General features: G+C 50.3%; 3 protein-coding genes across 3 annotated transcripts in view; all 3 read right to left on the bottom strand.

Moving 5' to 3' along the window:
• CCDC60 (coiled-coil domain containing 60) overlaps nucleotides 1-42598 on the bottom strand; it is a 64771-nt gene extending 22173 nt beyond the window's left edge. Inside the window, exons 1-3 of the mRNA XM_072880415.1 lie at nucleotides 42149-42598; nucleotides 16400-16483; nucleotides 13645-13736 (exon numbers count right to left, since the gene is read on the bottom strand). Of these exons, the coding sequence (XP_072736516.1) occupies nucleotides 13645-13736; nucleotides 16400-16483; nucleotides 42149-42598 (626 nt within the window). The remainder of the gene's footprint in view (nucleotides 1-13644; nucleotides 13737-16399; nucleotides 16484-42148) is intronic.
• A 23383-nt stretch (nucleotides 42599-65981) lies between these two features.
• HSPB8 (heat shock protein family B (small) member 8) lies at nucleotides 65982-70100 on the bottom strand. Its single transcript, XM_072879856.1, has 3 exons — nucleotides 69206-70100; nucleotides 68003-68066; nucleotides 65982-66755 (listed from the first exon to the last, which is right to left on the bottom strand). The coding sequence occupies exons 1-3, from the start codon at nucleotides 69582-69584 to the stop codon at nucleotides 66596-66598; spliced, it is 603 nt and encodes a 200-aa protein (XP_072735957.1). The 5' UTR covers nucleotides 69585-70100; the 3' UTR covers nucleotides 65982-66595.
• Nucleotides 70101-77423: 7323 nt separating this feature from the next.
• On the bottom strand, nucleotides 77424-123691 carry SRRM4 (serine/arginine repetitive matrix 4). Its single transcript, XM_072879845.1, has 13 exons — nucleotides 123561-123691; nucleotides 101819-101962; nucleotides 99304-99387; nucleotides 98891-98962; nucleotides 97105-97131; nucleotides 96338-96388; nucleotides 93247-93345; nucleotides 92099-92261; nucleotides 83416-83753; nucleotides 81579-81797; nucleotides 81203-81313; nucleotides 79428-79574; nucleotides 77424-78809 (listed from the first exon to the last, which is right to left on the bottom strand). The coding sequence occupies exons 1-13, from the start codon at nucleotides 123689-123691 to the stop codon at nucleotides 78545-78547; spliced, it is 1851 nt and encodes a 616-aa protein (XP_072735946.1). The 3' UTR covers nucleotides 77424-78544.
• Nucleotides 123692-142579: the final 18888 nt, after the last annotated feature.

The raw sequence follows: 142579 nt of genomic DNA, 5'->3' as shown, positions 1-142579 counted from the left end.
TTACTGCAAGAGAAGAAAATAAAGAAGAAACCATAATGCACTCCCTGTAGGATGACAACAAAGGTTAAAAAAAAAAAGTGAGCTAGGGCAGTCAAAGGGATATGGCACACAATCACTCTACAGCCTTTGATTAAAATGTTAGCAAGAATGTAGCAGCTGATCCAAGTCAGACAAGCATACTATCCAGGCATAGGACACATCCCTTTAAGTTCATGTGTTGCTGACTTTTGAATCAAGCATCATCAGGCTGTATTGATTCCTTCAAACACAATCTAGGCTTGAAACCTGGGCCTCATTTGTCTAACTGACAAGTAATAACTCCCTTTTCTTACCAGACATGTATTAAAGCACCTGAAGGTCATACAGGGTGCAAATTTCAGGCACCGAATTCACTAGTTCAAGGGGAGCAGTTTACTCCCTCCTTGCTTCCCTTGATGAAAAACCACTTGCACAATTTAATGGTTTTGGGTTTTTTGTTTTGTTGACATTATTTTTTAAGTCCAGCAACTATAAATACAAGCCTGAAAACATTTCCAGTTCAGGCAGATAACCTGTCTGCTAGATATTTCTATACTAACTTTGGAAAAAGAAAAAAAAAAGATAAGAAAATAAGATGTCCCTGATAAGAAATGCTGCATGCTTTAGAAAACATGAGGATTTCAGAGTAGTGTCAGGCTGGCTTCATGGTTTTCATAGGAACCTAGTATTTGGCATAACAGACTTCTCTTGGAATACCAGAAAACTTTTAATGGCCTCAAATTCTTGCTTTATGTCCTTTTCCCGTAGTTTTCTCTCTCTTCTCCTTTCTGCCAACTGTCAAGATATTTCTATGTAAAAATATTTTTCCCCTTCATAGTGCTGCTTCTGCATTTCTGCACGCACTCATGTAAGTATTCCTTCTTAAAGATCAAAACCCTTGCTGTAGCTGTGTATTATAATGCCACAAATAGCAAACAATGAGGTTATTACATGAATCAAAGATGAGTGGTAGAGAAAGATAATTATAAACTAGAAAGTTTTTACAATAACAACCATAACCAGTATTATTGGAGAAAGATGCATAAATGGTAAGTACAATCAATACATTTTTCTAAGGTTTAGCTAATATAGAAGGCTTTAATACGTGTATACCAAAATCAATGATCACTCTCATACACCAATAGGAGCAGGAAAAATTATACACACTTGTGAATGAACATTTTTAGTCCATGACTTCCTTGAAGTCCCAAGTATTACAAAAAGTAGCTCTACAGTCTCCAAGTACAGAAAAAGAAATAAAATAGAATTAACAGAAATGCAGCATATAGAAAAGTTGTAGTAACTACCTGATTTAAACAAAAAAATCCTCTCATAATTCCATAGAATTATTTCTGGGATATTTATGAATGACCCCAAAGGTTCATGGACTCCTGTCAGGAAAACAGTAAAATAAATCCAAACTTAAAATACAGAGGTGACCAACGTACTTTACTACACTATAGATTTACAGTATATTGCTGGAATAGGACATCAAGTATTTCTCCATTTAAATTCTGGCATCACAATACCCTGTTTATACAATAACTTAATAAATTTATTTGGGCTGCCTATTTGACAAGTAGGTGAGAATCGTTCATTAAAATGCAAATGTAATTGAGAGGAAATTTGGAATACATTTTTAAAGTAATTGAGCTTCAGTCAACTGTAGTCACAACACAGATTTTCAACTGCTGTTCAGACAAAAGGATTTATCTTATTTTTCTAAGTTAATATCTTTATCAGCATGAAAATTAAAAGAGTTTTCTGAGCAGTAATAATATATCATGGAATACTTCAAGTTCTCTCTACAGGAATATATTATTATAGATAAGGGTCAATGGCATGCACAAAGGAGTGACCCAGTAGTGTACTACACATACAAAAAATTGGTTGCAAGCATATTTTCAGTGCTTGCTGTAACTACTTACTTATTAAATTACTCTTTAAATCCTTTAAGAACTCAAGGTCATCAGTTAATTGTAATACAAAGCCATTAAAGTGTTGGGGAATTGAACTTTTACTGCTAAGATTTGAGATTCTTGGTGCCTTTGAGTAAGAAATGACTCACAAAAATAAAAGGAAATCATAAATTTGTCTCAATTATAATATAGGTGCTAGAAAAACATTAAGAAGCTATAATAATAATGCCAGAAACCTTTGCATCAGGGTAAAGACAAGGTAGATATTTACGAGGTTTTTTTTACCTTCTGTTTAAATATACCTTATTTAAGTACATTGGATCACATTTCACTAAATTCAAAGGAATCATATGAAGGATGTATTTGTCCCAGAAGATCAAATTTTACAGTTAACCACCTCACATCTACCGTGTACGCAAACAAATTAAGTGGGAGATGGTTTACTAAAGGAATGACATGCACTCCTGAACATGTGATGCCAAATCCTTGCTCAGGTAAGCTGGTATAACTCCAGCCTGAGCAGAATTGCTAGAAAGATGGGCAGAAGGCTGCACACCCATCTGGCTGTCCCTCTACTAAGCAAATGTGTTCAGTGCAGTGCGTGGTGTTACCAGGGTGCTTCAGTCTCATTAACTCTTCCTCCCTCTGTCCCATTCCCTGAGGTGCAAAGAAGCTGCAGTCTATTTACACCAGCTTGATTCTCTCTGAGGCTAAACTTTAGATTATGATCATGGTGAACAAATATTGTGAGCTGTAAGTAAAATAACTATGTATCTATCAAACAATTTAACTACATACATATTTCTCTGATCATGAAAATTGTTACCCACTGTTTCATAAAATGGCTTATTCAATTTTTTTTATCTTAATGGATACAGCCCTTATATATCAATAAAGCTAATGACAGAACATCTCCTGCTCCAGATGCTATACAGAAATAATTGAGCCTTTTCCAGAGGCTTATAGCCAATTGTAAACATAAACGAAACCAACGTGGCATTGCTCTGAAAGCCATTGAGAGCACAGGCTTTCTAAATGCCATTTCCTATGTTTTCATAAAAGCGTTTCAATCTGCATCTGCAACAACTCCCTACTAGACCAGTAAAAGCTCCTCTTTAGGCACAAGGCCAGACCCTGCTGAGGGTGCTGCAAGGTGATTATCAGCTGGGCACTGCCTAACTTGTTGCACTAGTGACAAACTGAATATGAGCTAAGGCTTCCCAGGTGAAAAGCAAATGCAATTTTATGCACACTGCCACTTAAAAGCATTCTGAGTAAGTATTTTCTATAGCAGAAAAAGTAATACAAACAACAATCAATTTCTGTATAAAACAGAAAGCACAGGAGGCAATAACTTTGAAACTCCAGTAAATACAGCTGAACTGCATTCTGAACATTACAGACTAAAGCCATGGATTAAAACCCAGTATAATTCTCCTAAATGAACACTTAGCATTATTTGCAGCCATGCCATCATGAGCTGTGATCCCATCACAAATCTCAAGTGAGGCTGGTAAGTAATTGGATCCTGAAGAATTCAAAGAAATATCCACTGAAGGAAGCAGTGAGAGCAGCAAGTTTACTTCATTTGGATTAAACTTGAAACCTATGCCCTTACCTAGTTTTAGGGGGCACTGTGGTACTGGAGGATCTGTCTTTTTGAACACATAATAAAATGGAAGTTCTGACAACCTGAAGTTATTAAGGATCCTATGGTAACCTCTGCAGGAGCACAAGCATTAACACCTGCATTCTCATCAGATTTCAGTTGATTAAATGTTACTGTCCTCACTGCTGTTTCAGTTGGAATAGGGCAATTTTTTTTAATCATTCCAGTCCCCCAAAATACTATGTTGTGTGTATGTGCATTAACACACATCAGACTCCATTTGAGCTGTTGCTGCATTCTAATAGCTGAAGTAATTCTTATATGCCCCCTTAACTTTCTGACAAGGTGCTGTAACACCCAAATAACTAATAATTGTGAAACAGTAGGAAATGCCAAGATAAAAGAAAATCCATATGCACACAATGCTTTTCTTATTTACAAAGCACACACAGAACAATAGGAGAGCAAACGCTGCATTTCTTGTAAATTGTCAACAGTGATACTGATTTATACCAGTGGAGAATCTGTTCCATTCTCTTATCAGTAAATACTGGAGCTGCTGACCATTTCACTCAGTTCTTCAGTGCTTTACATTCAGCATTGTAATGTATATCTATGTCAGTGTGTCCCAAATTTATTTACATTAAGATTGCTTCACACCTTTCCTGAGTGATGTAAGGCAGTCTCATTGTAAATGAGAATTAGTGCATTGTTCATTTAAAAAAAATACTCAGTGAGTTATTACAGGGCACATACACTACCCACCTTCTGAAATTATCAAAAGCCATGGAGCTAAGTTTACGTGGGGGTGAGCCTGAGCTAGCAAGTTCTACTATTGAGCTTCGCATTCGGGTCATCCTGAAAGCTTAGCATGTGGACAGAAAAAGCTTGCAACTATTCACAATTAACATGTAGATACTAATGTAAATTAATTATGAATTCTGGTTTGGTAGTGTTTACAGCCAAGTTAGAGATGCAAATGTATACACACAAGGCAATGGAGAATCAGGAACACACTGGTTACTACTCCTATTTAATGACTGAGTAATTACATATAGTAAGAACCAAATGGGTAAATATTGATACATCTAGTCTTCTTAAATTCAGTGAAGACCAGATGATAATGACATTAAAAATCTATTAAATGTAGTTACTAACCCACAGAAACTCAGACATATATGATCATTTACCATACTGAACCATTAACCATTCTGGCAAGGAACTAAAGTAGTACCATACCAACATCTGTCTTGAGTAGTTGAAGACATATGAACAATCTGGAGTACCCACATTATTTCAGATGTAGATTCCCATTTTGTTCTCCTGGAGATGAGTACAATATTCTGTACTCAAATGTTTCTGTTTAAAATACAAAACCAGGATCTGCATAATGGGAAAGATGCACGTTACCACATGAAAATCTGACCATGAAGTAAGTCATGAAACAAGTAAAGTTAAAATAAGACATGAGTAAATTTGTGGTATGTTCACAGAAGGTTGCACAGCAAGAAACAGGGACCTTCAATAGTCAAAACAACACCCCACACTATTATAAAAGATGTCACTAGGTGAATGTATTAATGTATTACTGCATATTTAAAGATGTCTCAGAGTGGTTTTCAATTAACTACAGAGACATTAAAATATAGAAGATGCTGCTTCCATTGTGAAACGCAGCAGAACCTCTCCTTTGAAAATGAGGAGAGGTTCTCTAACATTGAGAATCACAAACATATTTAGCTACCTGGAGGTACAAGAAACAACATACCAAAACACTGGCTTATTTTTAGTTGGAAATGTGTTCTTCTCAACCCAGAAAGAATGGCGGGTGGCAATTTCTCTTTTAAGAAGTCCAAGAACACAAGAACATGCACGCGTACACCCCACCCCCCCGACTTGTGCCATGCTGTAATCCCATTCCTGTTGATCTTCATATAAAAGTTTTCTTTGCAGGTAGGCACATTTAGGTTTCCAGCTCTTGGTCTCTCTGGAGAAGTACATAAACAAAGGTGAGTGCGGGAAGTACTTCCAGAGCAGCAGAGAAGACAGCTTGGTACTGATAAAGGTCAGAAAAATAAATCTGTGAGATTTCAAGGCTTTGCTTTAAATTCTTCTCCAAAAAGCTGTGGGGAAACTATTACTAAAACTTCAAAAGAAAAAATCATCTGGGGATTTCTGGGCTTTCCATTTTCTTGCTGTAAGAACGTACAATAACAGCTTTATGTTCATATTACCGATAAAAACTCACTGCTCGTTAAGTGGAACTTCACCGAGGTCCCTGATCCTTTACCAGGAAATACTGCTGGTTCAAGTTTTTCATGTGAAAGGAGAAACCACTTCCCATGATCTAGTGTTTTGCCTTACCACATAAAGGTATTTACAGAGCAATGACATTTTACTACTAAATAATGGGAAGCCCATTTTAAGTGTTAGCTTTGTTCAAATATTCAGTGACAATGTGTCATTTTGTATCAGAATATGTGGGATTAGACTGTTGTGTTTAGACAGATAGTAAAATCTAATAAGCAGTGAACTATTTCCACTTATGAAATTTCAAACAAACAAACATATTTCTGCACAAAAGGAAAGGAGATTGAGACTCAAACGAACAGCCTGTAAGGCAGAAATGTTGATGGGAACAGCAGTCTTTCCAGTGATTGATGATAGATATAATGATTCATACATCCATACACTTAAATGGTTGTCTTTGCCCATGACTGCTGTCTAATTAATGTGAGCCATCATTCATGTAAAAGAAAATTTTTGTTTCTGGAAAAAAAAAAAGCTGCAAACCGCCAGCAGTGACAGTGCTAGAAACATGCCAATTAGAGTGACTTCTGCCAAGCAGCAAAAGGGCACAAAACACTGGTTTCCAAGCAACTGACATTATGAAGTATTAAATACACTGGAAACTAATATTGGCAGATAAACATTTCACCTTCTCAGTTAGTACTGCCTCAGTCTCTTCGTTGCTTCTTAACTCTACATTGCCTCTCCGCCCTGCTTTTACAGACTCCATTGTATCTTCCAGTAAACCATATGCATTAAGGAATGTCAATTTATCATAATCTCTAAACACTAACATCTTTTTTGTCTGGATATATTAGAATAGGATTGGTACAGATTCACAGATAAGGACAGACAAGGTCATAACCAAAATGCCAAAAATAACACATTCCTTGCCATTTAAAATCTGGTAGTAGCTGCCATTTCAATCACGATTTTAAATGGTTTTGTATTAAAGTCAGCTACACAGCCACTAGCAGGAAAAGAAATAGGAGAAACTGCTCTTCAGGTAACAGTCAGTCTAACTGTTGTTGCAGGCACAAAAAAATGCATTAGTAGAGGCTGGGCTTTCTGCATGCAGAGTGACTTTTAGAAATATGCCTTCAGGAAACTTGAACCATTTTAAAAAGCCATCCAGTTTCTAATTTAAAACATAAAAAGCCGTTAATACTGTTAAACTGCCACCAGTTTGACATTTAGTTTTCTTTAACTAGCACAGCACAGTGAAACAGATGCACAGGAGCCATTTTCTTCAAGCTATGGGAAATGCAATAGAGAGGTTTAGCATACCCTTTTTGCAAGTAAAGGCTTGACTGGCTTATGGAACAGCATGGACACTTCCCTTTTGAGATTGCAGCTCAGAGCTGTGGATTCATAGACGTCATCAGCTGAGGATGACCACAACTTGTCATTTTTACATGGGCACCTATGGTTAGACGACTGTCACTGCACAGTTTCCAGGTTCTATCACCTTTCCTACCTCCTTTTTACACAAAGACTCATTTGAAGCAATATGCTTATTTTTAAGCACTATTTTTTGTGGCGATGTTTAACCACAAGAGTATTTTCAGTACACTTGCATGGTCTTGGTGGGCTGAGTTAGTCTACAGAAGTGATTTATGGCAACCTGCTTTTATTATGGGTTAACAACTACAAGCTTCCAATGCTTTGGTAATCTCTTTTGCTGTGTAAGTGTTCCTACACCTTTCTACAATTTATTAGTTATAGAGCCTTCTACTTTCTTGGTTATCATACAATATATCCTCATGTAAGCGTGGATTACTTAACATTATTTCTGGATCCCATTTACAGATGTCATTGGAACAAAGCAATAAGAAGGGATCTCCCTCAGAGCTGAATGTCATTTCAAAGGGACTGTGCTTCTTGAGTTTGCTTAGTTTTAGTAAGAATAACAATAGAAATGAAAACATAATTCTTAGCTCAAAGCTAAAGATACTGGAATGCTCAAGGACAAAGGTGGTGTCTTTTCTGCCGTACTGTATTCCACCCACTGAATCTGACATTGGGAAGTACTTAATCAAGTAAGTCAGAACTACTTTGTGTCTACATAGGCAATCTCCACTGGAAGCAAGATGTATTGATCTACAAAGGAAGAGGAATGATCATTATCTACAGATTTCCCAAATGGTTTTTCATTTTATGCTGCACAAAGATAAGTAAATTCCTTCCTACCTTTTAATGGTACCTGAGAGCTGACAGGTGTCTCCCTGAAGTGACTGGGTACAACTCTTCAGTAGGGAAGAGCTCGTACGACTTTCTACTTGGGACTAGTGACTGACAGTTTTGAAAGATGAGTAGTTTGAGCAACCTCTGCATTCTGTCATCATCCTCTTTTATATCATCATGAGGACTCAAGAAAGTATAAGAGAGTATTACTGAGAGGAGGTATGAGGTCATAATTACAAGGTTTATCTTGAGTTTAATTATGCTTTTAATGTGTAAGGTAGAATATTAAAGCATTATGAATGCAGCTAAGTCTGTTCCAGTAATGACTCTTCAAACATTTTTGAGATAATTTTAAAATTCATACTGCTGTGCTATGTCGCTGTGATCATTAAAAAGCTTCCTCACAGTTTATTCCATTATACTCTTTCATACAAACAAGCTGCAAGATCACAGGCACTACTTCCTGTGAATATGTATCAATTAACGTCCAATTAAGACAACTGCTGGGTGTTCCTTTTCAATCAGGAGGAGGAAAAGCAGCAAAACCCAAATCCACAAAGGTCATTTGTATTCACTGAATCCCTGTAGTATGTATTAGCATGCTGCTCTGCTAGCTTGACTGCTTTAATTGAAATTAAAAGTTGCTGCCCCAGAGAAGAAAACTCCTGTTTTCTTCTTTCTTTCTTGCATTTTCCACTCTGCTTCTTTTTTCTAAAATAGCTCCTTTTCTATAGTCTAAAATTGTTACTAAGAAGTATTGCTGACACATCCTTTGGTCCAAACCAGCAGTGCAGTCATTCTCACTTGAAATTATCCTTTCCTGCAACTTCACATCTCAATATTTGGTTAAAAAGTCTGTGGGTTTGATTTCTTTGCTCTTCTTACTGTTCTTTTTTCTACATGCAGATTTAGTCAAAGTAACATTATGCGGGCACTCAAGATGAATGGCTAGCACATTTTCATTGTTAAGAGGTCATACAATGACACTCTAAGAATTTCCAGGCTTACACAACACAATAAAAATTTAAAAAACAGTTAATGTATACCTTTGATTTCCAGACATTAAGTCTGTTGGATATTTTTCTGCATACTGGGTCATCTGGCTACCGTACATTTCAGAAAGCGTTAGAGAAAGTGAGTTCATATTTCAAGAAATCTGTTTCCCTGACTTTTCTCAAGCAAATTTCTCCATCGCCATTATAGCTCATATCATACTTCACTTCTTAAATAATATAAAATATGTGGGATTCATTATTTAATTGCCACAGTAATAGAATAAATTATATTAGGTGTGTTACAGGATCACTACTGGGATTACAATGTAAAGAACGTATGGTATTATATGATATGACAGGCGAGCTTCATTTGAGCATTTATTCAGACAACAGTGCTTTCCAGAAACTAGTATTAAAGTGACCATTGCCTACACAAGACCAAAAAGGCACATTTCTCCTGAGTGTACTAAGCAGCTTTGACTAGGCCCTGACCATGCTAAACTTCTGATCTTCAAAAAACAAATGTGTGTAAATATATAATTTACTGTTCAGTAAATGTAAAAAGTCAATATACATTTATTTGTGCAGTAGCACAAGATTAAGCCTTCCCTTTCTTCATGTTCCATCTGTTTCAATTGTCATGGAAAACTTGTGGTCAGGAATATTTCCACCCAGGCATTTGAAATCACATGAAGCTAGTTTTGAATGCAACTGTGAATTAGACTTATAGGACTAGAAGAAGATGGCAGAGTTGGAGATGCTTTAACAGGTAGGTATTTTCTTACTTAGCACTTCAAACTCTGCTTGGGATATTAAAGTGGAATTCGGTTCTTTCCATCTTCCGCATCAGCAGTAAAAAGGATTCTGCCAGCCAAATTAGATATTTAAGAACAATTGCACAACGCCACTATCCTCTACAGGTGTGGTGCAGGTACAACTGATCAGGATGTAACAGACAATTCTGCTGATAACGTACATAAAGGAATATGATTTTGTTTGTCCCTTTAGCTGTATTGGCTTCTGGAGGTGAGAGGGGATGAAAGACTAAAATCTGGGGTTTTAATCACTCGGAGAAAAGATACAACATCAAAACACATTAGGATCAAGTCTACTCACATCATTAAAAATCTACATTTAACATAATTTTGCAGATTGCATTACCATTAAAAATTCAGTGGAAGGCAAATCTGCATTTATCATAATGTGGTGCAGGAAACAGAAATGTCTTCAGTTAAAAGTAGGCTAGACTAAACACTTCATCTGTTATAGGAAACAACTGCACTCACCCAGAGTAATGGGCTGGATCTCTTAAGAAGGCTTTCCCTGGAGCTTCTAATTTAGTAGGCCAATTTTGAAAATAAAAACAAAACTCAGAGAAACAGAGGCATCAGTGAAGTCTAGAAGAATAAGTAAGGTATTTACTTACCTGAGACACCCGAGTTCCAATTGTAGCTGTTCCAGTGATAATTAATCTTACATCCCCAATTTGACTTTCCTCATTTACCTATGAGAGTAATAATATTTATCCACCTAATACCTAGCAGTGCTGCAGAGATGAATAAGACAATGCTTGCATGTACTTGAGTGCTAGGCATTGTAAGATTTATCAAACTAACATCCCTACAAGCATACGATAGTGGTAATAAGATTAAAAATTAAACAAATAATTTAAATGAAAATAGTAAGAAAAAATATGCCCTATATTTTTTTTTTAAAATTTGCTTTCAGTAACAAAAGTAATCCTCATTCACACTGTTATCCATACCAATTTAAAAGCTATATATTTATGCAGTGAGTTTAGTTCAGATACATTGCCTAGTTTCCAATCCCAATTTACTTGACAGAGCTGCAGAGGGGTCAAGTGATTTGCAGGAAGGTACATAAAAAGTTAGCTGCTCAGCTAAGAGTTAGGATCAATATCTTGATCCCCCCAACACACACTGCCCCCACACACACCTCCCCACCATTTCTGACCTCCCCATTTAGCACTCAACACAATGCTGTAATAGTTAGAAACAGGGAGCAGAGGAAACAGACTGTGTAGAGAGGCAATCTACTTTTTTCCCCTTCTTCTGGCACAGACAAATCATGTCTGGCCTCAGTTTGTACCGCTATTACCCTACATGGAGCTTCTTCGGCACTTGAAAAGGCTAGCTTTAAAAAGCATGGCTTTTCATGCCACTGAATCTTTCAGATTTAGTCCCTCACATAAAGGGCCCAAAACACCACCTTCTGCAAAAGCAGTCCTGTATCATGTTACTCACTATAATCTCGAAAATGATCTAGATTTTTATAAAGTCAAATTTAACTTCATAGGTTTCTACAATTCTAGCATTAGAATTCTAGCATTAGAAACTCACTCTTAATCAACTGAATTGGACAGAATTTCAAAGCTGTGGAAAAGCTCAGCTGATCCTAAACATCTCAAGGTTGGCCAAGGTACACAAAAATGCCATGGAGCGCCTGATGGCATTTCAAAAGTATATTTCCCAACAAGTATCAAATCAAGATCCCTTCATGTTAACCTGCTAACAAAATGACACTTCATTTGTTCAAAATGTAACCTGTAATGAAATGAGTGGTCCAGCTTCCTTCACCCAAATGTCTACAAACCAGTTTGCTAAGATTTTTAAAATCAAGCCTTTTAGTACCAGTGGTGATGGTAATTTTAATCCTACAGAACACTTGCAAGTATTTTTTGTCCTACTCATTTGAAAATAAAGAATGTAAAGCAACCAAAAGCAAGCTCTAAGCACCTGAAACTCATATCAAGAAGTAAACTGATCTTTGGCAGGTTATCATCAAAAGAACTTTAACTTGACCTCAAGAAGACAATCCCACTGAAATTTAGCAATGAACAATGAACGCAGGCAGTCAAGCATAACTAACAGTGTATTTATGGCAAAAACAAGTCATGCTTTACTAAAATGGCTTATCCAACCTTCAAAGTACACAGCATTTATTATTTTGTTTATGGTTTATCAAGTGAAAATTCACTAAAAGTGAATTAACAAGGTGAATAATAAAAATAATTGGGGGCAGAGAAGGATAAAAGGGAAGAATGTGAAACAATGTTATCATGAGTAACTAGTATAAAATTTAGAAATTGCTCTGATGTAAAAATTTGGGAATATTTAAAAACACTACATTATTGTGAAATGTAGAGTTCCGATTCCCTCTACAGTACTACATGCAAAAAAGCTACTTTTCTCTAACTTCCTTAAGTTTTATGCAGTTACAAACTCAGCCAGACAATGCAAGAGCCTAGTTTGTCTTCAATATATTACACTAATACAATATCATGTGTTCTCTTTACTGACATATTTGCCTAGATTTAACCTAATTATTAAGTTTTTATATAGATGTCTGTCTTATTGCTGCTTGCTTTAATTCAACTATTTTTATCAAGTGAACTCTCTTCAAAGACTTAAAGTCTAGGGACCTTGTAAACACTTGTGTAATACGTACCCTGCTGGGGCTGGCAGTGGTAATTTGTCAGTTTTATTTGCAGCAGGCTGTAACTAAACCTTGCCAGATGTAAATCATCTTTTTGTACTACTGCTTGCTGTTTCAGTTGCAAATGAATCTCATTTCTTAGCTTAACACTCACATCAAGAATGCTAGAGGGTTCCAGGAAAATTTAGAAAACCTTAGTCACCTACTGCAAGGCTTATTATGCAGTTCAGCAACTGTTTAAGGTAATACTGAGCAAATAGAGTGAATAGTCTCTGTAGGCAAGTTTGGAGTGCAATCAGAATGTGTGATTGCAACAGGAAAACATATTGAAGCCTCAGTCTTGTCAACTTAAGCACCACCTGCAGTGACAATGGTGAAACATGGGTGACAACACAGCCTAAGTACATTTAAGAGTATGAGTGCCTAAATGGGAGAGTATTCTTTGCTGAAGACTGTTCCCAACAGGCCTCCCTGGTTGGTTTGTTTGTTTTAAATGAGACCATAAGAAATGCCCTGCTGGGATAGAATTTTATTGTGTCTAGTCGCAATAGAAGATACTCTCTAGGAAAAGCATGCACACCCAGCTACTTTCTGTGGTCCATCCCATAAAATAATGGCTGCTCTCCAAACTCAAGCGGCTAAAAGGCATATAGGATCCCAAATCCATGTCCTATTATAACAGCTCACTACCCATCAGATAACGGGCACGAAAATCCATTCCTTCCATGCCAGCATCTTCCTGAGACTGAAGTTGGTATATTCCAAATGAATACATACAGATATTTCTATAATAGTGGTAGGTATTTTCATTATGATTTTCCATCACATAGTGGACATTATTATTTCCTAATATTGCTCATTTTTGACTACTTTATTACCAAATCTTGGCACAGCACTGTGTCATGCAAAAGACTGCAAAGAAGTAACAAGCACCTTTATAAAGTACACTAAAACAATATAGTATTGAAATAGGCAGAGCTATCAATCATTCCTCATACAGCATTGACCACACTTTGAGTATACAAAAAGCCTATAAAATTAGAATTGTAAACCATCTTTTCTAAGCGTTTAGTACAGTTGAGTATTTTGCCTTTATTCAAACTGCTGTCACTGCAGAACCAAAGATTCCTTTAGCCTTGACTGGTCCATTTCTGTGTGCTCTGGATTCCCTTACCTTGAGTGAGCTAGAGCTTTACTAAGAGTCCTCATCTCCTTTCCTGTTTCTCTAAACAGGGAGAGCCTCTTCACTGGTTCCGGTGGATCAGACTGAAAGTGATCAAATTAAAGATAAATATTACAGTATTAAGAAGAGCTTAGCATAGAGAAGGTATATGCAGTCTCAGGGTTCAGTTTTAAATCATCAAATATTTTCTGAGATGGTCATCATCTGGGACAGCATTATGTCATTTCACAAGCATGTAAACAAGTCTTACGTGATATTGCTGTGCATGCCCATGTGTACACGTGTTCCAATAGCTTTTAACTCATTGGCTGACTTCAAGTTTGACAGAGATCTTTACAGGCAGTTAAGCACCCATGAGCTTCATTAAACTATGAGACAGGAAGCACAGATTGTTCAATGGCCTAGACTCAAGGAATGACTGCTGTGAGTGCTTATGCATTAACAAACTACAAAAAGCATGCATGGGAGAGAAATCTTTTAGAAGTCCCAACCCAGGAAAATTTTCAATCAGACTCAAAACAAAGAGACTGACATTTGTAAAAAACAGAACAACAAGAAAAGCTCCACAGACACAGCTGGTTTTGGAGCACAGAACATAATGGTTTTATTATTTTCTTTCTCTCATTTTTTAAGAGTGTACAAACCAGGTCAGCAATTTTACGTAAGGGAATTAAAATCACCTACTTAGTACATTGTTCAAAATACCTGCAACATTTTTTCTTCTGAGCAGCTATGGAGCTGAAATACATGGGAGATGAAAGCTTACATTTGTTGTTGAACTAGCCCTGGCTTAGAAGTACCCTTGGGGTTCCCAGGGAACAGCTGCATCAATTTCATAGAATTATGATTGCATGCTGTGCATATGCAGTGTTTTTGCCTGTGTTAGGTAATAAAATATGCAGCTGAGGCAGTGCTCAATGTGCAAAAAGGGCATGGCTAGATTGCTATCCATTGGGAGGCATAGTGCTGGTGAGCAGAGACTGAGGTGCAGCCCAAGGTATTCCTTGAGGTGGTTCCCTGCATTTCATAAGTGTCCTAAGGTGTCTGGAAAAATAAATTCCTGATAAAGGAAATACGATCCTTTATGAGGCACCTGGGAAAGTATGCAAGAGGATATTGCAGATCTCAGTTGGGTCTGTACAGAAAATGCCCACCTACTCAAGAGAGGCTGCAACTCTTATTTCAAATCTTTATGCACATATGAGTGTACTGTTTTTGATCGCCGAAACAATTGGTGCTCTGTATGGACACCAGCTTCTATGATAAGATTGAGCTGCATACTACACCCTTTCCTAGTATGTTTTTAACTTTAAGAGAACATTCTGGAAAGTGCAAGCAAAAGAAAAGACTTCTTATTAATGAGATGTATAGATAAAAATAAAAACTGTAAGTGAGAACTGAAAAAAGAAAAATGATAAATGAATGTGTTGGTGGAATGTTTCTGGTATTCAAGCCAGAGTGCTTCTGCCAGTAAAACAGCTGGCACAGCTGCATCTTTTAGCAGGACTTCCACAGCACATCTTACTTTTCATCTTTGTTAGCTTCCAACAAATCTGACTGATTTGAGTTTGATAAAAAAGGAAATTAAATATTGTGTCATGACAGGCAAGATATTACTGGATGCTGAAGTCAGGCTAACACTTGTGCTTTCTTCCTTAAAGAAAAACTTTAAAAAAAGAATTTAAAAAAGTGTTAGTGTTAGTTGTCAGTTTTTGTATAATTGCAAATGTACCATCCTTTCCCTTTTGTTTACATTTTATTCTTCTCTTTTATAAAAATATTATGATCAAATCAGCTGCCTGGCATTCAGTTTTGTTCTAAAGAGAAAGAAGATGGATCAGATTTTAAATAAGCTAACAAAGACAACATATGATGAAAAATTAAATCTTTTTGCTGGTTTGTCAAATAAAATTCAGGCAAATTGTTAAATGCATACAGAGAAATTAAAGTGTGTTTTTAATTCCAAGATTTTATTTATATTTACAAGGCTTGAATTTCTTTGGGATAGATAGCCACAAACTACATTGTAACTCTGCACTGTTATATGACAGGCCTAAGTCCACATCAAATAGAACATACACTTGGGTGGTCTTGGATGAATTAGAACAGACTCACCACAGTAACTGTTCTGTGCTGACCAAAAAGTGACATTTAAGTAAAATTATCTCCAGGCCTTTCAATATTTAAAATTGTAGGTTAAGGTCACATCAGGCAAAGGCTGAAAAACTGCATATAGGCTAGATCTTCAACAACCGTTAATTTGTGCAGCTCTACATAACACCCAAAGGAACAGCCCTTGCAGCTTCAGGTTTTTGAGATCTAAGGATGTGCAATATTGACCTATGTACTTTAATAAAAATATGAATTTTTGAAGTAAAAAGTCATTTTGAATGTATCAGTCATTTCTGTGCTAAACTGTAATATAGTTTAAAGGTCAGTCTTCTAGAATTGACACGTGGAATAACTAACACAGCTAAACTGAATTTTTAGAACACTATTTTTACCAAATTACAATAGAACCCTACATCTCACTCAAGTGATTTTTTTTTTTCCTGATACCTTCAGGAGTTTTACTAGATAAAACCTATGAAGTGTTCATCAGTCAGAAAAAGCCTGGTTCCTTATATACAGTAAATGTTTAAACCTTGAATTCAGCAAAGTTATCTATATGAATAATTAAAAGATGATGTTTGTCTGTTGCCTTCTTTAACTCCATCTTGAATCAAAGCTTCACCAGTCGTCTCACCTCTGGATTGAAAGAGTACTTGTTAGTAGTAACCTCAGCCACTTCTTTGGGTGTTTTTTCCCCCACATCTTTTTTCACTGGTTCCTAAAAAATGAACAAAAAACATGTAACCACATTTGAAGCGCTGCATGTTACCCATACTGTAGCAGGTCATAATTTTCAAAATTAAGTGGTGCAAATAAATTTTGCTACAGAGATGCAAACTAAAGCAAAAGTAATGGCTAGTGTATTGTAGAAAAACTTAAAATGTCACTAAGTAACTGTGGCACGCAAACAGATTCTCATATGAAGTACCCGCAGACAAGCTACTGTGCAAAATGCATACGTGCTTTCTAAATTACTATGCTTAAATGCTTAGAAAAACGTAACTTTTCTCTTGGAAGACTGTTATATAGACTACTGTGTCTAACATAGAAAGAAAATCTAATTTCCAAAACCAGGAATAGGAAATTACTTACCTGTAATTGCTCTTCCCTGAAGATACAGTGTGATACAGTACTATTTTTGGGTCTGTGCTTTCACCCACAAGGAAGGCACAGGCTCATAAAAGGCCCTGAAGTCAAATACAAGCACGCTTTTAGTCCTCCTCCAACCATCAGTTTATTCAAGTGGAAGGAAGACATATTCCCTCCTATTAAAAAAATTATATAGGTCGATTAATAAAAGACTTTAGATCACTCAGCAGTGTATGGTGCTCAGGCTAAAAGGATATGAAAACACTAATTCCTTCCTGCACTAGTTTTAGATGAAAGAGCTCATTTATTGATTCCAAGCAAAGCCAAGCTGGAGGCCCTAGCAAGTCACATCCATATAGTCAGGGCAGAGCCAATGTACAAAAAAGGCTGAAAGACTGCACAGCAGACTCACAGCTGCAGGTGAAATACTTACTATGCTGTGTAGCTTTTGCACAACAGAGCAAAGCCTGGAAATATTCAAATATTTAAAAAAAATTAAGAGCAGAGCATTTTGCTTGTTGGAACCTTGACTTGAGAAGGCACAAAATTATTTCAAATCGATGTTCCTATGTAACATTTCTGCAGAACAAAGGTTTAAAGTGTAAGGAACAGTATCTTCACTCACTGGAGAACCGCAAACACCAACGTTCTAATATAATGACTGAGGCAGCCCACAAACAAGTAGAAAGCTAGCAGGGGGGAAGCAAACCCAAACCCAGAAATGGTACTAAGAGCAAAGTAGCTGGAATGAAGATTTTCTGCAGCCAGAGTATAAGGATGAACTAATGAAATGTCAAAGAGCAGTCTGAAGGCTCCACTATTTCATGCAGTTGGGGTGCACTTGACCAAGACTGGTCAGCAGCAGAGACAGATGGCTAACTGACAATGCTCAGGAGCATCAGTCTTACAGAGGGCTACCAATGTACCTGAGAGCCCACCTCAGTGATTGTGAAAACCACATTCACGCACTGAATGAGAGAGGAATCATTTTACAGCCTGAGTGGGCACCCATACTTCACCTATAGGAAATGCTAATCAGAGGAGATTACTGGGGATGAGCATGCTTTCAGTATGGAGAGTCTGTTACACCGAACTTTAGGGCAAATAAAATTTAAGGATTTATCATCACATAAATTTAATCATCAATATTTGGTATATTTTTTCCAAAGATCAAAGTTATTTATGTTAACCATTTGTAGTAAGAAGCACATTCTGAATACTAAATGTCTTTATTTGTGAAAACAGGCTTTCAAAAGTAGACTGGATTTTAGAAATGAGTTGCCAAACAAAACCCCTTAAAAAAAAAGATCATTTCCAGCATAAGAAGTCTGAAATATTCCTAACTACATGGCTGTATATTCATGAACACAAATGGTCTATCCAGAACATTAATTATTTAAAAATAATTATTTATTTCTTCTAATTTACCCTTCTAAATTTCAGAGTATTCTTAAAGGTAGAAAGGTGCCAGATGGATGGAACAGACGACTTCATAGGTGAAACACCTTCAGAGAAGCTGTTTCAGAAGCAGCTTGGTTTTAAAATGGGAAAAGTTTTCATATTTTAGGCAATATTTTATTTGTATCAGGACACATGTTTTTTTGAGAGTACAATGAAAAATCCAAGAAATTCTAAGTATTGGGACATCCTTCAATCTTCTTTCTCCTTTTCTGTTACTATTTTCATATAGCTATCTTCTCTGCCTTGCATGTCTATTTGTAATCTGTAGTGCTAACCACCACAGTATCATCCCATAGCGCAATAAGCAACAAAACCAAAAACCGTAGACTTGTGTCAGTTTTCTCATCTTCTCTGCTACAGGAATAGCATGCAGCAGATTGATGCTGGTGGGACTTTTTTTTAAAATTGCACACATTATCTGTATTTAAAGAGAAAGCTAGAAGAAATCTGATTTGGACTCGGAGTACAAGCATCTTACACTCCAGGAACAGCAGAATTTCCAGTCTGCTTTGCTCCCGACACTAATTTCTTTTTTTTTTTTTCCCAGAAGCAGCAAAATGTTGACAATGGCCAGGTACCATTGCTTTTACAGCTGGCGATACCTTGAATGACATGATTAAAACCAGTTGAGAGTCTCTGAGAATAACTTAAAGGGAGGGAAGAGTGGTAGAATGTAGCCCTAAGGTTTCAATGGCTTGAAAGCACCAGTACACTGACCACTAGTACAGGGTCTGGAGCCATTTAGCTATATTCACTGCAAGCGTCTAATGCCACAGAGCATTGAAGAAAAGTCTTCTTGGGTGCAACACTTCCCTGAGCTGGCCAGCCAGCTCTGCCAGTTCACGAGGAGAGGAAGAGAGCTGTGAACCTACCTAACCTTTGCACAGTTGCTCAGGGAGGGAGGTATCATATACACCACTCCCTCCACTCAGGCACTGATAATGTGATTCAATCACCCTTATCACAGAAAACAGAAGAGAATAGCTTCCTTTTCTACAACATTATCTTTCATTACAATGTCATGTATTGAAAAGGTGCAATCTGAGCTTAAAACAGTAACAGTACATAATTACAGAACAGTAGAACTCTTATCTTTTTAATTTGCAGTGCAGATATAAAAAACAGATAAAACAGTACTGGTATGTCTAATTTGTTAAACTCAACGATATATTATCCTGAGAATCTGAACAATCTTTGGAGTTTGGGTGTTGGGTTTTTTTTTTTTAGTGTTTCCAACTTATGAAGACTTTCCTCATAGTTCATCTAATTTGCTTTTAAGCCATCAAAAGGCCTGTTTCAGTGATCATTTCCTGCTTTCATTATAGGGAAGTAACAAGATCTCATACAACTCCATATGTAAGAAACAATTTAAAAAACCAGAAAAATTATAAAGTAATATATGAAACATCTTAAAGAGAGATTACATGAGGAAATGACCCAAAAGTTTTCCATGAAAATGATTACGGTCATTTTTCTTCAGATCACATCCAGCAGGTGTAGGTAAAATGAACTACAGCAATACTGCGGTAGGTGGAGCTCGATGCCATCTGATTGTCTATGGCTCTGCTCCTCTGGACCTGGAGGTGACCCCTTTTCAGTGCTATCACAGGTGGCTAATGGCACACAGGAAGCCCTGGCATTCCTGCTTACTGCCTTAGACAGCTCTTTATGTGTCCTCTTCATCTTTACAAATAAAATTGAAGGCTCTTAAAGTATTTTTGGGTGAACAAATTCTTTTGAATAGCTTGTTTAATTTGCAAACCACTGCCTGCAGATTCTCTAGATTTTATCTTAGCAATTCTCAAATACTTCCACTTTCTCTTCTAAATAATTCTGGAGATTAAAAATTGTTCAACTCTGACAAATCCTTCCTTTTATTAAATATTCTCTCCATTTCATACACCTGTGATCTTTGCAGATGTCATTCTGTGAGTTTTGAGAATTTCCAACTTTCTTCTCCAAATCTTATTGTGGAAATAGCCCGAGTTGGTGCTGTGTATGTCATCTATAGAAGGAGAGCAGAGATACAATAAACACACTTTTAGGTTGTACATTTTCAAATTTTTTTGTTTAAGCTGGTGAAAGAACCCATTTTCTTGGCAATTTCTGAAGTTTCTTCATTCTGGGCAACTCATTAAGTTTGCATGTTATTGTCAAAAATAGCAGATTGACACACCTATTGCACTCTCCTTCCTTCTAATATATCACTTGAATAGAAGCATTATGATTACATTTGGAAACTGTGAATGTGTTTTGATGAAAGTAAATCAGCACAGCCTCATCACAATCCAACATTTAGTCATCCAAACGCAAGATTGACCTGGTAAAATATATTTTTTAATTTTACAGAAACGTTTAGAAAGCTTTTGTGAAGCACTACATATAGAGATGACTACTGCTGTTCTGCAGGTGAGATTCTAAATGTTGAATTTTAAAGGCAGTATTCTAGCCAAGTACGCAGGATATTTTTTTTTTCCTATTTCTACTTTTACTGCTGCTGCTCAATACTGACCCTTTCTGCCCTTTCACTAGAATGTGGGAACGTGGAACAGACACCAGGACCGAAAGAGAATTTTCAATTAAACACAAGAGACTCTGAGACAAAGGACTTCACTAAGAATATATTGCAGAAAATTAAGATTTCTTTAAGATTAATGGTGTTTTAGTGCTTTAACTTAAAAAAAGCCAAAACTAAGTCTGCAGATATAAATATATATCAGCATCAAAGACAAGATACTGATTTGTTAAGGTTGTGCTGTACCATATCAATAATGCAAAGCACTTTGCAGTCAAGAATCTCTGTTGCCAAGGGGAGCACTTGAGAAGAGCTATTGCAGCAGCTTCCATTCCTTGGTTTCTGGTCAGAAACGGTCCTGATATTGAAGGGAAGGGGCACTCATCCCACTGTATTGCCATAGGTAGTTTTAATGAGAGAGGGAGTTCCAGTCCTGTTAGGTCTCCTTCTGCACTCCAATGAACACGTTACTGCCAATACAGACATATCAGGAAAATGGAAGGAGGCAGCTGAAAAGTGAGAGAAAGTTTGTCCGCTAGTGAAGGCATGAGAATGAGATTTGGAATAAATAGATGCAATGGCACCTCTGTCAGAAGTTTCCTCTGACATCCTAAATAAAACATTTAACACCTTATCCCAGCCAGCAGAAGCTTTTTTTTTTTTTTACTACAATGAATTTTAGTACAAGCTCCACAGCTCATTGTGCCTCTATTCCCTGTGTCTGAAATGGGAAAAAAACCAAACAACACTTCTCTTTCATTAAAATTTATGAAGTATTCAGATAACATAGCAATGGAAAACATATGTACAGAAGGACTGTTGTTTTCATGACAAAACCAGCTCGAATAGCTTGGTATTGTTTACTCCATCAATTTCCCTCCGTTTATCATATTCCTTGGGGAAATCCTTTTTTATTTTCTTGTCTCCAAATAATATTTACCTAATTCTGATAAGTTTGGTAAGTTTTGTAAAATAATTGGATCAAATTAATCTCAGTCATAATACTGCTGTTGTCAGTGCATTTACCCTACAGTTACTTTTAACCCCTTAAGCAACTACCTTATCTGAGCTGCCATTTTTATAGTCTCCATAAACTCTTTCCATTAAGATCATTTGAAAAATGTGAGATTTGAAAGTTTTGAAATGTGTCCTTGGAAGTCAATGCAAACAAACAAGCAAAAAAAAAATTATCACTTCTGTATGACATCTCTTTATGCTGCTTATATTTCAGTCTTCTGTTTCTCTCATTTACATGGTCTCTGGGCAACATGCCAGTAATTTAGGTATATGTAGTACCCAAAGCCTTTTATTCACGTTTTTGGTTGCATACTGGCAATGAAAATATTACTCAGCCTTAGCTAATGTTTTCTAGATACTTTCCCCTCCTGAAGTCAGAATTACAAACGTTCTCCCCAAACCTTCTTCCAGAAGACCAAATGTCCCAAAGACATTTTGGATCACCAAAAATCCATTCTACTAGAAATGAATGTAATCTGTGTTAAACTGAAAAAAGAAAACTCTTTTGCACCACAATAGCGCTCACTTCCTTCTTGCTTTTAGTAGAGTTTAAATTAGATTACAAAAGCGCTGAAAAGAACCCTTTAGGCACAAAGGACACTCTGAAAGCAGAAACCTCTATAAAGGACACTCAGAAAGCAGAAACATCTATAAACATCTCTAAAAAATTAGTTTCTTACTTCTGCTAGTCTAACACAGGATTTCTTATTGGAATGCTATGCTAAAAACATGAAAGTTCATAAACCAAGGCAGGAGTACCTAATAAAATTATCAGATCAATATCTGCTACAGCACAGAGTCTCTATTCAATCCAAAAGCAACAAACAAAAAAAGAACATGCTATTCTGTTTTATTTCATAGTGAGAACAAAATTAATTTGAGAAGGAGTTGGGGGAAGACACAGCTGGAGAGCAGAGTTACCAGCCTCAGGAAATTCAAGGAAATGTAATTGAGAACGAATTATCTCTTTAATTACTTTTGACCAAATCAATAAACACCATGGAATAAAAAGCATGATGACTGCCACCTGGTAGAGGACAAAGAACACCGAAGTTGAAAATTACCACAAAACTAAAACACAGCCGTGTTAAGAACAATCAAAGCACTTTTCTCTTACAGAAGAAAAAAAAAAAGGAGGGTGAGCAACATCAGTTCAGTAAACAAGCAGTGCATGCAGAAGTTAATGGTTGTTTTTGGCTACTGCTCACTGTTCTCAGCTGTGGAGATTTTTAACTCTTTACTATGTTGTTTGAATTTCAACTTGTCCCATCATTACTCAGGGATCAGAAAAAAAAACACCCAAACCAAAAACCCAAGACCTCCTGTTTCTTTCTGAACTTGCATGGTTTCTCCCATGCAGGCTTTTATTTACTAAACATCAGTGTAGGAATTATTTACTATTTAAGTTTGTTAAGGCACAGCACTTATTCTTGTCAGGGTGTTAATAAAACAGAGCAAGATCTTACCTCTCCCTTTGGCTTCATTCCCAGATACCAGTAGTAATACTCACACCTGGAGGTCACAAATGTGTAGCTAAGCACAGCTGGCTCTGAGTGTGATGGATGGCACATAGTCTTCTGGCTAGGCAGAGATGGAGGGACTACAATGGCATCCAGTAACAGTGAAGACTCCGAAGCCTATCTATAATACTTACATGGTCGCCATTACTATAGTAGTTGAGCAGTTTACCACCTTTAAGACATTAATCCTCACAACATTCTTGTCAAGTAGAAGTGTGGTATTATCCTCTCTGTATATATGAAGAATGAAGGTAGAACAAGATAAGTGACTTGTCCCTGGTCACATACAACGTATACAGGAAGAGCAGGGTATTGAAAGCAGGTCTGTGAAGCCAAAAGCTTGCATTTTAGTCTGGAAATCCCAGATCCCCTCCCAAAGTCTGACTGAATCTTGCAGCATTTGTCACTGAAGAACGTTAAAGGAGGCAAATTCCTGAACACCCCCTCCTTTCTTCTCAACTATGTTTTAGTTTAACATTCCACAACTGTTCTTCATGTGGATGCTGAGCACTGAAGTTAAAGTGGATTTCAGATGTGCTGTTGACACCTTGCCCTCTACCTCTTTCTGTCTTATTGCAACTCCTCATGGACCTTAAGATCTTGAGAGTTTTGAACAGTTCCTTTAAAAGTCTTGGCATTTATATGTGAGCAGGACAATCTGTTTATTTTATGGGCTGAGTAAAAGAAATTTCACTCTGATGTGAGCTTTGCTTGGATTTGTTCTTGGAGGGAAGCAGAGTGGCCATTTTCCATCTCTAAAATTCTGTATCTAGATTCATAGCAAATATGCTGAGGTGACTGGCTCAACTGACCAGTTAGTAAACTGTTCACAAGGTCCCTGACAGTGATCATCTGCTTTATCCTGCTCCACAGCAGAGCCAAGTTTAGGTTAGCATGAGATGAAATACTATTGTCTAGTAGAAACTAAGTTTCGCAGCACCAAGGAAGTAGCATCAAGGTGGCCTGTAGCTAAGCACTAATTTTTCTAGGACATTCTTCTGCTTCTTTCTCACAGGTTCTTATAGTCCGAGTTACTTCAGCTGGCAATGGCAAAGGACTGCAAAATGCTAAATTGGCTTAGGAGCCTGAGACAAAGTACACTACTGTGTAATAATCTTCACACTGCCCTGTGCTGTCTGAATACCTTAAATAAATGCTTCACAGAAGTACAATTAGAATTAGCAAAAATAGAGGCCTTAAAAACAAATAGTCAAAAAAGGTAAAGAAATTAGGCTGTTTAGGAAGATGGCAATATCTCACTGATTTTTAAATAGTAAACTGCCTTTGAGATACACTCCTTCCCTAGCAGTAAATAATTACTCTTTCCTCTTCTGCCCAGCTTGTACCTTAAACTCATGCATCAACTAAGTCCTTCACACAGGGGCAGTACTTCAAGCCACCAACACTGATTATGTGTAACCACTACACAGTAGACAGAAAAGACGAGATGGCGATGAAGGATCAATCTAGCAAATGAAGTGCCTTTGTTCTCTAAAACCACAGTCACATTAGCTAGAATTTCAGAATTATTGAAAATTCAATATTACAACACAATTTTTTCCCCCCCAGGAATATATGTCTCAGTTTTTTAATAGGTCTGATTGAAGTGCAGACATGCCTAAGAAGTTATTTACTTTTTCAGTGGAACAGATCTGACTTCTACTAAAAGTACCATCATTGGCCCAGAAAAAAAAAAATCTCAGAAGGATGAGCTACTTCCTTTTTCCCTGTCAGACCTACAATGGCAAAAACATTCAAGTGACAGCATAATGCAGACAATGCAGTGAGATATGCTATATAGCCTGAGGTAAAAAAAACTGGCTTTGGAGTCTTTTTTCTTCCAAGTTGCTGTAGCCCACTTAGCAAATAAATGGATTTGGGGCCAAACCCATTATCATCTCTGCATCTATTTCCACCTAAACACATTCTCTGAGAGGTCCTGGGAGCAAATATGCACCACTCCTATCAGTTTTGTCGATAAATAGAAAATCTTATTCTGCAAAGACTGTTAAGCGAGCATTTTTCATAAGATCTAAATTCATTTTAAACCCCAACAAAGAAAAACACATTAAAAAAATACAGTATGACAGGCTTCCTGGCACAATTTTCTCAAACAACAGCTAGCCAAGTATGCCAGACAAGAAAGAAAGAGCTGGCTGTGCTTTCTAAAGGACACTTATTTCAAACAAACTAGATCTCAGAACTCAGAAAGAAAAGTCTTTTGAGTTGGCATAGGGACAGGAAAACTATTGGTAGAAGGAACAACTAATCATGGTTAAATTCACCTCTGGAAGGAATTGGAGATGCATAAGCAAGCCCAACTTTGCCTTGTAAACAGAACACACACTGGATCAGTCCCAAGAACTTCTCTCTCAAGCTCCAAGACAGTTTTTTCATAACTTCTTTTAGAAAACCTCTTTCATACAAGAAAGGTGAGTTCAAAATTATCAGCTTTATGTAGGTAATTTTGCTTTACTGATGTCTCAGAACACTTGATAGCTTATGTTAGTAAGCTTTATCAGAATTCATTGTATCCACCTGTATTTGAGTTTAAAAAAAAAAAAGGAAAGGAGAAAATGCTTAGAGAATTTTCCTGGTACTTAGAGTCAAATTGCTGGATGTTAAGTTCCTATGTGAGCTAGCTTTGTGGCTACCCAGCACTTATTTCCAGAATGTCTCAACCTGATGAGGTATACTTATTTTTTCCCCACATAGACAAAACTAGACAAAGTCTGAAAGCCTTCTGATGTGAACAATGATTTGTTAGAAGCCTCATAGTGGACTAAGCTCTGATCTCTCGGCAGCCAGATCCAGAAGTGGTCTGCATGTAAGCACAAGGTGATTTTCAGAAACAGTTCTTAATGAGGATGGGCAGCACCAATTGAGGCTGGGAACAGCAGTGCCATGGAAAACCATGTTTATTTGATTAAATGTCTTAGCTTCCAGACCTCTATGACACTGGTTGCTCACAGACAGCATCTGCAAAACTTCAAACTTCCCAGTCAAACAAACATTTATTTTGATACAAAGTACTAAAGTAAAAGTGGTACAAAATGTAGTCATCATTTCCATGATTACAATTGGTTACTCTCAGATGACAGTAGAATAAGTTTAGGTGCTTGTGTGTGGGCAACTGAAGAGCTAGAACTGCTATGACGAGAGGCCTAAAACACTATAATTTATTCTAATTTCAGATTGCATGACTCTGCTTGCAAGGAGTATAGTATAATGTGTTTTACCATGATTCTTCTCTAGAGAAAAAGCTGTGAATAACTGGAATAGCCATGGTGATTTTTACTTGTATTTTTATACTTACAGGACACAAAAATAAGCCAATAATCTTCATCTCTATCCTAGGCTTTACTTTGGCATAGTAAAAAGAATGGACGTTACTGAACCACTTTCACAGTAAAACTTGAAAAGGTCTCTTAGTAATGAACGTTCTTTCTATGCTGAAGACTGAGGGTGTCCTATTCAGGATGCACAATTCAGGATTGTGCAGAAGAGATCCATCTTGGATTTCTCCAATTATAGATAGTTTGATTGACTCGGAACTAAGCTAAGAAGCATTCAGTCACATGAGCACACATACTTACCAGAGCCCTGTTGCAGTTGACAATTTATTTGATTCACATACCTAGTTTGGTAAGAAGCTATAAAGTCTAGCATAGTCTTAATCAGTGTGAAAGACTATACTTTGTTTAAAAGTCCAAGAAGTCTTCGGGATATGTCAAGAATCTAGTTTCTCGACAATCCATATGGATAGTCTAGAATTAGCTGTGAGACTATGACACATTCTAGTGAAATAGCAGTGTCTTAGTCTTAGGATAAATGCTTAAGCTAATGTGTTCTGTTTCATAGCTCTGTTTTTTTGTTGAGTAGTATCTAAGCCTCATATAACAGCAGCCTGAAGGTGTGGGAAAGGCTGGACAGCAATACTGTGGTTGGAGAAGAAAACGTCAAATGTATAGGGAAAGATTAAGCCTGAGCTTGTTAGAGCAATTGTTTCACTTGTATCTTCCCAGCTCACTAGTGGCACTCTAAATGTTGTTATTCTGGGATCACAGTGACTCATGTTTCTGTAGAAGAAAATAATGGAAAGCCAACGTTAACAGAAAGCTCAGCTGATTAAACATCACTTCCTCCCATCTATGGCTTTCATAAGAAAAGTTGTGTGGCGGAGAGCTGTGCTAACAGATTGCTTTCCAAGTAAGAAATATAAGTGAGTTATTACACAGGCCAAATAGTTATCAAAAGTAACCACTTTTGTTCCAAAGCGGTAGCTGATATCTGTAGATCTTGAGCTTTTGGCAAACAAATAATACATCCCTTTCAGGGAGGGGGAGGAAGATTTTTTCCCCAAAGACAGCTAAGACTCAGTTACTAGGAAAAACAAAATACTGCAAAGAAGTGTTAGAGAAGTTTAGTAACTGTAATTCTCTTCCATCATCACAGCATTTTAAAGCTTTTTTTGATGTGGCTAGAAAGCTGCATCCCTTTAAGATAGATAATATCCTAATGCACAAGTTAGTACTACAGATTCTCTCCTCTACAATGCAGACAGATTAATCAGAATCTCTAAGCAGATTGGCAAATACAAATTTTTTTGTTGGGTGTTACTCTGTATGCAGTGATATACCTAAGGTCAGAATGTAACCTCCCATATGGAGTAGCTAGACAATGAGAATAATAGGATCATTATGGAATTTATCTATCATTTTTTCAAATTAAGTTTTGACTTTCAAAATTTAAACTTCTACATTTATCTTGCACACTGTCTAATCTTTTGGATATTCTAAATCGTATTTTAAAAACTCAGATGATTGAGTTTGTATAATGAGAAATTTAATGACCTGTAAAATGAACAGAGTGCATCTGCCAGCCTTAAAGTTGTCTTTTCACCACATGCACGTCATTATATGGGACTGACTATTTTTCCAGGCAGCCACTCCTGTTGCTGCCCTAAAAACATACATGCATTTTTAGATGCAAGTTGAAGACTAAGATTATTAAAATGCTTAAGTATTTCTTAAAATATTTTTCCAATAACACTTTAAATAGAATAAACAAAGAATATACAACAGTTGCTATATAAATGCACATTCTCCCCAGGTAAACTGAAAATATAAAGTTTACAAACAAAAAGACAACCAAATTCTCAACCACCATTTAATTTCACTCAAGCATATTTTTGTTAAAGGGTCAAATTCTCTGCTGGAATAAAGATCCTAACTGAATCCACATTTTGACAGGGATGAATATGGTCCCTACTGCAACAGCAGAATGAATGTGCATCCACAGACTGGCTGGCACCAACTTCATCCATGATAAACATGAGACAGATGAACATGTCAAGAAAAGGATCTTAGTGGCTGTGTTTTATGCAAAATTACAGAGTATTCTTTAATCCAGATACAAAGTCCAAAACACCCTTTATATCTTTATATCACCCTTTATATCTATACCAAGGTCCTAGCAAACAGCTCTGCACAGGTTTTAGGTATACCATGCTGAACTAAAAATGCCCTTTTCTATTATCTATTTGCAATTCATACTAAAACTTAAGCATGCATGCACACATCCCCTTCATTTGTACCTAGTGTAGGCTGGAGCATCAGATTAAGTTATCTAGCATTCTGGCATAGATTTGATTATGTTATCTGCAAATAAAGCCCTATACTATTTTATCTGCAACTTAAAAAAAGAAAGTATTAATATTTAGGAACTACTGTACACTTCTTGTAAAAGAAATTCGGTCTAAACATCTGCTAACATCCTGCACATAAATAAGGGAATAAACCACAGCTAAACCATCAAAACTTGACTTTCCAAAGGACAGCTATTTTCAGAAGCATTTTGTGATAGCCATGCCAGCTGCACACACAGACTGCATTACATCTGTGGCCCATTCTCCTTAAGCATTGTCTTTGTTTTGATTTCCTATTTTGTATTCCATTAGTTTTAAGGCTGTATGTCATACCGCTATTAAATCCCTGGTTTCAAACAATAGTGTCTTCCAGCTGACCTCAGAGCAAAACAGCACAAAGACTTACATTTCATACAATTTGCTGTTACAACCAATAGAAGCTTTGGAGTAAGGCTTTCCAGCACCTATCTCACACAGCTAACTTGCTCTGACTTAATTATTATTGCCACACACCAATTCAGATATCACATAGATAATATAAGCTAACATTAATTTAGGAAAACAGCTGAAAGTGGAATACCTGAAGGGAAAAAAATTACATACACAATATTTTACTGAAAGCAGCTTTCTTAAAAGGGAAGGATTCAAACATTTCTGATGAGCTAATGGAAACAGCAAAGTGACTATTTAGAAAAGGTTTGTCATTTGGTTTTTTTTTTAATCTGCTTTTATCTGCTTTCACTAAAAGATGAAGTGAGCTCACTGTCAGCAAGCGTCATTTCTGACTGTCAGACAGCAAAGTTGAATGGATTCCGTGCTGCTAAGCTTTTAGAAAAAGCCAGAAAAAAAAAGCTTTCATCTGATGAACCTAGATAGGGATCACCAGGATCCTGCCAAGGTTTAATTTCTCAGTTTTCATGGATTAACATCATTGTTTATAGTTCAGACTGTTGCATAGAGACACAAACTCTAAACAGGGTGACAAGAAACAAACCCAACCAAACAAATAACAATTCCAAGACATAGTAATGCCTCTGACAGGAGTTTAAAATGAGCTTATTTTACAGAAATCCACCTAGGAGCTTCACCAACAATGGCAGCATTTGTCAAGGCAGAGCTTGCGGGTGAAGTGCCTGAGAACCCTCCAGCAACAGTACAGCTGTCTGCACAGAGGATTCAGCTCCCTGAACTGTAATGAGCAATTTGTCTCACAGCTTTGATCCACTGTCAGTTTCCTGACACTGACTCCAGGAATTAATTTCTAATATTTCAGGGTAACCTAATAAATAAAAAAAAACCTGAAGCAGTGCGTGGTAGATATCTGTCGATAAACTATCACCTGCTGCAGGTGTTAACAGAAGAGTTAAATGTGTTTCTGTTATAGTACAAAGGCTCTCAGTTTCTTGATTGCGTAAATACATAACCCTAAGACAAAGTATCAACAAGGTAAAGCAGCATAGAGGACAGAATATTAACCATATGCTCTAAGCTTACACTGTGTTGGTCCTATGTATTTGAGAAGCTTCCTTAGAGAAAAGCCTTCCTTTGTACAACTGAACAGATTCTTTATTTGAACAATCTGCTCGCTTTGGAAAACAGGTTCAAAACTAGAGGGAGATCAGTTTCCAAGTTTTTAAAACCATCACAATGGAACTGGACTTGGTTTTATGCTTGGTTTTTAATTACAAGACAATTGTTATAGATTTTCAATTATCTTGTCAACATAATAAATGCAATGTATAAAAGTCATAAATACTTTAGCTCTGGCATCACTGATCAACACTAAATAGAGCAGTAAATACCAGCTTTAGGAAACATTTAGGAAGGGAATATAACCTCTCTTTGAATTCATTCCTACTGTTATGATGTCATTACACTGCAGATGGATCACAATCCATCTATTTCAGTCTGTTCTGGGCAAAAATCTTTGTCAGTAGCAAACTGCCACTATGTTGTGGCTTAAGGTTGTCACACTTGACCTTTGTAAACCGATGGCAGTCACACCATTCTTCACCCACCAGCCAATGAACCTGCCAATATCATTACACCTGCAAGAAAGTACTAGTCCTAAGAGTTATCAACGACCAGAATTCCAGACCTTTACTATTTCCTCTTCCCCTGTATTCAGGCATATGTCTGGCAGTAGGTTATGTGACAGGAGGGGAACATTGCTGCTGGGCTCTCATGTGTGGTTTTTTTGTGGGGAATGTTTCACATGTAGGCTCCACAAGATGATACTCACTACCTGCAGCACTGTGTCACAGCCTCTCTGACATATCCAACACAGCTAGTTGGCAGACCACAGATCAAGATGACCAGTAGCACCTGGCAGCTGGGGTCAGATGGTACGACAAATACACAAGGTATCAGTCTAGTCATGAGGGAATTCAAGGCATGAACCATATGCATGAATCTTTCTCTAAAACTGTCAGACGTAAGAGGTATGACTTTCTGCCTTTAACTCTCCAGTGAAAAAAAGATAATGTTTATCCTTTATTTTTAGGCCATAGTTATGGGACAACTTCATTCCTTCTTAAAACAAATAGCTCCCCAAACAGCAGGGCAAACAGCTATGAGGATCATTTGTTACCTAATAAAGCTATAAGCCTTCCTCTATCTGAACTGGGAGCTAACAGATTCAAGGGGTACAAGCAGTTAAAGAATGACTTTGAGGGGAGGAGAAGGAATCAACTGAGACAGAGCAGAGTTCAATAGCACAGGGTTCCTGAAGCACTGAGAGGAAAACGTTGACAAATATTGGGACCAAATGATGCCACCTAGTAATTCTGGACAGATCAGGGTGCTCACTATGGAAGACAAATGAGGCTATCTGATCACCAGAAACCATTGGTTGCACCTGCAGGACATAAATGAAGCACCGAGGCCAAAACTGTTGAAGCAAATACATCTCGGACTGAAATACTGCAGTCCAAGGACTGCTCTAACAGATGAGGAATGACATGATTTCACCCTCCCAGAAGGGCCACAGGCATTAGCTCAAGGCCAAAGACACAGTAGAGTGCACTCACAGTGACTAGGATTGGCCAGAGGCTTCAGTGGGCTCTAGTTTACTGCAACCTAACTTTAATTGCAGCAGAGAAAATATTAAAATAACCCTAACAGCTTTGCAGTCTCTTTATTTCAAACATGTGTATTGTTATCTGGAGCTTGATGCAATACCACTAGAATTTGCTTTTTACAAGTAAGGAAACTTACTAAAAAGTCAAAATCATTCTTAGAAAGCCAAGATTTGTAATGGATGCAGTGTATGAATGAGCAATTACAAATTTAAATATGTCACAACGGCTTTATGAAGCATCTTTTGACCCTTAAACAAAATTGTGCAGGTGTGTAAGAAGTTAAATGCCCACAGACCAAAATCTAGCAGTGTTTGACTTGAAGAACTGTGCCTCACTCCATGATTACTCCACTGAGGTTGATAGGCATAAGAAATATCTGAGTGTTCCACACCAATAAGGATTGTGGAATCTGTCTTTTGTACCTGTTAGATTAACAGAGGACACATAAACCTTTCAGCAGTAAGTCATTGAGGAATTAAGTTAAAACAGGTTCCAGGCTACAATACCCCAAACAACGTCACAGCCTAGTTTTCACAAACAACACAAAGTAACTCCCTTTTCAAAATGAACAGAATCCAAAGTAACATTATAGCTCCCCATACCCTGCTTTTGAGCTCTTAATGTAAAGAGTGACAGTTATATAGCTGCCTAATTAACTTGACTATTGTCCCCTAAAAATACTCTCTATCTTAGCTCTCCTTCTGTGCAAATAGCATAACATTAATTTAATGGAAAGGTCACATTATACTACAAGGAATACAGTGAGATTCCATTATGTCTGTCTCTCCCTGCTTACAGTCCTCCCCCCATTGCTGTTGTGCATTCAACACTTTCTATAGGCATTTCATGAATAATGAGAAGCTACTCTAGCCATGGAAAGGGCTGCCTTCCACTGCTTGCAATTTAAGACACATCATTCTACAGTCTCAAGGAAAGAGAAACACCACCAATATGATTTTATGCAAATGGTTTTTCCTCTGCAAGCCAAACTCAAGCTTTAATTATTATGCTTTTTCCCCTCACTGCTGAATGCCTTCATTCGCTTTGCCTGCACAGGGAAATACTCCCATTTAAGAACAGGTTTCAAAGTTTGAGCATTTAGATCAACTTACCTGGAAACTGTTTTCTGTTGTGAGGAGGAGGATTCCTCCTCTGCCATGCAGTGTTTGGGGGGAATTAGCGAGGTGCCCTGGCTGAACTTCAACTTGCTTAAACTGCTGACTGCTTACTTCAGTTCACCTCTCCTTTTTCAACTGGATACATTGTTGTTCTTCACTTTCTATCCTGAACTCTCAGGTAGTATTGCTCTGCCCTGCTGAGCACAGTTAACCAGGGATGGCTGATATGACCTCTACATTCAGCCTGCAAAGTGCTTTTGGCATCATTTGGGGTAAAACTGTTCTATAAATATATTATCCTTCCTAGAAACGAGCACAACCCAACCTATCTACAAATCTAGTCTTGCATTTCTACATCAGTTATAATTTTTTTTTTCTTCATGTGAATATAAAAATCTCCACTTTGTTCATGCTCCCCTGCCCCTAATTACATACCTACCACCTCCTACTAGTAATCACATATGCAGAGAGGTTCCTAAGTTCCATGCACACAAAACAGCTCAGCTTTCCCACCTGAAACATGTCCTTACACTTCTGGCACACATACATTCATTCCTGACATAACTGCACCGAACATTACATTAGAGAAATCCTCCAGTGTCTGGTAAGATCAGCATTAACATTCCTTTGTGCTATCAGAGTGACACAAAGGAATAAGAAACTGAAACTCATCCATGAATTACAAAGGGTGTTAACCTTACTGTCCAGTGCAAGTTCTAAACATTATTTCTTACATATAAGAAATAAATAACAAACATTTATTTCTTACATAGCACTTCTAGTCAAATCTCAAGATATTTTTCCCATTCTTTCCCAAAGGTAACCATTTGACAAAGTGTTATCAGTTAGCAAAAGTCATTTTTAACTGCCACACTGCAGCCAGGGGAGCACCAGGTTCTTCAAATACAAGGAATAGTCTATTTCTTTCATTATGTAACCTACAGAGTATTTGTATGCACTATTTAAGAGAAGCAGACATTAAACCTGTTAAAATCCAATGTTTTGAATATTCACTGTAAAGTGTAACCTTTGTAATGCACTTCTCTCCTGCCCCAGGCATGATATTGCAGATCAATTCCCAAACCTAGGTGAGCAATGCAATTCGCCATAATAACTCAAGCTGTAATCACAGAAGTGTAATGCACCATGACTGTACCAGCAGCCTGACATTTGGCAAGTTTACTAAAACCTTAATAACAATGCATTATTACATTTGATATGCTTCCCTTAATTCATTACAGAAGCAGCCTTTAGGAACAGAAATTGAACTTTTGAAATTGATTAGACTGTTTTGAACTTAATAGCATGGAGATTGTGTGGACCTTACCAGTTAGCTGCTGTTCCAGAGGTATGTCAAACTAATTTAGAGATCATAAAGCTTTTATTTTTATAGAGCATAACATTTTCACGTAGTTAGGCTCAGGTCAGGATTAGCACCTAACATTTAATATTCATGTTGGAAAGTAAAACTATCACTCTTAACCAAATAAAAAAAGCCCGATCTTAAAAAGATAGTTCCGTAACCATATGCCCTATCTGTAGTCTCATTTATATCACCATTTTTGTTTCACACCCTAAAAGACAAAGCAAGAACACCTGCAGGAAAAAACAAGAGCTCAGGAACAGAAAGTTCTTCACTATAATACCAGCTTTATATTTTCCATATACAATTAGCTAAGTTAATTCATTTTCTAAGTCACTTTCTCCAAAGGTACAAGAAAGGTAATGATTGTCAGTCTCACAAGGCCATGAAGAAAAACATTTCAACAAAACTTCAGTACACAAGTGCTTAAATGTTATGGTTAACAGTAATAAAACAAACTACTTGAGCACTGAAGGACTGCTGCTCTTCTAAAATAGCCGAGAATTTCTAACAGACATGTGACTAGAGTGGCAGAGTAAGTCACAGATAAGAATAAAAAAATGAAATTCAGAAATTCTACATCAACAACAGCTTCACTATGCCTGCTAAATAATCTCAAATACTTGGTTGACAATGTTGTTATCCTCGTTAGAATTACTGCAATATGATGTAATATTTCCCCACTTTGTCCATGGACATGTACAAATAAGAATTTTAGTTCCTAAAAAAATGGTGTGACTGACATTTTTCAACTTTTTAGTAAGGGCTCTTAAAAAATTAAACCCAAGCTAAAAGAAATATATTTATGGTTCAGGCTAACAAAGGGGAATGAGCTTAATTAATAAAACCAACAGTAGCCAGTGTACAGTCTAACAGCCTAATCTGATGTAACATTTGTTGAAGGAGGCAGAAAACTCTCTGCTATTGCAATTTAAGCATATATCCAAATTTGATAAAATGTCTAAAATTGAACTTTTTCTTATATAATTTGCTCTGTTCTGGTTCTGTCTATGACGACACCATTATCTATCACCTCACTTCACAGCTTCTGTTTATCTTTCATTCCACTCCTCCTTTTAGTACCACTCTCACATAACCACACTGCTCCAGACCACTAGTTCAGTCACCTACAGCTATACCCTTTTCTGTTATTCCACAGCTAAATTATCCACAGTCTGCTTATTCACCACTTTCTAATAGGCCCTCAAACCTTATGCATTCAGGCTTACTAACATTTAATAACAACATGTACATAAAAGCAGCAATATAACGGTACATTATCATTACATTGCAAATGTCTGGTGGGTCAATGCCTCCTTGGATGGGTGAGAAGAAAGTCATATGAAAGAGACAGAGAGATGCCATTAGGCTGTCCATTTCCGAACATCCTCTGAGTTTGTCTTTTGCAACAAGAAATGCATCTGTCACTATTTTTAAAAAGGAAAAGTAATGTAGTGTTATGCTTGCCAAAATAGTTAGAGGCTACAGAAGACAGTTAAAAAAATACTTGAGCAACTCATTCTATTTACTGGAAATCAACATTATCCATAAAACATATACAACCAGAATTTCACTTGCTTGTTGCTAGAAGTGACCCTGCTGGAAGTGTACAGCAGCTTTCATCATGAGAAGTGAAGCAAAGATGTCACCTCGGATGGATAACATGCATGAATTCTGTTCTGCCTGATGATTACCATGCTGAGAGCTTACATACATAATTTATCGATAGAGGTTATGAAGCTTGTAGGAAAAGTCATTGGTATAACACCCACAGTTAGTTACACACACACAGAGCAGAACAGCTACTTCCCTGTATGTTCACTCCAGAAAGAAGAAAAAACCAAACACCTCACAGCTTGTATCTGGTTAACACCAAATTAAAAAAAAAAAACCACAACAAAAAACCCCCAGCCACAACACCTTTTACCTATTAACAACAAGAAAAGGAAACTAAAGAAGATTAGCCAAAGAAAAACTATCTGCAAAATCCACCTATGTTAATTAAGTACAAGAAATCTCCATGGAAACCTAAGTCAGGCATACCTGTATACCCACTGTATGGTAGGCTTTCAAATGGAAGCCTCACGCACTGGTGACAAAGTCTTTCAAACATTCCTTAAGGTACATTCAGGCAGGCCTCTCAGAGGCATAAAACGATGCACCCTTTCATTTCCACAACAAGCACTAGAATCTTTCTTACAATGTGACACTATGAACTCTGAAATTGTAATCACAGTGTCACTGTGCTTGCACCTGCTTTTTTTGTTTTACATGCTCTGTGCTTAACATCACTAATATGTTTTGGCAATAGCAAGGTGATAAACTGTAGTCAACTGATAAAGGGCAGTTTTCCAACTACTGACTTTTCTTGCACAATCTATTTCTTTCTCTTCTGCCCTGGAGCATTTCTAGCATGTAGGTTTATGGCCAGCTGTAAACTGTTGTGACTTTAGAAAGCAAGAAAAAGCAAAAAAAAAAGGAAGGAATTTCTTGTAAATTAGAAGTTTCCTATATTAACTGTGCTGCACTCAGGAAATTTATTTTGTTCATGATCTGCAACAGATAACCAAGATTATGCATGCCATGACACAATCTATATAGCTATTGCAATGGAAGGGTAAAGACAAACCTCATTTTGCAAACACGTTTAGTTTTCACACTGATTTTTGTATGGGGGGCATATGCTGCTATCATAGCTTCAAAAACAAGAAAAAAGAACTTGGTCATAGTTTTGTGTTTTTCATCTTCATTCACAGTTTTTCTTCAGAAATGCACAAGGACAAACAAGATATATTTGGATCACCAGAGAAGCTGAAAGCATGACTCTCACTGCTACAATCTCTTCTGTACCCTCCCTGTTTCTTGCTTGTTGTTCCCTTTGTCCTGCCCAAAACACCAGCCCTTATAAACACTGTAATTCCTGAGCTGACAGACCGTCATCACAAGATGAGCCTGGCAAAATAGTACAAGCCGGAAAAAAAATCCAACCTTAAATCAAAATATGAATTAACCCCTGCAAACAAGGCACATCTCAAAATTCTCACTTTCATGCTGCCAATATGCATTTTTTAATTGTTAAAGATATACTCAAATGTTTACCAACAAAGACTTTGAGACCACCTCTAACAAGCAGTGGAAAGATGTAGAAGGGTCCAATTTCACCAGCCAACAATCTACCAAAATACCGCAAGAGACACTTGAATCTGAACATCTCTATCGATGCTTTGGCACTTCTGAATAACAGCCGTCCCAGTGATAACTCACCCTCATTTTCTACCTCATATAGTTAATACACAAAAAAATACTCTAGAAAGTATTAGTATTTTGTAGCTTTTCCTTTCATAACCAGTTGAGCAATTAACGGAAAGAAATATTGTGCTATCCTCTTTCTCACTAGCATTTTGTTGAAATTTCACGTTCTCCAAACAGGAAGTTTCAAGGTATTTCTGAAGCTTCTTCTAAATCTATAATAAAGTTGTTTGCTGTTTTAAAAATTACTCAGGCATAGCACTTTATATGCAGGTGTGAGACCAGGGTTGATCAATTACCATATATTAGTTACTTAATTCGGAAAGCATTAGGAATGTCACCACACCAGCGCAGTCTGGCCTGACCAGTTTCTCCATTTTGGAGATACTAGGAAGACAACCCACCACTAATGTTTTCCTGCTCTTCCCCGGGTGATACGGGATTATGACTGACCTTTGCATCAGAGAGCTGGCAGGAAAAAGGTTCTTTGCAATATAAGTTCTCCCTTGAAATACATGTTTTTAGTCTTCTGGAAAGCAAGGTTTTAAATTGGAAACCCTGACAGATCTAACTGCAGCAATAACAAATAACATCAGTGTAATTTCTCTTGAAAGAAATTGTTCCGTTTTCTTCTCCATTTACAGCTTAAAACCTTTCATTGCTGATGCTATCGTCAATCTTGTGTAGTGACCTATTTACCCAAAGCACAGAATTACAGAACAGAATTTTATGACAAGTACAGAGCAGGCTTTGACACTAATAATACTCAAGATTTTGTGGACTTGGATTGTTTTTAGGGCTCAGTCAGAAAGGCCACCTTTCTTTCACGTAAAGAGTCAACAAGCCACCTCAGAGGTTTTGCAAATGAATTTGTCATAGCAATTAAGGGGAAGAAGCTATATAAACATGATAAAAGGTGACTAACATCACCATGCACTGTTACATTAAGGAATAAGAAAAAGACCTTTAACACATTGCTCTGAACACTTAGAAAATCAAAAATACTGTCTGGATGCTACATTCTTTGACTTTCAATGAATCAGTGCTGTCTGCAACGTGCACTCGACCTTTGAGAGAGAGGAAAAACCTCAAACCGAACGAAGTTAACTTCCAATTATTTGTAATGGAAGCTTGAAGGGCTCTATCTCACAGTATGAGTATGGATATTACTGATATTAACACAACGCAGAACCAGGCAGCCCCACAGGGAGTCTCGTCTCCCCCCCAAGTTTTGAAAAGACAAGAATCTGAAATCAATTGAGAAGATGCCGGGTGTAGCTGCTCTGGTTAAAATACATGGCCCATTCAACTTAGCAGGATTCTTCTAGTAAAGATAGTGGCAGGGAGCAGATAGCACATGTAGAAAGCCACCACATATAAAGCACATTTGAAAACACTGAGACACTACTGGGGATAAAAGTTGGGATAACTAGCAATCTAAAGCCATAAGGGTCACAAAATCCACATCATTGTGAAAGCTGGCCACTCAATTATGCTTGGATAATACTGTACAGGATGGGTAAGAGAAGCCTCCTTGTTGTGGGTTTGGGGTTTTTTTGTGTGTGAGGTTTGGGTGGGGAGGGGTTGTTGTTTGGTTAGGTTTTTTTAAACTCAAATGCTACACTTCCCAAGCTTCCCTCATCCCTTGCCAGTATTGCTAGTAGTTTGGAAGGGGTTATTTTGTTCCAGTGGGTTGCAGTGGAATGCAATTCTTCCACTGCATTGGCCCTGCTTTACTTAGTGTTTTCACTGTAAGACAGATACCACATTCTCTGTGTGACTACAGAACAGCAGAGCTCCCAATGCAACAGTGCAAACAGTCAAATATCAGCTCTACGTTTTCAGATACCAGATCTACTTAATAAAGATACAAAAAGCATCCACGAACATACAGCTTTTCTGAACACATTTGTTACCATCAAGTATATAAAAAAGCATCCTAAATGTGCAATTATTATATATAAAACCCTACGCCCATATCATTTTGCACAACCATCCCAGCATATTTACTCAAATGTTTTTAGCTCTTAAAATCTATTTTTTTAATAATATCAGTTTAGAAAGTAGCATTTACGAGCAGATATTAGCATAAGTCCTGTTGAATTCACAGGGCTTTTATCATCTCGTTGTTGCTTACAAATTTTACTGTCATTCATCATTGCAAATCATCGGCTGTACTTGTGGCTGAAGAAAATGCTAACTCAGAAGGCAGAGATGAGTGTAAAAGCTTTAATCAGAAATCATGATTTTTACTACCTGGAATGTTATGCTCTCAAACACCTATAATTAGACATATCCGGTATCTACAATCTTCTCAGTTATTCAAAATATTATGGGGACTGCTAGGTGTGGGTGGGAATGGGGTAAATAATCCATATAAAGCAAAAATACAGGTAATACAAAGTATTTTTAGAATTAGGCTATAGAAATACATTCCTGTTCTAGTATCTCTGAAAAACGCATGAATAGATTTCTGCAGAGCATGCTGGCAGCTTAAATAGCAAGGGGTGGTGTGTGAGCAGAATGAAATCCCTGGGCCTTCCCCAGTTTGTGGGGATGGAGGGAAGCAGAGGACAGGTCAGATTCATTGCCAGGAATTTATTTTTTAGTTTTTCAACTTAGTAACCATTGCCTTCTAGGAAAAGGAAAAAAAAAAAAAGTTAGTCTGAGATTTTCAAGACTATGTAGTACTTTTAGCCATGCTCTCCACAAAAAGGAAGAGCAGGTGTGACTATATCCCCTCCGATAGCTTCATGAATCTAAAGCATAAGCCACAACCACACATTTAGTGACTGACATACAATTTATTTTCTGTATAAATTGTATACTTTTAATATGGTCAAGTTAAGTAGCTGAGTTCCAAGTGAGTTTCAGAGCACCCTTAAGGATCAAATCCTGACATCATTTTTCAATACCAAAACAACAACCACCACCACAAATTAACCAACATTTTCAGGTTTCTCAGAATTTTAAAGAGTATATCTGCAGTTCAAAAATGTTTAAAGCAACTTCTAATATTCACAAGGAAAGATGTTTTAGAAGTTAAGGGTTAAAACAAGAACACTGGCAACAGTTGTTGGATGTTGACTAATTTACAGAAACAAGCCTCTGAATGAAGACAGCCAGCAAAATGCTGCTTTAGGTAATACAAAGAAAAGTTAATGCCACCCATTGTCTATTTAGAGCTCAAAACACCTGATCTAAAACTTTAAGCTCTGAATGCAACACACACAATCAGAGCAGAAAATTAAGTAGTGGGTGGACAGAATCTTTTCTGCCTACCCTGAATAATAACCATGCTGCTTCTGCTGCAGCTGTCAGAGACTATCCCTTGGGCGCTCCATTAGAAAGCACATAGCAAAGTGTCGGCTCAAAGCCACAGAGACTAATGTTACAGATAGGCTGGACAGACTTCACTCTATTTCCACAAGGAAAATTGCTCTCTGCACAAAACAGCACAGAAAACTCAGAGAGCTTCAGATCTCCTTGCATGAGCCAACAGCATTGAGAACAAGAAAACAAATGGCAAAACACTCAAGCTTATCTCAAGCATCGGTGACAGTTCTTGTCTCCGTGGTTTAATGGTTCAAGCTTGACTTAAAAGCAACTTGAGACAGTTCGAGACCCAGGAAGTTAGTGGGTATGGAGCACTAAGGAGACTAGAAGATAATAACCACACAAACAATCAACCCATCACAGGCACTCCTGGCTAATCCCCTTATACCTTTCCTGAAACCCAAATACCGATGCAAAGTAAAATACAAAATAATTAATCTACTACCTCCAAAGCCATCCCTACTCATGTAAGTTGTATTACAAACACTTTACTTTTTATACCATTCTTATGCTCAACTTTTGAGCTTTTTACCCACCCCTCAACTGCCACCATTTAGCATTCCTGCTTTTTAACCCATCCTTTACCCTCATGCCCTCAGTATGATTCCTCTCCTTCCATTTTCAAGACTTGTTACCTTTCCCTGAGTATTTTCCTTAAGTACATTCTCATATCTCATGTTTTCCTTTCCATTCCTTAGCCTGCTATTGTCTCTGCTCCATTTTAAGTGCTCTCATTAAGAACTTTAAAGACTAGTTTCAAAAGCCAGTTCCCAAATCACAACATACACATCAAAGGAGTCCTGCTTTATTTACAAATGCTCTGTACCATCAGATTGTGATTTTTCACAGGAAGGCATGGAATATTTTTTCAAACATTTCTTTAAGCAGAAATAGTGATTCCTTTCCCTGGAAACAGGGGCTTGCAATTTACTTAGAAGAAAGCCTCTGTGCTTTTCTATTTAAAGAGGAACAGGAAAGTTAGGCCTACCTGTGCAAGCTGTCCCAAAGAGTGGAGGGTGAGTTTCTTCGGGTCTGTGTAGAGAATCTCTCCAAGCTCCCGATAAGGCTTCCCAGGGGGGGTGAAGTGTCCCTGAGTGAATTGCTGTTGCCTCCTATGGTAGTTTTCCCAGAACACTTGTTCTCTTGGAGGTTCACTGCTTCTGTAAATTGTTCTGCTTCTGGCCAAGACCTTTCCTTCCTTCTGACCAAAGCCAGGCAAAGCCTGAATGCGCACAAAGTCTCGAGGATTCAACACTTTAGTGGGTGCCAGCACCTTGATTTTGCTGCTCTTAGGTGGATCTGATACCACAAGTGGCTTGAGTTTGTGGCTCTTAAGTGTGTTTGGTAGCACAAGTGCCTTGAGTCTGCTGCTTCTACCTGCATTTGCTACCACAGGTGCCTCAATTCTGTGGTTTTCAGGTGCATCTGGTACTGGCATTGTTCCAGAATGGGAACCTTGGTGTTTTTACACCCTAAGTCATTAAAAACTCTGGTTTCCTAGTCATAAGAACATACACCTGCTGCCCAAGGCAAGTCTTCTTTTTAATATGCTAAAAGGTAGCCCAGCAGAAGAATCTGCTGCTAACTAACACTACATGAGATCTCATTCCCCTCAGCAGCCCCTCAAACAATAGAAATAAATCCTGAGGGGTCGGGACACCTAAAACCTAACCAATCTCCTAGGGAACACCCAAAGCACCTCCCTCTGAAGGGTTTCGTTATGAATAAAACTTCCTTTACACCTATTTTTAACAACGGCACAACGTCCCCTGCCCGCAGTCCTCACGCCAAAGGCCTCCCACTTCCCAGACGCTGAGGACTCAGCCTAAACTCCCCCCACCTCCTTCCTCGAGGCGCCGCGGGGGCGAGGCCAGACCCCTCTCCTCAGCCGCCTCAGAGGACGACGCTCTGTGGCGCGGCGCCGCGCGGCAGTTAACGGCCAGCACTCCGCGTCACTCGGTTGCCCGGGAAACCCCGCGCGGGGAGGCCGCGCAGGTGCAGGGGGGGCGGGCACGAGCACAAGGGGCCGCACACAAGGGCCCACGCGCAAGGAGCCGTGCAATGAGCTGTGCACGTGGGGCCGTGCGCAGGGTGCTGAGCACCGAGCCTTGCACGGGGCCGTGCGCAAGGGCCTTAGCACCGAGCCTTGCACGGGGCCGTGCGCAAGGGCCTTAGCACCGAGCCTTGCACGGGGCCGTGCACAGGGTGCTAAGGACCGAGCCTTGCACGGGGCCGTGCACAAGGGCCTTAGCACCGAGCCTTGCACGGGGCCGTGCGCAGGGTGCTAAGGACCGAGCCTTGCACGGGGTTGTGCACAAGGGCCTTAGCACCGAGCCTTGCACGGGGCCGTGCGCAGGGTGCTGAGCACCGAGCCTTGCACGGGGCCGTGCACAAGGGCCTTAGCACCGAGCCTTGCACGGAGCCGTGCACAGGGTGCTGAGCACCGAGCCTTGCACGGGGCCGTGCACAGGGGCCTTAGCACCGAGCCTTGCACGGGGCCGTGCACAGGGGCCTGAGCACCGAGCCTTGCACGGGGCCGTGCACAAGGGCCTTAGCACCGAGCATTGCACGGGGCCGTGCACAGGGTGCTAAGGACCGAGCCTTGCACGGGGCCGTGCACAAGGGCCTTAGCACCGAGCCTTGCACGGGGCCGTGCGCAGGGTGCTAAGGACCGAGCCTTGCACGGGGTTGTGCACAAGGGCCTTAGCACCGAGCCTTGCACGGGGCCGTGCGCAGGGTGCTGAGCACCGAGCCTTGCACGGGGCCGTGCACAAGGGCCTTAGCACCGAGCCTTGCACGGGGCCGTGCGCAGGGTGCTAAGGACCGAGCCTTGCACGGGGCCGTGCACAAGGGCCTTAGCACCGAGCCTTGCACGGGGCCGTGCGCAAGGGCCTTAGCACCGAGCCTTGCACGGGGCCGTGCACAAGGGCCTTAGCACCGAGCCTTGCACGGGGCCGTGCACAGGGTGCTAAGGACCGAGCCTTGCACGGGGCCGTGCACAAGGGCCTTAGCACCGAGCCTTGCACGGGGCCGTGCGCAGGGTGCTAAGGACCGAGCCTTGCACGGGGTTGTGCACAAGGGCCTTAGCACCGAGCCTTGCACGGGGCCGTGCGCAGGGTGCTGAGCACCGAGCCTTGCACGGGGCCGTGCACAAGGGCCTTAGCACCGAGCCTTGCACGGAGCCGTGCACAGGGTGCTGAGCACCGAGCCTTGCACGGGGCCGTGCACAGGGGCCTTAGCACCGAGCCTTGCACGGGGCCGTGCACAGGGGCCTGAGCACCGAGCCTTGCACGGGGCCGTGCACAAGGGCCTTAGCACCGAGCCTTGCACGGGGCCGTGCACAGGGTGCTAAGGACCGAGCCTTGCACGGGGCCGTGCACAAGGGCCTTAGCACCGAGCCTTGCACGGGGCCGTGCGCAGGGTGCTAAGGACCGAGCCTTGCACGGGGTTGTGCACAAGGGCCTTAGCACCGAGCCTTGCACGGGGCCGTGCGCAGGGTGCTGAGCACCGAGCCTTGCACGGGGCCGTGCACAAGGGCCTTAGCACCGAGCCTTGCACGGAGCCGTGCACAGGGTGCTGAGCACCGAGCCTTGCACGGGGCCGTGCACAGGGGCCTTAGCACCGAGCCTTGCACGGGGCCGTGCACAGGGGCCTGAGCACCGAGCCTTGCACGGGGCCGTGCACAAGGGCCTTAGCACCGAGCCTTGCACGGGGCCGTGCACAGGGTGCTGAGCACCGAGCCTTGCACGGGGCCGTGCACAGGGTGCTGAGCACCGAGCCTTGCACGGGGCCGTGCACAGGGGCCTGAGCACCGAGCCTTGCACGGGGCCATGCACAGGGGCCTGAGCACCAAGCCTTGCACGGGGCCATGCACAAGGGCCTTAGCACCGAGCCTTGCACGGGGCCGTGCACAAGGGTGCTGAGCACCGAGCCTTGCACGGGGCCGTGCACAGGGGCCTTAGCACCGAGCCTTGCATGGGGCCGTGCACAAGGGTGCTGAGCACCGAGCCTTGCACGGGGCCGTGCACAAGGGCCTTAGCACCGAGCCTTGCACGGGGCCGTGCACAGGGTGCTGAGCACCGAGCCTTGCACGGCGCTGTGCGCAAGAGGACGAGCAGTGAGCCCTTTGGGTGGCTGAGGAGCAAGCCTTGCACCAGGGGCCGTGCGTGGGGTGCCCAGCGCCCCACACGGCTGCTCGCGCACCCTTAGGGATGAGGCTGCGCTGCGTGGCTGTGCCATGCGTGGCTGTGCCACACGAGCATTGCTTCAGCCCTGGGGGGGCCGGCAGGGCAGAGCTGCAAAGGGATGCCTCTTGCAAAACCCACACTGCGGGTCACCGGGAGGTGGCAAGTAGTTTAGGGTCTCTCCACGCATGAGGTTGCCTGTGGAGATGGATTTTTTCACCTTTTTTTCAGCTGAGGGGCAAGCTAAGGTGTCCTCCCGAGCTCAGGGACACCAGAGCTTGTGGCTGAGGGAGGACAGGGCTGTAAATAACGTGTTTTGCCTTTAGGTAAACAGAACTTTATCACTTCACAACATTGTTGGAAGGCTCAGCGGTTAAAACACTGGGAAGTGGGAGACCTGGGTGTCATTATAACAGTAAAGGTGATATTCATCAGTATTTCAATTAATTAAATATAATCCTTGGCTTCTCTCCCGGGCGGCAGCTCGGGGTGCGTGGCAGGGCAACCCCAGCGCCCCCGGCGCCTGGGGCCCTCAGCAGATGCTGCTCAGCCCTTGCGAAAAACCCATCAAACCTCACTCCTCCTACGACCGATTTCAGTAAAAGCCTTTCAAACTTCACTCAAACCTTGTCAAACAAGCAGTAACTGGTGGAAATGAGAACTCGAGATGAATTTAATACTGTATCTATTCAGCCCTAAAATACACGGACGATCAGCAGCAATAGCACATTATTTGAGGTATATGATTTCCAGCAGATTGGGTTTTTAGCCTGCCAAGATCACTCCAACCATTTGAATCGTGTGAGCTCTCCGAAGGGATGGGGTATCTGGAAACACCTCCTCCCTCCCTCCTCCCCATCTTTCCTCTCAACCCTGAAAAAAAACACCCTTGCTATTATTTCCCTGCATTTTAATCCATCCAACACTTCTTTGCTATTACCACTTTTGATTCAGAGTGATGTGACTAGACATGGGAGGGCAGAAGCAGCGAGCCGCAGCCCGAGGAGCAGAGCTGTGGGCTCCACGGCCCTGGGGCTCCACGGCCCTGGGGCTGCAGGAGGACGCGGGGGACGTTTGCAGCTGGGAAGGTTCCCCCACCTCATTTTCCTCCCCGGCTTTATATTTTCTGCCAGCTGAATTGTTCCCCAAAACCTGGTGTCTTGCACAGCTTTGTTTTTGAGGGCAAACTTCCCACCCACAGAGGTGCTCAGCCACTGATCTGCTAAATTGTGAAACTGGAAATGCAATTTCTGCTACTTTTCTCATTGGCTGCAGCTTAATCATAGATGTTTCCAGCTGAAAAGAAATACTCCAACACCCAGCATTTGAGACAGCCACGAGAAATAGCATAATTTGGTAATGATGACCCTCTGAGCACCTGCTTTTGTTGTGCCTGGGTGTACAAGTGTGTTTTCAACCAAAACATTTGAGAAAGAACTAGTTTCAATGACTTCACTAATACAAATGGCAACATCTCGTTTAGCACTGGGATTTCAGCTCTGGGGACTTAAGGGAAATATCTGCTAGACAATCACCATGTGAAAAATATATAAGTGGCATTCTGAAGCAGCCTTCATGCCAAAAAATGTGCTTCTACATCCATACAGTGATGCCTTTGCATCAGAAAATGGTGCTTGACTGGTTTTGCTGATTGGCTTGCATTTGAAGAAGCCTCAGCTCAACCTTCGGCTGCAGCAGGTTGAGACCTGCCAGGGCCCTTGGGTCCTAGAGCGGGAGGACCCTGGCTGAGACACGTCAGCCCCAGCACCCTCTGCGTATTTAACTTGAGTCAATCCAGGTGCTGCAAGTGCTGCTGAGGGCTGGGGTGGGCATGCAAGAGCCGTCCCGCACCCACACCCTGCAGGCTTTAATGCTGTAATGCTTTGGAGTTGTGCCCAAAACACACTCTGCTTCCCCAGCAGATCCATTTTTTAACGGCCTTAAAATAACCAAAGCGCCGTTTGGCTTCATCAGGATGCTCAGGGGCCAGTGGGGCAGGGAAGGGCTCAGAGGGGACGTGCACAGGGTGGTGTCCTGCTGGTGCTGGAGACACCCCGTCTCTCCTGGTCTCCCCACCCTGCAGTTTGTGCCCAGGTCCCCCGTCCCACTGCCACGCACACCTGCACCCCACGGGCAGCATGCAAGCGCAAGCCTTGGGGCAAGGCTCTTGCAGAGATCATCACGCCTTTCTCCAGGCTGTCCGCAATTCGGTTCCCCCAAAGTTTGTCGGTGGGAGCCTACCCTGCAAACTCCTTCCTGGCAAGAAGTTCCCTCTGGAGCCCCGAGCTCGGAGAGGAGCAAGCTGCCTGTGCCTGGCTCCTTAGTGCCATTTCCATATAAATAAGCTCCTTCCAAGACAGAAGAGGTTGTATTATTCAGAAACAAACAAAAAAGATGGATCTATGGGTTTGTGTTTTTGGAGACACACAAAACCGTTTTCCTCCCGCAGCCCACAGAGGCTCCCGGCAAAGCTTTTGTGGAGACCAGCTCCTGTCGCCCAGCCAAGCCGGGTGGCTTCTCCCAGCTCTTCCCTTCCTCAGCTCCATTTCTCCTCCACCCTGTTCATTGTCTAGTCCCGTTTTCAAGACATACTCCAAGGAATGACAGGTATGCATTTGTTTCTTTTTTCCTTCCATGTCATTTCTCCATCCAGCTTACAATTTTTGGTGGCAATTTAACAGCTTTTACAAATTACATTCCTATCTTTTTCTCGGTTATTGTTAGAGAGGAGAAAGTCCCATTTTTCACTGCAATCCTTCAGGTTTCTGCTGTCACTTTATTTGAGACTTCTTTTTTTTTTTTTTTTTTGTCCTTAGCTTTTATTTTCTTATCCCTCAAGGGCAGCCTTGGAAATTCAAAGCTGTTCCCTGACTATCAGCGGATCTGGTATTCTCTCTTGGCAGTTTTGCAGCGACTGGCTCTCTTCCTTCCACCCTTCCACCTAAATGACACCCTTTTCTCAATAAATTACCCTTTGTCTTTCAAAGCAACATTTCCATTTTTGACAGTTTGGATGTATAATAGTTGCATCGCAGCGGATACCTTCAGGAGCATCAACTAACAGGCCAATACAAACTCACTGGTGCAGAAAATAAAGAGATTTACCTATTTTGGGCTTCCTTCCCCCCCCCAATAATTGGGCTGCGCTCTGCATTTTCAACATTTGAGCTTAAAGGTATGGTTTCTTGTCACCACAAAAACCTTTCCTGGAACAGAGGGATGGCTGAACCGATGGCAGGATTCCTTTTTTTCAACATAACATCCCTTGGGGTCCCTGGAAAATGCCCCGGGGCAGCCAAGCCCACCCAGCCATGCCCCTCAGCGCAGGGCTTCATGTCCCCAGTGTGCTGACCACAATGCATAAAGCACCAAAAACCGGTGAAAGCATGGATCCGGCACTGCCGGCAGTGCGTGCCCAATTCCTCTGCCCTGTTTTGGGTATTCAGCAACATTCAGACATGACTGGCGTGGAGCAGTGGGGAGGCGAGCGGCACCCCGAGCAGTAGGTGCAAGGGGAAGGCAAATGGAAATATTGCCTGCAGTGATGCCCTGCAGTAACTGTGGGCATCTCGCACAATCCCTAAACACGTGCAAGTGGCCTGGGAAGGTTTTCCCTCCCATACGGCAGCGCACGCCAAAGCGTGCCGGGTTGCTTCGAGTGTTTGCAGAGCCTTGCACAGAGAGAAGGCAGCTGTGCCGCCAGAAATGAGGAAATCTCTTGCATCGTACTTTGCAGTTACCCAGCGTTTTCCACTCTTTATGGTAGAAATGTGCCTGAAAAACAGCCGACCAACAAAAGCCCTGATTGCTTATGCTACGGAGGAAACATTGATTTTGCAAATATTTCCTAGCAATAACGACAGTGATCAATTATTGCTGCTGTTGTTCATGATCTTGCTAATGGAGGGTAAATGTGCAGCGTGGCTGGAGCAGGCCTAGTGGCTTTGGGGTGTCCCCAGGCTCCCTGCAGGCAGGGAGGGCTCCTGGGGACCCCCTGTGCACAGCCAGTGCAGTGGGGGGGGGTCCCCAGGAGCCCTCCCTGCCCGCAGGGACACGCAGGCAGCCAGCACTGCTGGAGGGGGGATGCAGCAGATAAAGCTCGAGAAAGTTGGATGCTCACACCCTGCTCCCATCGGATGCCGTGTGTGTGAGCACATCCCGGGGGATGAGGATGGAGATGTCCAAGCCCAGGGCTGGCGATAAGAGCATCCCCCCTGGCTCCTTCAAGCTGCCCAAAAGCAACAGATTGGACATTTTTGTAGAAGTTGTCAAAATCCAGACCTTGGCTTTAGCAGCCTGGGACTTTCTTCTCACAGCCCTGCACCTTCTGTCTCCTTTCCAAACACCAGACAAGCCAAACATTATTTTACAATCCCGGCATCTGGCATGCAGCTCTGGGCAAGCCTCTCAGCCTGTCACTGGTGAGATAAATGAGCGTGTTTCAGTGGTCGACTTCATAAAAGTATATGAAAAGTAGTTAACAAAAGGGTATTTCACAAAGCTGGGAATGCAAATGCAACCTCTGAGATAACTAATTAACTGAAGCAGCCATAAAAAGGGGAAGCAGCTTCCCATCTGTGGAAATAGATGTCATTTTATAGAGGCTCTAATTAGTTATGCCCAGTCCTGCAGCCGTTTCGTTGGCGGTGCACACAGCCTGCCTCCTGCTCTGCAGCTCCTGGGGCTTTCGAGGTAAAGAGGGCAAGAGCAAAGCTGGGGAAAAGAGACACTTCATCTTGCAAAAGTCCCCTATGAGGGTCATGTTTTCAGCTGGTACTCAAGCAGCAAACAAAGCCAGGGTTGTTTTGCAGAGGTGGCCGGTGCGGCCGTGCAGAGCCATCCGGTGCAGAGCAACGGCAGCGCTCGGCCCCGGCTGCACAGCAAGGTCAGTCCCCGCAACAGTCCCGTCCTGGCCCTGGAGAGATCTGCGCTCATCCATCTCCTCCAGGCCCAGAGGGACCCACAAGGAAGGTTTGCTGGGGGCCATGGTTCGGCAGCAGTGGTCCCAGGGGGTTACGGGTTCTCCCCAGCATTGCTGCCGCATCCCGGGGGTTTTTGCGTGGTTTGGGTGTACGGTATTCACGGTGCGCCTGTGGGGTGTTCTTGGGGGGGTTAATCGTTCAGCAGAGCTCTGGGTTTGCCAGCTTTTATTTGGTGGCAGGCAGCATGTTTACAAATATAGATTTACAGTTGCCTTCTTTGAGTCCTCCAAGCTGCTACCTCCTTGATAGAGACCATCCTGGCTGGGGCAGAAAAAATCCCCTCCCAGCTCTTCCATGGAGAGTGATTTCCCCCCTCCTCAAACCTTTCCAGCAACTTTTGGGCAGAAGCTTTAGGTTTTGATCCACCCCATGCTTTGGGCTGTATCCCTGCTTTGGACCGAGAGCACAGCTCACACCGAAGCGCTCCCCAGGGAACGCTGACACCCGGATGGAGGGCACTGGGGTTTGTCCCCACCGTGCCACCGCTGCAGCCCGTGCCTGCCCCTTTTGAGCTCTTCTTGTGCAACCTTCAGCTTTTTCTTTGCTTCTCTACCTGCAAGGATCCATGCGGGGCCCCCCCAGCACGCAGTGAGCCCAGCAGGATTAGCGCTGGAGCGGGGCATACCATGGGAATTAGTCACCACCGAGACCTCAGTCAAGTGTTTTATTTAATGCCTTTTTTCAAAGAAAGACATTCGTACTTGAAAAAAATGAAGAATTACGAGCTCTCTGCTAACAGCGTGACTCAGAGGAGCTGTGGGCACACACCATTTAAGTGAGAAGTGTCTTCACGGCGCTGATGCAATGTGGGCGAGGAGGGGAGAGGGGCTGCTGCTGCTCACCGAAACAGCCGAAACCCGCCTGCCGCCCGCTTTCCTCCCCCCACAGCAGGGCTTTGCCCTCTGCCATGGGGAAAGGGGCTGCTGAGAAAGTGGTTTTAGCAAAAAAAATAGCCCAAATGACTTAAATTTGCACTGCCAACAGCTTTGCTACAGAGGGAACGGCTCAGACCGCTGGTGGGGAGAGCCCACCACCGAACTGCACCCAGCAGCTTGGCCAAGGTCTGACGTGTCCTGCTAACAGCAACTGGAGTGGCTCTGGATTTAGTGCACCGAGCAAATCTGTGCCCGAAACACGGAGCAGGGCAATGCTCTGCTACCAAAGGCCACGCTGCCCCTCACCGTGCCGTCCTGCCTCTGTGGCTGCCAGGAACTTGCTCAGCAAGAGGTTTGTGGGACATTGCCAGCCCCCCCGGAGCTGGCTTTAAAAACAACGTGCCTTTGCCAGACGTTACCTGTAAACTGCCCCAGCACACAGGCCCGTGCATGGAGCACTGAAGGCACAAATATTTGCAGGAGCCATTTGGGGGCTGCCTGAGTCTCCGTGCCAACCATGGCAGGTCGAAGCATGGGCATCACAGGAGCTGGGAAGGTTACAGGAAAAAAATAATGATAATTTATTCAGCTTTTCTCAACACAACATCTCCTACCTGCATCCAGCGTCGGCCTTGCTGGGAATTAACAGATTGGGCATTGTCAGCAGCCGGGAGATGCTGTACAGAGGGAGGGCGACCAGCGGTGCAATTGATAGGGACACAAGCCTTGAACTTTCTTTGGATCGACTTCCAGCGCGTTACCAGGATGGTGGGGATTAGCTGCCAAGCGGAGGCATTTGGAAATCACTCCAGCTCTTTCCCAAAGTGGAGGAGGAGGAGGCTTTGCCTGTGCTGAGCCCGGTTGCTCCAACCCCCGTAAGGCCCCAGGGGAGCGGCTGGGAGAGGAGACCTGCGTGCCCCGCGGGACCTGGCCTCCGATGGTCAGCACAGGGACGGTGACTTTGCACGACGCTGCGTCTCGGTGACTCAGGACGCCGCTTCTCCCCAGCCAGCCGCAGCAGCTGGCAGAGGCTCGCCGGGAGCCGGTTGCAGCTTGGGTATTATTAGATGTGACGGTTTTATTTCTGCTTTGGCCAAAGTTCAGCTGGTGCAGTTTGAGCTCTGCCGCTGTGATGGGCGCTGCCAACGTCCTGCCAGAAATGCTCTGGCTGGTTGGTGCTGAGGGTCGGAGGGGCCCAGCCCGGACAAACGACACACGGTGTCCCATGCACGCCACCATCCAGCCACGCGGCTTCCCACAGCAAAGTATTTCATAATGCTCCTTTTGGTATAATTAAAAAAAAAAAAAAAAAAAAGAGAAGCCACGACAATAAATGATCCTAAGCCAGGACATGCGGGGCTCTGGGTTGTGTAGCATCAGCTTTGCCAGATCACATAACCCTCCCCTTTTTGCATTCCCTGGGGAAATTTCCTCCCTCCTTTGCAGAGCTCGAGCTCTCAGAAATCTCTCCTTGCTGCTGTCCTACTTAGAGGGGGAGAAAAAAAAGAAATAAGAGCCTATACAACACCTGTATCAAGCTACAGCACGTCCCTCTTCTTCTCTGGTGTCATGCAGCATCTCCCCCCGCGACTCACCCAGCCCGGGCTTGCAGAGCAGGAGGGTTGGGGAGAGCAGTGGGGCCAGGGCTTGGCGTGGAAAGCAGCCGGGCTCCGCGGCCAGCGAGGGCAAAGCAGGCGCTGCCATCAGCCCGGAGAGGCGGGGGATCCCTTGTGCCATCCTGGCATCTGCGGGATAGGGGCCGTTTTTCCGAGCCCCTGAGCAGCGATTCCCAGCACGCGCGCAGCCGGCTCCTCGGAGCTTGTCAAAACTTCCTCAAGCGCAACACTGAGTCTGTGCTCCTGGCTGCGGCTTGTTAGAATGAACTGAAACATAGAGGGAAAGTCATTAAGATCTCTTTCATTAACACCGTTCCTCACGGGCCCGGAGAAGCTGAGGTTTTTGTCAGATCGCGTTATCACCACGGTTTCGTTGTTTCCGAACCTTGAAGAGATTCTTCCAAAAAGTGCAACCGCCCCCTCGCCTGCTCCCCTTTCAATCTCCAGCTATTTTTATTTCACTCCTTGAGATAAAAGTATGTGTGGGGGGGAGGTATTTACACACACATAAGAAAATATAGATGCACATAAAAATAACCTGATGATTTGAGAGAGACGTTTCACTTCTGCAGAGCCTTCCATTCTCCATTAAAAAAAGAAAATGCTGAAGTTGTCGAGGCTTGGGGGGGGGTTTGCTGTGGCTCTCATTGCAGATGCAGTGAGCATCCTTCTGCCCGCAGCAGGCTCAGCTTATGCACAGGGTGTGAAGCCCCTGATGGACAGGGTGGCATCTGGGGGAAGCATGCACTGGGTTAGTGCTGAAATTCCTCAGGAGAAAAAAAATAGACTTTTGTGACCCTGGAAAGTTTATGGCTCGCTGTGGAGCAAATACACTGGAGATTAATTCCTACAGAAACCTTCTCATACCCTTATTACATTAACGATACATTTCCAGACGCGTAACTGCCTGTCTTCACATTGCTTTTACATTTGAAATATCTTTCCTAAAGGAAGAAGGGTGAAAGATGAGTGCCAGGTACCACCAGCCGCAAGCCGATGCTGCCTGGTCTGGGAGCTTGGCTGTGCCCGGGCATCAGGGCGATGCAGTGTCTGCAGGGTAAACAGCCAAGGGGCTCACATCATGCCTGCCGCTCCTCCTGCACATCCCGTGAGACGGATTTAGCATCTACTGACCCCAACAGAAATTTGGGGTCCATTGGGTGAGCCTGGTCTCTAAGCAGCGCATGGATTTGGGAGGGAGCTCAGGCAGCGAGGCAGTCAGGCGGCAGGGGCACGCTCAGCCCAGCTTGGGGCAAGCATCTCTGCCAAAAACAAGACAACTCACAAACACGAGACCCAGGGCAGCGCTATCGGTGTCCCTACAAGCCACAGCACGCCGGGACGTCGCCGCTGCCCTGCCGGTGAGCGCGTCATGGGCTGCACCAGCCAAGCCAGCATAGCTCAGCAGTACAGAACATCCTCGCTGGCTCCAGCGCGGGGGAAACACGATCGCGCTCGCAGAGCCCCGGCAGCGACCGCAATGTGCTCGGGCTGGCTGCTGCCAGCCTTGTTTTGACTTTCTTTTTAACGGGCTGTCACACACAGCATTCTTGGTGACAAAGTGACAGCCTTGTTGCGTTAATGGTGCTCCACCAAATGGTATTACTATTATTATCTGGTTTTGCGAGTATAATAGATAATATGACTACCCCCCTCCAAAATAATCTGGCGTTTGAAGGAAAGATTCCGATTATTTGCTGAACAACTCAAGCTGTGATAACACGAGACAGTACCGTGTCGTACCAGAGAGTGTTGCTGTGTGTTAGACACCCTGTACCTGCATGAAGCTTCTTGCATTAAACCGCAGGATAGCTGTCACTGAATCATTCTGTAATTGCAGGAAGAGATAACAAGAAAAGGCAGTGCTCTGGCAAAGCCTGCCCGGCCAAGGTTGTTTAAAAATACCTAGCCCCAGCCCTCATGGCTTTCTGCAGCGCTGCTGGGTGTCGGAAAGCCCACGCTGCTGGCGAGCCAGTGCTCCCTGCGGGCTCAGTCCATTGAAATAACTGCTGGGATCTTGCCCAGGAGCTCTTCTCCCCAAACTTGAGCCAGATCCCAACCAGAAAGTGCTCTGCCACACTGGAGAACACACAGCAACATGCCCCACCAGCGACCTCCATTTCCTGTTAAGCACAAAGACATCTCACCACCCATCGGGAGCATCACCCTGCCTGCTGGATGGGCCCATCTGCTCTAATGAATCTGACAACACTGGAAATAATAATAAAAGAGTGTACATATAAAAGCTTGCCCAGGGATGGGCTGAAGGGGCAGCTGCCCCACACGGACCAGGCTTGGATGGGGCTTGAAGCAGCAGTTTCTGACCCAGCAGAGGGTCAGAGGACCCTGGGTGCAGAGCACTGCCCGGGCACTGTGGCTGCTTGCCCCTTCGGTGTTTGCCGGCACGAGCGGGGAGGGAGGGACGAACAGGGAGAAGGCTTCCTGGGAGCCCTGGGGCTGCTCTCCCGTCACCCCTGGCTCAGCTTCCCGAGAGGCAACGCAGCCAAGGCTTGCATATTTGCTGCTGTTGCTCACCGTCTCCCCTGAGCACCCCAGCCCACCCTGGGGAAGCGAGACCTGTCAGAGGAGACAAACCAGCCCGCACACGTTTCTTTTGCCGTGACTAACAGCTTAAGTAAACTACCAGGTAAACACGCTAATTTTACTTTCAAAACAAAAACAAAGAGCAAAAAGCCACAAAGCCCAGTTCTTCTTCCTTGAGTAAAGATGAGAGCGTAACTATTGGCATTTGTCCTCTCGGTGCTTTCGCAAGTTGCCAGTGTTTTAAAACCTGGCAGCCGCTACAAGACAAAGTGACATACTTAGCTCAGGAGCGAAAATGCTCCTCACTTGTGAATGCCAAGGAGGGGGAAAAAGAAATAAAACCTGTGAGGGAAGTGCCTGCTGCCCCGCAGAGCGATGCTTGGGAGGCTCTGCAGCATCGTCTCGAAGCCGGGGGACGGAGCCTGTCCCTAAAGCAGCGCAGCTCCGGGGATGGCTGGCGTTAGGGCGATTTATAGCCAAATGCTCCGTTCTTGCATTTGGGGGTCTATGCATCCTGTGGCAGGTAGCTTTGCAAGGAGAAATACAGCTCCAGCCATTGCATCTCGCTTACGCTGCAAACCCCAAGGTTGAGCCCTGACAGCTGGGGTTTGCCTACGGCTCCTTCTCTTTGCTTAGAAATGTGTTTGGGCACCCCCCCCCGAAATGCCAGCCCTGACAGCCACCTTCCTGGGGAGCGGGTGGGGAGGTTTGTTAGCACGAAGGTTGCCTGCATCGACCTGGGCTCTAATTTTATGGTGAGGCTTACTCTGGGGCTGGCTCGGAGGAGCAGCACGTCACCCCCACCCCCAGAGCTGTCACTCTGCTGGGTCCAACAGCCTCTCCCCATCGCTCCGGGCTCTTGCTGTGGTCACGTAAAGGCCCCAAGGAACCCGAATCCTGCAACCCCTCCTGCTCCCCACGTGCATCCCAACCTCCATGGAGGAGCAGGCGAGGAGCCCAGACCTGACCCCGCCAGGTTTGGGATCTCTCGGTGTTAATTGCCGTCAGATGCAGGATTGAGATGAGGCCGTTTCCTAAGCAGTGCACCGTAAGGATCTCACTTGCTCCATTTGATGACTCCTCTTGTATCGTTGCAGTAGCAGGTGGTGAAAGGAGGGGAAAAAACCTATAAAATGTTTAACATCCCTTTAGCTTCAATTTATCTGAAGAGAATTCAAACAGCGCAATTTCCCTCCGCCATCTGGGTGCCACTTTAAAAGACATTTTCTCATATCATTGCAATTTCAGAAAATCTTGTTGTATGGCTATGGAAATGCAAGATGCTTCCCCTAAATTGTGCATCAATGTGAAGCTTTTTAAACCTCAACTGCAGCTTATAATATATTTTGACAGCTCACAGGCAGCTCCCGAGAGACTTTCCCAGTTCCAACACCACCCGTGCAAGGGAGCCCAGCTCCGGGCACCACAGTCCTGCAAGGCAAAGCCCTCTGCTTGGTTTTGTACAGATTTCTGCTTGGTTTTGCCTTGTTTTGCTTCAGTAGTGGGAAGAAGATTCCCTTGCAGAGCTTTGAACCTGCTTGCCTAAACACTTGAAGCTGCAGGCCATTGCGTATGGGTGCACAGAGGTGCATGTGTCCATGACTTGTTTTTTCCTACTCCTGCACCCCAAAATAGCTTAGAAACACACTGAGCTACTCCAAAACCTTAGAGAAATCTGAAAGGTCCTTATAAATGTCCTGCAAGTGGGCAGCATGGGAGAGGAGAAGGGCTCTAGTGATGTCCCTGCTGTACTCAGCCCTTCTTAGACACCCCAAACCGCTGCAGGGAAAGCTGCTCCTTGCAGATAGCCGACCCCAAAACACAGCTCAATAGGAGAGGGGCTTTGGTGCCAGGATGAGCAGTCTCCTTCGACACCCCAGCCCCAGGGGAGACTCCCAGCCCTTGGTCACAGCCATCAGCCAGGCGAGAGGGACACCCCAGACCCCAGCTCTAAGCCTTGGCTTTGCTGAGCTCCAGCCAGAGCCTCAACCCCTGCCTGCACAAGCAGATCCCCTAATCATGGGGCAAACACCTATGACCAGCGATATACAGCTCAGGTGATTTCTCCAGCTTTATGAAAGCAGAGGGCCCCTGTCCCTCCTCGGCAGAGGCCGAGCCCCGGCACGTCCTGGCGTGCTGCCCCCCCCAGCTCAGCCGGCCGAACCCCAGCCCCACCGACCACCTCCGAAAACACCCACGCTCAGACATTGATTCACAGCCAGAGGAGGTGACTGAGAATGAATTGAAGGGTTAGCGCAGGTCAGCGGGTGGTTAGTGTTAGTTGCCTTAAAGCTTAATGATCACAGAAGTGCAGCAGGAGTAACTCCGCAGCAGCCGGTTCATCAAGGGGGTGATCTGTGCCCAGCGAGAGATGGGACAGGCAGCAACCAGCCGCTCCTCCCCATGCACAGGCAGGGTGTGCAGGCAGGGTGTGCAGGCAGGGCTGCCGCAGAGCCGCACCGGTTTCACCTGCAAGGGGTGAAGCCGTGGGACATGGAGCTGGGGTTGAAGGCAGGAGAGCGCTGCTCCTTCTGGGGGGGTTCCAAACAGCCCCCGCCACAGAAGTGTTACCAGCTACGCAGCTTTGCCCACCCCGATACGTCTCCGTTGCTGCCTGTGTTTCAGCATCCCCCTTCTCAGCAATGGGGTGCACAATCAGCATCATTGGCTGCGTTCGCCGGGGTGCCGGGGCAGCTGAGGACGGGACCCCGAGACAGCCCCGGGCTGGGCACAGAGAGGGAGTCACTCCTTCCCAGGGGACACACTGGGAAGGGAAAGATGGGCATTTGGGAACAGTAGAGATTTTGTTTTAAATCCAGTGGGTTCACTTGTTTTTGAAGATATTAACGATTTTTCCCACGTGGCTCCTGCACGGGGGAAGGCAGCTGCCCCGGCTCCACGGGCAAAGCCGGAGCAGATGCTGAGCCAAGCTCCCAGCACAGAACGGCAAAGCTTTTATCATCAAACACCCCCAGACTCCGGAGGGGTCTGGTGGCTCACCGAGGTCATGGGCTAAACTCAGGTTTGGTAACCCAGGACTGGGTCTACACCTGGCGAATCGGGTCTGGATGAGGCCAAACCATGTTGTTACCACCCTGCGTGATCTTAAAGCAAGAAGCCCAATCTTGAGAAATTCCTGCTGTGCACGGTTCAGGGAAGTCAGGAACATCTCCAGTGGAGCTGTGGATGCCCCTAAGGGACCAAAAAGCCATCCAAGGGCTGAGGATCAGCCTTGCTACCCCATGCACATCGCTTTACAGGACCTCAGTTTCCCCAAGGTACAGGGTGGGACATTTTCAGTCCTTGAAATGCAGGATGCATCTTTCAGGTTTGCACTGATACCACCAGAAACCAGCCCGGGGGATTTGGGTGGATGCTGGGTCCATTGTGTTCTTCCCAAAGTTGGCTCCTGCTGGATGGAGCCTCTCGCAGCTCGCCGGGGAGGAGTTGAAATGCCGAGCACGCCTTCCCGGCGTTCGCCCTGATTTTCAGAAATTGCAGTAAATCAGTATCGCTGCAAATTGGCCTCTTTTTTTGGCTCTGGCTTGATGTAAAAAGGAAAACAAATGGAGTTTTAAAATGCAGCTAATCAAGGAGTTAAAGAGAGGTTAATCCTAATGGATTAATCAGCTCGCAGGGGGACGGGAAGGAGGCGCAGACAGGGAGGAGCAGGGAAGCAGCCAAGCCTGGCCGCTCCTCCCAAGAGCGACGGCAAGTTTCAGAGAGAGTTTGGAGACGGCGGCGATGCTCCTTTTCCCACCTGGCCGCATCCAGCGGGGGGACCACGCAGGTTTGATCTAGCAATAACAGGTGAGTCCCGGGCTTAGGTACACCTTCCCTGAGAAAACACTGAATCCTCAATGCATTCGCTCACTGTTTCTCCCAGGAGGTGATAACGATGTTTGACTTCACCACCCTCACCTACTGTCCATCATCTCCTTCGGACACCAATAGGTGACAAAGCCCGGGACGTGGGGTGGCCCTGGCTGGGGTTAACCCCCCTGCAGAGCTCCGGGGGTGACTGGGAAAGGGGTTTTGAACAGAGTGGAGCTGCCCCGAGGCTTTCCACCATCTCCTGGAGAAAGCAGCACCCGCCACGGCTGCCCTGGCCACCCTGTGGGGTCTGGCCCATGGCTCTGCAGCCAGACCCAGGCATCCTCCTGCCCAGTAACCCAAGACATCAGCATTTGCCTCCCGGCACAGCCGGGCGCTCTTCATGGGGTAAAGCCTCTTTATAGGCAGCTATTTGGGCTTAGGCATAAGAAGGGCTTGAACATAATTAGTGACAGTGAAAGCAAGGAGGTTTAAAGAAGGTTATTAATGATATACACTGCTGTATACAACAGCATAATCACCAAAAAAATATTAGATCCATTAAGTATCATTATCAATGCCTGGAGCTAATCATTTAAACTTAATGAAACTAATACATTTCTCCTGCACTGGCAGTAATGCTCATCCCTTCTTGGAGGGAAGCAGCAGCGATGCCACCACCTGGGAAGGCTCAAGCCATGGTGTCTCTGCCAACACCATTGCCCACACTGGCTCTAGACCCCGCGTTCCCAAGAGCTGAGCCCACTTCCAGGTGCTTTCAGAAGCGATTCACTTGTTTCAGCAGGAAACCTTTTGCTTTGGCAGCTCAGAGACCTTCTGGTCAACGATGTCCTACATGGGCATTTAACACGTTAAATTAGGTTTTCCCCAGCGCCCCGCTGGCAGCGAGCCCTGTCCTCAGCATGGGTCAGGCTGGTGCTGCCGGTGTTTGCTCCCTGGGACCTTTGGCTCCGGTGTTAGCTTCATTGAGGAGGACAGTGAGATCTCCCAAACCTTCCTTAGCTGGTGCAGGAGCAGGGGTCCCAGGTGTCCCCCTCCAGCACCCATCTCTGGGGCTGCCCGCGCACAGGCAGGGCACCCGTCCCACTGCCTCCCCCCACACCTCCCTCCTCTCCCCTGTTCTGAGCAGCTCTTTGGAGACCAGAGGAGAAATGACTCCGAGCCAAGGCGGTCGCGATGATCTCACTGCTAATTATGCAGAGAAGTCATTTAGCTGTGGCTGCGCGTGATGAAGTGATATGACAGAGAGGAACGAAACCCCACAGCCACTTTGCGCATTGCAAATTAAAGAGGGAAAAAACCCAAAGTGAGCAAACCCAAGCGCCTCGACCTGTGCCTGCCCCTCTGCGAGCCACTGCGGATGCTGTGCTAACCCCAAACCCACTGCAATTAGGGACAGGCAGCTCAGACTGGGAAACAATTAAAAATCCCATTAGCTCCGCTTTCGCCTCGCCTTTGTCTGGGTCTGTTTTCAGCCCCGGCCCGGTCCCAGCAGCGGGATCGTTGCTGCAGCAGGACTCACTATCACTTTAAAGAGGAGTCTGGGATTAGCACCGGCCTTATTAAAACCACTCACTCACACCTCATTTTACCTTCACGCTGGAGATGATTTAGCCTGATTTATTCTAATTAGTTGTAATTTATTGTTTTAATGAGCTCTTCTGCAGGCTTTTTGTGCTTCATAACCACCCTCGTCGGCTGCTATAATATGTTTCAAGGAGGCCTTTTAATAAGGAGAGGTTTCTTGGATAGGAAGCTTTTTGTTGCAATACGAAAGAAGAAAATTAAGACGAGATTTGCCTCTCCACTAGGATGAGTTTGCTGTGGAGCATCTGTCTGGGAGCAGGAGGTTGCACTTCAGCACATCACCCAAATGGCAAGATGGCCCTTAATTACCAGCAGCGTTTGCAACTGGGTTTAAAGACTGACAAAAGGAAACAAATAGGAGAAAAGTCTCCTTCCCCCAGCTACAGCTCATTATTGAAGGGAGGAATTCATGGCTACGAGATGTCACGGTGCCCAGCGGCAGCTGCAGCTCCATGAGGGGATAGCGATGCTTAGCACCACGGTCACACACGTGTCCACCCAGGAGGGTCCGTGCTGCCGGTGGGGGTCACCGGGCTTGGCCTCAAAGCACACCCAGTCCCCTCCCGAGATGGGTACGGGCAGAAGCATCCAAAACACCATGCCATAACCCCCGCTGGCATTGCCTTAGCTACAGAGGTCTCTCCTCCCCTTCTCTCTGCTGGGATGGGCAAAGTTTCGGGAACTTCTTGGTCTGCTCCCAGGGGCGGCTGTGCCGGTTCATGGCCAGGAGCTCTTGCTGAACTTCCCAGCCTTTGATTTAAAAGAGACAGAAAGACCAGGGCAGGTTATTTCTATGACATTGGGTTCTTCCATTAGAGAAAAAGAAATGTTTTGCTTCTCTGTCCCCACAGCCATTGTGTGGCAAAGTCTTCTCTTTGGAGACATCCAAAATAAAGCAGATGAGATTTGCTTTGCAAGAAGAGACGAAAACCTCAATAAAGCAAAGTCTCCAACAGAAGAGGAACTCCCAAAGAGAAACAAGAAAAACCCCAGATGACCTCGACTTTAGCAGAGAAACACCTGGATGGTTACGGGATATTCTCAGGGGGAAAAGGGACTGGCTCGTACTGGAGGGGCCTGGGCTTGCGTGAGAAACAGCGAGAAACCTGCAGGGAGCTGGGGATGCTCCGGAGGGCTCCGGGAAGGAAAAACAGAAGTGTTATATTAACCCCCTGTGCAAACCCAGATAGATAATCTGCAGGAATAAGAACCAGCTGCCAAATGAGAGCCTGGAGAGCTGCATGTCGCTTGGAGGGGCCGAGGGGAAGACGGCAGCACAGCGGGACCGAGGAAGAGGATGCTGGAGGAAAACAGGCTGAGCTCCTGCACACCCACGGCACGCGCGGCTCGGAGCTGTGCAGAGAGGCTCCCAGAGTGGCTGGCAAGCAAACACCCCCATTAGCCAAAAAAAGGGTCTCCGTGGCCACCCAAGGACCCCGCGGCATGATCTAACGGTGTGCCGGGAGCAAGAGCGAGACATCAAGTGCATCTCTGCAGGGCGAGCCAGCAAGCGTGTCCTGAGCCACGGGCACATGTGGATGCAAAAGCGGTGCTTGCCCAGAGCAGAGCCGGACGCGGCTTTGGGAGATGCCTGGTGTATCTGGACAGCTCTGGAGCTTCTTGTGGATTATTTACCCTGCTCCGCATGCTGCCAACCAAAATAAATCAATTCAGCTTTTGCTTCCATTTTAGGAAAATAAATCCTCCGGGACAGGCTGGGAGCCGGTGCCTTGCGAGGAGCCACATGCCCACCCAGCCTGGGCCCGGTGGGGTGTAAACCGGCACTCAGAAACTGCTCGGCCCCACTGGCCCATGCCCCTGCCTTGCCGAGGTGCCCACAGAGCCCCCACAGCTTCCTCGGCAGCTCAGGACAGACAGCAGGACATGACTGAGAGGTTTATTCAGCCTCCTGCAAACCAAGCCTCCTGGTGAGCTCTCCCAGGGCTTGGGTGACCTTATCCTTATGTCTTCGCGTCCTTCGGCCTGTCTGCAGCAGCTGGTTCGGGCGGCAGGTCCCCCGAGGCCGGTTTCCCATGAAGCAGCCCCCTTATCTCGTGGTGCTGCGTTCCCAGCCCCGAGCCCTCCCCATCAGCCCATCCCAGCTCGGTTCTGCAGCACAGGGAATCACCCGCTTGTGCTGCAGGAGGGATCACCGCTGCAAAGAAGCTAGAAAAATCTTTCCCAAAACAAAAAGGCTGCATGAACCACCTGCATTTCCCTCCAGCTGCCCAGGAGAGCTTTGCCGGGGCTTAGAGCCGAGCTTGCAAGCTCATGGTCCTGAGATGCATCAAGAGGTGCTGGATTTCCAAGCTCAGCCCTGACCCCGGCATCTCCTCTCCCCGGAGCAGGCACGCTCCTCATGCTCCTTGCTCCAGCTGCCTGGGCAGCGAGGCACGTGCTGGCGCTGGTGACAACAAAGAGCCTAATGCAAATTGCCCACCATCCAACTGCTTAATTACACCAGCCCCTTTCAGATGTGACTGTGTATTTTATCATAACTGACTTCTTAGAAAGAAAAAACTAAAATCTTCCAAACATTTGCTCCTCTCCCCTCCCCGGCCAGGGGCACAGCCCCATGCCAGCAGCATCAGCATTGCTCAGAGCAGGATTTGAAATGCCTGTTTAGCATGGCTCCTCCATCTCCTCCAGCAGTAAGAATCATTTGGCTTTGCATGGTGTGGCTATTGATAAGTCTAATGCCACTCCAGAAAGAGAAATAAGGGAGCACCGGCTCCCTGGAGTGATTCGGACAGGGCCAGTGGAGAGGTGCCGCTGCGGCTGGGGTGCCCTGTGCAAGGTGAATTGCTGATAAACACAACCCTGCCCCGTCTCCCGCATGGGAGAGGGGTCCCAAAATGCACAGCCCCGGGTCTGGGTCCCCCCTGAGCCCCCTCGGCCAGCCCCGGGGTCAGACCCACGGGAAGCCTGCTCCTCCCCACCCAGAGGATGCTCACCCACGGCCACGTCCTGTGCATGGCATCTCCCGGTTAGAGCCGATATTAAGCTATAAACCGTAATGTGTTATGACACCACCCGATGCAGTGAAATTGCTATAAACCCATGAAATGTAACGTAATTGGCAGAGTGGCCATTATAGCGTTGTGTTACGGGTCTAATGGCTTCAAGCCGTTATCGCCCATGCAGGCTGAGGATGAGCAAACAGCTCCCGCTCCCCGCTGGCCCCGGCTCTGCGGCACCCTGGTACCCCACAAACACACATTTCCCACCCCGTCCTCCTCAGACACAGGGGGAGATGCTGATGCAGAAATGCCCCAGTGTTTCCAAACTTATTTTTCCATTTGCAGAAACACCAGTAGGGATTACTTTTTTTTTAAAACCTCCTTCACTTCAGTAATCAGGTCATACTAAAAAAAAAAAAAGCAGATCTCCTCTTACAATTATTTCATTAGTATATGATATTCCAGACAATCCAGCAGCTTGAGAAGCCACTGGCTGCACGGGTCCAGGCATGTGTAAGAGGTCCTTAGTGCTAATTGCCAATGCCAACCTCAGCCATTAAGAAATTATTGCTAATGCATCTTACAACAGTCTTTATAAGATGTTATTAAGGAATTAATCAGAAAGCAGAACCAAATAAAACAGAAAGTGATTTAAAAAAAAAAATCTTCCCCCAAACTGCAGGATCAGCAGGAGAGAAAGCTGGGAGCCATCATCTGACTGCAGCAGCCCCTACCTGTGCCGCAGCCCCAGAGTTGAGCCTGGGGCTCCCTGTGCCCCAGCACTGGTGCGGCTGCAGCCTGGGGACCTCCCCATATACCCTGGGGTGGGAGAGGGGCTCAGCTGCGGCTAATTCCCCCCACAGCCCCCGCAGAGCGGCAGCTGGTCCCCTGCGCCCGCGGCCCTGCTCGGGGAGCCGTCGTCTGCCGCTCGTGGGGTGCACGGTCAGGGCTGCTGTGGGGCCGCCTCCGGTCGCTCGCTCCGGGGTGCCGGAGCCTGAGGGCCGCCCCAGGGACACACGTGCTTCCCCCGGGGTCCTTCCCATGACGAGTGCATTGAGGGGATGGGGCGCTGGGGACAAAATCGGGGGTGGGCCTGCGGAGCCTGTGGGGCTGGGGTTATTTTTTCGATAGACTGAAAAAAATAATTTTTCGAAGGGGTGAGGAAGAGGAGGGACAGTTTGTGCTGGAGAGGTGTCACCACAGGGCACAACGGCTCCAAGTGGCACGAGGACACAGGGCTGGAGCTGTGACTCATGACTTTTTTGCTTTCCATCCTGGTGTCGGTATTACATGTCGAGGATTATATTTTATTCATAAAAATTGCTGTGCTCACAGCTGCGCCTGGAAGAGCTGTCATGACTGAGCCTGGGGCTGGCTCCTGCTGACTGGCGTGGGGCTGCTGTGCACTGCCGGGGGCTCCAGGCTCTGTAACAACTGTTAAAAATTAAATATAATATATAAAACTGGGGCGAGAGCTCCCAGGTTCCCCTCCGTGACCTGGCGTGCAGGTACCATCGTGGCCCCGAGTGCTGGGGCTGGGGTTTGCAGCATGTGATGGGCTGTTGTTGGTAACCGCATCCCGAATGAGCCGGAGCGGAGCATGTGAGGTTGTATTTTTAACTCCGAGGTCCTGGTGACATGGAAAACCGGGTGCCCGGCCCAGGTGCCACACAGATTGATGGAAAAACTCCCGCCGCCCATTGGCACCTCTGCTTTGCTGACCCTGGGCATTGCAGTGTGTTAACAAATCTTACCCGGTGCTTCACCCCCAGGAATGGTTTTAAGGCTGTGTCCAGAGCCCGGCAGAAACCATTTGCCGGTACCTCCGCCGGGGAATTAGCTGGGAAGTGCTTCCCCGTGGAGCTGCCAGTGGGCAGTCGGCAGGGTGAGATGGAAATGGGGATGGTGCAAACCCGAGTTTCGCAGCTCAGAGGCTGATACAGCATCCCTAAGCAGGAAAAACATTTGTAACCCCTCAAGAGGGTAAGGAAAGGATAAGCCCGTGGTCCTCGCCGGGCTCAGTGCCTCCCCGGCACAGGCTCGGAGACTCGCCATTCACAGGCTGCAGAAAAGGCTCGAGCAAATGCTTCAGCCACCAACATGCGAACATCCCCACACGTCTCATGGGGAGGACGCCACGCCGGGCTAGGAGGTGGCACACGGGGGCATCCCCCTCCTCCCCGCCACCCTCCCGCAGCCCTGCGCCCGCCCCACCGAGCTCAGCTGAGACAAGCAGAGGCTAAGAACATCGACTGGGTTTTATTCCTCAGGTCTGACAAGTAAAAGCACAAATTCTCTTTGGAAAAAAAGAAAAAAAAAACCCAAAAACCAACGTTCAAAACACACGGACGGTTTGTATTTCTCAGGATGGAGGCTGTGCTTGCTGTCAAGCTCCGCCACCAGATGCGCATCCTTTGCAGAGATGTAGTTTAAAAAAACAACAACCCACGGAGGAGGAAAAGACACCGGGCTATGGGATTCCACATCAATTTTAGAGAAAAAAGGGCCCTTTTTTGCTATTGTTATAAATATCCCATCCGAGCGACTCAGGGCAAAAATTAACCGTAACGAGGCCATCCATTCTGCTCAGCCCCATGGGCACAAAATCTCTACCGGCACCTTAGAGCGCTACAAGCCCTCGGGGACGGTGGCCTGGCACCCGGTGCACGTGCCCCGGCTCTCAGCTGGTTCCCCTGCGGGGTGGCGGGTGCTGCGTCCCTGTGTGCGGCACCCGTCACCCTTGCTGGAGGCTGTCCGGACGCCGCGCCGCAGGGGACCGGGGAGCGGGGGTCCGGGGGGAGAGGGGAGAGGGGAGGAGGGCTGCTGGGGCGTGGGAGGGAGGCGGGTGGCCGGTCAGGCGCAGGTGGCCTCCTGGCTCTCGACGGGGATCTCGCTGCCGCAGCCGCCCTCGCCGTACTGCTGGTAGGGGGGGATCTGGGGTGCCTCGATGATTAGCAGCCCCTCCGGCGACAAGGAGGCGAAGACCGTGATGGGGTCCACCTCGTAGGGCAGCCTGCAGGAGGGAAGGAAAGATGAGATGGTTCAGGAGCTGGGGGGCCGGGGCGGCTGCCGGCTCGCAGCACGCTGCATCCCTGGTGGACGTCGACCCTTGGGAAGCCCACGCAGGACCCCCAGAGTGTAGGGAACCACTGATGCCGAGCCAGCAGCCCCGTCGCGGGGCTCGGCAAAGCCTATGTTATTACTGTTGCACCCGGGAATGTGCCGGGGATATTTAAAGCGGCGTCCTGGCCAGTCTGGCCCCTGTGGGCACTCTGTTTAATCTCCCCGGCAGATGTGTTTGACAGGATGTCACCCGCCGCTTGTGCTGCTTGGGCTTCTGCAAAGCAGGAGTAAATCATCGCTGTGCCGCAGCCCGCGTCAGCCGCAAGCCTTGCCCGTAAAAGGAGCCGCTGCGGCTGCCGAGCGCCGAGCAGGAGGGAGCGTGGTGCTTGCCCCAGCTTTCCCGTGGGACTTTGGGATGCACAGGGCTCCTTTGGGGTGGAAAAGCAAAGCTGAGCTGCTGCCAGCCGAGGAAACCCTTCCCATGCCCTGGGTTTTGCTGCTTCTCCCTGTTAACCCTGCGAGCCCTGCGGCCGGGGGTCTGCCCCCCCTATGGGCGAAGGGCTGCGGCTGGGGCTTGCCTGCCTCCGGACTCGCCTTTCCTCCCTGCCCTTGGCCGTTGTTGTTGCCAAAGTGAGCCGTCGCGGTGAGTCAACGCGATAGCAGTCTAACTGACATCATTCAGATAGAGAGAGAGATATATATATATATATACCTTCACACGCAAGGATGTATTTTGGGGCTGACGACGGTGTCAGCCCATCGTGCCCTGCTGCGCCCCGGGGATGTGCTGGCACTGTGAGTGCCGCTCCTTGCACCCCTCCTGCTCCCCGCGCCCCAGCTGGCTCCAAACGCAGCCCCGGGCCAGGAGGAGCCTGACAAAGCACCCAGAAAAGACCTCCTCCTTTTTTACCCGCCTCGGGAAACCACCGTGTGGCCCGAACCTGCCAGGCGCATGCTGCAAAAGGGCAGATTTTGGGGTGAAAACAGGCGCAGGAGTCCCTGCGTGTGGGAACTGGAGCACAAGGACTGGCAAACCTCAGCCCTTTGCTGCCGGTGGCATCCCCGCGCTGCCTGCGCCGCAGGGACGGGGTCCACAGCAGGCGAGCGACATTTGGGTGCTGGTCAGGGGGACGTGACAGCCCCCCCGTGCCCCAGCCCCTTCGGCGGGGGGACGCCCCAGGGCCGGCTGGTACGTACTGGATTTTCTTGGTGAAGTTCTTGGAGACGATCCCTCCTTCCACCTGCTGCTCCTCGTGTTTGCCTGCAGGGAAGGGCAACACCCCGCGTCACCACCTCACCCGGAGATTATTTTTTCCCCAACAAACAACAACAAAACCCAACAGGAAAGTTTTCAGAGGAGTTGTTTCCCTTCCCCAGTGCAAATCCTTCCCTCTGGGGAGGGCTCAGGGAGCCTCTCCTATGTGGGGAAGGAGGTGCCCGACACAGCACACCCAAGTTTCCAGTGAGAGCCCGGGGTCTCCCAGGCTGCCAAGAGCTTAAGAAAAAAGCCCCCAGACGTGATAAAACCTTTGGAGGTGGCAGCACCCCCCCCTTGTCCCGCTCCCCAGGCTGGGCTCCCCTCTACCACGCTGCCAGGCTGGGGGTCCTTGTGCCTGGAGCACCTCTGAAGTTAAACCCATGCTGGTGGCTGCCCGGACCCCCCTGACCTGCGGTTTTCCCCCTGCGATGCCACGAGCCCCAAATAAATACCCAGGGCCATGCTGCCGGGCAGCCCCCCGCCCCTCCCTGGGGACCCCGGCCCGGGGCACCCGGGGGAAATGCGGGATGTCGGTGCCGGGCTGAAGGGATGCTCAGGGCTGGGTGCACCCCACACCCACTGTCCCCACCATTAACTGAATTTTTAGGGACGTGCTCCTGGCCAGCTCGTCCCCAGGCTGGGGCCTCTCGGGGCTGGGTCGGGGTGGGGGCCGCGGGGCGGCTGTCCCCTGCTTCCCAGCGCTGGAGCTGCCTCTCTCTCGGCCCCTTTAAAGGGAATCTCCCTCCGCGCCGGCCTCACCCCGGCTATAATTAACCGAGCCAAGCTGGGGCCCCTCTTGGCAGCTCGCTGCAGGGTGCCGCTGCCCGCAGCGGGGCCTCCTCAGCCAGACGGGGCAGAAAGCGGGGAGATTTACCCCAAAGGAGGCTTGTCCTTTTCATTTTTGCAGGAAACCACCGCAGCTCGTGAGCGGAGTTCCCCCGTGGCACCCCTGAACCCCCCCGGGGCTGCCCCAATGCCCTCCCACAGGCCTGGCCCTGCTCCCAAACACGGGGCTGCCACATCTGGCTTAAAATAAAGGTGATTTTTGCATTTTATGGCAATTTCTTGAGCCGGCACGGGCAGGGCAGGACCAGCTGCTCTTCATGCCCCATCCTCCTCCTCCCCGGTGCCTTCGCTCTCACCTGACACCTCGACGTAGCCATCCTTGGTTTTGACCGTCAGCTCCTCGGGTTTGAAGCTGTGCACGTTGACGCACACCTTCCAGGGCTCGCGGGGAAAGGGCACGGGGCTGCGGCTCTCGGGGTACCCCCCGAAGCGGGCGCCATAGCCAGGGGCCATGGTGGAGGCACGGGCCATGCCGCTGCGCAGGGGACCCGGCCAGGTGGTGGTGAGCCGGGGCCGAGCCCAGTCGGGCCAGTCCGCCGTCAGGTCCCCGGGGAAGGGCGACATGCCGAAATCATCGTCCAGCAGGCGCGAGGTCAAGCCGGGCTCCCGGAAAGGATCACGGATGCTGCGCCTGCCGGGGTAATGGCAGGAGAAGGGCATCTGGCTGTCGGCCATGGCTTCCTTCGGAGGGGTCCGAGCGTGTCCCCGGGGCTCTCCCACGGGGCCTCAGCCTCTGTGCGGCCGCTCCTGGCTGCGAACTTCCCTGGGGAGCCCGTCCCGGAGGAGACGCATCCACCCCGGGCGGGACGTGGGCGCGCGGCTGCGGGTGGGTGCCGCGGGGACAGTCCCCTCCTCGCCCGGCACCAGGTGAAGGACGACGGAGAAGATCAATTCAGGGCTGAATCACTGGGAGCTGGAGGAGCGCAGGAAGGACGGAGGGAGCTCTCTGGCCACAAGAAAGCGCTTCCTGTCTGGCTGTGATCCCAGGGACCGAGGAGAGGAGAATAAAACTTCTCGGCAGGAGAAGGAAAAAAAAACAACAACAAAACCCCAAATAACCCGAGATATAAAAGCTTATCTCTCCCCTCTTGCTCCCCAGCACTTTATGTGCGACTTTGCCTGCCGCTCCCGGGCAAGAGCTGCAATAAATGCCTGAGCTTGGAGCCGAGAAACTTCTCTAACCTTCCAGCCGCCGGGCGAGCGCTATTTATATGGATTTGGGAGGAGGGGGGGTGTGTTTTGCAATTCCTGCCCTGTCAGCCGAGTATTTTGGAGAGGATGAAACAGCCGTGGAGAATCTGGGCTGCGGCAGCTGACCTCTCCCGCCAGCCTGAGGACCCCGGCTGCCGCAGGGCCACGGCACTTCGGCAGCTGCCCCGGCCCCCGCCGCCCCCTCCCGCCACCCTGCGCCCAGCTCGGCCGCCCAAAATAGCCCCCGAGCTCAGGGCCAGCTGCTTTCGCCCCAGTGTCACCCATTAAAAATACCCCCTCGGCGGGGCTGGGCCAAGCCGCTCCCCGCACTGTAAAGCCATGTGTCCCCGTGCCACCGAGCAGCCCACTGTATGGGGAAGTGGGTCACTGGTGGCAGCCCTGGCGCAGCACCGCAAGGGCGGCAGGACCCTGAGGGTGGATATTTGGGGGATGCTGGGGCAGGGGGTGGACCCCTTTTGTGGCCAGGAGCATGCAGAGTCTCAGCCACCTGGGGTTGCCCGCAGAGCCCGGGTGCGAGCAGGGCCGCAGGATGCAGGAGGAAAGCCACGCTCTGAGGGATGCCCCTCTCCGGCCCCGCTTCCTCGGCCGCCTTCCCCGGCTGGGCCCAGAGAAACGTCCCCTAACCGCGGGAAGGAGAAGGACCCCGGGCAGCAGGTGGGCAGGGTCCTCGCAGCGCTGCTCAGCACCTGCCTCCTCCTCGCCCTCCTCCTCCTCGCCCCGCCACGTGCCCTGGCCCTGCTGCAATCGCCGTGCGCGGGCAGGGCGAGGCGGTAATCACAGCCGCGCGGCGCTGGGGCTAATTACAGGGCAGGGGCAGGGAGCGGGCAGCGCGCTGTGGGAAGAGGTGCGGCAGCGGTGGCAGGTGAGCTCCTGGCGAGCATCGACACGGCCCCGACCGTGCAAGCGTGGGGTACCTGGTGGCAACGAGGGGCTCCCCATGGAAGTGGTCCAGGCACAGCTCGGGTGGGCGATGGGATGCGCCGGAGGATGGGATGTCATCGATGAGGGTCACGCCGGATATGGGACCACTTCCTCATGCCGCATCCTCCCTCCCGGCTCTGCCTCACACTCCTTCTCTCCAGCATCTGCAATTTTTCTAATAGACTTGATGGAGCTAATTACAGCAGGAAGACTTTAATGCGGCGCAGGCCGTGCAGCAAGTCAGCCGCTGGTCACTCCAACGGCATTAATCACGCTGCACAGACGCCGCATTGCTGGGGGAGGGAGCTGCTTCTCGGCGCAGGGCAGGGCTGCTCCCCTGTGCTCAGCTCCTTCGCCCCCCCATGCCTGGGGGGACAGCTGGGCATCGTGGGGGTCTCCCTGAGGACTGAGGGGGACATCTGGAGATGCCTGGGGAGGTCCCAGGTGCTGGCTGAGCACCCTTGGGTGCAGGGAGGCAGCTGCCAGCGGAGGAGCAGAGCATCCCCCTCCATCCCCTCGTCCCAGCTGCAGGCTTCTGCTGCCTGGGGGTGGCAGCAGGGTGTCTTGGGGGACATTGCCACGCAGTGAGCCTGAGCTCAGCTAGGCACTCTCACCTTGGATGGAGAGCAGGATCATCCCAGCACCCAGCTCTGCATCCGCTCAGGCAAACACTGGCCCATGGGGAGAGGGGGACGAGCCCCGAGGAGGTTTCGGGCAGTCCCACGATCCTGCCGTGTTCCCAGGAGCCTCCCAACATCTCCAGTCCCGCGTTTCCCCGCGTAGCTCCGGGCCATCCTCCCTCCCCAGCCAGGAATCCTCCCTGTCGCCTTGTTTATCTCCATTAGTCACACGTCCCCTCCCGCCCTCTCCGGGCCATCCCAATTTAGCTCCTGTTGTCACTCCCAATCTCCCGGCTGCCTCCGCCGCCGAGCCAGCCCCACGACATCAGCTCTGGGGAGCGCGGAGCAGCCTCGCAGCCTCCCTTCTCCTCCGAGTGACCTGGGGACGCTGCCCCACGCCCATCCGTGCTGCGGCTAGACCCTTCCTGGGTGCCCGTCTGAGCCCCATTGGGAACAGCATGGGGACCCGGTCCGGGGCTACCGCTCCCCCATGGGGCTCCCGGCCAGTCTGGGGGAGCATCCCAGGGCGAGGGGCAACATCTGGGGTGGTGAAGAGTCCCCGTCACCCCATTGCTTACGGGGAGACGGCTGAGGAGGTGACCGCAGGGAGACCCTGCTGCGCAGGAGCACCGTGCAGGGCTCGGAGCGAGGGCTGTGCGGGCAGGGAAAGGCACGGCCCAGAGGAGAGCACCGGCAAGCCCAAACGGTGACCTCCACGGTGAGACGGCTGCATTTCTGGCTTGGGCTACCGGGGCCCGAACAGGGCGGGGGGACCCAAAACGCCTGGCAAAGGGCAGGAAAAGCCTGGCCCAGCAAGGAGGGGAGAGCTGCCAGAAATCCCAGCCCACAACTTTTTTTGCTTCAGCCAGTGCCCCGAGGAGCCGGTCCTCGGCAGCTGGGCGCAGACGCACATGCCCTTCCCTGCGGAGCAGCTGAAACAACCCAAAATATCCCACCGCGCTCAGTCAGATCCAAAAGGAACATGACAAACAGGGGTGCGATGAGAAGGAAATACTGTCCGAACTTTTATTGGAACCCTTTTTCTAACCAGGCTAACAACTCAAATACCTCAGGAAGACTAAAGAATACAGTATGCGCTTCGACGGAGAGCAAAGGGAGTTTTACAACGAAGTCAAATGAAGAGACGCGCCAGTGTCATTTGGTAAGGAAGAGACCAACAGGCGAGAAAACAGAGACACCGTTTCCCTCGCGGCTTTTCTCCCATCTTGGCTTCTGTTCTAGATCTTCTCCTTCCCTGGGTTTCGAAGGTGGAGAACTGCCGCCGGGCCGGTGAGGTTCAGGGTGTTGTTCTCTAGGCAGTAGCCCAAAAGTCGGGGTGCTCGACCGTGAAGCTGTTGCTACAACAGCGGATGTACCGGTGCTGCGGAGACCCTCCCAGGCACGTGCAAACTTCCAGGTAGCAGCAAAAGTCATGAGAATTATTTATCCTCTGGTAACGAGGTACTAAAACCCCACTGAACGCTAATGGGCAAAGTCTTCACTTAGGCACCTGAATCCGTCCCTTTCTCAAACAAATATCATGATAGCCCCAAGGCTGAGCCCTCACGGCTCCTGGCGAGCTCCACGGGCACAGCCCGGTGCTGGGCACTCGCCTGCCGACGCCAGAGCCACGTCCACCCGCTGCCGGCCCGGGCAGCTCAGCCGGCCCGTGGAGCACAAACGCCTCCCACTCGGGTGAAGAGGACAATGGCTGCGGTGGAGTGACACTGGGGCAGGTCGTGATTTTTAGCACATCCCACGCTTTTTTCAAAGCTAGGGTAGATGTCTGCAGCAAGCTCTGGCTCATGTCAGAGATGAGACAAGAGAGACCTCCCCAGTCCTGTCCTGGCCACCTTTCCCGAGCTCACACCCAGGCAAAGCTACTGGTTCTGGCACAAAGCTCGGGGAAGGGGGCAAAGCAGGACATGGCACGAGGATGCGGGTCTCAGGACGAGGCAGGGTGGACATCCTTGCTTCCTGGTAGAGACCATGGCAAGTCACTTCTACCCTGTCCCCTTCCTTGCATCGATGAACGGGCGACAAGTCCCTCCTTCCCCCAACAACCACTGAGAGCCAAGAGCGGTCAGCGGTGGGAGATCAGAGGACTCCGGGGATCTTTGGCGATCCAAGCAGCCCTACGCGGCACAGAGGAGGAAGAGCAGGGTTATTCCTCCGCCACAGCCAGCCTGTCGCCACCGAACGCCCAGCACCTTTCCAAGGGGTTGTGATTTGTCAATAGAAGCTGGTCCAAGAAGATGGAGGATCTTCCCCTGCCTTGCTCATCTCCATCTAAATGAGGTTTCTCCCTAAATCACTGGTGGTTGATCCCCAAATGAGCCCAATTTGTCTGCCAGATGCCTCCGCGCTGGCAGGTAACAGCCTCAGTAATTCACCTCTCTGATAACCCCTCTTCAATGTATATGGCAACACCTCAAAGGCTCCTACTTTCATGGACCCAACAGCAAGACCCAAGTAACTTTTTTAAAGTAATGCTCAATAAATAGAAGAAATAAATATTAAATAGAAGCTAAGCCCTCTCAGCCTGTTCAATATATGTACAATGCATAGCAAAATAACAGTGATTGGCTGTTGCAGACAAGTTTGGTATGACTTCAGTCCCCCAAAACAACAAAAACATTGAGAAAAGAAACATAAAGCAAAGCTCAACCGAGTGCTGTAACCCATGAAGAAACATGCAGAGATTGTGCTGGGTTTTCTGGAGCCTGGCCGGAGCGCTGGGGTTGGGAGAGGTGGGACGAGCCGCCCTCAGTGTGACAAACCCAGAGCCAAGGCGGGTCCAGGAGCGGGGAGAGCCGACGGCACGACTCTGGGGTCAGGGGGACATTTGGGAGCGGGTGCTGTGACGTGCGCTCTGCCGGGGAAAGGCAACCGGGACAGAAACAAAATCGTGGGTGGGAAAGAGCCTCTGTGTTTGAGGAAAGGAAACCCCTCAGAGATACGGCCTCCAAAAAATGTCCAAGAGATTTTCCTGAAGCCTTGAGGCTGCAGCCGTCCCTGGGCATCGCTTGTGCAGCCGACTGCGGGCGAGCAGCAATTCACCAACACTGAAGTGATCAAGCTGCCTTTCCACCAGGTGAACGCTGCTCTTTGCAGAGACTGCCAGCAGCAATCTGAGATGCCAGACATGGAGCAAAAATCCATGAAAGCAATGAATGGGTGAAACAACATTTTAAAAAAAAAAAAAAAAAGCACTGGCAAAAGGCACAGAGCCAGAAAAGCTCACGGGCTTCTCGCAAACCGACGGAAAACCCAGTTGTCCACTGACAGGGAGGGTGATGTTCCAGGTTGTACTAAAAATCTTAAATAACTTAAAAAATAAATATCACCACTAAGGGAAACTCATATGTATATGCACACGTGCCCATATACACGCACATATACGTACACATACACACACAGACTTGGGTTTGGTCCCGTCAGCAGAGGCTGGATTTTGCAAGCATCTTCAGCACAGATCACTCTCTCACGGTCTCATTTCTTTAGTTTTTCCATGGGTGGGTCATCGCGCAGGGATAAACACAGCAGGGGAGTCCTAGCGACGGCATCCTCCCAGGGAAACCAGCGGTGCCTGTGCAGAGCAGCTCGGTTTCAGGTTGTGCGCTGGCTGCGGAGCCAAGGGAAACAGCGGTGGCGGCCAGCTGGCACCCAGCCGGCATGAGCACGGACCGGGGCGAGACTTCCCCTTGCAGCACTGCAAACACCCTGTCGCTCGGCCAGCCAGCGAGCAGACCCTCGCCGTCACCTCCATGAGGTCCTAGACCTGTTTCTGTGGTCACATCCATTGCGTTCCTGCACAAATCTAATGAGAAACCCTAGATTTTAACATGAAAACAGACAAACAGCTCTGCCCCGCATCCCTCTGTCCATCATACGCTCTTCGCCCTGCTCCGGAGAGTGCAGACAAAGGGACGTGTCGGCAGCAGGAGTGACCATCGCTCCTCCAGCCACCTCACCAAGAGGGGCCAGCGCTGTAAAACTTTACACAAGAACAACGGCATGGATACATTCAAACAAACAAATAGATCAAAAAAATAACTTATTGTTAAAAAAAAAAAAATACTGGTAACGGTGGCCACCTGCATCCATTCTGACATACAATTAAAAATAGAATAATAATAATAAATAAATAAATAAATAATTTAAGAGGTTTACTCCAACACAAGTCTGCTCGGGAAACCCCAGGAGCATTTAGCTGCCACAGACTGTACAAGCGGAGGCAGTCCTTGAAGCGCGGATCAGCCGGATGGATATGAGAGCTGCTGGCAGCCCCGTGCAACCCTCAGAGTCATCTCCTGTCCCATGGTTGGCGGGTGCTGCTGACCCTGATCCAGTGCTGCGCTCACCCGTCCCCAGCCACGAGGAACTCAGGTCAGTGTTGTGTTTGATATTTACACCAGTTGCACAAAGCCCCTCTTCTTTTCTTTCCTAGTTTTTGACCTCCCGGCTCGCTGCTTCCTTGCTACAGATGCACGTGTGTGTTAGGGGGTGTTAAGGGGCATGAAGCTACTTTTGAAACACCGGTAGATCTGGGTTTTGGGCTCCCATCACTGCCTTTGGGTCTTCCCGGGGAGCAGAAGAATGGGGCGTTTCAGCGTCAAACTGGGAGAGACTCTTTAGGGAAGAAGTGTGAGGTTTTCAGCCCTTTACGAGAAGGGAGTTCACTGCAGAAGATGGCCAAGGGGCCGCTGTCAGGGCCAGCACAGGAGGGAAGGCAGTGGCACCCCACTGCAAGAACACCCCATCTTTGATCCCTCAACCACAGCCCTAGAGCGTTTGCTCAGCCCTGCCAGGAATGCTTTGCTCTATGTCCTAGAAAGTGGCCTCCCAGGAGACGGACACATGTCCCCACCAAGCCACTGACCATACCAGTGCCCAGCTCTCTGCCTCGGCCACCCTCATCCTCAAATTACCTGCAGAGAAGGTGGGGGATGAGGGACTGGGAAAAGGGGGGACTTCGGGGGTTGAAGGCACAGGACAAGGGGGACCAGCAGTAGGAAGGATATTGGGAAAAAGGGACCCCTGGCATAAAACTTCCGCTCGTGCCACCCAGGTGGAAATACACCCCACGCTGCTGTGCCTTCCAACAGATAACAGGTCTATATGCTTGCTAAGGCGATCATCCAGCTCCACCAGACCACCACATGGCACCTGGCCGTCCTCTGCTTGCGGCTTTGCCCCTTTACCTGCTGCCAGCAGGACTGGGGGGCTGTAGGTAACTCTTTAGCTGGGGAGCGGCTGCATTTCTACCCCCTCTCCTCCTCCAGCAGATGCTGGCTCCACTTAGCCCTTTTCTGTGACACTTAAACAACACACCTCCTTGACTCATTAAGCCCAAACTTGTTAATAATCATGCAGGATGGAAGGGGAGGGGATGGAAAAAGGGAGGGAGGGAGGGAAGTCTTAAACCCAAATTAGCGTCTCTAAGCACCCAGGTGTTGTAAGAGAAAGAAACTCCTCAGCACCAGCTCAGCCTCTGCTGGGAGAAGCCTTTGTTACCCTGCAAAACACAGTAATTGCGCAGGCAGCTGGGCTAGCAGGCCTGGCAGGGAGACAAAACCCCAGGGCCGCCCAGGCAGGCAGGGCCCTCCTGCTGCTGCCTGCGGCTCCTTGGAAAAACAGGCAATTAGCGGGGGGCCCTTCTGTCCCCCTGCACTGCTCCGTCCTCCCAGCAACAAACTGGGGCACGACTGCATCCTGCTGCAGCTTGGCACGGGCCCTGCGATGGGGCTGCTGTGGCTGCTAATCCTGCCTCTGGGGAGCCCGAGGGTCTCAAGGAGAAATGATTTCCCGAAATCCTCCTGGCACTGCTTAAAATTGCTGCCTGTTACGAGGAAGGGGAATTGGGGTCCCCTGGCTCATGCAGTGCCCTTTTAACCCTGTGTGCTCTCACTAGACCCCACAGCTAGGCTATCTCCATATCTCCTTACAGTCCCACCAGCATTGCACTCCAAGGGCAAGGCCCCCTTTAGAAAAACCTAAACCCAAACTGCAAGAGGGTTCCTCCGAGAAGGGAACCCCACGGCCCCTGTCTCCCACACCTTGGCCTGGCCATCGGAGCACGGTGTGGCACCAGCTCCCCTCTCCCTTGTACCCCACTGGCCCCGTGTCTGCTTCAGACCTCAGCAGTTTGTTTGCAAGCAAGTCACAGTGCTGGGGGCGATAAAACAACCCTGCAAAAGATGATGCATACCTGGTAGGAAAGGGCAGGAGAAAGAGAGGGAATGGCCTTTTTTTCCCCAGGAATTACGTCAAGAGGGATTTCTAGCCTTCTATTTATAGCAGGGACTGGCTGACTGGCAATAAATAAATATTCTCTCATGGAAGAGGCTGCTGCAGAGTGGGCAGAAACTCTGGAGAAGAGACCCAAGGGACCTGATATTTGCCTTGGTGGGGACAGGTCACCCCCATTCATCACCAAAGCTTCCCAGCAAATTCCTCCCTAACAGGGTCTGTCCCTCCAACAGAAATTAATTTGCTGGTTCCTGGTTTGGCAGAAGAGCAAGGAGCTGAATTCTTTCCTTTGGACCAGCTGGTAGTGCTTTGGAGAGCGGCAGCAATGGGGAGACGGGGACGTCGGGGAGGATGGAGCCGGTCTGTCATGACAGACCCTCTGTAAAGCACCGACCCATCTTCCAGCCCTGGCCTGGGGAGCTGGGACTGATCCACCCACTCCACGAGGTGGCAAAGGGGCTGCACCGGGCACACGAGGGCTCTTACTCCGAGCCGGGAAAGGGGCACCCGGCACTGCCACCACATCAGTATCTGGGATGATTGCTATCGATGGCCAGGTAGGTGGGAAGGAAGCGGAGAATGCCAGGAATTTGGAAGCGACGCCGGCACGGGAGCCGTCGATGGCACTCCCTAGCGATGCAGGCTGTCGGAGCTGCCTCCTGAGTCATAGCTCATGCTCCTGCTGCGGCTGCTCCGGGGGCCTGAACTCCGGCTGTGGCTCCTGCCCTCGGCACTGCTGCTGCTCCAGCTTCGGCTCCGGCTCGTTCGGTAGCTGGAGTAGCTCCGGCTGCGGCTTGGGGAGCGGCTAAAGCTGCTGTACCAGGAGGAATAGCTGCTGGCACTGCTGGAAGAGGAGGGACTGGGACGGTAGTAGGGGATGGGGCGTTTGCGGGCACTGTGGGGACAGAAAGACATGGGTTACCAGCAACACAAGGACAGATTTACTGCCAAAATCTCCAAAAAGCACTGTTTACTCTGCATAACACTCCCCCAACACGCAACTGTGTTTGTTTAAAAGGAAAAAAGGAAGAGATCAGGTAGCTGACAGGCCTTGGGATTCAAACCACCCACCCCCGCATCCCTGGGGAATGTCCCAAGCACCAAGTTTGAGGCTGGGCTCTGCTTGGTGTTGTCCCAAAGAGCCCTCAGCATGAAGGTTACTGTCAATATTTGACTCTCCCTACAGTGTGGGACATCTACCACAGGAGAGGGTGAAACAAAAAGCCCGGGGCGGGGATGCTCCTGGCACCTGACAGGTGAGTCACTGCTCTGACTCCATCTGCCTTTTTTCTTCAGCTGTTGTAAAGGAGACCCCCCCCATCCTCCCTCTGCCTCTAGCTGGAAATCCCCAAGCTCTAGGAGGGGCAGAAGGGCCTGCTGATCAGGCTCAGGGAAACCGGTCTCCTCCTGGAGAAAGCTCCGCTGGCAAGGGCTGGGACCCAAGGACAGCCCATGTCCCCCTGGGGAGTGCTAGCTGAGCCTGTCTCCAAACGATGGGACCGCATTCCTTTACCTTGTGATGCGCCGAGCTTCGAGGTGGCTGGGAGAGTCTCTCCTGCGTTTCCTTAGGGGTGAATACGACCGCCGCCGCCGCTGCCGGTCACGCTCCCTGTGTGACTCCTTCTCACTGGAGCTGTACTTGTGCTCTCGCTCACGGTCTCTGGGGAAGGCACAGATTGGCAACTGTCACTGCTGGGTTTTTGTGGGGTGGGTTTTGGATGTGGAGGCAATGATCCATGAGCAGAGGACACTCGGCTCCAAAAGGGACCACTCCAAGCAAAGTGCTCTGGTGGCATCAGACCTGCACATGCTCACTTAGCTGGACAAAGAGACACTCATCTGGCTGGACAGATGGACACCCACTAATTGTGTCTGGGGGTTTCAGCAGTGTCTCCTGGTGGCCCTGCACTGCCAAGCTAAGATGGCTTCCATGTACCTGTGTCTGTACTCTGTATTTAGCTCTAGTAAAAGTGCTCTTGCTGGCCGTGCTGCAGAAGCAGGCGAGAACAACCCTGCCAGCAGGCCCCACGTGAGGGCTGTGGAGCTCTGCATGGCTCCCCAGAAGGAGTGCCGGTGTTGCTATGGTTTTCTCTTTTGTTAAATTCCCGTACACGTCAGCACAGGCCCTTCCATGGAGTGCAGCTGACTTCATACACTCTGCTCAATGCAATCTGCAAAGCGACATGTTACAGATCAAGGGCCTGATCCTTGCACGCAGGAAATGTTCTCCTACACTAGTGCAGGGATTGTCACAGCCTGCAAGAATCAGACCCTGGGAATGTAGCATTTTAAGTGTGCAAAATGTTCACAGCAGCAGAGGTGTTACCAGGAAAACCTGCCCAAAGGCATCTCCAGGGCTGAGCTGCGAGATGTGCGTTTTCCATGGGGTGTAGAGGGAACATAGTTGCCTGGACTGTGTTTCTCTCTGCAAGGCTGCGTGAGTGCCAGCATGAGGGTACCTGGCATCTGCCCACACAGCAGGGGCACTTCCCAGGGCCTGACAACTCTTTGGCAGAGCCATGACTCTGAAAAGTGGAGTGTCTTTCCCTACTGCAATAAGATCCCTCTCTGACAAGGGCTGCAGCTGTGCTGCAGGGGCTGCTGGCTGGCACGGGCTCCTCAGGTGACTAAAGCTGCAGGCAGACCCAACCGGAGCCTAAGGCTCTGCCCAGCGTTTACACCAGCATGATAAAGAGGGGCACTCCCCGGCTTTTCCTGTGAGGCATCTCCCACTCGCATGAGGCCCTGCAAACACCACCGAGCAGCCATCTGTGCGCTCTCGGCTACATAGCATGTCCCCTGCCAGGGCTCAGAGCGGAGGAATAGCCACTTCACTTGCCACACACTCCGAGTGTGAGATACCACAATGCTTCAAAGCCAGGGATAAAACAGGTCTCCTTCCCAGCAACCTATCCCCAAAAGTGCTTTGTGTGAAATTCACCTGAATCAATGCAGGGCAGTCCTTGGCTATAGGAAATCCACTTTTCCCACAGAAAGTGAAAGGCTCATCTGTGGGCTCTTCCCTCTGCAACCAGCACCAGCTCTGGGGCAATAAATGGTGAGAAATTTCCACTGGACTGAGGGCCAACATAACATACTGCCATAGGCCTTACTCTGTGTCCCCCTGCTCCCTCTCACCCTGGTGCTGAGGACTAAAGCACCCAGTGAGGAAGCTGAGGGAGCAGTTTGGGGCTGGCAGGAGCCAGCAAGTGTGCTGGAGTCCAAACAAGTGACAGAGGCAGTGGGAAAGCATGAGGCAGCAGGTATCACACGAGGAGACAGCTGTACCTGCTAGGGCTGTAGCGGGAGTAACTGGGGCTCCGACGAGGCCTTGAACTCCTGCTCCCGGGACTTTTTTTGCAGGATTTGGAGGAATAGCTGGGGGAACGTGAAGACGACCTGGGGATAGGCAAGAACCATAAAAGAGTTAAAGATGCTGGAGGGTGAGGCTGTACCAGACTCCTCTGAAACCGGGCTCATGGGGGGAAGAGATGCCCCATATTTCAGGGTCTCGGCTCAGCTCTGTGTGGCCAGTTCACCCCAAGCCACGTGGATCCCTAGGCACCCCGCAAACTCTTACACCTCCCCCTGCAAGATGCCTGCCAGCCTGCAAGAGTTAGACATTGCCCAGGGTGACAGAGACAGCCATTTTAGCTGGCCTTACCTCTTTCCTGAAGAGCAGGACCTGCTTCGGGAGTACCTGGGAGAGGCCTTGTGGTGTGAGGAGCGGGAGCGGCTGGAGTGGCTGGAGCTGGGCGAGGACCTGCCTGTGCTGGTGTACTCGCTGCGGGAGCATGGCCTCAGCGGGGAGCTGTGGGTTGGGGACGGGAGGAAGTTTCGCTGCTTCTCCTCCGAACAGCTGAGACATAAGGACAGGCACCCTCTGTGAACATATATTTGGACAGTCATTGAAGCTGTGGCTGAACTGGGACTGGTGCCTGGCTGAGGGGAGCACCACACTCCAGCCAACAAGTACTCCCATCCTCCCATTCCCAAGCTGGGGATAAAAAAGAGCTCCCGGCTCCCCAGGCTGCTGTTGCAGGAGACCCCATATGTGTGGGTCAGAGCCCAAGAGCTCACCCTTCAGGCTGTGCCAGGGAAGGGCTGTGGAAGAGGTCTCAGGTGGTGTGAGGGGCAGCTCTTCTGCCCCATGCCCAACACACCAGAGGTGTCTGGTTGGCAGAGCCTGGGTCAGGCCAGCGAGCGGTGCAGGTCCTGGGGAGGGAGCGAGGCAAGAAGTGCTGGAGCAAGGGAAAGCCAGAGCATGGCAGGGCAAGTGCCTGTTCTCCAGCCCGGCCCTTGGAGCAGCATGAGCGGGCACTGAGCGGGCACGTCCTGCTGCCTTTGGACAGGGCTGCGTGAATTCCTCCACTTCCAGAAGTGCCCTGGGTATGAACTGGGGTTAGAGCCCAGCATCGAGGCAGCCTCCCAACAGCCAGGGCCAGCTGCAATCCCAGCTCCACCCATGTGAAGGCAGAGTTATCCCACTGGAGTCACAATGTGAAAAGTATATACAGCCCTAAAATTTTACCCTCTGACTGAAAATCAAGGGCTAGTTCTTCCTAACACCAATTCCCCTGGCTCCCTCTCCTCTCTCATTCAGTGCTCCCACCCCCAGACCACGTCCTGGCTCTAACTTTCAGCCTTTAAGACCTGAGGGCCTGAGCTGGAAAAGCTCCCTAACACCACTGCCTGAGCATAGCCTTTGGTACCAGCCACCGCGCTTCAGTGCCTTCATCCCCAACATCACCTGGCAAACTCCCAGGAATGGGAGGCGGTGATGGGCTGGCATCTCCTCCCCTCTCCTGATGATGACCTGTGGCACCAGATGGTGGTTTGACTCCTGCCCTTGGCCCTGATGCCCCATGGCCCCAGCGCACAGAGCTGTTGCTGTGTTATCCTGCAGTCAGTGAGGTACTTGCCCCTTCCTGTGCTCCCCACCTACAGGAGATGCTACCTTGCCACCCAGGACCAGTCCTGAAGGAGCTGGGAAGGGGCAGGCTGGATTTGGCTCACTGAGCAGGTGAAAGAACAGCCTGTAATGGTTTTAGTGAAAATGAACCCCGCTTCCCTTCCCCACAGTAAGCAGAGGGGGAGAATTAGCACGGCAACCCCCTGATGCACCTTTCGGATTTTGCCCAGAAGGGCCAGCGACTCTTTTCTTTGACATGGTCCTGTTGAGCAGGGATGTGTTCAGGACACAGCTTGACCCAGGGCCAAACCCTGCATTAGCCACATTAATGCCAGAAGAGCAGGCACAGGCAATGCCCAGGAGCGTGATGGCTGGGTTTTCATCTTCCTCCTCAGACTACAGTATTGGTCATTGCTGGGTTCTGGACTCCAGACTGGCAAGACCGTGGGTGTGATTCATATCTAACTGCCTCCAGACCACAAAAACCTCCCTGCCAGCTCACCACTGCAACTGGCGAGCGGGCAGGAGATACAGAGCAACAACGTACCAGGTATTTGGCTGCCAGCAGCAGCTACTGGTAATCACTGACCTTCGGTCTTGTCCCTGGGCATCTGGAGACAGATTTTCCAAAGCTGTTCCCTTGGTCTGGGAAAAGCAACTGGTGAAGGAATTTCCTGAATCAGAGCTGTTATCGCTGTTGGCCAGTTTGGGCTTCCCGGACGAGAAGGCATGGCCAAAGCCATCATGGACTAGACTTCTTTTCTCCTGGCTGTCCTTTGACCTGGATGAGCTCGTTTGAGTGGAGGGAGGGGAGGAAGTATCGTTTCCTGAGTCATATTCATGATACTCTCCGTTCTGGCTGGCTAGGTTGCCAGGCAGGCTGTCTGTTTTGGTAAAGAGGTCAGCAGAAGACCCTGACTGAGAGATCTGAAAGCAAAAAAGCCATTTGGCATTGTTTGAATGGGTTTTGGGGGGGTTGTTTTTGGTTTTACTTTCTTTTTTTTTCTTTTTTAAATAAACCCAGAAATTTTACCATCATGATGCACTGAAACAAAAGGAAAGGAAAGAAAAGTAAGGAAGAAAGAAAAAAGAAAAAGAAGAAAGAGGAGAAGAAAACAAAAGCACATATCCCTGAAAGAAATCCACAGTAAGAAGAAACTTCTTTTCCCCCTGCTATGATAACGGGAAGATTTAGAGATCATGCAAAGAGTACCAGCATGCGATTCATGTTAAACAAAAGAGTTCAACGAAGTAAACGGGCAACCAAAGAATCAAAATAACTAACTAACAAAATAAAAAAGGTATAACAGAGGACAAAGCCCTTATTCAACCTTAAAGAGGGGGAGGAAAAAAAATAAAGAAATGGGTATATACATATAAAAAACCTACATAATCCTTGGAAAGAAAACAAAAATGCCAAAATCTTAAATGAGTGAATTTTTTAAGCTTCCTTAATAAAGAGGCTGAATGAATGTCACTAAAATAAGCAATGAAAAATCAAATCAAATCAAATTAAGGGCTTCTGTACAAAGTAAAAACTGGCAAATAAACAAGCTTATTACTTTGAAACTAAAAAAAAAAAAAAAAAAAGGAAAAAAAGAAAAAAAGGAAGGGGGAGGGGGAAAAAAGAAAAATCCCTCTGGAAATAAAAGGTATACAGATACTTCTTTGTGTGCTTTTTTCCCCCTGAAGAAGATATAGCTAATGTGCTCGAGTGACCTCTAAGAAATTCCCTGATGTCTTGCGGATAGCATCCACTTACCCATCAAGAACTCCTCCTTTAGTAGGTAAGGTGTAAGAAAAAAGGAAGAGCGGGCAACATAAGTCCATCATTAGAGTCTCAAATTACATGAAAAAAACATAAACCCTCTCTTCAATCCACACTGCCAACTGTTCGCTTGCTTCCTCTATGCAAATGTCATGACTGCTTTTTGTCTGCTTGCTTGTCTCACTTATTATTCATTTTTGTTTCCTTCTGCTTTAAGTTAGGCCATCCAGCCCGTTCCTGGAGGCTGATCGCTTGTGCTGAAAAGTCGCAGCTTGCACTAAATCCCCTTGGGTTTCATGGAAGTGACAAAGGGAACTCAAGTGAGGGAAGATGTAAAAAAAGTAAAGTAGAGGAGGAAAAATATCCCCCCCCCCGTGCTGCACTGGAGACCTATGGGGAAGGGGACGACAGCCCTGCTCCCGCCAGCCTCTGCGTGGGGGTTCAGCCATACCCTGGCTGGGTTCTGGTGGGCTGCTGAACCCGACAGGGTCAGCAAAGACCCCAAACCCACATAGGCTGCCCTGGGCAGGGCTGTTGTCTGGGACCCTGAGCACCACCAAGGGGATTTACGTAATTTGAGTGTTTTATAGTTCAAACTCCACCAGCATTTGCCTGAGCCAGTCCAGGAATGTACCGGCACTGGGAGCAAGGCTATGTTAGTGCTAACGTCTGCCCTTGCAATGGGGTGAGAATTAGGGCCAAACATGGACCCAGCAAGTCTGCGCTCTTGTATTGCCTCCTCCTCTTTCACTTAGATGCTCTGTTCTCCTCATTCCCACCCATAAGGTTTGGTCCAGGGTCCTTAGAGTGTGGACACATAGGTTTCGTTCCCCCTGCTCAGGATAGTCCTCCAACATGTTCCCAGCAAGCTGTGCTCCCTCAAACACCTGCACATGTCTTCACGCCACGCTCTGGGGCACACAATGCCCTCCCTCTACGCCACACTCTCCACACTGGGGACCTGGGCCATGCCCTCACAAATCTGCCATATTCTGAGCAGAAAAAAACCACATTGCAATGTTGGTAGTATCTCAGAGAGCAGAGGAGACCTGGATCAGTTGTCACACAGCAGGGACAGGGCCAGTCCCTTCGGAGAGCTTAGCCCTTGGACAGGCTGGCACAGGGACAGCGCTCTTACTCATCCACAGAGGGGCTACAGACCCAGCCTGTATCACTTTTTACATGGAGCTCCTTCATCCCATCAGATGGTGCCTTCGCATCCACCCTCCTGCCAGTGGCATCTGATCTGTGTCCCTCGGGGGGTGTTGCTCTCAACCTAGTTCAAGAGGTGCTAACTGGGACAGGGACAGCTGACTCAGATGCATGTGCTGAACCAGCAGTGACTGAAACCAGAGTGCAGCTGCCAACACACAGAGCATCTCTCAGCACACAGTCCACAGAACGATGACTGCTCACAACATCATCACGCTCTGAAAACACCTGGAATTGGAGGATCTTCAAGTACTTCCTACGTTGCCAGAGAGGAAGGCATTACTGCTTCTGGGATAAGGGACAGGAATTAGTCCATCCCAGCAAATCTATACTGGAGCTGGGGACTCTCCCATCCCCACTCCATACTAACTTCTAAGCCATGCTTAGTTCTAACTCAGAGCCATCGGGAGCCCCAGCAGCAGACATGGGAAATGAAGTGATCCTTCTTCACTAGCCAACTTCCACCTTCCATGCAGGAGCCCTGGACAGAGCAGAAACATCTCCCAGATATTCCCAACTAGGAATGAATAGAGACACACATTGCAAGTCCTCATTTCAGCATCTGGTACTGCTCCTTGCTACTTCTCAGCTCTAGCACTTCTCTGACAGTCCTTGTTTACTCCAGTAGAAACTGGAATGTCAAAGGAGCATAAGAGAGCCAGGTATCCAGCTCGGTTTTTCACCAATTCTTTCTGAAACCCTGATGCCACATCCAGAGCCCCGAGAGAGCTGGCATCCTTGCTGTGAACCACTGCGCTCTACCCAGCCACATCCCATAAGATATGGGATTGTGCTTTCAAATATGGCAGCAAATATTTTTTTAAAAGATGGGTTATGGTTTGCCTTAGATCTGAACCCTAACCAAGAGACAACCAGCTTTTGACCACCTTTCATTTACAGGCGTAAAACCACCATGTGAGGTACTCCCTGGATACAGAAATAGGATAGGCCTGGCGCAGGCATGGGGCTGCTCCGAGGAACACTGACCCCAGCGTTGCACATGCAAACACCTTGCTTCTGTTCCCTCCCAGTCTAAACCAAAAGGCTCTGGTCTAAACCAAAAGGTTGCACTCTGGGAAGAGGCAACACGTGGATATCAGTGAAATATGGAGCCCCCCATCCTTGTGAGGGCTGCAGGGTTTGGCTGGGGCAAGGCAGGTGCCGGGAGGGACACAGCAGCTTCCCAGCCCCACCACCCTGAGGCAACAGGCTGTAGCCAGTAGCTTCCTGCGGGCTCCAGGGAAGATTTCTGTCCTGCAGCAAGAGCCAGGATGAGTCTCAAGGTGCTTGACTTGCCTGTCTGCTCAGACAAATTCCCCATCTGACGACCTTGGCTTTGCTTCTGGTCCCATTTTACTGTTTCTGAAAGGCATGCCAGCCACACGAGATGGAAGCCGAGCACCATATTCGAAAACACTGTGCAGAGCTCAATTGAATTCTAATGGCTTTTTATTTTTCTAGGGTGTCTTAAAAGGGTCTGCTCTTTCATGAATCTAATTTTCTGTATGCGAACATTTGGATTTTTTTCCCCCTCTCTAATAAGTAATTAAATAATCTCAGTGAACTTTGCTTCCTCCAGCTTTCAGCAGGGGACCTCCTACTGCCCTCAAGGGAAACCAAGATATATATTTATTGGATTTTTTTGTTTCAAATCATTATTTAATAAAGATGAAGGGGGAGTAGAAATGAGCCCCTCACTCATACTCCAGACTGTAATTTTGAGTGTGATCCTAGACCAAGAGGCAGTGCAGTCTAATAGGTTACAAAAATACAGTCACTACTCGTCTTTCAATTAAACTGAACAAGTCCATTTGCTGTGCTGCAAACGGCCCTGAGGCGAGAGATGACTATACATTTTCTTAGCCATAAGGGGACTGAGACCCCATCAACGAGCAGCATGGCACAGCCTCACTTATAGTTGGAGGATTTCTTCCTTGGGTCTTTTTTCTCTTGTTTTGCAACTCACTTCAAAGTGGAGTTAATTTCTTTTTCAGAGGTGCATAATGTCTCCCTTTCTCTCTTTTTCTGTGCATTGTAATAATGAAAGGAATTAAAAAAAACAAACTTGCATCAATGACCCCGGTGAGCCTTGCTCTCGGCAAGGGCCCGGCAGACATCTGCTGAGGAGCCGCCAGCACGGGGAGCAGCACCTGCTGCGAAGGGCTGCTCGGGGGAACAAGGCTGTGTGCCTGGTCTGGGGGTGCCTCCATCTTCCGGGGCTGGGGGAGGCCTTCGCCTGGGGGAGACGGGCTCCCCTCTGCTGACGATTTGCACCAGCTGAAAAGCCAACCTCTTATTAAGGGAGTACAAAAAATAGCAGTGCTGTGGGAATACAATATAACCCCTTTTTGCACAATTATGAATCCCTGACTCAAGGAATATTGAGTGGAAAATATCCTTTTTTTCCTAGATGGAGAGTTCAGGGTGAGGCTTTCTCTACCACAAGGGCTAAGCTAAGTTCAGGAGCATGGAGGCAATGACACATCTGTCCCTGTAAGGTCAGAGCTTGGGTTATTTGGGCTGGACGGCAACACTGCTGAGCAGCCTGGCTCACAGATCCATTGCTGGGGGTAAATTCCTGAGAATGCCACGCAAAGGTTTGTTCCTTTGCAAAGATCTTTTCAGCCTGCTGGGGTGCAGCCAGCGTCATGCAACACAGGCCAGGGTGTCCCCAGCTCGGCTCGGGCCAGGCTGGCTCTGCTTTGGAGCAAGGGTTTGCCTTCCACCGCTTCCTTTGGTACCTGGTGTACAGCACAGCCCTCCCATGGCTGCAGGCATCCCTCCTTCACCGAGCTGCTGGCCTTCCTGTGGTCCCAGTACTGAGCTGCAAATTTATTGGACAATAATTAGGGGTAACCTCAGTCCCCTGGCTGGGAGGGGAGAAAAGGAAAAGCAAAGAGAGAGCAACTTCCATAACTATGGAAGGCTTTGCCTTTCTGCTCTTCAAGGGCCCTGTTTGTTGTCAGAAACATGCTGCCTAACAGCTAAAAGAATAGCTTTACCTACATAAACCAAAGCCCAGGCTAGAAAACAGAGAGCAACAGCAAGCCAATACACAGATCTGCTACAAGGTTCCCTCCTGCATACGCTGTGCCAGCCCCTGCACAGTATATCCTCACTTCTATCTTTCTGCAGACACATGAGCACAAAGACAAACAGCGCCATTTGGAACAACCATACCCCACTGAGCCTCACTGAAAATCTGGCGCAAGCCTATGTTAATTTGTGACATTGTAAATGAGTTTCAGTGGAGGTAAAGTGTATGCAGTGTGCAGTTATCTTCATCAGGTACAACAAAGGCAATTGGATTCATACCCTGCAGGTATTTATATTGCAATGCTCAACTGAAAGCACAGTGGCATGTAATACATCTGTATCAGTGTGGAATGAAGTGTCTGCAGCAGGTTAGGGGTATTCTGTTCAAAAATAGATGCTGCATATTACCCACAGTTTCTCCGCATGCTGAGGCACAGACCCACAATCCTATTCTCAATAGGTGGCTCTTGCAGCTGCATGGGATTAAAGGGAGAATGAGAGGGAGAAGCTTGGAAATTCACTGCCAAAAAGAAAAAGGTAGCAGGGAACTTTGGGGTGTTTCTGCATGTGTGCATGCGTGTGCATGTGTGAGTGCATCAACTTTATGCATAAGGCAAGAGGGAAAGAAGCAGCAACATAGATACGTGGGCAGGGCATTCTTTTGTCTGCCTTATCCCTCATAAATTACAGGCAGACCTAGTTAGAAATTGTGGCTGTTCCAGTAGAAAGGAAGGAAAGCAAACCGCGGGGGATGGGTGGCAGAATTTGTCACAAAATGCTTCAAATTTTCAGAAGAAAAAGAATATAGAATAAAAATTGGCTTAAAAAGCAAAATCTTTGATTTGGAAGTGCTATAGCATTACCTCATGGGAGTTTGTGTATTGTCTCTCTGGGTCTCTTCTGCATGTTGGGATCCTCCCTGGACAATCCCTTTCCTCTGGAGATATGGCAATGCATCTCCCCAGGTAAGGATGGTCTGGCGTGGAAGCCCAGGCCAGAGGGAAGGGTAGGGAGGAGTGTGGCACACCAACTCCCATAGAGGACTGAAACATGGCTTTTTTGAATCCCAATTCTGGAATTTTCCACAGATCTTTTCTTTTACAGTAATTTATTTTTGATATGTGATCAACGTTTTCTGCAAGAGCACATTTTCATTTCATAACACATCCAGGCTGCTCTCAAAGTAGATTCTGACAGAACGACGCTTATTTATAGAGCAACCATTTAACTCACAAAAAGGAGAGGCATCAAAGAGTTGTGTATAGTCATTAATAAATGAGACTAAAAGTTCCCATTCCATTTTTCCCTTGCCAGTTTTAAGTACATGATATTTAATGACCTTATTCAGAAAAATTTCAGGGGCAGCACTTAACCAGGGGCTTCAATTTAAACAAGTGCTTAAATGTGCTCTTGAATGATGTCCCAAGAGAGTGTACTTCCTTCTGGGAACAAAAGGACACCAGTGGGTTGCATAGTAAAGGTACTGATGCCTTTTAGTCATTGAAATATTTGCCTGTGTTATTAACCCTTACTAGAAAGAATACAGCAGAAAAAGCCTGATGACTTTTAATTTGCATCTATCACTATAAAGCTCTGATTTTCCCTGCCCTGCAGCTTGTGTGCTCATTTACCCCAAGTGAAGCAAGTGGAAAGGGGAGTGCAGGATGCTTGAGTTTAGCTCATTTTAAAGCTTTTACAGTTTTAAATTAGAGTTTACTCTTGCTCAGGGAACAGAACAGCTGGCAGTCGGCCTCACAGGACTCAGGGAGCCTGGCTTCAGAGAGAGGAAACCTAGTACCAATTAAAAACCAGGCTTAGACTTGAAAACCTTATGTAAAATACGCAGCTTGAACCAAAAAAACCCCTGGTGACATGATGCAGTCTTTGGCTGGTTGATTTTTGGGAGGAGCTCTTAACTCATTCCTACCTTCCCAAGTTGACAGCGGGCAACACCCCAGGCTCACGGCAATAAAAGCTTCATAGCTTGTTATTCTTTCTTTGCATGTGCGCACACACACGCATCTAAGCGTGGTGTGCAGGTTCTGCTGTTCACACTCTACCTTATATGGTTTTATAAGCAATGACTCACATGTGCACTACACACTCAGGAGATGTATATAATGAGAGTAAATATGCATATCTATAATTCTGAGAGACAGCTTGTGCCTGTCTGTACCCACGTATAATCTCTGTGTATTTTGATCGGAACGCTGTCTGTGTGGGTGAGCAGATAAAGTCTCTCCTCTTGCTGGCACTATCTATCTCATATCTGATGTAGCTACTGCGTACAGCTGAGCTATTGCCAATTGATGACTGAGCCTAAAGGAGAAATCAGTTCCCAATTGTATACCACTTTGGGGCTTGGAAGACTCTGTACTCAAGACACCTCTAATGTTACATATCCACATGTGCGAGTACCAGATTCTGCACTACCATGAGTCCCATGTAGCAATTTCTCTCTCCAGAATGCCAATCAGATACTAACACCATGATCAAAGAGCATCACACCTCTGCTTTGCAGCTACTGGGAACAAAGCGGAAATGTGCCACGGGAAAAGGAAGACTTCATATCAATCTCTAATATTTCTCTCCATCTCTTGCTCCCTCAATTCTAAGGCATGCATTATATCATCTCTTTCCATGTATATGGAAAAAACATCCCAAGGCACTGAGCCTGATTTTATCCTCGGCTGCACATGCAGTTCCCATTAGCATCAAGGAGAGCTCCTCATAAGTTCCAAATTTGGCCCCTGGGCTTGTCAGTCCAGAGCAACAGTGATCCTAGAAGGATCCTGATAGTCAGAAAACATCCCCTGCCAATAATCACCAACTCATTAAATGTAAATGTTTCTCATATATGTTTGATTCCCTTTCTTCCCCTGAAGGACTAAACTTTTGGACATGAAGACCAGTGAATTAAGTTCACATCCAGCTGAGCAAAGACTGCATAACAAACACTTCCCTGTAAAATATCATTGCTGGAGGCCACTTTTTTTTGTTAAATGTCCTCAATTCATTATTCATAGGCTAGAGCCTTTGCAAATTTTTCCCCTCTCCAGCCCCACCCTTGGTGTGAAAGTGCTGAAGGAAGGAATGACTTTAAATACATTGGAGAACAGCACCATTAATAAATAATACAGTTTTAACCAACTTTGTCTAACATTGCTATAATTGAGTTATAAAAATTTCATATCAGATTTCTTGCCCAGATTCCTGTGGCTATTTCAAGCAAAGAAGCAGAGTGTGTAATACTTACTACTTCCTTAGGAGACAGGAAGCTGTACAGCGGGAGGGTTTGGCTGGCTTTTTGGCTGGCCTGAACCTCTGCAGAGGAGCTTCGTTTCGCCGTGATCTTTGAATGGTGCCGGGAGTGTCTTCGCCGTGTTTTATGACCTTCCTCCCGAGACCTGGCTCTGTGCCTCCAGAAAACACGAACAGCCAATCCGTTATTCCTCGGTATTGCAGTTGTGCCCATTACCAGCTCCATACAAACCCTTGGCAGCTCTGTGCTAGGCCATTGCATGTGGGAGAAGGTCTTCCACATGACTGCTCTGTAGAGTCATGATGGAGAGAAAAGGGGTGTTGTGCTTTTTCTACTTTTTTAAAAAAATATTTTGCATCCAGGCTTTGGACCTTAACCTCAAATTTCAGCTCCAATTCATGATTTTATGGTGGCTCAAGGCAAACCATACTTTCACACAGCCTTGAATGTCCCTACGGTAATACACCTGCAAGAGAAGACACACTCTGCTCTTGCATGAACACCCCTCCAATTGCTGATTGTATTTCTCCCTCCACCGATCATCAGCTTTTCATAAGAAAATTCCCAGTAATTAGGAGGAGTGAAGTGGGAGAGTGGGGGTGGTTTGTTCAAGTGCTTTCAGAAAACATGAAACATGAACTCATGATGTGTATAAACTGTGTAACTTGCTATTGCAGTGATGCCAGGTCTAGCACCAGCATCCACTTAACTGGCCCCAGGACGCATCCGTCATCCACAGGACAAAGATTTTAATCAGGTCAAAGACAGCGGCTAGAGAATGCCACGGGCAAATATATTTCCATTGCTAAGACCAAGTTTAAGGGTTTCCTGGGACATCAGCAGTACAGAGCCCTTGGGCTGGGGAAGGGAGACTAGGCTGGAATCAGCTGTCATGGGCTGATCATCAGCCACGGGGATTAGAAGTGACTGCCGGACTGAAAAGCTGCAGCCACTGCACCTCGAGGCAAAACCCTTCTATGGCTGAGACTACAAGAAGCTCAGCCCCCAGTACGTGACATAGCTGCTACCAGAATGGGATGTGGCTCCACAGAGTTTGTGGGTCACACAAGCTATTGCAATCATGTTCTTGAGCCCACTGGGAAGTGTCACAGGACACTCAGCTCAGGGAGCGGTGATGTTACCTGCTTCGGCAGCTGGGGGAGTGGGAGTCGGAGCTCTCTGAGCGAGAGTGGCAGCGGCGGTGGCGATGGCGATGAGATTTCCGGGTGCGCCCACGGGAACTTTAAGAAGCAGAGAAGAAAACCACTGTTAGGCTAGCAGACTGGGGGGATGCAAGAGCCAGCAGCTGGAGGCTGAAGTCAATAACATTCAAATTAGAAAGGACATCTGCGTTTTAAACCAAAGAAATTGGTATGTGAAATATTGTACAGGACACCAAGGCATGAGAAACTCTCCATCCCTTCATAGCTACACCAACATTAAGGCAAGCCATCTTACCAAGATCTATGCTAGCATTTTAACTACAAGCTATTAGGTTGGCTCTGTACCCTGCTGGGGGACGATCTATGGACTAGCATGCAGCAGTGCAGCAGGCAGCACCAATCTTTTCTGCTTTCAAGACCTTAAAGAACTATGTGCTTGCCCACTCGTCTGCTTACCCTTCATCCTGCAACCTACTCTGCGACAACCAGGGAACAGCCTGGGACCTTCCCATTGCTGACCCTCATTGGGGGAGCACTGTCCCTCCAGGCAACCCATTGCAAAGCTCCAGCCCTCCCATTTCTTGCTCTAACCCTCTCTGTAGTGCAGGCTCCTTGTTAAAGAGCAGATGCAGGAGGACTGGCTCCAAATAATACAGTACACTCAGTAACAGTCAGCCTTCCACATGCTCTCTAGGTGGGAGGGTCTAGCCAGTCCTACGGGCAGCTCTTATGGTTGCTATATAAAGTAGAGCTTCCCTAACTGCAGCCTGCGCTGTGCACGGTTCCTGCTTGAGAGGCAGGACCATTTTACCTGGCTTCTTATAGGTGTCCAGTCACTGCTGCTCCCTTTTCTGACAGGGCCACAGGACAGTTACCAGCAAACAGTGCGCAGGGACCCAGGTTCAGTGCCCTGCTGCGCTTCCCTTTGCTCCGTTCAGGCTCTTACTGATTACCTGGCCCTGTTACTGAAGGGCCATGGTTGCCCACGCCAACAGCTGAAGTCCTGCACGCAGACAGCAGGGTGATGTGGATGGCAGGCTACCTGTCACCTTCTGTGCCCATTCCCTCTCATCGTTGCCCACCACAGCAGTTACTTTAGATCTGGTAGTGTAGCGCTCTGCTCAGGCTGGCATCGCTGTGCCAGCAGACAAAGCTAATGATGGGTTAGCTGGTGGGAACAGTCTGGTTTCATGGCCACACCATACCAGTCACTGACAGCACTAATACAACCTGCCTGGACAGCATTTCGCAATTTGCTGTTATAAAATCTCAGCAAATCAATTGCTTGAGAACAGCGTTTCCTTTAAGACAAAAGGGCAACCTCCAGGGCAATTGCTTGAATTCTGCCTGGCTGTTTTCTCTGATGCTTTTCACAGCCTATGCTTATATTTTTAAAAACGTAACATTTTGGGATCCTCCTTCCTTATTTTAATACAGCTGAAATCAGCAACACTGAACATCTCTCCCTCACATGGTAGATTTGTGTGAAAATCCCCACGTTTGCTCTCCACCACCTGCATCAGTCCCTCCAGTTTAAGAGTTTTCCCTTTCTGCAGGAGGAAAAACTGGTCCTGTGTGATTTAGATAACCAGTTGCTTGACACAAAGATAAACCAAAGCAGTGTGATCATACAAAAATCCTGATCTGAGTTGGCTCATGGGATCTATCTGATCCACGCCCAGGAGCAATAAGAAGGTTCGCAGAAACGGGGAGTGGCTCAGCTCTGATTTGTGAGCTGAAAGATGAGGGCTAAAATGCCTCGGCTTGTTTATCCCCAAAGCGCAATTCTAGCAGCTCTTGTTCCCCTAGGTCAGTGCATACCAGCAGGGCATCTGATCTTTGTTTTAACCACACTGTTAGTCCACTGCATATTGGCTAGTGCCATGTTGGGCTGGCGAGTGCCTGCTTTTACTGATAACCTAGGACCACTGAGATTTCTGGATGCATAGCAGCCCAGTTTGAGGAAAAAAAAAAAAAGGTGGCTGTGCTACTGAACATGCAGAAATCATAGAGAAAAGGAGATGGGCTTTCTGCACGCAACAGAGATGGCCTGTGCAGGCAGTGCAACATGCTCTGCACCTCATAGATTCCCAATCTCTTCAGTCCCAATGCATACTGGGGTAGACACTGGTGGTGTCAGGGGTTATTGTCCCTCTGCCTAAGATCTAAAAGTTGTGTTGGGAAGAATTAAAGGGCAGGTCCTACTAATACCAAACAAACCAGCAGATTTGCATCTGCTAGCTCAGTTTCTGTCTCTAGTAGGGTATCCTGAGTCCCAGCAAAGCCAACCAGGGGTTTGGTGCCCAGGGTTCAGCCACAGATCTGTTTCCTTGCTCTAAAAGCAGGTGAGAAGCCGCAAGTTGTGATTCCCAGGAGAAGACAGAGAAGGAAGTGAAAAACAGAGAAGGCTTACAGGTCTTCCTTCCAGCCCTGAGGAACCACATTTTATACCACACCCCTTGATCAGACAAGGACTGTGCTCTGCTAGCACTCCAGGGCATATAGGAACCTCAACCCCAGATTTTTTACAGTCTCCAACACCTCCAAACAATCCCTTCTCTTCCCTAGTCCCCATTGCCTTCTGCTCCCATTCGGATATTTGGTTGTATTGTATATCATGAGTAGCCTCTACTGTAACCTCCAAGACTAGCAGACAAGGAGGAGCTAAAGCCCTTCGCAGTAAGAGTGTGCCAGCCTGCCCTTTGGGCAGTGGAGGCTCTGGGGCACTGCGCTCCGCAGATTTGAGCTCATCCTCTCACGCTGCCCTCATCAGAAAAGCTGGAGTCTCTGCTCAGGACTGGATGAACAAGACACTGTACATCCTTGTGAGATACAAAAAAGTACTGAATGAGGTGGCACAAAAGAGAGGGAGAGGAAAGATCTCCAGCTCCTACAAATCCTTTTGCATTCCAGCAAAACCAGAATTGCTGGTTTTAGCTGCAAAATAATCCTGAGAATTGCTTGGGGCTGTGCAGCCGGTGTTAGCTCCAGGGGACCCACCACATCAAGGACTTCCTAGCCCCACAGCTCTGCACAGGCAGGGCAGGGAACACCATGAATCGCTACTTACTGTTTTTTGTGTTTTCTTTCTTCCTTTCTCTTACTTTTGGGGCTTGAAGAACTAAATAAGAAATGGCTAATTAATTCGGAGATTTCTGTTCTGATAAAAAGCTGCACAATCACACATCAATGTTACAGCTAGATTGCCCAAGAGCGTGCAATAAAAATTAAAGGGATTAATGATTCTGCCGCAGCACAGGGGATCTGAGTGCCTGCTGGCAAATCTGGCTTGTGGGCTTGGCCAAAAAGGATCCTCAAAGGGATCAGCCATCCTGGTGGCTTTGCATTTTCCCACAGAAAAGATGAATACTTCTTGATACTGTGCATGCATGTACTGGAATCAGGAGAGTTCTTCCAGTACACACCTGGAAAGCCACTGACTCTGAATGTTTCAAAGATGGGCACTGCTGGGGGACACCACACTGGTTGCAAATAAAACCATAAGAGAAATGAAGACTCAAGATGCAGGACGGATGCAACATGGATGAAGTTGCCAGGGGCTAGGTTATACCAGGAGGTCTTTTCCAGTTATGTGCTCGATTGCACAGGTTGGGCTGGAGACCCGATTCCTGTGGGGTTTGAGGAATGCATAAGGCTGAATAGGGACAGGGTAGCTCCAGACCCACAGGGAATGGGGGGAGCCAAGGGGATTCCACAAGGAGACACAGAAGAAAAATATCTTCTGCCCCCACCCAGTGAACATCAACCTTGTGAGATCCTGAAGAGACCGTTAAACTCATATTTCTGAGGGACCATCCACACTTGCTCAACTCTTACCTGTGTCTTCTCTTCTTTGAAGATAACCTGCAAGACACAAATATGTACATTGAATACAGGGTCTCACAAAACTGGAAATTTGAATCAGAGACAATGTGGGTAGGCCCAGCGTTAGACTGAGCACTGTGAGAAGACCTCATGTACCAGCTGGGCAGAATGGCCTTGGCTATCCTTTAGCCAGCCGGCAAGGGGGTAGCTGAGAAATGCTGGTATGGTGGAAGTGACTATCACAGTCTACAAATAATTGAGAATATGATCCTCAGAATAACAAGTCTATAGACATCAGATACATCCCCTGTCCCTGGTGGGTCCCTTTTCTCTGGTACTGCCTCCACAGTTTTGCACTGCACTTAGTTTGAGGGTGCAGAGGTGAGTCCAGTCCCTGGTTTTCTGTATGAAGGACAAGTAGCAGTCAAAGGAAAAATCCTTTCTGTATAACTCCAGGGCAGCCTCACAGCCAAACCAGCGTCATGCCTCTGTCTTGCCTCCTGGAGCATCCCTGGGATGACACAGGAGCCACCATGCTGGCGATCCTTGTAGAAAAGCCTGGAAGTATGGAAGACACTCTTCCTTGCAGCAAGGCCTGGCCCCAGTACGCTGCACAGCCTGCTGTGTCCCATCTCAGCTTGGAGCACAACATCTTGCAGAAGACATGGCCTGAAGTCCTGCCTAGAGGGGCCGTGAGACTGCCTGTGGCAAGGTCAGTTGGGATCTGTAGCTGAAGTGGTACCAGCTGTCTGGAAACAACCTCCATTGGTCGCTAATGTTTAATGGTTTATCATGCTGCCTTTTGGGACCAGCTACAGCTTATCCTTGGCTTGCAGGGGCATAAATGGGTACTAAAGGTTTGAAGCCAAGGAGCATCTGACCCAGGACTGCCATCAGGGGATGGCATCTGTAAAAGAGCATAACAATCACTCCTTGGGAAGGAATTATTTTGAAGGACTTTCTATATCCTTGTCTCTCCTCCTCCCTCCCTCTTCTTTAAGATTCAAGCTCAACTTTCCACCCTGTTATCCATTTTTGGTAGCTTCTCTTTGGTTCAATATATTATAAATACATGAACTTTCCAAGGGAGATAGCATCCACTGTTCTCTGCAAATATTGGTTTAACAGTTGAGAGAAACCAGTGAAATACTTGCAATTTCAAAATCTAATTGTGCTCTTTAAATTAAAGATGGGCTTCAGAAGGGTAATGTGGAGGCAGTTGCCCAGGGGTGGGAGAGAAGGCCAAGATGTGGATGCAGGGAGCTGGTCTTGTCACCTTAAACCTTTACAGTGAGGCAACAGTCTGAACCTCTTCCTGGTCCAAATGCTGACACTTTCTGCAGGCTAGGGGAGAAGGGAAAGGGACCAGTGCAAGCCCCAAGCTCCGATCCCATTGGCATCCCAGAGGATGGGAGCCATGTGAAACAGGACAGCAAGGACAGCAGGCGGAGGCTCTGCAGACCTCATGCTGATTTGGCTTATCTGTCTCTCTTCCCCCACACCCCGACAGCCCATATTTATCTGTTTGCCCTGGGTGTGCACCCCATGTCATGCCCTCCTTGCCCAGAGGGATGCTGGCTCTGCCCCTCCGCGGCTGTCTGGCTTTCACCGCCCGGTGGGGCCCTGCCCTCTGGGCAGCCATTATGAAGAGTCAGGAGTCTGACGCCTCTCTGCCCTCCTGGCACAGGGCTGAACCAGGTGCCCGACAGCAGTAATGTCCTCCACCCCCTGTCCAACCCCTCCCCCCCCCCCCAACAGCCGCTGCCGGCAGGGAATTACATTTTCAAGGGAAAAATACCTGTTTCTTTTTCGCTTCTTGGAGCTTTTCTTCTTCTTCTTCTTCACAGGCGAGGGGCTGTAGGAGGGAGACCTGAGGAGGCAGAGGGGTGTTAGGGACCGCAGGGCTCCCCACAGCCCTCCCCATTCACCCCAACCCTTACCTCGCCACCAGTGGCATCCCCCGGGGTGGAGAGGCTCCGGGGGCTCCCGGGGCCCCCAGGACCGGCTGCGGGGTGAGCCCCAGCCAGGCCTCTGCTGCCCTGAGGAGAGGGTGAGAAAATGGCGGCGCCTCCCTGGGCCTGCGGAGACCCCCAGCCCCTCGCACCTCCCCGTAGGATATCCAGCCTCCATTTTACACTGGCTTTTTTCCCCTCACGCATCCCAGGGCTGCCTGTCCCCTCCCGCCCCACGCACCACCATGGCTGCCCTCACCTCCTTCGCTTCTTGCGGCTGGATTTCTTCTTCTTCTTCTTCCCCCGGGCCGGCGGTGGCACATGCTCCTCATCGCACGAGGGGCTGAGGAGGGGGGAAAAAAATAAAAATTAAAAATAATAAAAATGAACGCTGAATCAGCTCACATGGGACTGCTCTCTCCTGTCCCCACCTCAGGGACATCCAGGGCAGAGAGATCAGTTTTCATGGTGGGCCCGGGGCGCGGGTGAGCGCCTAATTACCCTCTAACGAATAATTTGGTCACAGTTTAAATGAAGTGTCTCCTCCCGGGGTCTAATGGAGATATAATGAGACAGCTACTGTACACCACTGCGATGCCAGCTGATTATTTAAAACATGTTTGCTGAGGTTAACGACTCCATAACAGATTTATAGGTTTTGTTGCTCTTCGTAAATATGCTTTAAATAATTAATTGGCATTTAATTTGCATACAATAATTATTGCAGCCACATACATCTAACTAATAAAAGGCTTGACATATGTTAAATAGCAATTGATTAGAAATATATGTATTTATTGAGATGCTATGGTAATTTAATGAGATATGCATCTCTTACATAGTTGTTAAACCCTGGGAAAAAAACTCCTGTAAATTAATTTCTTTTTTAAACATACAATCCTGAATTGCATTATGTTTCAATGAAAACCAAACACCATGGTTAAATTAATTCAGAGCACTGGGCTGAAAAGATGACGGATACTCTGTGGCTACCCATTAACCAAAGCAAATGCTCGTAAAGATGGGGGCAGCTGGTGGCGGCCTGTGGATCCCCAGGTTGATCCCCAAATCGGCCTGTCGATCCCCAAATGGATCAGGGGACAAGGTTTGCAGGGGGCACAGCCAGCTCCCAGGGCCTCTGCAAAATCAGGGACTGGTGATCCTAAAGAAGGGGCAGACATTGTTGGAAATGAGGGTGCCGGGTTCGTGCCTCAGTTTCCCCACTTCTTGCCCCACCGGCGGGAGGAGCCGCTAGCAGGGAATGTGTGAAGGCAGCCCCGTGTTTGGACAATGCTGTGGGATCTTCGCTGCAGAAACCAGCTGAAAATTGAGCAGTTTCTGCAGAAAGAACAAATGTTATCATTATTAAGAGTCTTAACACAGAGCAAACATCACGGCATGTCGACCTGTTGGAGGCGGTGACGGTGGGACTCAGGCTCCCCTGTCCCCTGACACTTGCTCACCCGGGGCTGGAATTACTACCAAAATTACATTACCATAGAAAGCCAATTGCTTAGTGCTTTTAATAGAGATTTTCTTTTAATTGCTCTGCAAAACAAAACTGTATGCTAATGCTTTGGTTGCAGACTGTGAATAACGGTGTGCCAAGGGCTCCTGGTGCAGTAAATCTGAGGTGCAACCACACCACGGCCCCGAGGAGCACCCAAATACTCCTTCCCACTCCTCCTCCCAGGGATTTCACTGACTGGCAGAAGCACTGTTAGGGGATATGGCACACTTCAGGCTTGGCGCATCTTTTGTCTGCATTAAGGTAGAAGAAACATGTTTTCCAAGACGGCTCATTGTTGCTAAGCTCAAGCATCTGCCCGAAGCCACCCTAAGGGCCTGTCCTAGACCAGGGACCTGAACACCCATCCCAGCCCCTCAGGTATCAGGATGCTCAACCCCAGCTCTCATGTGCTTTCCCCTAGCACAGATTTGGGCTCCCCAACAAACAGGTTTCGGTGTCTCAGCCCCCCTTGCCCAGGGCCACGGCCCAGGGAGAGTGGGGAGGACTCTCCGACTGTGCCACGCGGCCGCAGGCAGTTTCCGTAGAGCCCTTCTCCTCTCGCAAGAGAAAGCCTTTTGTCTTTGATGTGGAAGCTCTCTCCCTGCGCTGATCTGATTTTAATTGTTTCTCCACGATTGTAATCAAAGTCTAATTAAAAATACACTTTAGATTATTGTTCTGGTTAGCCTGGAATCTGAAGATATGAAATGTGCTTTCCTGCTCTTTCTTTCCAGCATCTTTAACCAAACAGAGAGGCTTTAATCCCAGAGACAGTTTAGCAGGCAGGGCTCAGAGACCCTCGCTGCTTCATTTACAATGTTCAATTCATTTTTGCCCTCTCAAGTTGTCAGGGGCTAATGATGAACTGATAATGAAGCTGTGTTGTAATGAAGCCAATGCTGCCGGTCTGATCAAGGCGTGGGGAGAGGGGAATTGCTGAGAGCGATGCCCAGCCAGTGCTGCCCTGCGGACCTGGTAGCGCACAGGGGTGCCGGCAGGTCGCCTGTCTTCCAGCCAGGGCTGCTTGCAAGGAGGCTGTAAGAGCAAGATGTGGAGTGGAAGCGAACCACAGGTTTGCAGGTTGCTCCCTGCAAACACAGACAGGGGTTTCATACAATTGCATACATCTGCTGTACGCTCACACGGTCATTTAACCCACGCGCAGCTCTCGCAGACCCCCGGAGGGGCTGGGTAAACAGTCACCGACGCTTCCTCTGCCATCCCCCTGCTTCAGGGTGACCCCGCTCGCAGCCCTGGCTCCTACCTGCGTGACCTGCGGCGAGCATGGTCTCGTCTCTCCTTCCCTTTCGCACAGCCGTTGGTGGTGGAGGCCTCCTTGACCGTGCGGCCACTCAGCTTTTCGGGATGTCTGTCCTCCACGGGGTATGGCAGGCAGCTGAGCGTCCCGCTGTGGGAGCAAGAAAGAGAGTGATAAAGAGCTGTCCTTAGAGCTAGACTCATTTGCCGAAGGCTTCCCATGTACTGGGGAATCCCCTTTCCGCAGGTAGGGCTTATGCTGCTGTGAAGGAGAGCTGCAGATTGCTCTCGGGCCTCCTGAGCCCGCAGTGCTCAGCCCTGCAGTGGGAAATGCTCCTACAATACTCCGGAAAGCCCCCATTTCCAAGCCAAGCTGCACCCCAGCATGGCCACGCTGCACTCGGCTTTCCGGCAGAGGTGCCACAAGCATCATGCAGCCGAGGAGCAGCCGGACAGCCCCACGCTGCAGGGACAGCATGGCATCTGGGTCCGATGTAACGGCAAGGGGCAATAGTAGCTAATCAGACCAGCACCCCTGGACACCTTCCTCTGCATTGTGGGTTTTAGCTCACCAGCTCTGCAGAGACAGCACTAGTCTTGCACTCTGGTAGAAAAAAAGCTTTTACATTTCAAATGCCATTCCCCAAACCTGCTGTTGTATTGCCAATACCTCGTTACATGTCCTCATCCTATCCCCCTTACCAGCACTCAGGTGAAAACAAAGCTTTGGCAGCCAGAGGACAGCCCTCCTCCCCAGTCCCACAAATAGGGTGCTGGGCCAGTAAACACCCCTGGTCCTGATGAAAGCCCAAACTGGAGAACCTGGGACAGCCCAGCAGAGCTAAGGGGAACCAGCTGGACCAGGCAGGTGCCTGCAAGAGCCCTGGGGAGACCATGAGAGCTGGTGAGGGAGAGCCTGGGGTGAGAGGTCTCCAAGAAACACTGGGGCTTGGACAGGGCAAGCTCAAATGGAGAAAAGAAGTTAAATGGAGCAAACAAACCCAAAGAAGCCTGAGCTCAGACACTTGGGAGGAAAGTAAATAGGTTTCCAGGCCCTGCAGGTGGTTATTTCAAAGAACAGAAAGATTAATGGAAAGCCATAAACCACATCTGGCAGGGGCACCAAGAACGCTATGTTTTTGGTGTCATCCAGAGTATTATTCGAATAAATAAAGCAAACACAAACATTTCCAAGCCTGACCCGGCTGTGGGGTGGTACCCACGGTGGGCTGGGCTCAGCTGGCAGAGGAAGTGTCCCCATTTCTTCCCATTATCATTTTGAAGCCATTCTCAAGAACGGGCTGTAGGTGCTGCTTTGGGGTTTAGCCATCCCCAGGTCAGCTCTGCAAGGTCCCACTGCCGTCTGCCACCCAACCTACCTCCTCCCTTCAGAAAGCAGCCCACCCAAGCCCCCGGGCCACGTGGACCCCCACTCTGGAGCAGGGGGAGGCTGGGGTGTCCCCCTGCCATCCCCGCAGCCACAGCGGCTCAGGGGTGCCAGGAGGGTGCTTTGGCTGCAGAGACTGTCACAACCAACACACATGGGCTGTGGAGTCAGGAGCAAAGGGCCAGGGCCAAGTGCAGGCTGCACATCTGAGGGGTTAAACGGGGCCAAAAGGGTGGTTAAAGAGCAGTGTGATGCTAAAATGGCATGTTAGGCCCAGTTAGGCATGGCCAGAGGCTTGCATGCCCCAGGGAACTTCCTGCTGCCTGCCCCAGTCATGAGCAACACTTTTTGGGGCTGGAGTTGGCCCAGGAGCACCTGCAGAAGAAGGGTCACCCCTCTCTTTCCACCTGTGTTTCCTCTCTCAACAAACCCCCACTTTCTCTAATAGCTGGCTGTTTCTTGGAGCCTGTTTTGTAATCCCTGAACATTTAAGGATGTGCATCAGCCAAGTACAAGTGACAGGGGTCAGTGGGGGGAAGCTGGGTGAAATATTTCCGGCGCAGGACATGCCGGAGGTGACACTGGCTGAGCCGATGGTCCCTCTGGCTTTAAAAATCTATTACTCTGCTTGTAATAAATCTCCCAGTTGCTTCCCAACATCTATGTTATTTTTAACAATCCGGGAAGCTACATGGTTAATTGCTTTCTTTGTGCAAGCTAATTAGCTTGTGGTCTTTCCCGAACCCCTTTTAAGAACAGTCTTCTGAGGCTCAATCATTAGGATCCATTAAAAATGTCCCCAAATTAATGACCTGTGCAAAAGCTGGGCTGGATCAGCTCCAGCAGCAGAGGTGGGAGGGTTCCTCCCCGGGCTGGCAGCACGCTGGGGCACTGCTGCCTTGCAGGAGGGACCCGGGCATGGTGGGTGACGTCCCTCTCACCCTGGCCCCCGCTCCCACTAATGAGATTTTCAGGTCCTGGGGCTAAAACATATTGGCCTTGAGGCAACCAAGGACTCCTGTCCTACAACGCACTAGGAACCATTTCTTCTGGGCTTGGAAGTAATTATTGATGGAAATAACTGTTCTCCAGTCCCATCAAAGGCTGGCTTCCAGTCAGCCAAATGTTCTCCTCTGATGAATGCCGAGAGTCACTAACGCCCTGAACTGGATGGTAATCCCCTTGCATTAAGCTCCATAGACATTGATTGAATATATATGTAAAAACATATATTTTTTGTCGTCTTTTGTGTCTTTCGTGTCTCTCATGACTGATATAAAAGTGCTTGCAGTTTGGTGTGAACGATTACTGTGGCCTCAAAGGAGAAGATTGTCACACCTTCCCCTGCCAGTCCCTGCCTGCAGCAGAAAGGAGAAAGCCTCTGCGGGTGCTTTGCTGGAGCCAGCCCCGGGAGGGCAGTGAGGACGCTCGGGGCGATGCAGCTGGAAGTACGGGGCTCGCTCAGCGCAGGGGACGTGCCGCCCGCAGAGACGCGTGCTGGAGCAGGCAGGAGGAAGAAGAGGCAGGAAGGATGCCCAGGGTTTGTCTGGGCATGCACTTCTCTGGGCATCCAACACTACTCTGCCCTTGGAGCGAGGACCGCAGCCTCTCTGTCGATGTACGGGTCGCATGTTTGTCCCTGAGGACGCACTCCTGGCCATGGGCAGCCGGGCCATGACAAGGCGGCAGCCTACCCGTCCTGCCTGCTCTCCAAGTTTCTCTATTTCCATTAGACAATTGCTTGCACTCATTTATGTTTTTTTCTTTCTTTCTCACATGCAGAAATCCAGCCTATCCATCAGGCCTGCCCAAAAGCAGCATCCCTGCTCCTGACGGGAGACCCCACGCAGCAGGGCAGCCGCCAGGCTGCCTGCCACCAGCTCAGCACAAAACACACCCTGGGCAACCTCCCTCTGCAGCCAGCTCGCCTTGTCCCTTCCCTTTGCAGCAGTCCAAGAGGGGGTTTTTTGGGCTCATGGTGATTTTTGCCAGCTTTTCAGCGGCTGGGAGGGAAGCAGCGGGCACGCAGAGCTCTCGCCTCTCCCACCAGCCCCAGCCTTTCACCACTTGTCACAACCCAGCCAGCCCACCTTGCATTTTGGTATCAGATTTAGGCTCTCCCGTGTTTTCCCTCTCTGGCAGAATGTGTTGACAGCAGAGGGAAATGATCTGTTGCTACCCTAATAGAAATGGTGCAGAAAAGATCACTGGTAGGAAAGAACCTGAATATTCCTGATTCAAAGTGGGGTGAAACCACTGTAAAACACTGTGGCTGTTTGGAGGAGGACGGGACAGGTGACGGCAGCCCAGCTGTGGGGCGGGGGGTCCCTCTTTATTTTTACAAACTGCCCGATATGCTTCCCACCAGCCTTTCCCAAAGGCACATCACATTTCCGAATCCCACTGGGCTCCCCGCTGCCAGCAGCATCCCACAGAGCCCTGTCTCCCAATGCCACCCCATCCTGCCTCCCTTCTCTGGGGGGCTGGCGTGTCACCCCCAGTTTATGGGGATACTGCTGAGGCCGGTTAACCACGCTGTGGCCCCCACGCTCTGCGCCGGCTCCCTTTGGGACTGGACATCACTCTTTGCTGGGGAAAAGTAGAAAGTCACCGATGGGCTCGGCAGAAGGCTTTTGCACCAGGGATCTTACGGGGGCCCGAGGTGGCCGTGCACACGGATGGCAGGATGAGGCCACGGCTCTGCAGAGGCCAAGGAAAATGCAGGACCGGAGAGGTCATTTGCAAGACCTGGGAGGTATGCTGGGCTCAGCAAAGACCCTTCACGGAGTTTGTGCAGGGAAGTTGTTAAAGACATGCTGTGGCCTCCAGAGCCGTGGGTGAGCCCCACGGGTGAGCCTTGGCCCTGGGGCAGGGCTGCGGTGTTGAGGCGTCCTGGGAGCTTGAACCAGCCCAGCTGCGAGGAAATATTTCAGCCCCCCACCCCGTTAGCCCTCATGGGATTGCACTGCCCTTCCTGCCCATGGGCAGATCCTGGCACCCTTCACAGAGGACGGGGCAAAGGCGCAGGGTGTTTGCTGCCTCAGGGAGCAGAGATAACTCACAGCCCATCCCCGTTCCTCCATCCCGGGCCACCACGCTCGGTGCCATGGCCAAGTGCCATCTCATCAGGCCATGAAATGTGGCACTTGGTGACGCATGCTTCACCGGGAGCTGAGCCCGGTGACACCCGTCCCCTCCGGCCCCGAAGTGACATGCAGTCGGTGCAGGTTTGGTGTGCGCTTGAGATCCCTGTGTGCTGGCATCCCAGTGCTGCCGAGTCCGGGCAGCTGCCCTCCCCTGCCTGCAGGCTCCCGTGTCCCAGCCGAGCTCCTCTCCCCCGGCCCTGCAGCAGTCTCCTGCCACAAAGCTTTCATCAATCACCCTTTTCCCCTGCAGTAACTCAGCTCCTCATCTCAAGAGGACAGATAAGCAGGAAAATTTCCTTCCTAGTGACCTTTCAGCTGCCGGACCCTGCCACCAGGCCACCTCTCCAACCTCAGCAGCACCGTCCCCTGCCTCCGCAGGATGGGCTCCAGCAGCCCCAGCCCTCTGTGGCCTGGCCACAGCTCCTCTGCCCGTCCCAGCTGCTTTGCAAGCAGCAGCATAAGCACACTGGGGCTAACCACGCCTTTTATTTTTATAATTTAATTTACTTTGCGCACACAGCTGGGTTGGCTGCTGGATGCACGGCCCGAGTGGGAGCGTGGTGCTGCAGAGCACCTGGCCGCACGCATGAGCACGTTGGAGACCCCGAGCACTGACTGCTCTTGGCAGACCTGCACTGACAGCATTTCCAAGCTCAGGACAGAGTATTTGGAAAGCCAATACGGAAACTTTACTACCTTGCCCTTTTCAGCCCTGGCTGGCTCCATGTTCCCATCATCTCTACAGCCCCTGGTGAAAAGGTAGGAGCGGCTCCAGCCAACCGGAGCCCCAAAACCACAAAAGGTTAAAGCATCTCTCATGAGCCTATTAGTTGTGAATGTTTCACTGGCATTAAACCAACGATGGATGCCTTGCCTGAGGACTGGGAACATCAGCCTGTGAGAGGACACGGTAGGCTCACTGCCCCGAGGGGAAGCGGGAGAAACTCCTGCGCCCACAGCCGCTCACACCAGGGATGCTCTTGCCACTTCTCCTGAGTAACGTGCAAAAAGTGCATGGACACATGATTGAATATCTCATCTTTCCTCTCCTTTCCTCACCTGGAGGTTTTGGCTGCGCAGGACGGGGCAGGCAGCGGGTTGGGGTCCCCACTCTCCCGCATCCCTGTGGCTCTCTGCCATGGCTACCTCCGATGCGCCTCTGCCCTGGGCTCTTGGCCCCGGCAAGGGTGGGCTGAGCTGCTCACAGTGTTTCTAAAATCCACCACTTAGGGCCGAGAAGCCTTTTAGCGCTAGCAAAATGACCCTTTTATTTTCTCCTTTGCTCTCTGGCTTTGCTCATCTGATTGAAAAAGAAAATGGTTGAACCGTTCCTTTGTCCCCGGAGAGGGGGGGGACAGAAAAGAAGGTTGTAAAGACATTTCAAGCAAAAACTCCAGGAGATGTGCTTACGTAAAGCTCTTTGAAATATGCACTAAAAATACCTCTTCAAAATTAGGAGATGGGGAAAATTGTAAGTGCTTCCCACAAACACACACACACAAACACCCCACGGCAGGTTCTTTCCCCACCTCATTCAAACTGTTATTATTAGTGTGGCAGGAGCCCTGCAGTTCGTTATTGAAAATTATAATAGCAAATCACTGAGATATTTTCCCTGATTACACAGACTCCAAGCCAGTTCAATTTTAATCTTCTCCCCGCTATTTTTTCCGTGCATCAGCAGAGGCACCAGCTGCAGAAAAGCGCGTGGTTTTCTTGAGGCAGTTTAAACACAGAAGAGAAATACAATTCCGTAATATACATTTTTCATCCAATTTTTGCCAGCCGTGACTCGCCTCCCCCTCCTGCTCCCGGGCACCCTGCATCCTGCTGCAAGCCCGGATGTGGCAGTGGCTCCTTTTGCTTCTTGGACTCCAGAAAGGTTTAACGACCGCTCTGAGCACATCCCGGGCCAAAAAAGCAGCTTGGCTCTTTATTTTCCAGCAGTGGATTTGCTATGCGTGGTTGAATCAGAACAGAGGAGCTTCCCTGCTGGAAGAGGCCCTGGTAGCGGCGCAGGGTCAGTGCCAGATGCTTCGGGGAATATTGTGCGGTCACAGCCCGTGGGGACGGCTCCGTCCTGGGCACCAGCTGGCGGCGGCGGCTCCTGCTGCGCAGCACGGGACGGACGGCCCTGGCGGGGCGAAAAACTCCACAGGGGAAGACGATGCTCCCGTGGACCGTCTTAGGTAGGGTCAGGCACGAGGGCGAGCACAGCCTCTCCCTGCTCCCCACGGCTGGGTCTCCTTCTCCCTAGGGACGCTTCCTGACCCTCTTCCCTCCCGAGCACCCGGCCGCCTTGCAGGGCTTGGCATCAACTTCCCTCGCTGCCAGCAATCCCGGATGGCTCCGCCGACTGCCTGCCAGCGACAGCAGAGATAAACCCGAGGAACATGGCACACGATCGTATCATTTGTAAAGGAAACCTGGACCGCTGCCCCGACTCGAGCGATGTCTACGGCATCTTGTGCCTCCCACGCTGCCGGCTCGGAGGTCCCTGTGGTGCTTTGTGCCTGTCAGCACCTGCACGCTGCCGGGCCGGGCTTGCTCTCGAGGGGACAATCCTGTGCCTTTCCTATCCTCAAATCCTCCTCCTTAGACAAATACCCTGCAGGTTCCCATGCCTGTAAAGAAGCCAGTTTTCCCCTCAATCGGGGAATAGGAAAGGAGCCTCGGCTTCTGCCTGGTGCCTGCAAACAGAGCCGAAAGCATAGACGTTACCCTGAGCTGCAGCACAGCAATCCTGCACACCCCCGACCCATGTTTTGGGGGACTCCAGGCTCCTGAGTGACCCTGGCATGGCAGGAACTGGTCTGAGGAGGGACTGGGGCCGAAAGCTTACACTAAACCCTGCCATAGCCCCACAGCCACTCTGCTCCCAGCCAGCCACGCATGGCACCCCCAGACCCCATCCCTGCCGTCATCCCCCAGGCAGCCCGAAGCAGCCATGGGGGCAGCCGCTGCCCAGTGAAGGGGGCAGAGCTGATGGCCAGGCATGGGGGCAACCCTAAGCAGCCCTCGTAGAGCTTGCGGTGAGGAAAAGCCTGGATCTAAGCTCAAATTTCTCATTAATTGCTCGCCCATGAGGGCAACATAGGGGAGCTCAGTGGCTGTGGTTGGGCACTTCCCAACACAACACTGGGAGCAGGAAGCCAAGGAGCACTGAGAGATGACGCTTAACCTTTTAGGAGGGTTTTAACAAAAAAACAAACTGAAGGATGTCCCAGAAAAGAAACACTTTGCCACTATCTGCAACGTCGTCAGGCTGGAGAGCACCTTCATGCCCAATGGGCTGCACAGTGCTGCAGTGTCCCCTGTGCCACCGCAGCACCCCGGGTTCAAGCCAAGCCCCCCGCCGCGGTGCCTTGCTTCGGTGCTGGCTGCCGTGGATGGGGCCGTGCTTGCACACAAGATTCCAGTCCCTCGCACAGGTTAATCCGGGATCTTTGGAGATCACTATCCTCCCAAGAGGGCATCCTGGGCTCGCTCTTGAATGAGGAAGCCACCCTGGGTGCTGCCAAGCGATGGCAGGGCCGGTGCCACATCCGCGGTGCTCGGTCATTACGGGTGCTCTCTGCGATGCGCCGATTCCTTCCTTTGTCCAAAACCCCATACTGTTTGGCATGGCGAACAGCAGTGAAATAGTGTATTTGCCAATAACACAGCTCATTAAATTTTAATCAAACAGGGGATTGTAAGCACACAGTTACCAGGAGCTCCTGGGAGCGCTGAGAGATCACTTTAAAAATGAATTAGTAATAAGGCACGTTGGAGGCAGCAAGGAGAAGACGGGTGGAGAAGATCCACTTTGAGCAGGAAAGCTCCCTTTGCCGCTCACATAAAGCTTTTTCCTCCTCTCCCTTCATTTGCTTTTTTTGAATTGACACTGGAAGAAGAGGGGAAAACACATTGGAGGTCCTATCGCTCAGATACTCCAAAAACCCAACCTGTTCACGCAGCTGCTGCCTGCCCGCAGAGCTGCCCTGGGAATGGCTCCAGTTGACAGGGAGAGCATGGAGAAGACGTCCGCCCCATCCATCCACGCTGGGGACAGGGACACTCAGGTCAGGGCACGCCGTTAATAAACCACCCGCTGAGCCACCCCGTGTGCCGGGACGCAGGCACGCATGCCTGCCTGCGGCTCACGAACAGCAATCTGAAGGGCTCAGCTTGAAACAACTTCGACATTAAAAAATGCTCACCCTCCCCCCCGGACAGACCCACGGGTGCATCCGAATGGGTGTCCCCAACCAGATGTCTGGGGCATCACCCGCGCAGGGCAGCGCTGGTGCCACTCTGCCAGAATTAGAGGAGCTGAGGATAACATTTTCTGCCGACCCCCGTGGGCACCCATGAACGGCCGCCGGGGATGGGGAGCCCCAGGCAGCAAAAATCGGTCTGCCGCACTTGGGGGGCCTGGTGAGATGGGGGTCCCTGGATATCCCCCCTCGTTTGGGACTTGTCTCCCAAACATCCATCCTGCCGCGCTGCCCAGGGCCGCCCTGCCAGGGCCACGGGGGTTGGGACAGCTCAGTGACGCCGCGAGGAGCAGATGTCCCCGCGTGGGGACGCGTGGGCAGCAATTAGTTCCCGCGGAAAGGAATTAAGCACCAGATTTCTCCTGCTGGAGAGACGAGCCTACGATGTTCCCAGCCCAGGAAGGGAGGTGGCAAGCGGGCTTTAACCCCCTTGCTACATGCTGCCAGGGGCTTTTTATGGCCAGAAGAGCCCCTTTGCCTCCTGTATCATGTTCCTATGTCAGCTGAGCTGGGAAATTCCCAAATTGCAGCTTCATGGGTGGGAGGGTTTGGTTTGACTCCAATCCTCCTTCCCCGTAACACTCCCTGGTCCTGTGGGAAGCACCTCGGTGGTCTTGCCAGCTGTCCAGGAAGGACTGGTGAGGGGGGTTTAAGTTAAGGAGAGTTTCTGGGAGGGAAGACAGGTCCTTTCCTCCTCCCACTGCGCTCCAAGGAGGGAGAGGCTAGTATGGCCATGCCATCCCTGCCACACAGCCGGCACTGGGGTGCTCAGTGCTGCAGCACCCAGGGCTGTTTGTGGGTCAGAGCCAGAAAGAAACCTCCCTCTCTGCTCCCAGGTCTTGTCCCCAACCATCCACACCACCCTGCAACTCTGAACGTTGTTTTAAATCATCCCCAAAAAGGAAGGAGGGGATATTTATTGCCTTGCTGCTCCCTAAGGGGAAGGTTTGGAGGAGACAGGCATGTCCCCGGGCTCCTGGGCCCTGTGGCAGACCCTACCAGGAGGGGCTGGAGAGAATGATTTTGCTTTTCAGCACATCCATCTTTAATTGGGTGTAACAATAATTTTATTGCTTGCTGGGATTTGTGAGGCTGAACTAATATTTGTAAAATGCTTCGCTATCCTCAGCTGAAAGGCAATCTAGAACGGCAAAGCCCCGGCGTTATTCACATTTGGATAATCCAGAATTATTCATAAACAAAGTCAAGATTATGCAAATATATTCATTAGTTCTCAGAATACCTCCAGGAAAATAGAGGAATTAGTCTTGTTAACAATTATATATTATGTAAGTGTGTGTCTAAGCCCGCAGAGCCCCGCGCGCTATCAGTGCTGGGCCGCATTCACCTGGGACTCATCCCAGGATCTCAGAGCGCTGGAGAACAAGGGCTTAGCCTGTGCAGAATGACCATCTCAATTTTTGGGTATCCCGATGCCCCACGGCAAGCGACAGCACCCGACGCAGACCCCTGGGGTCCCAGTGGCTGCTCTTCAGCCAAAAAACAGAGATATCCCCAGCATCCCCTCCGTACCCATCACGGACAGCCCACGCATGAAAACCATCACCTTATTCTAGCCAAAATAGCCTTTCCTACTCAAATGAGGATTTTTATGGTACACACAGGGCCGGGAGGCTGCGGAGGTGGGACTTGCATGCAGCCCCCTTGCCCAGGACCTGCCCTTTTCGCCCTGCACGAGCCCTCGCCCCGATGTGAGCTTGTGCCCAGCTTGGCTTTCCACAGTGCAACGCCACCGTCTATTCGGGGTGTGCTGGGAAAGGGGAGATAAAGGTGCGTTGAAAATACCACATGGTTTAATTAATGCCACATGCCTTTCACTCTATAGGCTGTGTGGATTGTTAATTATTTTTATAAAGAAAATAATTAGTCCCAATCAAGGCAGAAGCTCTCCAGAATTACAGCTCATTAACTGCTCTCACATTTTTCTGTTCTATAAAAAGTCATGTGGTGCTGATGAAAATTATAGACCCTTGGAATCAGCATGAAATACAAACTCAGACAGTGTTACCATCCTATTACCATCAACCGCATCAACTTGGCTTCAGTAATTGCAGCTGGAGATGAAGTGCAGGGATTTCTGCTCTATACAATCTCTGAAAACAAGTGCTCTGCCCATTAGTTTGCCAGAAACAATGTGACACCAAGCCCCGACTCGGCTAAGTATGTCCCCGAGGAGGTGACAGCCACCGAGGAGAAAGGGGAAAGCAAGGCGGCTTTGCCAGGATGGGAAGATGACGGTTGCTGAGGTTCGGTTTGGCTCTGGTTGGCGGCGGGGCTGCTCCTGCACAGAGCAGGGGGGACCATGCAGGTCTGGCACTCATCTAAATTAGGAAGGTGAACCAGCTAACGATGTGGCAAGTCTGTCCTGTGGGCTGGGGTAGCAAAGCCACCAGACCAAGTGAAGGAAAGAGCTACGAAATGCAGAGGGGACAAGGAGCAACCTTTAACGAGGGATTATCCTCATGGGACATGGGGAAAATAAGACATGGAGGGATGCTCTTGTTGGGGATGCAGGAGCATCCCCAAGCATCTCCCTCTGGACCGTCCTGGTCCAGGCACTGTGCTGGGGCCGGCTCTATCGAATGCCTCAGAGACCTCGCTTAAAGGCTAATTGAAAGAAATCACAGCACGTTAAAGGGAGCTCAGGTCAAATCAATACCGATGTGGTGGGCAGGGGGAGCAGGGGGAGCAGGGCAGTGGCCGTGTCCCAGCGCCAGCTCTGCAGGCAGGGCGCAGGCTGTGGCCGCAGGCTTCGCTGCCTGCTTTTCTGCTGCAGAAAGGCAAGGTGAGACCCGTTGTCCTCTGCTCTGCGCAGGACAAACCCGGTGGCAGTGCAGGGCGAGGGTTGGCAGCGGCAGCCCGCAGCAGGGAGGGGGTGGGGGAGCCGTGGGTCCTCAGGATCCCGCTTTTCAGTTTCCGTTAATCAGGGATGAACGTGCCTTCGGTGGCATTTGCAGCCCAGCAGAGCCGGCAGCCAGCTCTTTGGCCCATGAGCCTCCACCGCAAAATTAACCCACCCGTCCCCTCGGTGGCAGCTCCCATGCCGAGCACCTGCCCTTGAGCATCCGAGCCTGCTCGGAGGAATGAGGACAGGGAAACTGGGGCTGTGGGTGGAAAAAACACTTCTCGGGAGCCCCAGAGGGCAATGGGGTAGTAACTACTGCCACGAGGCAGCAAATAGCGGGAGCCAAACCTGCTGCTGGCACGTGCGGCTGGTGTTGTGCCTTTAGCTCTTCCCTGCAGATGCTGAGATGCTCATGGGGAGGGCAGGGATGGGGGCCCAGCCACCAGGCACAGCCACACAGCCCCAGCACGCCCGAGGGCAGAGACGTGCCTGGAGCATGAAATGGCTGCATCTGCCAGTCTGGACTCTCCAAAACACCCAAAAAACCCCCTCCAAAACATCCAAAGGATGTCCTTCACCTGTGCTGGCTCCTGAACCTCACGTGGGAAATGTTTGGGAGAGCACACGGACCGGTCCAAAACTGTGCCAAGGAATTCTCCAGCCATCGGACAGAACAGGCAACCGAGTCCCTGTGCCCGGGGATGCCCTGTCCTCCTCAGGAAGATGCAGCCAACGTGTCCGGTGTCCTGCAGAGCTCAGCCCTGCACAGGGACCCCCTGGAGCAGCCAGGGTCTGGGGACACAGGACCAAAGGAGGTCACCAGGAGAGCACAGCCATCCTCAATTAGGAGGCACGGGGCACACGCGAGCTGACAGCCCGTGTGCTCCACCGCTCCCCGGCGTGCCGGGCTGCAAAACGGCCCTGTCTCAGGGAACCAGCGGCTGCCTTTGTTCCTCCTCCGCCAGCAGTGCTCGCCCAGACCCCCCTGCACCTCCCTCTCCCCGGCACGTGTTATCCGCCTGCCTCTTCGCTCCGGTGGCCCTGCACCGTTGTCCTTCATTAACTCGGCCAACATGTGGCTGATGGGCAGACAAAGGCAGGGACGGGGTGGGCGGCTGCGGCAGGCAGATAACCACGGGGCCCGTCCCACGCAGCAGGGACGGGCAGGTGAAACGTGGGCATTGGGCTGCTTTGTTGCTTTGGGGATTTTTTCCTATGTGTTCCTGATCTTGGAGTTTTTTGGCGAATAAAAACCCCGTCCCTTGGAAGGAGCTGTGCTGAACCCACTTGTCTTGCTTCTCCCCATCGTAACAAACCTGGCCGTGCTCTGATGAAAGCAGGGAGGATTTGAAGAGGGCAAATGCTTTCCAGGCAATAGGTTCCCAGAGCTAAACCACCAGCCTCAGGGGGAAATCAGCCCAAAGCTCTAACTGCCTCCCGCACTTGGTATGCCATGGCCGTGGCCATGCCCGCTCCGCCAGAGGAGGGCTGCTCCGCTGGCTGCAGACGACGGAGCAGCAGAGAATAAGTTATGATACATTTACATGCTATTATACATTGATGTTATATATGTACTGCTTTGGCGGGCGGTTGGTTATACGGCAGCTCCAGCTGACCCACAGATTAATTCAGCAGGTGGTCTTTAACTGTGAAATCTCTCTTAAAGCAAAAATATTTCTCTTGCTGGGCAATAGCTAATTCTTCATCCTGACAGTAATGTAGCTAAAATCACAGCCTCCTACCCCACTCTCTTCCAGTCATACCCCAACACACGCGCTCCCAAGCACACGCGGGCACAGAGATAAATTCAGTACAACCAGCACATTGCCAAAGTACCATCGAGTTCCGCCGGCATGATGTGCTGCTGGAATTTGGTGTTAGTGGCAGAGAAAACCCGTTTTCTCATCGTGGCCCGTGGGTCTCGGAGCATTTTCAGCCACCTGCACACGCGCGTGAGGTGGGCATCTGACCCCGGCACCGGGACCCACCACCATGAAGCTCTTTGCAGCCCGTACCAGCACCAGCACATCGCAGCCTCCCCTGCCCCGGAGGAAGCCGGAGCCGGGAGGAGAGAGCAGAGCAGCCCTGCAGGCAGCAGGACGCTGCCTGCGCTGCCCCGGGCCCCGCTGCCTGCCCAGGCACCTGCTGGGGGGCAGAAGAGGAGATGGGCTCCCCCATACCCCCACTGCCGCCTCTGCCCCCCGCAAAGCCCCAGCTGGGGCTGGCCGGCAGCAGCTGTTTCTTCTTCCATTAATGACAAGACATAAATTAAACATGAAGTGCTAAACGGGCCATCAGCGAAGCAGTTAGCCCCAGTCTCGCTGCCTCCTGCCTTGGCCACGGGCTGGGACACCCAGCTCAGTCAGCCTGAAACACCAATAGAGTTTTTAATAGAGTTTTTTCCCTCCACTTTTATTTTTTTTTTAAGCCCTTCCTGCAGTCCCCGCTGCACTGGCAGGGAAAGCGCTCCTGCTGCATGCAAAAAAACCCTGCTATCTTTAAACTCCCGGTGTTTGTCAGCGCTTTTGGCTCAAGTGGCTGATGGAGAAGCCAGCTTTGCAGAACCCAGCATCCTGCGGAGGGTTGCGTGGCCTTTGCCAGGCAATGGTGGCACCAAGATGTGGGCACCGTGCCTAGCCACGCTGCTGGAGGTGGTGGTCCAGCCCACTCATCCCCCCAGCATGTGCCAAATCCACACCATGCCAAAGCCCTGCAATGGATGCTGTGCTGCTGAGATCCACCGTTCCTGCCGGATTTCAGGCACTCGTGACCTCTATATGTTTGCACGCGCCCATAAAAATCAGCAAGCGGTGCTGTGAAAGCAAATTGGCTCCCGAGGTCTGGCGTTTCTCTCTGCCTGCTGCTGGGAATGCCAAAGGGCCCTGATCTGGGCGTCAAACCCAGCCCTGCTTTCCAGCTGGTGACACACAACCTGGCACTGCCAGGGATCAGGACCAGAGGAGGACCCGGCGGGGCTGGGAGCCGTGTGTGGGTCTCCGGTGGGGCAGGGTAGGACCGTGGGTCGCCCCAGGTGCACCTGGGGTCCATCTCACGTGCACGTGCAGGTGGACCCCAGGTCCCACCCCAAACCCACACTCTCTTAACAGCAAAGAGTCCCAAGGGGCTTGAGTTGGACCAGAGGATGCAGCAAAGCCCCGGCACCAACCGCAGCCGAACCGCAGGTGGGCTTTGCCGGCCTGGGTTGGGCTTTGTAATGATGAAGAGGTTTCAGTGGCCGCAGGGAGAAAAGGAGGGGAAAAAAAGAGAAAAGAAAAGGGTGGTCATGCATGAAATGATTTCATTTCAGTGACGCGGGGTTTGCATTTGATAAGTTCATCTTATAGAAAAAGGTATGTATAGAAAGGTCCAGCCGCCAGACTTGGAGATGTGGGAATGGGATAGGGATGGGGCTGAGGAGAGAAGGGCTCAGTTCTAGCCACAGCCCTCTGGAAGGAGAAATCGTCTGTGCCCAGGGACCCCAGCAGAGAGTGGGGACCCCCCCACGCAGCAAGAGCGGGGTCTGCAGAGCCCTTTTTTGGGGACAAGCCACAGTGGGACTGGCTGCTGCAGATGGTGGAGGCAGAACAGTGATGGCAAGGGGACAAGAGCAGCCTCAGGACCCACCGCTGGGCACAAGCGCCTTAGCAATTCCTGGCATCAGGGTCTGCACTGCTGTTTACTACTTAGGGCCTCACAGCCCTAAATATTTATTAGTTAGACCTTGAGGGAGGGATGTGAATGCATGCACGGGGGCGTGGGGTTTCAAAGCCCGGCGCTCCGGCCTCTCCGGGGATGGGAGATGAGCAGGGACAGCCCCGCCAGACCCTGAACTGCCACCTTTTGCCCTGGCCTATTGTTCTGCACTTCGATACCGCTATGAAACAGCCTCACCCAAGTGCTGGGACAGCGCCGAGCCCGGCAGGGAGGGGACCCCCATGGCCAGCCGGACCCCACCGGAGCTGCGCTCACAAACCTGGCATCCGCGGCCGAGCCCCTGCGGCATCTGCAGACACGGGGGCTCCCCAGCAGCCGGGGGAGTGTCTGCAGGCGACTCTGTTCAAGGGTGAAATCAAATATTTCTACAAAATGATCCTCTGGCCAGGCAGCGGCCTTTCCCCCTTTTTGCTTCCTTCCACCTGATTTCATCCCTCATCTGAAGGGGAGGATGAGGAGAGGAGATCAGAAACGGTGCTTCCCCCAGCGCAGCATGGGCACCGCAGGCTCCCTCCTCCCCGGAGATGGGGGCGGCAGCAAGCCCCAGATTTGGGGAGAGCCGCACCCCACGTTTCCCCATGAGATGCTGTGAACCCTCACTCTGAAGGAAGGCCAGGTTGCGCCCATGTTCTTTGCTGGCAAGCGTGGGAATTGGAGGCACGGGGCCAGATTTGGGCCCCAAGCAGAACTCTCAAATGAACTTTTACAGGTCAGAAATTGCTGTCCTCCAAAGCACAGCGTTTCCCACTGCCCTTCTGGTTTCCACTCCCTGTGGTGCTGGTCTGGGGACAACCCTCAGTCCCACATCCACTTTTAGGAGCTTTTAGGTGAAGGTGACAAAACCCCACGTGACTGCAGCAGGGGCACAGCAGGGAAAGGCAGCACGTTTGGGGGTACCCAACGTCTCTGAGAAGGCCCCATCCATGGACTTGGGATCCCTATTTCCCTAAATCCTTAGGTGCTTGTACACCCTCCCACGCTGGGGCACACACACCTGGCCAAGGCACCCATGGGTGCTGAGCCTGGCTGTGCCGCCTGGCACTCACTGCATCCCACCCAACCCTGGCAGGAACCTCCATTCCCATCTCCCTGACATGCTGGTGGGGCCGCCGCTCTGGGGACAGAGGTGTCCCCCACCCCACTGGCAGGAACACGGTCCCCAGCACTGGTCCAGCAGAGAGGCAGATGGACGGGGCTGGGGGAAGGAAGAGGAGGAGGATGAAGGCTCTGCGAGCAGCAGGGAGGGGTTCCCGCGGGCATCCCCAGCTCTGCCCCTCGCTCGCTTTGCCCTGGCTCCCCCAGCCTCCCGGCAGCTCCCGAGCTGCCTAATTAGCTCTCCCCGCTCCTGCTGCCGTCCAGCTGGAGCCGGAGGGCAGGGGCAGACAAAAGCCTCCCTATTGACAGCCCCTCCGAGGAAGGGGCTTTTCTTCTCCCTCTCTGCTTTTCTTTTCAAGCCCCTCTCCCCCCGCTTGGGCCAGGGCCATGGGCTCATTAGCGCTTGGGCTCGTTGGGAGCGGGAGGGAGCAGATGGCAGCCAGGCGGCTGGCGTGGCCGGCCCTGCCGCCGCCTCTTCCCGCAGAGCAGATGCTCGACCAACAAGGGGGAGGATAACCGGGAGTGGGGGGCCATCAGCACGGCAGGGCCGCCCGCGGGGGCTTCCTCCCCAGCAGCACACCCCGACGCCGATGCCCAGGGGCCACCAGCTCGCTGGGGACAAGCGGGGATCGGGGCCACCGAAGCGGGGATCGGGGCCACCGAAACGTGGCCGGGAAGCCAGAGGTTGGGATGGGAGAGAGCTGGTCCCCAGCCCATCAGGGACTGTATGCTGGGCCAAAAGTCGTGGGGGAATTGCAGCCGGCTTGTGCCCTCGCTGGGGTACTCTGACCCCCCGGCACTGCAGTGCCGCAGCTGCTCCTGCTGGTCCCAGCGCAGGCGGGGGCACACGCTGCAACCCTCGTCCCAGCAGGTTTGCAGCAGCAGCGCCTAGCCTCATCTCCGAGATCAGCCGCGATGGCAAACCAGGCAGCGAAGCTGCGCTTAATCCCGCTTCAGCAACACACTCCTCCCTCCCTCTCCGTGCACAGCACATCCTGGGGGATTAAGGGTTAAAGCACAAATCCCCTGCACTGCCCTGATGTGACCCACTTAGACCATCTGGCAGGGAGGGATGCAGGAGCCTCCTTTCTCTGAGCACTGCCGGCGCTCACCCGGCATCACCGGCTGCCCCAGGAGCTGATACCAGCACCCGCAGCCCCCAACCCCAACAGTGCCTTTGCTTTTCATGTAGAGGTGGATTTCGGCTGAGTTTGGGGGTGCTGGGATGGGGCAGCCTGTGCCACACTGCCGTGGCCGGTGGTGTGGGAGCAGGGAACCCAAACACCCCCAAAAGCATCCCACAAGCCCTCGTACTACGACCAGCTCGGGGTCCCACGGGGACCCTGGAGAACTTCCCGGCCTGGTCATCCCCGGCACCTGCAGGTTCCCCGGCAGACGGGCTCGTATGAAATATGCAGCAGTGCTGGGAGTCAGGTTGGTGAGTGCGAAGGGGCTCCCAGCCACCACACTGCGGCTGAGGTCATGGCCGGGGAAGAGATGCAGACAGAAGCCCTGCCAGGAGGGAGGAAACGGGGTCCCTTGTTGCAGGGCCGGGACTACGGTGCGGCCGCAATACCAGTCCCCAAAGGCTGGGCTGAGACGGGTGGCACCTTTAGCACGGGTGGTTCAAAGAGATTTTCAGTTCACAAGAGCCGAAGCCCCTCGCAGCAGCCATCGGGTGGGGATCGCAGCATCCTTATGGATCAGGGAGAGGGAGCGAGGGCACCCTGGCTCAGCGGAGGGGCTTGGGGCAGGGTGGGGGGTCCCTGTCCCTGAGTCCATCCCTGCCGGCACACAAGCCCCTCAAACCACCCCAGGATTCTGCACGCGCTGGAGCAACCCTCCCAGCAAAGGCAAGCATGGGGGCAGCCCCAGCCCTCACCAGCCTCCCCACACCACCGGGTCCCTCACCCCCAGCCACCGAAAGCACGGCCCCAGGCTGCACGGCGAAGCCCCGCCGGGCCCTGCGTGGGGAAAGGTTAATTGGAAAAGCCCCTTTCCCCATCGCCTCGGTTTTTCCTTTCACGCTGCAAACTGGTCAATAATCCATTTACTTTGGCAGAGCCCTGCTAAGGGCGTGGAGCTGCATCGGGGGCCAGAGTGAGCGGCCCCCCCAGCCCCGGCAGGACCGGGATGGAAGGGATTAATGTATTCTTTTGTTCCAGGATGAGCCGTGGGTTTAGCAGAGCTTTAACCTTCCGAACCTCCCAGGGAATTTAGACGGAAGAGGCTTTATCTCTGGGACCAGAGGCAAGGTGGTGGCGAGGGATGGGGCACGGGGAAGAGCCAGCTGGAAGGGGGAAAAAAAAAATCATCTTCTGCCCCGGGAAGCCCACCACTGCCCCACAAGGATGCAGGTTTGAGCCCCTAGCTGTGCCCAGGGCACCCTGCGGGGATGGATTTGGGCTATGGCCACTGTGGGAGCTCCCGGCAGGACCACCATGCCGCAGCTGAGCCCCTTGGCACCCCACGAAGGCACAGGCTCAGCCAGCAAAACTGATGGGAAGACAGGCAGAGCTGGCCTAGAAACCACACCATCGCCTGCACCGCTGCAGGAAGTGTGGGGCCGGATCCAGGGCAGAGATCCGCGGTGTTTGCAGAGGAGCAGCTGTCAAGTGTGGGAGAAAACAGAAATCCAGATGGTCATCTTAATTTTTCATTTGGCTAACTGGTCTCCCCGTCTCCTCTCTGGTGCACTCTGCTCACTGACACCACAGTCATTTGCTCTTAAATTAGCCTGGAGCATCGTCAGGGAAGAGAGGCTGATTCAAGCAGCGGCGCAGCGAAACCTTCAGGAAAAACAAACCCAGAGCAGAACCGGGCGCGAAGACGGCTGCAAGAGGAGCTGCCGCAAGCCCTGGGGCTGTTCTCCCGGCGGATGGGGAGCAGGAGCCCGGCTCTGGCTATTGCTGGGCTACGAACCTGGTGCCAGCACACAGGGTGCTGGGGACATCGCTGTCTACCCCGATGGGGACCCGCTGCAAGGCCCCGGGGATGTGAGATCTGGCATCTCATAGGCGCGATCCTGCCAAGACAGCAGCCTCGGGCTCCCGGCAGAGCCCCGCGTGATGCGAGCTGGGCCGGCAGCCCTGACAAGAGCAGCTGGGGACCGCGGTGCCTCTGCTCCCCCAGCCTTTGCCTTTGGCCCCCCCGGCAGCAAAGCCCCTCTGTGGCATGGGGGCAGGGGCAAGGGCAGCAAGTACCCCGCAGACCCCAGGGAGAGCCCCGCCAGGGCAGACCCCGCTCGACACCTGTAGCGAGGGCGGAGGCGCAGATGGCTGCACCGCGGGGAATATCCCGGGTCCCCGGCCAGAGGCACGCGCTGCCGGGAGACAAAAGGAGCCGGGCTGCACCAACACGGGGACCCGGCAGTATCGCAGCCGGCTGCACGGAGCACACCCTGGCTCGGGGACCCCGTTGCGCAGGATCTGCCGGTGCCGAGGTGCAAAACGTGGGAGAGCCGAGCTGGTGGGTCCATTTTGCTGTGTGCCAAGAGCTCCTGACCCCTGCACAGATGGTTCCCTGCTGCCAGAGCTGGCGTTGCCAGCAAAACGGAGAGGTGCACTTGTTCATTAACTTTTTAACAGAGTTGCAAACACTCCCAGCTGCGGTCCTCAGCCCAACCGGGATGTCCGTGGCAATCCAAATTGCCCTGTAGAGCCGTGCGTCGTTCCTGGTACCTGGGCTTGCTGTATTTCCCCAATACCCTAATTTGTTGCCATATTACATCTCCGACTGTGAGATATTTAAGCAGCACGGCTTGCTCAGGCACATTCAGGCAGGAGAGAGCGTGTGTGTGTGAGCCAGCACCCAGCCCGCTGACAGCCCGTTTGGGTGCCGACCGTAGCCCGATGCAGGGGAGGAGAAAGGCACGGGGATTCCTCTCCCCCACGAAGGCTGAAGCCCTGCAAACACTGCCCATGGAAATGAGATTTGCTTTTCTCCCTGGAAGCCTAAGCCATGCCTTTCCCAATTTCCTACCCTGATTAACGGCAGTCAGAGAGATCGGAAAAATTCGTGCTCGGGCAGCTGGGCCGTGGGAGCAGAAGAGACCCCCCCATTGCACAAGCAGCGGGACCCCTGTCCCCCTCGCTGCTGCAGCTCACAGCCTCCGCTGGTACGGGAGGCATCTGAAAGGCTCACTCCCTGCGAGCTCTCTGCTGTTTAGTACCGGCTGAGCCCCGACACCCAGCCTGCTGCAGACCGAGCCCCTCTCCTCTACCCACCCATCACCTTCCTGAAACTTTGGGTTGTTCCCCACGGCGGGTGGGGAGCAGCCAGCAGCCAAAAGACAAAGAAAAGAGAGGAGAGCCAGCAAAAGCCTCCTTTCCTAACAAAAACAGTGCAAAGAGGATATTTTTAACCAATATTGAGACAGTCAACAAAATAAAACCAGTCTAAATTAGAGAGCGCATTGTTGTGAGGAAGCCACCCGGACCCTTGCGCATGCGATAGCCCGGCTGAGCGGCTCGGTGGGTACGAGCAGCCCCCCCACCTCATTTCACGGGTTTTGACCCTTGCTCTGCCTCTGGCAAACATGGGGGGCACCGGCCGCCCTGGGAGCAGGAGGAACAGGGCAGGCAGGCATCAGACGTGCAAAGCTGAGACCGTTCGGCTTTGAGACCTGGGGGACACCAGACCCGCAGCTGCCCCAGCCCACGGCGGTGTGTGGGTGCCCTGGGCAGCCGTAGGCTCCGGGCTGCACCTCCCTGGTTTGCATCAGCCTCCCCCCCGTGCCAAGGCAGGGTCCAGCTGGAGGGGGGCCGTTCCCCTCCCCGGGCATCGCCTTCCCAAGGGTCCCTGGTGAAGAAGCGATGCAGAGACAAGACAAGCAGCAGGACACACACCCCGGGGGTCTGGAAGGCAGGGAAGAGGGTGACCACCCTTTCTGGCTGATGACCCCCACCACTGCCCCCCTCTATAGCCCAGCCAGAGCTTACCAGGCCCCTACCCTGCTCCCCTCGGGAGGCAGCCGGCTCCTGGGCTCCAAGCACCACCGAGCCAAAGTTTCCTGAGCCTGCTCCCCTCTGGAGCACAGCACCTGCCCGGGGAGGGGGCCCAGCCAGCCAACATCCCCCTGCCCCAGGCACGGGGGGACCCCCAGCTCCTCCAGCCCCTAACTGGGGGGGCGGGGGGGAGGGAAGGAGACACTCCAGACCCTCCTGATGGGGGGTGAGGTACCAGCTGGGGGTGGGGAGGAGGCTCGGGGGGGAGCAGCCCCCAGCCGGAGGCGGGATGGGGGGTGTCACCCAGCCCCCCCCCCGGGCCCTGGCAGCCCTTACCTGGGCAGCGGCTTGCGGGCCGTGATGCTGGCCACGATGATGCTCTCGGGTCGCGGCGTGGCCACGGCTTTGAAGGTGCCTCGCCAGAACTTCTCGAAGAGCTGCTTCTCGCCCTGCTGCACGCTGGCCATGGCGCCCCGGCCCCGCCGCTCTCCGCGGTGCTGAGCGCTACATCCCCCGCCCGGCCCCGGCCCCGGCCCCGGCCCCGGCCCCGGCCCCGCTCCCCGCCCGGCTCGGCTCGGCTCGGCCCCGGGAGCCCGGCCCGGCGCTGCCCGGCTGCGGGGAGCTGTGCGGCCCGAGCCGCCCCCGCCTCCCGTTTTGTGCCGGCGAGGCGGGGAGAGGGGCCGGGCCCGGCCGCCGTCCCCTCCCCGGCGCCGCCTCCCGCCGCAGCAGCTCCCGGAGCCGCGGGGAGCCCGGCCCGGCCCGGCCCGGGGCTGTCCCCCGCCCCGATGCTGCCCCGGCTGGGGCAGGGCAGCTCCGGAGGGGACCCGGCGGCTCCTGGTGGGCTGGATCCGCTCCTGGCCCCTGCGGAGAACGCGGGCGGCCTCGCGGGGCACCCAGGGCCGGGCGGCTCGGGGGGGCTGGGAGGGCTCGGGGGGCCTCGGGCAGCTCCCACCCCACAGGCAGGTTTACGCCCGCACTCCCAGACCCCTCTCTGCCCCGGTGTCTTTGCAGTCCCCGGGACCCTCCTTGCTCCATCCCCATCCTTACCTTCCCCGGCCGAGGAACCGCTTCCAGCTCGCTGCTGGGCCGTGGGCACCCCCCACGCCTTGCCCTTTGTGGGGCACAAACCCCCCAGGGCGGAGCATCAGCCGGGGCCCCCACAAGTGCCCATCCCCTGACACAGGCTACCGGTAGCCTTTGTGTTTGCCCACTCCCAACTGTTTACCAGGCACGGGTGAAGAAAGAGGGAGAGCCCGGAGCCACCAGCTCAGATGGCCAAGGGAGAAAGCAGCAGGAGGCCATGGAGACTGCTCTGTAACTGGTCCATACTGGGACCCGTACAGGGAGGAGATTTTGGAAGAAACCCCCTTTTTCCCCCCTCCCCATCCCTTCTCATTTACCAGGCGCTGGTGGAGGGGCAGGGACGGGGCACATTGCTTCTTGGCCCCAGCAGTGGGGTCCTAACCAGCTCAGAAAACAAGACCCCACCTTGCAGGGCAGGATTTGACCCGCCAGGACTGGGCGTGCGGAGAGGGGGAGGGAAGGGCTGGGGCTGCACAAGTGCAGCAGTGCTATTTCCCTTAGCCTCTGCACCAAGTACAATAAAAACATCTTTAGGAGAAAATGCTTCTTCTACCAGATGCTTCGAAGCGCAAGTAAAAGCTGGTGACCTTGGATGAATGAGACTCTCTCTCGTGCCTTGGAAACCCGCACGATACATTTATGTAAGCGATGGGGGGATAATGGAGCCAGGAACAATAGGTGGTGGGAGCCAAGAAAGAATGAAAAGCATAGAGAAACTTGATCGCTTTCTTGTGATAAATACAAAATTAGCAGAAGACTCATCCTGACAGCCTTGTCTGTCGAACTCCTCCTTCCCTGCCCCTTTTTGCTTTCTGCTCCCGGTGCCAGGGCCCTGCCCTGCTGGTACCCGGGGACAGGCAGCCCCGGGCTGCGGCCCCACGCCGAGAGCTGCAAAGCGAGAGCCTCAGCGGCACGCGCCGGCCGGCAGCAGCGGGCTTTGTGCTGCGAGGCCATGAACGGCTGGAGAAGGATGCTGGGGAAGCAGCGGCAGTGGGAGCGGGCACGGATCCAGCAGGGCTTTATAGAAACGCAGTCAGCTCTGCCAGACATCGCCTAAAGAGCCCGATAGGGAAGGACGACATTCGCGCATGGCGGAGAGATGCTCGCGGGGAGGCTGCTCCCCCCGGGAAACCGCCCAGAGGCGACAGGATGGGGCTGGGAAAGGCCGGCTGCAAGCTATGGCTCCGCTCCAAGCCAGGACACATTGCATGTGCCGTGGGCAGGAGATGGTGGAGTGGGGACCCTCCAGGGACTGCCACGGCCAGCGAATGGCGGGGCAGAGCAGAAGGAGCAGGGGAAAGGGCTTGAGCAGTCTAGAGCAGCCATGCTGCAAAAGCACGTCTGGGGGAGGGCGCAGACAGCACCCCCGGCAGCCACCGCAGGCAGCCACCGGCCCTGGGACAGCCACCCGCCAGCGGAGTGGGTGCCACCACTGCCCCGTCGCCCTTCTCCCGCAGACGGGCAGGGACAGGCACTCAAGCAAATCCAAGCCTGGGTTTCCTCTGGCCCTTCCAGCCATTCCCATAACACCCAGCCTGTTCGTTAGGAGCCCGTTTCCCTTCAGAGCACATTACACTCATCAAAGAGAGATCAGGTATAAACACACACGTGCCCCGGTCTCACTCCGCTTTGCTGGCGAATGACCCAGATGCGGGGTGGGGGTCAGGCAGGAGCCCCGCTGCCCTGCGGCTGGGTCAGCCCCGTCCCTCTGCTTGCAGCTCATTAAGCAAGTACCCTGCAAGGCATCAGCTCCTGCATCGCCCGGGCTTTGCAGGATGAGTCCAGCCACCCCCAGCTGCAGCCTGGGTCCTCGCTGCACCCCAGGGCATTTCACCCCCTCCCACCGGCAATCCTGGAACGGCTCTAAATGCCCCAAAACTAACTACCAAATAAAAGGAATAATAAATGTTTGCACTATTAAATTAGCAGCACGGGTGGCGTGTGGGCAGGAGGAAGGCTGCGATCATTACAACAAGAACCCTCTCTCCTGGCATACCTTGCGGAGACATCAGTGAGCCAATTAAGCAATTGGCTCGGTTAACGGAGGCTCCCAGGAATAGACTTCCCTGCTATAGAATAACTGCGCTGTAATAAATTGCCTCATAAATAAACAGCCTGAAAAAGCATTACAAGATACCCAGAAAAAGCACTATATCATAAGCAGAAACGATACCTTACATTTCTAGAGTATCTATTAGCCAGGGCATTGTCAATGCCTCCCCGAACCCCGGCCGGTGCCCCTGCGGGAGCCCTGGGGACGGTGCCATGGGGCACAGGCAGCCCCCGCCGCCCTCCCTGCCCCGAGCCCTTGGGGCGGGCATGGCCATACTCTGGAAACAGCATGCCCAGAGCCCCAGCAGCTACTGCCTGCCCTGCGAGACCGCTGTCTGCCAGCAGCATCCAGCTGGCGGTTACTTGCCCCGTGGGCATTGCAATAAATGCCACCCTGGGTTATTTACAGCCCCAGCGGTAACACGGGGCTCTGCCAGGTTCAAATGTTTGCACCCAAAGAGGTGCAGTAAACTGTAGCAGAGAGAGTCAGGCTTGCAATGGGAACAGGGAAACCGGGACTTGGAAGATAGCGGCACAATTTCCTCCAAAGAAAAAAAAAAATAAAATCTTTTCCTTAGAGAGCTCTTCTTCCATGATTTGGTTGTGGTTTTTTTTTCCAAACGACACAAAGGGCTGAGCCCGGGCTTTCTCCACCCAGCACAGGGGGCTGCAAACAGGGCTCTTCCCAGGGCTGCTGGGCCCCCAGCACCACTCGCTGCACCCGACTCTGCAGCCCTACAACCCCCTGCACCACACAGTTAAACACCCAGCACCCCCTCGCCCCGCAAAGCCCCCCCTCGGGGCCCAAACCCCCTGGGAAACCCGAGAGGGACCTGCCAGGCTCAGGGGCAGGTGGGGATGCTCAGGACCCCCAGCCCTGCCTTCTCCTGCTTTGTCCTCTCCCACATTTAGAGGGCCCAATCTCCCCATCCCCTCCCACCCTCAGGCTTTGATTTTGGGGGTGATCGAGAAAAGAGAGCGGTCCCTGCTCCGGGCAAACACCTGCTGTGGGTGGGCAGCCGCTGTCAAGGAGAATGAGCTCTGGGGCCGAGGGAAGAAGCGATCAGCAGGGCGAAGCTGTGTATGCACAAGAGGTACCCGCCGGGAGGGAAAGGAGAAAATGTGTTTAACTAGGATTAAATTTTAATCTGTTCCCCCTTCTAGGGAGAAGAAAGATGGGTTTGTCCTGGAGCTGCACAAATATTTTTCTATAAATGTTGAATTTTTTTTTTTCTTATTTGGCTTGTGCCCGGTGGGAAGAGCCGGAGCCTGATTTTGCCCAAACCGCCCTGTTCCCATCTCCCCACGGCGTTGGCGCGGTGCCGCCCCACCCATTCCCCAGCCAAACAGGTTTACTGCAAATGCAGAAAATCAATAATTATCTTTGGAAGTATTCATTATCACTCAAGAGTCAATAAACAAAGGGCTACGAGTGCCCTCTATTCATGGCACTTCAGAAGCACCTACCAATTATTCCCTTGACTAAGCCAGCCCTGCCTGGCAGGAGGGGGGTTCTCCACTGCTCGCTGCAAGGCTGCTGCCTGCTGCAACGTCTTCCTGCTTCGGCCAGGGAGGAGGAGGAGGAGGAGGAGGAAGGGCTCCTTGCTTAAAACAGCATTTGCAACTGAGACGTGAACCTGCAAGGCGATGCGCAGCTCTGCTTTGGCTGCCACGGCAGATGCGGGTGGATGCTGAGCAGGTCCAGCCGTGGGGTTCCCTGGGCAAGGGGCTGGGAGCTGCTCAGTGGGGCTGGATCCGAGCTGGTTTTCCCAAGAAAGGCAGCGTGGAGCAGGCTCTGGGGCAGGGAAGCAGCAACGGCCATCGAACAACGTCCAGCACCACGTGCTGAGCTGGGGAAAGCCCTGGGAGGGTGGCGGGCAGCCGAGCAGCCCTGCGCTGTCGCCGGTGCACCCTTAACTTGCTAATTGCGTTTTGCAGAGTCAATCAGTTGCATGAGGGCGTTCATCATCTTTCTGATGGGAAATACCTGGTTTATGGCTCTTTCCCCCCGTGTTGAAAGGCTCCCAGCCAGCCCTGCAGCCTGCGCAGCTCCCGGCAGAGCCCGGCACCCAGGTTACCCCTCTGCCCGTCCCCACGTCCAGGTACATCCAAGGACGAGGCACTTGCCAAAGGTGTCCTTTTTTTTTTTGTCCTTCCTTTCTCCTCCTGTTGAAGAGACATTTTCACCCATGGGAGACCCAGGAGCACCCACAGCCCTGGGGCAGCAAGGCTGTACCGGCCCCTGGCGCGTGGGACGGTGGCAGCGGCCACCCTGTCCCTCCCCTCCATCCCCCTGCCCCGTGTCTCACCGGGCGATAAATAAGGGAGAGGCTGGGAAGCAGAGCTGCAGCCTTCCTTGAAGAGCACCGAGGCGGTGGGTGCGGGGGTGCATCCATCACCGACAAGGGCCATCCATCAGCACCCTACTCGAGAGCTTTGGGATGCTGGACGTGATGAACCCCGGGATGGTGGGGGGCTGCGGGATGGAGGAGGGAGGGGGCTGATGCTGGGGGGATGCAGCTGCGCTCCCCTGGTTTGAGAGGATGGAGGATGAGGGTGCCCACATTCCCTCCATCAGCGCTGGGTCACCGTGCAGGGTGTCACCCCCAGGCCGCAGGATAGCCCCGGCCAGGCCCCGGCTGCCTTGCGGCAGTCCCAGCACGCCTCTCCATCATCTCCAGGTGGACACCAGGAACCTGCCAAGCCCCTGCGTCCCCCTCCCCAAGGCCACCCACGGTGGCAGGACCAGGCGTCTCCCACCCCGGCTTTCTGCACCCGCCTCGGAGGAGGCAGCTGGCTTCTCCATCGGCAGGAGGGGGGTCCACGGCTCGCCCACCCATGCACCGCTCCAACAAAAGCACTTTCTCCTCCCCACTCACCTACCAAAGCTGCCCAGCCCCGATATTTAGGCAGCGCAAGATGAAAAACCGCGGGGACAGATAAGTGCGAGCGTTCGCAGGCAAAGCCATTTGCAGCTGCCGGAAAGAGGGGAATGAAAGGGCAGGAGCAGAAGGGAGGCAGGAAAACCAGACCACGGCCTTTTCTTCCCTCTAGCTCTAAAAAAAGCTCCAAAGCAGGAAGGGGGATGGAGGGATGGAGATGGAAATATAATTTTTCCCCTCCAAGCTGCAGCAGCCGTGGCGGCGAGCCGGCCCCCGGGGACCATGCGGCAAAGCTGCGCAGCCGGCGCTGCTCTCCAAGCGCCGCTGCCAAAAGGTCAAACGCAGCTGGCAGAGGGGGACGGAGCCCACGGCCACACATGTCCGGGCAGGAGAGGCAGGGCCCGGCTTGCCAGCCCTGGACCTAATGGAGGAAAGCCCCTCTCTGGGCTGCAGCAGGCACAGGCAGCCCCCGACCACAAGCAGAGGGTCCCAGCGCCCCGAGGATGCGCTCAAGAGATGGGGAGGGCAAAACGCAGAGCTGCCCTCCTCTTCGTTGCCTTCCCTGGCTGGCAATTAGCAGCCTCCACTCACACAAACAGCACCGTTGCCTGTTGGGGTAATTACTAGCTAACGAAGCGGAGGCAGCTCGGTTGGATCCCGGCCTCCAGCTCGGGGTCTGGCTGGAGGGGGGGATTCGGGGATGCTCAACACAGGTTTGGGCTGCAGAGCTGGAAGGCATCGGGCTTTTGCCTCCAGCTTGGGAAGGGTGGGACAGGTCAGACCCGGCACGCACGTCCTCCTCCAAGCTGGCACTGGGATGTTCCCGTTGCTGGCTCACTCCAGGCCCTGGTGCCAGCCCGGTGGGGCCAGCTCCTGCCCCCTCCTCCTCCAGCACCTCCCTGCGCCTGGCTGCACCTCACTGCACTGAGCCCATAAGCCACACCAGGGGTAGGAGGAGGTTTGGTTTCCCCAAATTGCTTGAGCTTTAAAAACCCACCGGGCTCAGCACCCCTCAGCTTTCCTTGGCCACCCCGGCGACAAGAGCCCATCTCCCCGGGGGAGCTGAGATCCGGACGAGGTAGGAGAGGGACAAGGTACGATCCCCACCCTTTCAGTTTGGGCTCAGACTTCAACACTCATTTCACGCCATGAGCCCCCCACCCACGCCTGCCAGGGACAGGGAAGATGCTGCCCAAGAAAGAGAGAGCTGGCCACAAACCCAAAGCTATTTAACCAAACCTGCCTGGGCTACGCTGATGGGATGAGCAGTTTGACTCCATGCAATCACCTCTCATTGAGTTTTTTTCCTCTGGCTTTTTTTTTCTCCCTCTGGATCATTGCACTGGGGTAGCAGCAGCCGTGGGCAGAGGAGCCCTGTTCTGGCTCCTCAGCCCCTGCCGTGCAGGGCTGCCTGCGCCGCAGGGGAATGGAGCAGGAGGGAGCAAAATGCCGCGTTCCAGCTTTTATAGACTATTACTTATAGTGGAGAGGAACAAAAATACTGTAAAATAAAGCACTTGAGGGCGTCAGCCTAAGCGTTAAATAGGCTTCTGCTAAAAAGCTGCTTCGACTGAAAAAGCTTCCCGATTTGGACTGGAGGCATTACCCTGCTTGTGAGAAAGCCGGAGCTTTGATAAAGCCATGGGGACAGGCGGCACCGTCCCGGGAAAGGGGCTCTCGTGCTCCTCCCGGGGCGCGGGGTGCTCCCTGCTCAGCTCCCTCCCACCCGCCCCTTAGAGGTGCCTCGGGAGAGCACCCAGTCCCCTAAATTTTAGGCTTCCCGTCCTGTCCCTGTAGAGCAGCGCTGCCCCTGCAAAACACGCAGAGCATTTTGCAATGTTAATGGGCAGCACAACTGCTAACGCGTAAACTTTTACTGCTCCGGAGAACAAACGGAGAGGTTGGGGAGCAGACACTTCCCATTAAGACGCACTAATGAAATGTGAAAATGTTTTACTGTGCTGTAATTTTATATATTTTCGAACACAGCCGCAGCTGCAGCGCTGTTCCATTTGTGGCTAATTTAAGCACCAATTAAACCGGGCTAAATTACAGCCAAGTACGCCGCGGGAACTGATGTGACAAGGGACGTGTCCAGGAGCCCCAAATCTTGCTGACCTTGCCGTCACAGTTCGAGCTGGTTTGCAAGCCAGATCGAGAGCCGCCGGCTCCTGGCACTCACAGAAGAGTCACGGCAGATCCCCGAGGACGGCGAGGTTTGCCAGCCGGCAACGCGAGGGCCCCGCGCCTCCAGAGCCATCGGGGGCATCTGCAAGTGCCCGGCTCTCAGAGAGCTCCGCTGCCCGGTCAGCTGCAGTCAGGAGCTCGGATGGGGCTGGGGCTGTGTAAACCCTTCCCGCTCGGCCAGGGCCCCCTGCTTCCCCTTGCGGGAGCCGTGATGTCCCTCCTGGGGCATCTCCTCAGACCCCGATTACCTGGCTAACGCTGGGGCTGCCGTTGCACCCTACACATCGCCGAAGCTGCCGCTCGCCCCAGCTGTCTCCTGGGGAAGCTGATTCATCTCCGAAAAAAAACCCTCATTTTTCTGGAGAACGGAGGAGCTGGTGGGATTTTGTTCTTCCTTTTGGGTAAAGGAAGGAATAAAGTACCTACAGGCTGGGCCATGCCCACTGGCCTCACCTTCGTAGCAGCCCGAGCGGGGCTGGCGGCCACACAGCTGGGTCCTGGCTCCCTTCAGCAGGGATGGAGTCCAAAGGCAACGCGGGTGTCCCACAGTCTCGGGTCCCGCGTGGTTTAGGGGGCAGAGCCTGTTCTCAGCAGTTTGGGGTTGTTTTTTTAGCTGACTTGTTTAGCTGATGGTGGCCTTAGGATTTGCTCCAGCAAGGCTAGCTCAGAGGGCTTCAACAGAGCTGCAGGTTGGTGTTTGGCACCAGCAGCCAGCTCAGCTGCTCCCACAGCCCCTGGCATGGGGAGCTGCCTGCTTTCCTAGGGGCGTTTTTTTTTTTTTTGGTTGATTTAGGCAATTGCAATAAATCCCCTGTGGCCCCTGGCTTCCAGCTGAGCCGGGTTAGACCCAAAGTAGCTCGTGAAGAGCAGGGCTGGCATCCTCCTGCAGCCTGTGGCTATGCCCCTTGGGCCCAGGGGCACCCCATCCCTGCAGACCCCCCACCTTTCCTCCAGCCAGCCAGACAGCAGGCTTGGCACAGAGTCCCCAGAAAGCTTTTTCTAATACCTACACACATATATACACATTTTTAATGTGCATTTCCCAAGGGCAGCCAGAGAACCGAACGTACGGCATGGCCCCCAGCTCCCAGGTGGCAGCGCAGGATCCGGCCCCAAAGCACAAACCCGGGGGGGGGGGGTCGGCTCCTTCAGCTCACCGGGCTCCAGTGAGGTCCGGTGAGGATGGCCGTCTGTTTGTCCAGATGAGCCACCACGCTGTCCCCCTGATGTTGGGACTAGAGAACTGGGGTGAGCAGCTGCCCCGGGCAGTGGAAACGCAGGATTTCGCCTTCCTGATGCTTGGCAAAGGCTGCAGGAGCAGCAGGGCAGCGTGGGAGGGTCTGGTGTGCCCAGGCTTGTCCCCTTCCGCCCCCACTGCAGGGCTCCCAGCCCACCCCACCACCTGGCACACGCACCCCCTCCCTGCTTCTCCCCAAAATACGGGGCAGAGGCGACCAGGGGCTGGTGGACATCATCTGCTGCCCATCGAAACGGTGGAGGCAAAATGGGGAAGGTCACCCCATTCCCTGCCTACCAAAACACCCACCTGGCTCCTCACCTCCAAGTCCCCTCCTGGGCTCGCCGCCCCCCCACCCGAGCCCCTCAGCTGGCAGCAGAGCCCACCCATCACCCACAGCCCCGTCTGCTCCCACTGCCTCTCACGAGTGCCCGTTAACAAGGCCATGCCTCATAAGCTCCAATTAGCAGGCAGGTTGTCTCCATCAGCCATCATCGAGCCCCAGTGCCTGCAGCTGGGCAAGCAATAGCCCCAGGGAAGCAGGGCTGGCCCTGGCATCTCCCGGTGATGCCGGTCCGGCTCCCAGTGGGCACAGCTCGCACCGCTGGAGGAGGCTGCAGCCGGGGACAGACCTCCCCAGGGCGGCCGCTAGCTTCCTCTCTAATTAATCCAATTACAACATCGCGTTGGCGGCGCAACCGGTGGATTAATTGCGGTTTGCTCCAGGTAAATAGCAGGCGGAAACGCTCCTGTGTTCAAACAGGCTTGTTATTTGCTATTAACTATGAAAAGCCCGGCCTCGAACCTGACCGGCGAGGAAGGCGGTCCTGCCACCAGCATCATCCTTGTTGGGAGGATGGAGAGCTTGCTCCTCCCTGGGCTCGTTGAGCGCCTGCGGAGCCCTCACGTCGCTCCCGAGAAACAAATCCTCGCCTAAGACTAAAAAAACAAAGATTAGGGGGACAATGCTGGGAGCAGGAGTGCGGAGCGGAAGGCTGCTTGCTCTCAGGTATTTTTTTTTAATAGAATAAAAAGGAGATTATTGGAAACAATTAATTGTTCAGACTGTCAAGAAGATGAAAGTGTCAGGAGTAAACAGATGCTGGTCACGATTCAGCGCTCATTAAGGCAGGAGAAGGATTCATTTCATATGCATGATTAACTCCTGGCCACTGATGATTTACACAGCAGATGATCAAAAGAGAATTAAATATTCCACAAATCAGGCTGCTGCCAGCCCGGCCCCGGTCCCCGCCGGTGCTGCCGCTGGCACAGCTGAGAGCGGGGCTGTCGTGGCCGTCGCTGCCCTGCGGCCGTGCCCAGGCCCGGCTTGCGCTGGCTGCCCCTGCCTGGGGCTGTTTGCCCCCGCAGCCCCCAGCCCACCCTCCCCGCCATCGCCCGGTGTCGCTGCCTGGCATCTCCTCGGCTGCACCCACCAGCACCACCACCATCTTCAACATGGAAGGGGTTTCGTGCAGCCCAGCCCTGCCGGAGCAGCCGCCGGGGAGGTATCGGCTTTCTGACACCCGGCCCGATAATCTCTTCCTCCGTTAGCGGTAATTAACCCGGGGAAGGTTTCTCTCCACTTGACACCTTTTATTTCCTTTGTGATTGATGGAGTCTGTCCCCGTTACAAATCCACGCCGTAATTAAAGGAAGGAACTCCACTCCCTCTACCTGATTTATTTTTTAATACAGTCCCCTTTTGATCTCGTCTCTCTCTTAATTAAATTACTAGCCGTGAATCAACACCCCGCCACTACAAAAGCTGTTCTGCCTCACTCGCTTTCCTCCACCGAGAAGGAAATAGCATCTCCAAATCTTGGTGACAGGGAGTCGCCAGGAGTTACATGAAACGCCAGCTCTGCTCTTGCTTGGATTTTATGAGGAGCGCAGGGGCCGGATCCTGCGTGCTGGTGGGCTTGTGGAGAGCAAACATGAACCCTCTCTGGGACCGGGGGTGAGAGCAGGGAGTGATGCTGCGGGGTGATTTCTTTGCAGCCGCCCCGTGTCCCTGGCGGGCGCTGGGGCTGCTGGGGGACATGGGGCAGCTGGGGGACATGGGGCAGCTGGGGGACCGTGGCCGCAGCCCCATCCCAGGCATCGCTCTCCTGCCTGCACCCGCTCCCAAGGAGGGGAAACGCCTGCCAGAAACAGCAGTGGGGCTCTGCCGGGCTTGTCCGTCTTTGGGACCAGAGAAGTGCCGATCCACAAAGCCCCCGCCGCGCTCGCCTGCTCCGGGGGCTCAGCCCATCCTCGGGCACCCCGGTGCGCGTGGTGCCCATGCCCGCAGCATCCCTCCTGCGCCGCGACGGCCCCGCACCCCCAGGCCTGGCTCCCCTGCGCTTCTCCTCCCTGCTCAGAGGCCAGCGCTGAGGGAAAATCAACCTCACACGCAGAGCCCCCGGCCACGCGCCGCCAGCCCACCACGGGCACCCAGCACGGCCGACGTGCATCACCACGGCTGCCGGAGGGCCGGGGAAGCCGTGTGTCACTGGGAGCGTAATGGTGTAATAACTCTTTCCTGTGCAGTCTGGGTGATGACAGAGCTTTTAATGAAGGATAATGGTGTTTGGCAGTTAAATACACCGCACTGTTGACTCATGACTGCAGCAGCCCCGGGACAGGAGGAGTAAATCAGGGAGGGCTCCTGGCAGCGCTCGGAGCCTCGTCCCGCTGGAGGCATCTCCTGCGGACACCCTGGGACTGAGGAGAGGGGGACAGGCAGGGACGGGCACCCGCGCCCTCCGCCTCATCCCCCCCCGGAGTGCAAATGAGCCTGATGCTAATTTAATGAACTTCTGATGATTATCGCCTGTATTTTTAAATCTGAATTCCTACAGGAGTCACCTTCAGCAGGGAAAGGCAGCCCCTCCCTGAGGCGGTGGCGGGGGGATGAATTGATTGCCTGTATTTGATTAGCAATTACACTCGGCGCACTTCAGCGGTAAATACTGTCACCCTGGGCTGGGATGAGGCGATGGCAGATTGCGGGGGTCCCCGGGGAGGGGGCGGGAGCCCGCAGGGATGGGAGCAGCACTTCGGCATCTGGATGGTGCTGGCACCCACCCTGGGCTCAGTGCCCGCACAGCTCGGAGCAGGAGGCCACAGGCACCTCCTGCCTGGAGGGGACGGTCCCTAAAAGAACTTGCTTCCCGAAGATTGTCGAGGCTCCGGGTGGAAGCCAGGGGGGTGAGCTTGCTGCCTCTCCCTTCCCTGGGGTAGCCGTCTCCTGCTGCCGAAGCCACTGGGCTAGTGCTTACAGGCATTTGTGAGTTGTGTCTTTAATACGGTGCTGGAATATTTTCCCTGTAAATTCTTAAGAACAGATTTATAGATGAGCTATTACTGGCATTACAGACTATTAATAAATCAGTTAAACATACATAAAAAAATTGCATTCCCCCCCTTTACGATGGCATAATAAACATATAAGAAGGGACAGAAGGCCGAGTGCTGCATCTGGGGACAGTGGTGCCCGGCCACTGTGGCAGCGGGGCCATGTGCTGTGTCCCCTGGGCCACCTGCCCTGCCCGTGGAAGCCACCAGCCATCCTTCCCTGTGGGGATGTGGGACGCACGTGACCGAGCGAGCTGTCGGTGAGCTCCTGCAGCAAAGCTGGGGATCCCCCAATCCGGGACATGACTGCCCGGCCACAGAGGACCCCGGCACAGCCCCGTTTCCCAGCCGGCAGAGCTGTCCCGGGGGAAGTGGAGGGTTTCTGCACGCTGGAGCCGGTGCCGAGGCGCTCAGGAGCGTGGAAGGGACGTGGGGGATAACGCTCCGACTGCGCTGCCGCCTCCGTTTCGGGAGGCGAGCTATTTGCAGAGCTGGCTGCTCGGTGTACGCAAGCTATTTCTGGAAAAACGTCGATTGAGAAAAGCCATCTGGAGAAAGGCGGCGGTGGAACCGCATCTCCGGGAGCAGCTGGCCCCGTGCCGGGACCCGGTGGGTTCTGAGGGCTCCGATGCGCAGGGAAAACACGGAGTCTCCCCTCGGTTCCCGGCTGCAGCATCCCGCGCGGTTGCATTGACCATCTGGATGTCAGGGGGTGCTTCACCCCCCTGATTCAGAGTCAGTGAAGCCCAGTGGCTTTATCTGCACTCACGCCCTTGTCCAAGCCTGGGGAGGTGCTCATCTTCCCCGTCACCGAGCTAAGACCTGGAGATGCCATAAGACCTGACTCCGGCACCATCGTGGGTGATAGGAAATCTGAGGTGGAGGGCTTGAACCCAACACCACCTCCTGGGACGGGGGTACCGAGTGAGACCTTCCTGAAAAGAAAGGGGTTGAGGAGAGGTGTAGCAGGAGGACGGTCCCACCGCTGCCACCCGGACGCCTGGCCAAGGAGAGGGGCTGGGAGCAGGTGGGCTAGCAGCGGTCCCGCTGCGATGGCCCCACATACGGTGCGGTGCTTTGGTTAACAGCAGGGCCAAGCCTGAGCCCTCCGGTGCCGCTGAGCACGAGGAGCCCCTGCGAGAGCCAGGACTTCTCCAAGGGAGCATAGGGGGAGATAAACAAACACAAATGCAGTATTTTCCTCCGCCGCCAAGATTCCATCAGTGCTGGCTGGCTGGGTTTGATTAAACCTCTCATTTATTACATTTGGGAAGAATATAAATTAGCTACCAGATTAAAAGCAAATAAGACCCACGTGAAGGGTCCCAGCGCATCCGTTTCCCCAGAGCCACCACGTGCCGTGGCAGGACGGGCCAGGGGGGTGACAGTGGCACGTCGGGGTACGCTCAGCATCCCCGCCCAGGGGGTCCCCAGGCTGCCGGCCCCTCTGCCAGCCCTTCTCCAGCTCGGGACGTGGCCTCGTGGCTCTTGCGCTCTGTGGGGGGCTCCCCTGGGGACTGCAGGCACGGGGAACCCACACGGCCAAGGAAGGACCACCGCAGGGGTGCAGAGTGCTCCTCCAGCAGGCAGGAGCATTGAAGAACCTAGTCTCACTAAGACAGGTCACCTGGTGAAAGGACACCCATGGGCCACGGCCACCCGGCCGTGATCTGCCCGTGTCGGCGAGCCGGACCGTCCCCGGGGTGCACCGAGTCCCCGCGGCAGCTCCAAGGGGGTGCAAGGGCGATGTGACCCCATCCCCGATGGTGTCCGGGCAGCTGCTGGGGAAGAAGCCCTGCTCTCCAAAATCATCTCCATATGGCCTGTTCAAATAGGCGCACACCACTTAGCTGCTCTGGTGAGCTTTCAGCTCTTTGCCTATTACTTTTAGATGAGCTGGCTATTTAAACAGCACTTAAGTATTACAGTTGCTGGGCTGTAAAGTGTCTCCGTGACACGAGCCCTTGTTCCCAGGCACTTTAAAAGCCTCAGTGTAAAACAAATTAATAACAAAGTGAATTGTACTCGAATACAGCTTCTGGAGAGATAAAGCGGTGGTGGGGGAGCAGTGGAGGGTGAGGGAGAGGAGTTTAACCTCCCCTCCCCTTCCCCACCTCCCCAGGCAGCGATGGACGATGCTGTTTTCAGAGCATCACAAAACCCGGTCAGATTAAAACCAAAGCGCACTGAGGTCCACCAGGCTTTCTGTTCAGGGTCATTACCAGCGATGATGGGCATCTGAAGTCTAACGGCATGATGCCAAAGGGTTGCCTTCTAAGCAGGCTGGGTTTTCTTCCCAGCCCAACGTTTGGAAGCCGGGAGGGATGACACCAGTGGGGTTTCGGTCAGGTCTTGCCCAGCAGCCAGCAATCGATGATCAACCCCTGCGCCAACCGTCTCCAGCTTCAAGCTGCCCCTGGCCGATGGTGTTTGTTCACTTCGTGATGGAAAGAATTTGGGGAAATTCAAGCCAAAAATCTCTACAGTCTCAGCTGGAGGCTGTGGGGCTTTCATCCCCAGCCTTTGCCAAATCGATGCAGCAGCAGACAAACCCACCAGCCCTCCACAGAGCCGCCCTTGATCCCGGCGAGCATGGAGAAGGAAAAAATGTATTTTAAAAGATGCAGGTTTGCAAGGGCTAACCATAATTCACTGTGTGCCCTGCGAGCAGGAACAAGCGGCTAGCATGGAGAAAGAGCATCTCCCATGGGCTTCGACCCCAAGGAGGACGTGGTTTCTTCCCAGTTTTCTGCTGGAGTTTTCAAGGAGCAGCACTGCTCGTCTGCAAAACATCTCCGGCTGGGGAAGCGCCAGCAGCTGGGACCTCGGCGTCATGGCTCCACCAGACGCCGCGTGGCCATCATTGTCGGTGATGAATGAGACTTCTCCTGTCGCTCAGCCCTGCGATGAGTCTGTAAGCGAACAAGATATATTAGGGGAAAATGCCTGTGGGAGAAGAACAGGGCTGGGCTGTTAACCCCAAACCTCGCAGACCCTGTGGGGAGAATCCCGTTGGCATCCGACTGTTCGGACAAGGCGTATCCAGTCCCCAGCCGGACGTCATCTCGGCTAGCATCCCTCCCAAGCACCGTTTGCTTCCGATTTCCGAGGGGATTTGTCTCGCAGGGGCCCCACGGGCACTGACAGGAGAGGGAGGCAGGAGCCGGTCCCACCTGCCGGGGAGAGCAACGTAACGTCGTTCAGAGCTGGGATCTTACCTCCAAATCCCTCTTTCTTTGACAAGAGCAGAAATCATCCACTCAATCTTCAAACAGCAGTTCAAAGCCTTTACATCACTCTCAAGATTAATTAGCAGCTAAATAGTAATCCAGGATAAGTCTTACCAAGGCATAAGAACTGCGACATGGTCAGTCAGTGATGTGGGGGATCCAAGGCAGGAGAAAGCTTCATCTTCCCGGTTAAATCCAACACCTTCCAGAAAAATGCAGCCTCTTCCCGTAACAAATAGCAGTGTCAGGAGTTAATCCTCACCAGAGGGACATTTCAAAGAAAATCCACCTCGGGCAGAGGGTCTGTTTGCTTTATGTGTGTTAACACGCGTGTGCTCAGGCAGGGGAGCAGCAGAGCTCTGGTCGCCGTTGGCCAGTCCAAGTTCCCACCAAGGCAACGCGTGGCTGACCCCGTAGAGGAGAGGTATGGGTGGCCCAGAGCTGGCGGTCAGGCAGGTCCTGGGGCTGGAGGCTCAGGAGTGAGGGATGTGCATAGCCTGAGGATGGCCATTAAATATAGGGACACCGTGTCAGACCTGGGACATCCTCAAATGCAAAGAGTGGCAAGCAGAGAAGAGGCTTTGGAGGGTCTCTGCGATTCCCCTGTCCCGTTCTTACACGTCACGGCTGGGCACTGAGCCCATGGACCTCCAGCACGGCCCAGAACGGCTGCCTTTCTTGCTCTGGACTCCTGTCTGGCAATGGTGTCCCTCTCCAGCGGCCGTCGCTGCAGAATGCAGGGTGCTCCCCAAGCCACGGGTGAAAGCCTCGCAGCCCCCCCTGCCCAGGGGTGCCGTTCCTTTCCTTCCAACCCCCCTTTTTCCCACGGCACCTCCAAACACTAGGAAGAAAAATAAATAAATAATCGGCCGCAGCAAGCCAGCTGCACCAGAACATTTATTTCATATAATGCATCATTTATTTTCAATTATCGTGGTACTTCCCCCCCCCCCCCCCCCTTCCTCCCTCCTTCCCCGCGCACTTGGCAGATCGCTGGTGGAAAGTTTGCAGAGTTGCAAAAGAGCCGTGGCAGGAGCAGCGGCTCCGGCACAAGGGGAAGGGACAGACGCGATGGGGACAGTGCTGGTACCTCTTACAGCAGCGCGGGGCTGGGAGGAGGATGGCAGCCTGGCGGGAGGAGGGTAAGGACGGACACCTCGGGGCTGTGCATCAGACAAGGAGAGATGTCCCGGCTGTCAGCTCACCTCTGGACTAATGCGCTGAAGGAGGCGACAGCAGCGAAGCAGAGGCGGTGACAGGGGCATTGCAGGGGAGGGCACAGAGGGATGAGTGCTCTTGTGGGCATCTCCTCCCTCTAGACACAGTTTCACCCTCCCAGCCCCAGCCAAGCACCAGCCTTCTCTCCCTTTCCCTCTCCTCTGGAGACCAGAGCCAGGCTGCAACCTGCTCGCACATCCTTGGCGAGCCGGAGCTTGGGGATGGAGCCAAGTCAACCTCCGGCTCATGGGAGGCATCCAGACCTGACCTCTGGGATGCAGATTGATGTGTGGTTTCTGTAGCCCGTAGCTGAAAATCCCAAGCCCACCCTGAGTCCCTGCATGGCCAGGAGACCTCCAGAGGCTGGGGTGGCTCTGGGCAGGGCCAGAGCTGCTGTGGCCGGGGTGCCTGTGCAAGACCCCCCACGTCCCGCAGCATCCCCATCCCACGGGGATGCTGCAGCTGCAGCCCAGGCACGGGGGTGCGGCACTCGCCGTCTTTGCCCCATACTCGCACCCCAAACAGCGTTTTTATTCCCAGGCCTATCTCAATCAAAGCCATTTGAAGATCTCTGACATATCATAAAGGATTTTCTAATGGGGTTCAGCAGACTTTAAGATTTATATCAAAAAGCCCCAATTTATTGAATTAATGCTGCAGAGCAAAACCATGGCTGCTTAACAACTGGAGTATCAGTATTTTACAGCAACATAACTAATAAGGCCATTAATACAAACTGGGCTCACTCCTGACATTTATATCACTGTAAATCTCTCTCTCAGCACTGGAATTATTTATGCCATCCCAGGCACTCGAGAAGCGCTGTCATCCTTTATCAGGCTGAAAGATTTAAGCCAAGAGACGACGAATATAAACATAATAAAAAAAGAGGAGCTCAGAAGAGCTGGGACAGGCGCCCGGTGCAAATGTGGGGCTGCCCCTTGCTTTCCAGCAGGGATGGGACCAGAGGGGACCTGCGCCCCGGCCAGGTCCCTTGAGACTGAACCCATCCGCCGAACCTGGCTGCAGTTCCCCACGTGCACCAGGTTCGCCCCGAGCAAGGAAAACTTGGATGATTTTAAGCAGGGATCATGGATGCAGCTGACATCCCCTCCAGAGGAGGCTTCCCAGCACAGCCCCGAGCCTGGGGCAGCCGGGAAGGCTGAAAGCTGCACAGGGCAAGAAAGGTCTAAAACCCCCCCAAAAAACCATCCCCAGCACTAACCCGGGAAACTGCAAATGGGAAGGAGATCAGGGCGGGGGCTGGGAGAGGAGCGGAGCCTGACAGACCTCACTGAGTACTAATTATTTCTGGCATTATCTGCAGAGACAGATAAGGTTTTCATTAATAAACTTGAAGAAGGTGGGGGGAGCAGCGAGAGAAGCAGCAACAGCCGACTGCCAGGCAAGAGCTGCGACTGAACCACAACCACCAGCGAAATGCAATCAGGCCCAGGGAGCAATTAGGGGCCCAGCTAGCAGCGGTGGCAGCATGGGGGACATGGGGGACAGTAATTAGCTGCCAAGCCTGTCCCTGCTCGGCTTTGTTTTGCAGGCTGCCTCATAATTCACGACATGTTGGAAATGAAATCATTAGTAATCTTTCATAGGCAGGACCTTATTAAACCCACTATCTGCACTTATTTAATTGGAAGGAGATAAACCCAGGCCAGCGCGGGAAGCAGGGCGAGGGGGATGCATCACCTCCTCACAGCCTTGCTGCAAAATAAATGCAGAGGGTGCACGTGTGCGTGGGGGACAGGGGGTTGCAGGGGCTCTGAAACCACCAGTTTTGATTTTCATCTACGTGAAGGAACCCCCAGAGGCAGGAGGATGGGGGAAAGCCCTTGGTTTGCAGGTGGTGTCACCCAGGCCATGGGCTCCGGGGCAGGATTACGCTGGAGCACGGTCTGGCCAGCTTTGTGCTGGCTGGGCAGGTGGACGGGAGGCGGCGGGATGGGCGGCGAGGGGGGGACACCCCGGGAGCTGCAGCAGTTAGCAGATGCGGGCAGATCCCCATGGCAATGGGGCGGTCCAGCCCTTTCCACCCTGCACAACCTCACCCCAAGGTCAGCAGCAGCTTGGGGGCTGCGGCTGCCTGCGGCAGGAGGAGGGCGGTGGGCACCC

Source organism: Ciconia boyciana, chromosome 15, assembly GCF_034638445.1.
Source record: "Ciconia boyciana chromosome 15, ASM3463844v1, whole genome shotgun sequence".
Lineage (NCBI taxonomy): Eukaryota > Metazoa > Chordata > Aves > Ciconiiformes > Ciconiidae > Ciconia > Ciconia boyciana.
The sequence above is the reverse complement of the archived record's forward strand: the minus strand, read 5'-3'. Positions and strand labels throughout refer to the sequence as shown.

What these genes read in the sequence shown, in the direction of transcription:
- SRRM4 (XM_072879845.1), bottom strand. Translation starts at nt 123,691, where the DNA reads ATGGCCAGCGTGCAGCAGGGCGAGAAGCAGCTCTTCGAGAAGTTCTGG. An exon ending in AAGAAGCGAAAAAGAAACAG is followed by an intron (nt 97,132 to 98,890) that starts GTATTTTTCCCT and finishes TGTGTCTTGCAG; the next exon opens with GTTATCTTCAAAGAAGAGAA. An exon ending in TCCTGCTCTTCAGGAAAGAG is followed by an intron (nt 81,314 to 81,578) that starts GTAAGGCCAGCT and finishes GCCTATCCCCAG; the next exon opens with GTCGTCTTCACGTTCCCCCA.
- HSPB8 (XM_072879856.1), bottom strand. Translation starts at nt 69,584, where the DNA reads ATGGCCGACAGCCAGATGCCCTTCTCCTGCCATTACCCCGGCAGGCGC. An exon ending in TGGCTACGTCGAGGTGTCAG is followed by an intron (nt 68,067 to 69,205) that starts GTGAGAGCGAAG and finishes CCTTCCCTGCAG; the next exon opens with GCAAACACGAGGAGCAGCAG. An exon ending in AACTTCACCAAGAAAATCCA is followed by an intron (nt 66,756 to 68,002) that starts GTACGTACCAGC and finishes TCCCTCCTGCAG; the next exon opens with GCTGCCCTACGAGGTGGACC.